Here is a 144179-nt window from a genome sequence, read left to right as displayed (position 1 = left end):
CTGCGGAGGTCCTGCAGCCGCTCCCGCGTCAGCTCCTTCACCTTGTACCTGTCGTCTGTGTCGCGGACCCGCTCGGCGTACCGCCGCCGCAGCTCGGCCTTCTCCTCCTCGTGCTTGCGGTGCAGCTCGCTCTCCAGCGCCTCGCAGGCGAGGTGCTGCTCCCTGCGCTCCTCCTTCAGCTCCCGGATGCAGCCGCGCAGCTGGGTCTCCAGCTCGTCGTGCTCGCGCTGCATGTGCTCGCCGGTCCGTGCGCACCGTGCCCTCTCCTCGGCGACGGTGGCCTGGTGGTCGGCATTCAGTTGGTCGATGCGCACGTTGTACTCGTCGATGAGCGCCTTGTGGTCCAGCTCGGCCTCCTCCAGCTCAGCCTCCTTGGTCCTCAGGGCGTCCTTGGAGACCTGCCTCCTGGCCTGGGCCAGGCCATCGGCCGAGCGGTCCCGGCCCAGCTGCACTAAGTTCCTCAGCTTCTTTGTCGTGTGCAGCTGAACCTCGAGTTCCGTGATCTGTTGCTCGACTGGTTTGGGAGGCGGCCCCTTCTTTTTGGGTGACATTGTGAAATATAGCTTCCAACTACTATTACTATTACTATTATTATATTAGTATATATTATTAGCATATTGTGATTGGAGCCTGGTCCGGCCCCGCCCGTGATTGTCCTTGCCACAGTCGATAGAAATGTTTGCGGGTGAGGGCCGACATCAGATCTCTCTTTCTCAAAATTACACTTCTGGAGAGGTGTCGGCACTATGAAAAAACCCCATTGAATTGAAAGTTTATATATCTTGTGGCGTTACGTCACGCAGAGCATGACAACCCAAATATGGACTTCTGAGGAGACTGGACATTAAATGTCCACCATTCTGAAACTTCAAAATTATTTTGAAGTTTCAGCCTGAAACGCTGGTTCTGAAGTTTCTGAACCAATCAGAGTGTCGCATCCCTCCAGGCTATGGGGTCTCAAAGTCTGTGACTTCCTGCCTAAGCTTCCTGCACTACATTTCGATTGTAAACAAAGTGACAGGGAAACATACTTAGCGTGATGATTAAGTTTAAAACAAGTAATACACTGTCTGGATGTCATCTTGAATTGGATTAAAAACTGAGTAGTTCTTTAATCAAAACCAGCTGTGGAGGAGGAATCATGAAGCATGGGAATACAACTGGTGAACTTCATTTGGCTTTTATCTCTACACGTCATCACGCAGCACGTTTTCGTTTTCAGGAAGTAATTCAAAAAATATGTTTATGGATGTTTTTTGGCATCCATTGTTAGGTATGCCCATATGATGACCACGGATATGGTCTAACAGTGTGACAAATTTATTTTAATTTAGGTGACAGGTCTGACATCAAAATTGAAATAATGTTTTCTAAATCAATCAGTTTTCTGAAATACCTATGTTTCTATATCAGTGGTGCTCAATATTTCATGTTAAGGACCCCAGAAATTATATGTAATAGGCCGCCGACCCCCATCTGAAAATATCTAGTTCCAGGGACGCCCCCAGAAGCAAAGATTTGAGTTAAAAACGTTGACTCTGTGTGAAGATGTGAGGCACATTTTCACCATTTTCAAAAATAGCAGACCTACAAACTCAAGCTATAAGCTTGTAGATCTGCTATTTTTCAATAGCTAAAGTATAACATAATGCTATAAACACCAAATGGGGTTCCCGTCCTAGAATGGTTTAAATCACTGGTTTCTTGGACTGAAAAACATCCAACAGGCGACGATAAAGGGGAGATAAATGTCACTTTCCTATTTTTCACACTTCACAGTGTTGTAATTTTCCCAGTTGTTCCAATGTTGATGACTTCAATACATATGACCACAGTAGAAACTAGAACTGCACTCTGTCGAGTGCCTACTTGCTTGTTGCACACAAGTGCGCAAGCAGAGCGTGTAAGTGCTGTAGACCGCTATACACTTTCAAATCTTAGTCTCACATATTTGAATTATTAGATTTAGCTTTTTGCTACGTACCTTGCTTCTGAAGGAAAAAAAGTAGTATTTTTAAGTATGGTAAAATCATCGTTATCATCATTACGTCACCATCGTCAACCAATTATACCCTGGCATTGGTACATAATCTTCATCACGATTCACGGAAAACATACCTGCACGGTCAGCTTCCGTATGTCCGCATGACATCATATCACGTGCATTCTAAGGGACATTGGTACATATCTTCATCACGTCATGGGACATATGCTTCGTAGCATGACAAAAACACACCTGCACGGTCAGCTTGGGGCCAGCATATGACGTCATAACATGTGCTGGCCCCAAACACGCGCATCGTAGCACCTGACGGATAACATGACTTGCACGCTCTGCTTGCGCAAGTAACAAGTCCACAGGACGTTTATGTGTTATCCTTTTAGCCTTCATGTTTGACTGTACCACAAGCTTTTTATATTTCTGATAAACTATACAACTTGTATAACTTCAACCCCATTTTTTTAAATGTATCTTCATATTATTGGTCCTCCTCACTAATGTTCATTTTCATTATAGCAGCCTTCATCGGGTGACGGGTAAGGGCCGATTCATACTCCTATTTTACCGCTGTATAGTGCCGAAATGATTTCGGCTCGTCAGAGATTTTCAGTAGCACCGAAGAGCCGACTTTAGGACGGTACCCGCCCCCCCGAACCTCAAATGATGTCACATTGTAGGCTCTACAGATCCGAACCGACTTTTATTCGGCTCTAAAATAGGAGTATGAATCCTAACTGTCACCTGATGAAGGCCGCTCACGGCCGAAACGTTGTGTCCTGAATACTGTCGGTGTTGGAGCAAAGTTATCCTTCTCTGTATGTATATCTACCTTTTGTCCAGCACCAGCAAGCAGCAAGGCACTGGATGTGTGCAAGCCACCTGCTTTTTAAACCCAAAGGTGGTACCATTTCTGTCTACTCACTCTGGCGTCTGGCGGTGTGTCTGTGGACAGTTCAGAAACCTGCCTACCAATGACATCGTCGATGGGGGATGGAAAGTTAGCATGCTATAATAGAAGCCATTGTTCTATAACAAACGTGAAGCAGATTCCTCGGTCGCGTTTCTGAACTGTCCACAGCTCCACCTCTGAGACACATGACCAAGTCGGAAAAACGAAAAGATGGTACCGTTATGCTCATCGACAACACGCTCCTCCCCATCTCGCTCAGCATTGTCACAGTGATGCGTGTCATTCCTACCCGTGTCCAGGGAAAGGCGCTGCTGAGCAGGTGGTGTTGAGCGGTATCCTGCCCGTCCTGGCTCTCCCTCTGAGGCGGAGAGGACCTCTCACCCTGCTGTCTGCCAGGCTGGTGGCTGAACTGGCCAGGGAGCGTGAGTCAATTTACACATGTTATCTAGACAGACAGACTGGTGGCTGAACTGGCCAGGGAGCGTGAGTCAATTTACACATGTTATCTAGACAGACTGGATGGTGGCTGAACTGGCCAGGGAGCGTGAGTCAATTTACACATGTTATCGAGACAGACTGGATGGTGGCTGAACTGGCCAGGGAGCGTGAGTCAATTTACACATGTTATCTAGACAGACTGGATGGTGGCTGAACTGGCCAGGGAGCGTGAGTCAATTTACACATGTTATCTAGACAGACAGACAGACTGGTGGCTGAACTGGCCAGGGAGCGTGAGTCAATTTACACATGTTATCTAGACAGACAGACTGGTGGCTGAACTGGCCAGGGAGCGTGAGTCAATTTACACATGTTATCTAGACAGACTGACTGGATGGTGGCTGAACTGGCCAGGGAGCGTGGGTCAATTTACACATGTTATCTAGACAGACTGGATGGTGGCTGAACTGGCCAGGGAGCGTGAGTCAATTTACACATGTTATCGAGACAGACTGGATGGTGGCTGAACTGGCCAGGGAGCGTGAGTCAATTTACACATGTTATCTAGACAGACTGGATGGTGGCTGAACTGGCCAGGGAGCGTGAGTCAATTTACACATGTTATCTAGACAGACAGACAGACTGGTGGCTGAACTGGCCAGGGAGCGTGAGTCAATTTACACATGTTATCTAGACAGACAGACTGGTGGCTGAACTGGCCAGGGAGCGTGAGTCAATTTACACATGTTATCTAGACAGACAGACTGGATGGTGGCTGAACTGGCCAGGGAGCGTGGGTCAATTTACACATGTTATCTAGACAGACAGACTGGTGGCTGAACTGGCCAGGGAGCGTGAGTCAATTTACACATGTTATCTAGACAGACAGACTGGTGGCTGAACTGGCCAGGGAGCGTGAGTCAATTTACACATGTTATCTAGACAGACTGGATGGTGGCTGAACTGGCCAGGGAGTGTGAGTCAATTTACACATGTTATCTAGACAGACAGACTGGTGGCTGAACTGGCCAGGGAGCGTGAGTCAATTTACACATGTTATCTAGACAGACAGACTGGTGGCTGAACTGGCCAGGGAGCGTGAGTCAATTTACACATGTTATCTAGACAGACAGACTGGATGGTGGCTGAACTGGCCAGGGAGCGTGGGTCAATTTACACATGTTATCGAGACAGACTGGATGGTGGCTGAACTGGCCAGGGAGCGTGAGTCAATTTACACATGTTATCTAGACAGACTGGATTGTGGCTGAACTGGCCAGGGAGCGTGAGTCAATTTACACAAGTTATCTAGACAGACTGGATTGTGGCTGAACTGGCCAGGGAGCGTGAGTCAATTTACACATGTTATCTAGACAGACAGACTGGTGGCTGAACTGGCCAGGGAGCGTGAGTCAATTTACACATGTTATCTAGACAGACAGACTGGATGGTGGCTGAACTGGCCAGGGAGCGTGGGTAAATTTACACATGTTATCTAGACAGACAGACTGGTGGCTGAACTGGCCAGGGAGCGTGAGTCAATTTACACATGTTATCTAGACAGACAGACTTGTGGCTGAACTGGCCAGGGAGCGTGAGTCAATTTACACATGTTATCTAGACAGACTGGATGGTGGCTGAACTGGCCAGGGAGTGTGAGTCAATTTACACATGTTATCTAGACAGACAGACTGGTGGCTGAACTGGCCAGGGAGCGTGAGTCAATTTACACATGTTATCTAGACAGACAGACTGGATGGTGGCTGAACTGGCCAGGGAGCGTGGGTCAATTTACACATGTTATCGAGACAGACTGGATGGTGGCTGAACTGACCAGGGAGCGTGAGTCAATTTACACATGTTATCTAGACAGACTGGATTGTGGCTGAACTGGCCAGGGAGCGTGAGTCAATTTACACAAGTTATCTAGACAGACTGGATTGTGGCTGAACTGGCCAGGGAGCGTGAGTCAATTTACACATGTTATCTAGACCGGTGGTTCTCCGCCTTTTCAGTTTGCGATGCCCCAACATTCTGTACACTGCATGTCACTGCGTATCTTCACTGCCTCGTGTGCGTGTGCGCGTGCATGTGCGTGCGTGTGTGTGTCGTGTGCGGCGTGTGTGGCGTGCAGCTGTGGTGTGTAAGGGTTTCGGGGACGCGGGCCTGGTTCCAGCTCTCATCTCCGTGCTGACCAGCACAGACCAGGAGCTGTTGCTCTACGCAGCCACGGCCATCTCACGCATGTCCTACGAGAGCTGTGAGTATATTGACACAACCTTACAAAGTACATAATATACAGTATGTACCACTGTTGTTTTTTGGCAGCAAATTGAGTATATTCATATAGTCTCTTGAATAGTTTTCATTTAGTTTTAGTCACATTTTGAGTCACCTGGAATGTCTTGGTGTTAGTCTAGTTTTAGTCGAGTAAAAATCATAGGATTTTAGTCGACTAAATCTACAGTTGATTTAGTCGACTAAAATGTGTTTTGGCGGGCCTTGATGCCGTCGTAATGACTGTTTTTACACTTGCTGAAAATAGCCGATCTGCAAGCTCACAACCCGTCGCAGCGTGCCGCGTTGTGAGCTTGTAGACATATACAACACTGGTGAGTATAGATACAACCTTACAAAGTAATTATAGAGTATGTATTTCTCCTACGAGAGCTGTGAGTATAGATACAACCTTACAAAGTAATTATAGAGTATGTATTTCTCCTACGAGAGCTGTGAGTATAGATACAACCTTACAAAGTCATTATAGAGTATGTATTTCTCCTACGAGAGCTGTGAGTATAGATACAACCTTACTGTAACGAAGACTCTCACTTACATTCATCTTAGCTTAACTGGGAGAGTGTTCGTTGGATATACAGTCTCCATATATGGGGATATCCGACTAGGACGCCAGGGCTATATGATATATAGCATGTCTAGTATGACAATCCCTATATTTGGGCCGCCCGAGCCGACCTAGAGCTGATATCAGATAGATGCGGTAGAACCATATATGGATAGATCTAACTGGCTTAGTCATTATGACAAGCCTGGTCGTCGGAGCATATATAAAGGGTAGGCTTCAGGGAGAAGGCAGAAGTCTAAGCATCCTGGTTTAAGTTCTAACCGGATACCACTGCGAGGGTCCTAAGCTAAGTAATCAGCAATACAGCCTTGAGCTATTTTATATGGTCCTTCTTGAGTACGGATTAGGGCCTATCGCAGTAACGGGATGCCGAAGTCTTCCGGAGACGGCAGCAGGCCAGCTCGGAGAATGGGGCTGGCACGAGAAGCCAATCGGAGAATTGGGGCCTGGAAAGTGATGGCCGGACAGCCGCGGGACAGTCGAGTTCGGAAGCTCCAGCGGCAAGTGAAAGAGTTACTAGCCGAGCAGACTCGCTTTACTAATCTGATATCGTCATCAGGTCTTGGAGGTTATAGTGACCCGGGCCAACCCCTGACTCAGTGGCAAGATTCTAACCTGATGGTAACCCAGTCGCTGCCAGAGTCTGAATACTCTGGCAGTCCTGGCTGCTCCGCAGGTGAGCAGCAGCATCTCAAAGCGGTGAGATGCACTCTGTCGCCGCCAGAGCATGAACGCTCTGGCGGTCCTGGCTGCTCTCTAGGTGAGCAGCAGGGTCTCGAAGCTGTGAGACCCACTCTGTTGCCGCCAGAGCATGAACGCTCTGGCGGTCCTGGCTGCTCCTTAGGGGAGCAGCAGGGTCTCAAAGTTGTGAGACCCCCTCTGTTGCCGCCAGAGCATGAACGCTCTGGCGGTCCTGGCTGCTCCTTAGGTGAGCAGCAGGGTCTCGAAGCTGTGAGACCCACTCTGTTGCCGCCAGAGCGTGAACGCTCTGGCGGTCCTGGCTGCTCCTTAGGGGAGCAGCAGGGTTTCGAAGCGGTGAGACCCACTCTGTTGCCGCCGGAGCGTGAACGCTCTGGCGGTCCTGGCTGCTCTTTAGGTGAGCAGCAGGGTCTCGAAGCTGTGAGACCCACCCTGTTGCCAGAATCTGGATGCCAGAATCTCGGAGCCGTGAGACCCCCCCGGCCCTTAGAGTCAGAAGGTGCTGGTGAGCACCGTGAGAGCAGATTATCCAGACGAAATGAGGAACGAGAATATTGGGATTCCTTCATTACTTCCACTAAAGATGGAACAGCCGTAGGACGACGAAGGTCTCGTTCGCCAGGAGAACGTACCAGTGGTGGGAGGGCACGTGGTCACCTCCCTGATAATAGCCATCGGGTGAATGTTTATCCGCCCTATCCTGCGGAGAGCCACCAGCAGGCTGAGATGTATTACGGTACCAGTCAAGCCTACCGGGGACCGGCACCCATGGTCCCTGTCTTCTCAGCACCAGATCCTAGGGAGTTCGATAGGCTGAAAACAGCATTGGAGGGTATATTCCCTCCAAACACAACAGAACACTTCAAGTACAGGATACTGCGCGACCACATCAAATTGGAAGAAGCTTGGCTGATCACCGAGGGATACCGCAGTTCAGCTCATCCCTTCTCGGATACCATGGCGGCCCTGGAGGACAGGTTCGGGAAGCCTCATCGAGTGGCCTTTCAGCGTATCAGCGAGCTGATGACTGGGCCCAGCATCCGAGGTGATACAGATGCGTTCAGAATGTTTGCCTTGAAAATACGATCGTTGGTGAGCCTGTTAACAGAACTGGGAAAGGAAGGAGAGGTGGAACTGAGATGTGGGTCTCACGTTACTCAACTCATGCAGAGGCTAACGCCCCACATGGAGTCCATGTTTCGGCGTTTCCTTTTCGCTAAACGGGTCGAGATACCATCACTCTTGGACCTAGCGGAATGGATGGATATCGAGATGAAAGTGCAAGCTGTTAGACCAGAAGTCCAGGGTCACAAGGATCGAAGTAGTCCAGCAAGGAGGCTGGACGGTCACTCTCGCAGAAACGACCATGAGCATAACCGGAGACGAACAGTCATCATGCATGGTACGGTAGTAGCACCCAACCCTGCCGAACGTACCCCGAGTAACCAGCAAGATGGCAGGAAGCAGTATTGTCATTACTGTAAGAGCGTTACACACCATCTTGGGGTATGCGGCAGGTTCAAACAAATGAGTTCAATGGAGAAACGAGGGTGGATACGACAGATGAAGCTGTGCTATCTCTGCGGACGTCGTCATCAGGCAAGAGAGTGTACCCTACCGACGAGATGTGAGCAATGTGGCGGAAAGCACCTTTTGATTCTTCACGGTCCCAATTCGAGCAGGGCTCGATCTAGCCAGCAAACAGCTGGACCCTGGCGGAATTCTCGGACCCCTAAGGTCGAGAGGGGACAGGATCCGCAAGAGGGAACATCGCAGTCAGCTTTGGCAACGCAGTCAGCTTCTGCAGTCAGCTCCTTCTCAACCACAGTTGGAGAGTCGTTGCATGTGGGTTACTCACTGCCAAAAGGGAGAAATGTCATGCTAAAAATCTGCAAAATTCTAATCCGGAATGGTGATCAAGTACTGGAGGCATATGCGATTCTGGATGATGGTTCGGAGCGAACCATTCTGTTACAAACGGCGGCTAAGCAGGTCGGGTTACAGGGACAACCTGAAGAGTTGCGGATCAGAACTGTGAGAGATCTTCAAGTTCTGTGCGGGGCGGCGGTATCCTTTGAGGTATCCCCAGCCGCACGGCCAGATCAAATCTACCACATCGAGGGAGCCTTTACTGCTAAAGAGCTCGGATTGTCGGAGCATACACAGATCGTCAGCAGACTGAGGGAGAGATATCAACATCTACGAGGACTTCCCTTGCCGGACCTATATCGGGCACGGCCTGTCCTCCTTATAGGTTCTGATCACCCTCACCTTATAACGCCCATAGAACCGGTGAGATGGAGCCCAGCTGGTGGTCCGGTGGCCATCAAGACTCGACTAGGTTGGACTGTACAGGGTCCAATCCAAGAATTGCGGAGAAGTTCTCAGGAATTACAATGTTATTTTGGGTCAGCACCGATTCAACCAGATAATGAATTCAGGCATGTGGAACAGCTTTGGATGATGGAGGTATTACCCTGGCGTAGCGAAAGGCTTAGTACGCGTTCACGAGAGGATCAGAGGGCGGTTGAGCTACTGGAAGCCGAGACCATACGAGTAAACATCGATGGAGTATATCGCTACGCAACACCACTACTGCGGAAGACTGACGCTCTTTCCCTATGTGCGACCAGTGATGCCGCACTCTCGCAGTTGAAAAGTACAGAGAGAAGATTGGCTAAGTCACCGGAGCAGGCAGTAGCTTACAGGTCCGAGATAGAACGACTAGAGTCCTTGGCATACGTAGTTAAGCTGGAGCGTGGGGCAGAAGATACCCCCACCAGCTGGTATATACCTCATCATATGGTGCATCATAATGGCAAAAATCGGGTGGTTTTCAACTGCTCGTTCCAGTTTCAAGGAAATAATCTCAACGAACTTCTACTACCTGGCCCAACCCTGAGTTGCTCTCTCTTGGCTGTGTTATTGCGGTTCCGAGAGCATTCTGTGGCAATTAGTAGTGACATTAAAGGAATGTTTCATCAGATACGGCTATTACCGAAGGATTGGCCCCTCCTACGATTCCTGTGGCGCGACCTGAAGTCAGATGAGCCTGTTAGGATTTATGAATGGAGAGTATTACCCTTTGGCACTACGAGCAGCCCATGTTGTGCCACCTTCGCACTTCAGAAACATGTCCTAGACCACAGCCAACAGGGGGAGGATGTCCGTGAATCTGTCCTCAGATCATTCTATGTGGACAACTGCCTGCAGAGTTTGCCCTCAGTCAATGAAGCTAAACCACTGGTGGAGAAATTGCGAGTTCTCCTGGCTGAGGGAGGATTCGAGTTGCGTCAATGGGCTAGTAACAAACCAGAAGTTATCAGTCATCTTCCGCCTTCTGCTAGATCAGATAGTGCTGAGCATTGGATAGCTCATGGGCAGTCGGATGGACAGGAGTCTGCACTTGGACTCCTGTGGCATTGTCAGACCGATACGTTATCCTACAAACTCAGAGAACCCGGCAATTCACCAGTTACAATGCGTAACATTTACAAGACACTGGCAAGTCAGTATGATCCGCTTGGGTTCATAATGCCCTTCACCACCCGGGCTAAGATGCTGGTTCAGCAGTTGTGGGCCAAGAGGAAAGATTGGGATGATCCAAACCTGCCTGAAGAACTTATCCAAACATGGGATGAATGGGAAAGAGAGTTACCAGAGCTCCAACATATTATATTACCCAGATGCTATAGCAGTCAAGAGTTGGATGCCCTGACTAGCCAACGGGATCTTCATATATTCTGTGACGCGTCAGAGAAGGCTTATGGTTCAGTTGCTTATATAAGGACTGAATCCCCAGATGGCAAAGTGGAGGTGGCCTTCGTGACGGCAAGGTCTAGAGTAGCTCCTAAGAAACAACAGACAATCCCTAGACTGGAGTTGTGTGCAGCTTTGACGGGAGCGCAAATATCGGTGGTGTTGGATAAAGAACTCACCCTGCCTATTCGTCAAACCTTTCTTTGGACTGATTCAACCACGGTTCTCACTTGGATCACTTCAGAATCTTGTCGCTTTAAAGTCTTTGTAGGGACCCGTGTAGCTGAAATCCAGGAACTGACTGAAGGGAAATCTTGGCACTATGTGGACACGGGTAACAATCCAGCAGATGACATCACTCGAGGAAAGACTCTTGCGGAATTGGGACCAACAAGCCGATGGTTTCGTGGGCCTCCGTTTCTCTACCAGACATCAGAGAAATGGCCAAGAGCCATACCAATCCCGCATATCGACGAAGCAGAGTTCAAGAAAGAGGTCACCTGCCAATTGACTACCCTATCTACACTCAGGGTGGGAAGGTTAGATGCTTCATCCTATACTACCTTGGCGGATCTTGTTAAGGATACTGTGACGCAACAAGTTGGGTCACCCTCCCTCGAGCCTACAGCCGACGAGTATCAGAAAGCTGAGTTGGCCCTGGTTAAGCAGATCCAGGATGACTGTTTCGCCAGTGAGACTACCCAACTGGTTTCGGGAAAGGCATTAGCTAAGAATAGCAAACTAATCACGCTCTGTCCGGAGTTCGACAGTACTACCCAGCTCATTCGGGTAGGGGGACGACTTCGCCATAGTGAACTTTTGGACCCAGACGCGATACATCCCATCGTACTTGACCCCAAGCATGCGATTACCAAGTTGATTATCAAGGACTACGACGAGAAACTGCGTCATGCAGGACCAGAGCGAGTGTTTGCTGAAATCAGACGAAAGTATTGGATACTGAGAGGAAGAGAGGCCGTTAAGCGATATCAGCGAGGTTGTACTGGGTGTCGCACTTGGCGAGGGACTCCAAACATCCCCAGGATGGCTGATTTACCTCCTGCAAGATTACGTATCCACAAACCAGCATTTTACTCTACAGGAGTAGATTGTTTCGGGCCATACTTCGTTAAAGTAGGACGCAGGAGGGAACGACGCTGGGGGATCATCTTCAAATGCATGACGACTCGTGCAGTTCACATTGATCTTCTCTGCAGTCTGGACACGGATTCTTACCTGATGGCATTAAGACGTTTCATTGCGCGTCGAGGAAAACCATTCGAAATATTGTCCGATCAAGGAACGAACTTTAAAGGAGGGGTGCGTGAGCTGGAGGAAACATTTATGGCCCTTCAACCTGAAATTAAGGCACAGTTGGCCAAGCAGCAAATTAAATTTGTATTCAATCCGCCCAGCGCACCTCATTTCGGAGGTTGTTGGGAGAGGGAAATCCGATCTCTCAAGCAGGCCTTGCAAGTAACATTGGGTGCTCAAACAGTGTCAGAAGAGGTTCTGCGTACAGTTCTGGTTGAGGTGGAAGGGATTCTGAACTCCAAACCTTTAGGTTATACCTCATCGGATGTAGCTGATCCCGACCCTGTGACACCCAACATCCTCCTCATGGGGAGGCGAGATGCGTCATTACCGCAAGTTCAATATGATGAGTCAGACATGTTGGGAAGGAAAAGATGGAGACATAGTCAAATACTGGCGGATCACTTCTGGAAACATTTCTTGAGGTATTACCTACCTAACCTTCAGGTACGGCAGAAGTGGCAAAAGGAGACGACGAATATTCAGATTGGAGTTCCGGTGATGATCGTGGATCCACAGCTACCTCGGGCCCTTTGGCCTATTGGAAGGATTTCCCAGACTATTTCTGGTGCGGACGATAGGATTCGAACGGTAGAAGTGAAGGTTGGAGATCGGACCTACCTGCGACCAGTGGCTCGAGTAATCAGTCTTGCTGCCTTCAACTGACTAAATTGAATGGCTTGGGCCCACATCACCGGTGTAGCTGCTGGGGATAGCATAGCGACTGGGGCTACATCAGATAAGAGATACCGGGCAATGACGACGGGTCGGAAGGATTGTGAAAAAACAGATTGAAAATTAAAAAGAAAGAAAAATACTAAAACGATAAAGAAAATAGAAAATGAATAAAAATTGTTCAAGTCTTCTGGATACGGTATAGATTTCAACGTGAAATCTGGGGAGGCTGTAACGAAGACTCTCACTTACATTCATCTTAGCTTAACTGGGAGAGTGTTCGTTGGATATACAGTCTCCATATATGGGGATATCCGACTAGGACGCCAGGGCTATATGATATATAGCATGTCTAGTATGACAATCCCTATATTTGGGCCGCCCGAGCCGACCTAGAGCTGATATCAGATAGATGCGGTAGAACCATATATGGATAGATCTAACTGGCTTAGTCATTATGACAAGCCTGGTCGTCGGAGCATATATAAAGGGTAGGCTTCAGGGAGAAGGCAGAAGTCTAAGCATCCTGGTTTAAGTTCTAACCGGATACCACTGCGAGGGTCCTAAGCTAAGTAATCAGCAATACAGCCTTGAGCTATTTTATACTTACAAAGTCATTATAGAGTATGTATTTCTCCTACGAGAGCTGTGAGTATAGATACAACCTTACAAAGTAATTATAGAGTATGTATTTCTCCTACGAGAGCTGTGAGTATAGATACAACCTTACAAAGTCATTATAGAGTATGTATTTCTCCTACGAGAGCTGTGAGTATAGATACAACCTTACAAAGTCATTATAGAGTATGTATTTCTCCTACGAGAGCTGTGAGTATAGATACAACCTTACAAAGTCATTATAGAGTATGTATTTCTCCTACGAGAGCTGTGAGTATAGATACAACCTTACAAGCGTCCCTTTAGCCATATGTAATGCTGCTGATAGATAGATGGCCGCAGCACCAGGAGGGGGTGGGGCGGAGGTGAGCGGGTGGGGTCGACATATGCCCTTACTGGGCTGCGTTCACAAATTCAAGACACCTGTCTTGCGTTTGTCTTGTGTCTGTGTTTAATGGCCACGCCAATGCATTTCCAATGGAAGCACTTATGGTTTGACCAAACATTTTGTTTGATGGGGGGGAAGAGGGCAGAACACATCCATCAAAGCTGTGTTCAGACATAAGTCAGGTGTCAGACACAAGGCAAGTGTCGTGAATGCAGCTCAGTAAGGGCATATGTCGACACCGCCCGCTCACCTCTGCCCCACCCTCTCCTGGTGCTGCGGCCATCTTGGATCCTAAAACACAATATAAACAAAGGGAGAGAGGTGGGGCCGAGAAAGGACCTTATTAATCTAAAATCGTTTATCTCCTTATTCTAACTTGTCGTTTTATTTTGTAAATTAATGACTTACTTATATCATACTACAGCGGCACACAAAATTGACACTGTAGTATTTCCAACGTAACAAATTACAGTATATTATGATGATATAAATGAATAGTACAGTTTTTCCTCTGGTCCTCTATCTGTCTGGTGTCACATTTTCACCACACTTCTGTTTCTCGCTCTCTCTCGACCCCCTCACTCCATCTCTATCCGTCTCTCCCCATCTCTCTCTCTCTCTCTCTCTCTCTCTCTCTCTCTTCAATTCAATTCAATTCAATTCAATTCAATTCAATTCAATTCAATTCAATTCAATTCAATTCAATTCAATTCAATTCATTTAAAATTGTGTACTTCTCGCTCTCTCCCCCCTCTCTCTCTCCCCCCTCCTCTCTCCCCTCCCTCTCTCTCTCCCCCCCCCCCCCCCCTCTCTCTCTCTCTCTCCTCTCTCCCCCCTCTCTCTCTCTCCCCCTCTCTCTCTCCCCCCTCTCTCCCCCCCCCCCCCCCTCTCTCCCTCCCTCCCCTCTCTCTCGCTCCCTCCCTCCCCCCCCTCCCCCCTCTCTCCCAGCCATCCAACAGGAGCAGCTCCTGCGTGGCGGGGCGGTGCCTCGCCTCATCGGCGTGCTGCTCCATTTCCCCGACAACGGTGCGCTGGAGGGGGCGTGTCTGACGGCGCTGTGCAACCTGGGCGACATGGGCGAGGACGAGGGGGCGGGGCTGCTGTGGCAGAGGGGCATGTCCCCGCGGCCCCAGGAGCTGGTGTTCCGCGGGGTGTCGCCTCCGGGGCGCGCGCCGCACGGCTTCGGATCGTCTGTGAGTGAAATCATTTACATAGACTGTATATCCATTTTTTGAGGGGCGCTATAGAGCGTCGCAGTCCCGCCCCCTCGAGAGACCCGGAACAGAAATCCCCATTCATTTTCACAAAGTATTTATTTAAAGACGTTTACGCCGCGGACAAAGCCAACTCTTGTCGTGACAAATCATGACAACAAACACAATTTTTCGGGCTGAACAAATAATTAGAAGAACACTTTTTTTGTTGTTTTTCTTCTTTGTAATTATTTGTTTGGTCCAAAATATTGTGTTTGTTGTCATGATTTGTCACGACAAGAGTTGGCTTTGGCTTTGACGCTTATAAGGTCTTTAAATAAATACGTTTTGAAATGTCTATGGGAAAAATGCATTGGGAACTATTTCCTGGGCCTGGAGTCGTCATGAAAGGGGGCGGGACTGCAACGCTCTATAGCCCATCCTATATACAGGTTTAATGTTTGTTTTTAGTTCAATGTTTGTTTTAAAAACGCCATTGACAATGAAGGGAAAATGATCTTGTCCCTAACACAAACATTAAATGCCACTAACAATAAAGAGAATTTAATGTTTGTGTTGGCACCGTTTGTTTTACATCACCATTATATCACCTAATCAATATGAGTTCGACTTTAATATATTAGCGCCCCTCACTTCACACGGGTGTGATTTTTTTCTTTCTAAAGTAAAAGTACTAATAGCCTACTGCAATGTAGTTATACTATAAGTAAAAGTCCGGAATTCAAAATGTACTTGAATTAAAGTACAAAGGTATTGGCATTAAAATGTACTTAAAGTACCAAAAGTAGAAAGTACTCGTTGTGCATAATGTCCCATTTCATGTTTTCAAATGTATAAAACTCTTTTGAAAATCTACAAGATCGCAATTTACAAAATTTAGTAGACCATCTTAATCCAGAGCGATTTACAGTAAGCAAGAACAAAAAACATTGTAATTACCTCAAATACATAAAAATAGTCATCATGGATCATGCGTAACCTAACAGTGGAATATCTATATAATGAAACTATAATATGTATACACAATGCGTTGCAATGCGAGCTTGGAGATCGGCTATTTTCAAAGGGCCTAAATGTATCTAAGGGCTGAAGTGGTTAATGCATGTTTTGTAATGATAATGGAAATCTACAAAGTACCTAAAGTTGTAGTGGGGATCCAACATTTCTAATCAGTGTAGCACAACATTTCCAATGTATTTTATTGGAAAGCGTTAATATTCCAAACGAGAGGCTTGCTGAAGTCAGAAATGAAGACAGAACATTGCCAATCTGGTCAAAACCATGGAGCGCTCCCTAGATTAGGAGATACGAGGCCATTCTTTTAGAGCCGCAAACAAGGAAGTGAACGGCAGTGTGCATGCGTGAATCAACAAGGAGTATGGTGCAGAAGGAGAGGCCAACCCCCCCCCCCCCCCCCCCCCCCATTTTATTTTTAATATCAATAAAAAAGACCAAAGGACGCCTATATACACGTTCTTAGCACCCCATGGTTCTGATATAAAAGACGTGTATACACTGACACCACGCTAGACAGGAACGCCCAAAAACGTCACATCCGGTTTTAGCCTGGGGTAAGAATTTTCTATGGCTGCCAATGCAACTTGGTCCAATCCTTAATCACATACGGACAAACATCTATGCCGATGCTATCTAACTTGCGGAGGTAGCTAATAAGCCAGACTAATATCACACAACACTGTCGCGGTATATTAGTCTGGGCTGGCTCCACTTGGATTTCATTTCCCGGGGGGCGGGTTCAAACATTTTCTCTTTGACGCAATTGGTCAGTCAAAAGTCTCAAGCATTGAACGTCACTGTACCAAAGCCCGCCCATATTGCATACCGTGTCCCGATTGGTCCGACCTGTTCTCGGTTGTAGGAAAGAGGCGTGCTACTGAGCCTCGCCAGACCGTAATCCGCTGGTAGGCAATTTTTTTTTGCCAACGGCTGATTCGGTCTGGTTTATTAACCAGGCTAGAGGTAGCGTGCCTTGTCCACGGGCAACAGATCTTTCAACGTATGGCATTGCAAATACGTTTGATAATCGCTACTCTGCTCAATATTGTTTTGAAAATGCCGCAAATTGCATTGCAGTGAACGAGCGCAAATCACAACTTCCCCCGTTTGTGGGCGGAGTCACAGTTTGAGGCGCTGTTTACGCGCCGTGGTGTCAGTGTATACACGTCCTTATAGCAAAAACACAGTTTTACCCCGACACAGCACCGATAATTCCCTAACCTCCGTCCCCTGTGGCAGGTCACCATGGTGCGTATCTCCCAGTGGGCACCGGGGCAGTACGCGGCCAGCATGGAGGCGTTCCAGCGATGCCCCTCCTCCCTGTGGAAGCTGCGCGCCGACAGGCAGCCGCCCTTCGTCCCCTTCCTGACTCCCGGGGGTCCGGGGGGGTCAGGGTGGGGCAGCCTGGTCAAGGTCATGGGCTTCTCCACCTGCCGCAGCAAGGCTCCCCGTCACGCCCAGAGCTTCAGGACACGCGTGTTCCACACGCTGATCTGAACTACACGGGGGGGGGGGGAGTCGGGAGGAACACAAGACAAGGCGATCTAACGGTGGTACCCGTTTATTTCTTTTTCTTTTTTTTGTCAAATACGTTTTGTTGAGGGGCGGTAGCCCCTCCTATGTCCAGCTTTGTGTGTTGTGTGTGTGTGTGTGTGTGTGTGTGTGTGTGTGTGTGTGTGTGTGTGTGTGTGCAAACTTTGTCGCAACGCAAACATCGAATGCCATTGACAATGAATGGACAATTTAGAGTGTTTGTGTAAACGAGCAAACATTATTGCATAAACGCAAACATTGAAGACGAAGCTGAGGACGCCAATTCTGATTGGCCCGGAATGAGATGATGTATACGATGATAAGAGCGGCCCTCACTTCACACGGGTGTGACTTTTATTCATTAAGCACAGGTCATACATTATTAATCGGTACAGTATAGAGGGTATGCGCGTGACATCATCATCATATGTGGACGTTATGCGGGAACACTTACTAAGTGGCAAAAAACTACTTTCTGGCCTTGACATCTATAAACATAAAGGTCCTATTTGATTGCATTAAGCGATGTTAAACGACGTTAAACTGACTTTGCCACTCGATTTGCCATTCACTTTATGCATACCCTCTATAGTCTATACTATCTATTATACATTTGAAAAGGTGTGCCCAAAACGTGTGCCCACACCAGGACAATAAAGTCACCAGCTACTACGTCACTGACACGCTGCAACACGCTGCAACACACACTGCAACAACACACTAACACGACACAGCCTTACCCTCCGCGTCGATCCACGGCTATCTCCTCATGTCGCGCCGCACGCCCACACTCAACAACACCCGCGTAAAAACTGTCATTGCACTGCCACTACAGCCGCCTCCCGTCCACACTCACAAACAACATCAATATCAATAATAAACACAAACACGCCACAAGCACCGACACCCCCGCCTAATTTGTTGCCAGATCTATGAAAACAAGCCCAGAAAAAATGCCATTCAACACGCTACTTACAACTCGCTTACAATTCGCGGACCTGGCAACACTGCATCCTGTTTTCCCATTGGCTACGGTTGCTACAACACGCATTTGCACTGCATCTTGGGAGCAACACAGCTTAATGTAGGGGTCACCGATTGCTGTGCTACATCCCCCTCATGTTCTCACCACCCCGTTCGGCTACACCACACACACTAACCTACACAATTCTCCACATGCAACACAGGGCCCTTATTGGCTAGCCCCCTCACATGGCGATCCCCACACCCGAGGCGCATATATGGATACGAACAACAACAGCAACACCACACGCACACGCGCGCGCTGCAACAACAAAAAGCTACGTACAGTGTGTGTGTGTGTGTGTGTGTGTGTGTGTGTGTGTGTGTGTGTGTGTGCGCGCGCGCGCGCGAATTTGGATCGCCGCGCGATCCAGCGCAAATTGCACTACACTACACAGGGCTCGACAGTGCGACTACGTACTCGCATTTGCGACTTCACATATCACCGTGCAAGTTGTACAATTCACTTTGTAGCACCGGTGCGACTACACAATCCGATCTTTAAAGCTAAACGTTGCGCAGTTTACATCCAAAACAATGTGTCACTCTCTCGGTTCTGCACCGCTGCTGGAGAAGTATAGCACTGTCGAAGGCAGCGCAACTAATCCCCCCCCCCCCCCCCCCAGCGAGGGAGGACAGAGAACAGAGCGAGAGAGAGAGAGTGGCAGTGGCAGCCAGCAGCGATGTAAGATGAGCCTGTGCATTTCACGCTTTTCACCCTATATAACTTCAACGCATAGGCAATCAAGTCAAGACCATTAATTAATGCCTGCTGTGTAGGGGTGACGATTGCGTGATGCTTATATGTACAGGATTCTATAGGTCACCACTTTTGGTGTGACACACACGGCTCCTGTCTCTGTTTACAATGCGTTGTCAAGATTTTGGAGAAGACTGATAGTTCATCCTTTAGTAATTAGGCTGTGGAAGTATTCACAATAGACTACTTTTGGATTTATTGGGATTGGCAATTTGGGGAAAGGAGGAGGAGGAGGTGATCAAGCTCCACAAGACCACATTGGTGCCTCAAGGCTGCATTTATTTCCCTTTTTTTCCCTCTCGACGGTGCATGGGATGATGTGACCCCCTCCAGCAGGCTAGGGAGCCCCGCTCAGGTTAGCGGAAAATGACCGCGGGGTGCGGGTTGCCAGGTTTTTTTTATAAGTAAAGTATTCAAAACAAAACAAATTACATTCCAAAACATATATATATATAATATCTTTGAATTTACGTCATATTTTGCAGATTTTTGACCTACTTCCTCTGTTCATTGTCAATGGCAAATATTGACACATGTGGGGACTAAAGCTGTATATAGGACAGGAGGGCCCTCACACACATGACTTCATAACTTTTCATCGTGCTCCTAAAATAATTTGCGTGCTACTTGGAAAAATGCTAAGCGTCGAGCCCTGCTCACACACACTACAACACGCTTAAAACTCGCGGACCTGCCAACACTGCATCCTTTTTTCCCATTGGCTATGTTGTTAATTTGTTGCCACGTCTATGAAAACAAGCACAGAAAAAATCTACACCTGGCGTGGAACAAACGGGACGAACCAAGGCGCATATATGGATAACAACAACACCAACAACACTACACGCACACGCGCGCACGCGCTGCAACACAAAACAGCTGCATACAACGCGTGTCACTGTGGACTTCTGTACCTGTGGACTTCTGTATCGCAACGCGGGGCAACGCAACTCTGGGATGAGCGGGCCGAAGGCCCGCGAAATTCTAGTAGTATACAATTATTTTTGTTGGAGAACGAATATGACAGACAAGAATAGACCCCTCAATCCCTCCCACCCATGCTGCTCAGTGACACTGCATAAGACAAAGTATAGTAAGATGAAATGCTGTCATGGAAATCAACAACACTTGAAATAATGATGATGATAGACAGGTATCCATTCCTGTCCATTAGGTGCTTCTACTCAAGTAATGGACACGGAACAGCCAAACCTTATCAAATTGTCTCTCTTTGTTTTTTTTGTTTTTTTAAAGAAAGTAGGCTACCTTATTCTCTCAAGAATACTTATTATAGAATACATTATTCAGGGTTTGGCATGATAAGGGACTGGACCAGCTTGCTAAACTATATAACAGAGGCATAATAACTAATAACAAAGAACATGCAAGCCCCTAGGACATCCTTCCTAGAAAATATTCGTACACAACCTGTGCCAGAAAGATTTATTTCCTATCTGTATGAATGTTTTCATACAGATCATATTCGAAGGCAGTGGCAGATTGACTTGGAATGTCAGATAGAAGACAATACTTGGAAACAATTATAGGAAATACACTTACTATTTTGAGTTGCAATAATGATAGAGAAAGACAATTCAAAAATTTACACAGACTCCATTATACACCTACTGAGAAGCAAGCTTGGTCTCAGCTCTCCTAACTGTAATAAATGTGACACAGAAGTTGGTACATATGCACATATGTACCATAAATATATGCTTTGGAAATGTACAAAGATACAGGTGTTTTGGGATGAGGTGAAGAAATGAGCTGGACACCTTGATTGGATATAATTTGAACTTGTCACCTCTCCAGTGACGCGTTTTGAGCTTGTAGATCAGCTATTTTTGCTATTTTTCAATCCTGAAAAAAAGTAACATTATTTAATTTCAAATGCCTTTCAAATGACTTTAATTAATATGTAATGTTAACTTTATAAACTAAATACAAATACATTGGACATAAAAAAGACAACATTTTAATAATACTACTCTAATTTAGACAGAAGTAATTCAAGCGGGTCATGTTTTCAAATCAATAATAGGGCCACATTAAGTGATGTTGGGGGCCGCATGTGGCCCTTGGGCCGCCATTTGCCCATGTATGAGCTAAGGTATCCAGTGCAAGGACCAGACACAACGCCAAATTGGTTGGAATACTCTTATACATAGCGAGAAAGACTATACTCAAGCTTTGGATTCATAGAGACGTTCCTACACTGGATGATTGGTACAAGGAGGTAATGACTGTGGTTCCTCTGGAGAAACTGACTTACCTCCTCAACATGAAAGGGTTCACGAAGGTATGAGAACCAGTCTTAGATACAGTGGACCCTTCTAGACTGCGCTTCAATGTACCTTATTGAACGGTAGTGAATAACAGACTCTGGTGACGTGTAATGTACAATCATGTCAAGACTGGTGTACTCGTTTTGTCTTGTTTTTTTTGTTTTTTTTTGTATTTAGTTTTTTGTCTGTGCATTGTAATGTCCGTATTGTGGTAGGCCTACTTGTTTTCCTATGTAAAAACATCACACCCGTGTGAACTGAGTGGTGTAATATAGCCTGTCTGACGTAATGAAATCACACCCGGGTGAACATAGCAACCATGCTCATTTTTTCTGCACTAACAAAGCCAGTTGATGAAATCACACCCGGGTGAACAGGGTGAACATAGCAACCATGCTCATTTTTTCTGCACTAACAAAGCCAGTTGTAGGAGTGGTTTACACCACTCAAAAATAAAAATGTGTGGTTCTATATACATTGAATTGCGATTGAACAGTTGTGAAATTTCAGAGCCTCAATAAAAACACACTCATTTAATTTAGCCAATGTTTAAATGCAGGAGCCTCCTACTTTTTCCCAGTGTGTGTGTGTGTGTGTGTGTTTTTCCTGTAATCAGACCATACGAAAGAAGTGGTCTGTGATGGCGAGGGCCACTATGTCCACACTGAAAAGTAACCTTTTCATATCATTTCAAATGCATTTAGTCATAGTTTAAAAGGAATAAACTAATAAAGCTTCGTGTGTCTTTAATTACTCACCAGACATAGGCCTACCACGTCTAAAAAGAAAAAAAGGTTAATCTGATCGGATCTTTCTCACCTTATCTTTGTGTCAAGTAATGAGCAAATTGCATGACAAATTAATTATTTAATTAATTAATTATTGGTATGACAGTAAACTATAGGCTCAATAATAACAATAAGAGCAGAGAGTGTGTGTGTGTGTGTTTGCTTCATTAGAAACCATGGCGAATGGCAAGGAGAAATAAATCTGTGAAATATGCATTGGTCTCACAAACCTCTTTTACTGGACAAACTTTGGTAGTCTGCTCTATATCCCGAACAACTAAACAACACAGTAATATATTTAATACACATATCATATTTGTATTTGTATCGTATACCCTTTACAGCCCCAATATACAGACATTTGGGATGTAGTGGCCTTTTGACATGCTGAATCAGTGTAGCTTTATACTGTAGGTAGGAGAAAGGTTCCCAAGGGACCTAATATAGGCCTACCATTTGTTCAATCTGGGAACCCATTGGCAAACAAAAGGAAAAACAGCACCCTCTGCTGTTTGGATCCTTTGATCCAAACAGTTGCCCGTTTGGCCCACCCTCAGCCCTCCACTTCCTGTGGTGCGCCTGTGTTTTCATTCCCACTATCAACAATGTTCAGTATAGACGTTCTGAATGGCCCCATGCTGACAGATTCGGTAGCGCAGCTCAGAATCTGTTCTTGAGAGATTACCATTTCCCACACGGAAAGGAAATGTATGAACTATGTTGCTGTTGCATATATGCCATATTCAGGTGGATATGTGCATATATGTGGATATATAGGAAATATATGTGTCATATATGGCTAATGGCTTATATATATATCTGCCACAGTCAGGTTCATATATTTGCATATGTCAGACATAATGCCTCATATATAGCTCATATATGTCTGACTTTTTGTCTCCACCAGGCCGAAGGCATGGGGAGAGAGTATAGTATGTTTTGCACTCCGTCCGTGTGTGTGTGTGTGTGTGTGTGTGTGTGTGTGTGTGTGCGTCCGTCCTTCCGTCCGTTACCAGCTAATCTCCGCCACCGTTGGCCCGATCCATGCCAAACTTTGCACACACTCCCTGGATGCCAACGACGAACCTCTGCCCCAAATATTCTTCAACGGCCTGTTATAGCGCCACCATGAGGCCAATTTAGGCAAAACACATTTCTGTAGATTACTCGTACACATTTTATCCATACATCACACAATTCGGTATACACTATCTCCATAGTCATGTGATCAACACGGATCTGCACCATTTCCCATCTTCCATCCTGATTGGCTAAGATTGGCTTCCAAAGCTCACATGATTGATCCGTTTAGAAAAAAATGCCACAAATCACAAACACAGTGTGCAATTTCCGTGAAATTATACACGCACATTTCCACTAGGCCGAGGACGACATGCCACCATTTTTTTTCTCCAAATCAGCCTCATGGTGGCGCTATAACAGGCCAATTCCTGTTTTTAGCTATAACTGCATCGATCTGTATACAACTTATTGTATGCGCACTCCCTAGAGGCCATGGAAAAACATTGTCCCTGCATTCCTCCACATCTGCCGGTTATAGCGCCACCATGAGGCCGATTTCTGCAAAACACATTGCTTATGTTAGTTGCACAGATTTCATCCAAATCCCACGCAAATCGGTACACATGATCTCTGTAGTCATGTGATCAAGACGAGTCTGTTGTATTTCTCAGATTCTACACTGATTGGCTAACATTGCCATCAAAAGTTTTCAGGAGTGGCCCGTTTCATTCAAAATGCTGCACATGATGTCCTGCTCATCCATAATTCTATCCTCAGAGATGCTATGCGTGATCTGGCTCTGCATTTCCTCAACAAAATGAAGAAAATTGTTGCAAAAAACAAACAAACATATATATATACATATATATATTACTCCTAAACATTTTGCCAAACATCTCACACAGTCCTATCCTCCTGGTGGAGACCTGTGCCCAGAAGGGCACTTTTTCTAGTTGCATAGGCTATATGTCATACATAATGCCTATGTCTGACTTTTTGTATGTATTCCATACATAATGCCTATATCTCACTTTTATTTTCAAAATAATGTGCATATAAGTTCTATATAACAAAATGTATTTATGATTTTACATATTTTCATTCGATGCAGATTGAGGTTTGTGGATTGTAGAAGAAAATTCAATGTAGCCTATGAAGACAATATTGTTTGATTCTGTTTTATTGCATGAAGCCATTGTTTAAGTTTGAGCCTCACACAAACGCTTATTAACAGTTTATAGACAAATATTGCTCCTAACTAAATATAACATTTGTTAACTGCTTTACAATAAAAAAGGAAATCTAAAGTAGGCCTAGTGGATAAATCCTATTTTGCATTGTAACACTTCGGGTGTATATCAAATATCTGTCTTTCATTTTAGCTGTACAATACAATACAATACAATACAATACAATACAATACAATACAATACAATACAATACAATACAATACAATACAATGCAATGCAATGCAATGCAATGCAATACAATACAATGCAATGCAATGCAATGCAATGCAATGCAATGCAATGCAATACAATACAATACAATACAATACAATACAATACAAAATGGCATGTTTACACTAGTGGTTTTCAACCTTTTTCATATCAAGGTCCATTATTTATTGGGCCACGGACCACCATTTGATGAGATTTAGCCTCTCAGACCAAAAACTAAAGAATATGTTGTTGCCGTTGGATAAGATTTTGGCCACAATTCCATGCTGTGTTGACGTGGTACCATATAGGAGACCATCAAATGTTGATCAAAATAACAATTCTTTGACATTCTCTAATTGTGTCGGCTTCTTAATGCAGGTGCTTAACAATAATTTAACTCTTGGGAGCGTAAAATGCAACCAACCCGTAATTTGGTTACCAACATTCCATCATTTACTTGGAACCCTCTCAAGGACCACTGGTTTACACAATACCTTTCCCTGAAAATGTCACTCCAAACAAAAACTCCATATTATAATAATCAATAAATTATAACTGTGAAAGTAATACAAAATAAAATACAATTAAGGCCTTTTCAAACAGAAACCTATTGATTTCAAAACTATATCCATTATATTTATAACTCTTATTTCTCAGAGATATGAAGACAAAATATATGCTTGGATTGTTCAGCCCGTCTATTTGATCATTTCACTGTGGTTTATTATGAATGTGAAGACAAAATCTACCTTCACATTCTCAGTATAGAAATAACCAGGGTTTTTTAATTGACCACAAATATCACGTTTATCTCTTTTGTAATACTTCTCTATTGCAACATGTCTCCCCCTGCCCTAGATCACAGACAATTAATATCTTCAGACAAAGAAAATACTTTCCTCACGATCATTGAAAATGACAGTGTATGAATTTCTCCGGAAAGTACGTGTGTAGTTTTGAGAATGAATAATTTCACTGTTAACAACAGCTCTGCTGAAATACCTGACTGGAACTCTAGGTAGCCTCCCTACTCTAGGTAGCCTACTCTAGGATGCTACTCAAGGCCAAAGAAATGAGAACGATGTACTTCTTGCATTTGTTTCTTCTCATCTGAAAGGGTCTCGAATAGAGCCAAGCACTCATGAGAAAACGATGGCAATGCCATCTGTAGCCAAACGGTTTTGATTATTTGTTGAGACACACTCTGACTGACTGCTCTTTATCATGTCTAAAATGGCCCCATTGTACGACTCAAAAACAAATGCAGGGGACGCCAGTCTATAGCTGCTCCCCACTGTATTACACTGTACCATGGCTCCCCCTAGTGACCGTTTATGGTACGTGCACCATGCACGCTCCAGGCTTAAGCAGGGCTAGTGCGCATGTGCACAACCCTGTGTTCCCAAATGGAAAAAAGACAGTTTTTCCGGCACACCGGTTCATCTCTATCCTTCTTTATACTCTATGGTTCGCCCGCAGGTCGCAGACTGGGGTACGACTGTTGACACTAATACTAAAACTAAAAGGTGTCATATAATGAAAACAGTGTGGGCGTTAAGCAGCAGGGGGGCGTTTGTTTGTTAGCAGCTCAACCACTGAAAGAAACACAGCTACAGGTAAAAAGATGAACTGATTCACCAATCTCACGTTGTGTTTATCATCTATGTAGGCCATCTTTTATATTATTGACTCCTCTTTTAAGATGGAACAAGAGTCCTAGGCTATTTCTCTCACATCTGCTTGTTTGTCATCAATGTATCCTAAACAAAACAAGCAGTAGTTAGTTAATACTAGCAGTAGGCCTAAGCCTAATAATATTGTAACTCGCTCCTCCAAAGGGAGCTAGCTCTCTTCGTGTGGCTTGTTGCCTGCCTGCTCTACTGAGGTGGAGATCGGGGTTCGATTCCAGCTCAGGGTGTACGTTACAATTTATACATTGTTTGGTTGCATCCAGTGTAAAGTATAGGAGAGTCACGCTTTGATCTCGCCGCAAAGCGGGTGCCTATATGGGCTATAGTTCCAAACATTGCGCTTATGGCTGGAACTATCCCATTGAGATAGAATGAGCACTTCCGCATTCCATTGTTACAATGGGAGTCAACGCTAGTGTCGCCACTCTCTTACTAGTTCACTCTGGTTGCATCATCACTATTATTAATGTAACCATAACGTTACATATCAGTGTGTTGTACTATTTGCAAGAGAGAGAGAGTTTTGATTGAGTGGTCGAAAATGATATTCACAGTAGAATGAGTAGCCTACATTTCAAACAAATGCACAAGTCAATACAAAAAGAAACCATGAAAAGCACAAGACTTGTTTACATCAGAGTCATCCATTTTCAATTTATCAGGCCATTTAAAGACATACAGATACACTTTATATATGCAAAAAGGGGAAAAAAACATGTAGGCCTACAGTAGGCCTATGGAAAAAGGGGTTGGGGAGATTTTTCCGGAGCCAGTTTCGAATTGCAGCTGCCCGTAAGTGCTCTTTGGGAGTGGTTTTGAAGGAGTCTATGGATTCACATTTCTTAATGGATGTTGGTAGGGCGTTAGTAGTAATAGTAGCTAAATTAATTTAATCCCTTGTTTGAGCCGAATCTGGGTTGCACGTGGTTTGTTGAACCCCATTCTGGTGTTGTGATTGTGGACTTTGAGAGAGAGAGAGAGAGAGAGAGAGAGAGCGAGAGAGAGCGAGAGCGAGAGAGAGAGAGCGAGAGAGAGAGAGCGAGTGAGAGCGAGCGAGAGAGAGAGAGTGAGAGCGAGCGAGAGAGAGAGAGAGAGAGAGAGAGAGAGAGAGAGAGAGAGAGAGAGAGAGAGAGAGAGAGAGAGAGAGAGAGAGAGAGAGAGAGAGAGAGAGAGAGAGAGAAAGGACTATTTCAAAACACATGCCCAAATAAAACAAATGCCAAACACATGCCCAAATGAAATAATGAAAGAAAGAATTTAAGAAATTCCATAATTTAGAACAAGTAGACTAGTGAAAATAGCCGATCTACAAGCTCACAACATGGTGTGAAGCGACACGTTGTGAGTTTGTAGATCGGCTATTTTCACTAGTTTGGGTCCCGGGCGAATATCTAATTTCTGTTTTGGGTCTCGGGCTGAAAATTTGGGAACCACTGCTTTAGACTCAGTAATTTAACCCTGTAGTTTGTTACATCAGTGTTTTGTAGCATTTATACAGAGTACAGAAGGTAATCTGTCCATAGAAGCAACAAGGTGCAAACATAGTCTGTAAAGAAGCAGGATTTGTACTCTGTCCACTGTAATGTTAAATTGTTAATGTAATTGTCAAGTGAATAAGAGCTCCATGTCTTCATGCCTACCAGACATTGAATCCATCCACTAATGTTAATTGGATTGTCAAGTGAATTCTCTCTCCATGTCTTCATGCCTACCAGACATTGAATCCATCCACTAATGTTAATTGGATTGTCAAGTGAATTCTCTCTCCATGTCTTCATGCCTACCAGACATTGAATCCATCCACTAATGTTAATTGGATTGTCAAGTGAATTCTCTCTCCATGTCTTCATGCCTACCAGACATTGAATCCATCCACTGTAATGTTAATTGGACTGTCAAGTGAATTCTCTCCATGTCTTCACGCCTACCAGACATTGAATCCTTACCAACTAAACAATTGTCATGCTGTATTATTGTGCCGGGCCTCGGATCACCGTCCAGGTTAATCCAAAGGTCATTTCGTTTAGGGATTCTCTGATCAGGTTCTTTCAACTTTGGGACTGATACCCGATCACTGATTGTTTTTCTCATGATCGACCGATGCCAATCTTATGCATAAAGGGCAAATTTGAATATTTCCCAACTATTCTATCAAAACCCACGTCAAAACTGTTCCTGTGTGGGGAGGAAGGGGAGAATGTTTAGGACTGTCACAATGATGAAAAATGATATTATACTAGATATCTGATTGACATTTATACCACTTAAATCGTGTAAAAGATCAGTTTCCCCAGATATGGTAAATTGCCGATCACAGATAGGGTAAATTGCCGACCACAGATCGGAGTGAATATTGGCCGATACGTGGTGGCCGTTATATTGGAGCATCTCTTATTTTGTTCCTATGCCACTAAAATGTAGACTGGAACCCACCTATGCTTTCTATGGTATAGGCAGCTCCTGGCAGGATCTGCCGGGACATAAGACTAATTAATTAGAGCGACAGAGAGAGAGGAGTTTGTGTGTGTGTGGGTGTGTGTGTCAATTTAACAAAGGTGCAGATGATCAGAAATCAGCAGAGAGTGATCGACGTTTGCGAGTGGATTCGCCCCAGACTTTTTTTTACTCCCTGGAAATTAAAACGTCTGGTTTTCCGAGGCTACTAAAATGTGGAACGCCCTACGTTAAGAAATGTGAATCCTTATAATTCAATCATTCAGAAATAGTGTTTGTTCATGAGCTGGTCAATGAGCTCTCATTAACTCCAGTGCATTCTGCCGAACTTCCGGGTGCAGTTTGGCTCCCATGGTGTAATGAATCTGACGTCAGGATTTTGTGTGATAGCGAAAATGACGTTGGTGACCTTACCTCCATTTCATATACCTTGGTTTTTACTCCAGTCTCTGTGACGAGGGAATAGGAGGCGCTTGATGTCTTCACAAGGCTGCCCGGAGCCACACATTCACAGTCATAGATCATATCGTTTAGAGAAATGAGCCGCAAATCAAGCTTGTTTTGATCCAAAAAGCAGAATCCGAAATATTACGATTCTTAAAACTGCATTGCAATAGACAGCATAAGCCGGCAGAACTTTCACTTTTCACACAACCGGAGTGTTATGAGCACGTACGGAACACCAGTTGTGAACCGCAGGGCTTGACATTAAGGCTTGTCCGCTTGTCCGGGCCAACTATTAAATCTTCCCGGACAAGTGCATTAAAATGGACTTGTCCATTGGACAAGAGACTCTTGGTTTCGCTTTTTCTGTGACGCTCATAGCAGCCAACAATATTGTCTGGCATTATTGTCTGGCTTTCCTAATCATCACCTTTCCAATGTTGTTAATAGCCCTAGAATGTCTGTAATCTTGCATACATTTCATGTATTCCAAATACCAAATACAGCCATATATCAGTCCTATCAGAGCAGTTAGCAGACTGACACACAGCCATATATCAGTCCTATCAGAGCAGTTAGCAGACTGACCACGTCAGCATGTAAACTTGTAGCACTGTGTGTATACTCACCCAGTAATTCATTCCTAAGACTTTGGCACGATTCATAGGAGTATGAATCGGCCCTTTGAGTCAGATAATGTCCTCTAGTTTCATATCCATGTGAAAGTTCTGGCAGAAAACATGTTTTCGCCACTTTTTAAAAGCTAGGAAAAATATAAATACTTCCTTTAGGAACAGTTTGGTAAGCACACACATGTGTGTGTGTTGCGATTGGTGTTGGGTAATTGATCACACAACCTATTTTGTGTGCCCCATACATTTGAGCTTCCTAAAGTTTTGATATGTTCAGTCCTGCACTCATTCCGGGCCCCTTGCCGGAGATAATGTCATCCGTGTGCAGCTCGTGGAAAATAGGAGATATTTGACTAAATACAAATTTTCTGCCAGAACATGAAACTAGTCCCCAAAACGACTCCCAGGTCTTAGGAATAAATTTTTGGGTGGGTGCACAGCCAGTGCTATAAGTTTAAATGTAGACGAGGTCAGTCTGGTAGCGGTGTGCGGATAGGACCGATCTATGGCTGTGTATTTGGAATACATGAAATATATGTATAAGATCATAGACGTTCTAATCTAGGGCTATTAACTTGCAAACTTAGAATATTCACCTAATATTCAAACCCAAGTATGTATTCACCCAAGTAAAACCAACTTACAGTTAGTTGATTTAAAATGTAGGCCTGTGCTTGTGCTCCGGACAAGTGACTTTTGCACCCGGACAAGTGAATGTGAAATGTACTTGTCCAAAGGACAAGTGCCTCAAAAAGTTAATGTCAAGCCCTGCATGAAAGAATATCGTGATGATATCCTGTATCGTAGATTGAACAAAATATCATGATATTATATTTTTCCATATCACCCACCCCTGACATGAAGATGTAAATTTTAAACGTGGTGAGAGAGTAACTCCAATACCCGAGTACCACTTTAACAACCTAATATTACTAATGCTCAGCCTGAGTTGAATTAGAACCCTCTCTGAGTTAAATGAACACTGAGCATTTCACTGTGTAACATTAATGTTGTGTGTTCTCTAGTCTCCACCACTAACCTCACCTCAGCCATGGCTAACAACATCCTGGATGCTGCCTGCCAGAGAGAATCACCACAGTCTGCCAAGAGGATGAGAGAGGACACTGACCAAGTGAGTGACCGTTTCCAAGCATCATTTCCTAGTAAGACGCCTTAAAGGGGAATACCACTCATTTTCAACATTGTACTATGTCATTAACCCATCTGAGATCAGATTCTAAAAATGTCTTGTACATCCTGACAGTTTTCTGAAAAAGCTATGTTTCTATGTCAGTGGTTCTTCGATTTTTCAAAAATAGCAGACCTACAAGCTCGTAGCGCGCCACTCGGTGGCGCGCTATGAGCTTGTAGATCTGCTATTTTTCAATAGCTAAAGCATAACATAATGCTAACACCAAAAGGGGTTCCCGCCTTAGAGGTGTTGTGTGGAATTAATAAAAAAGTTCCCCCATTCTGTGTTTGTCATCAAGATGTGATTCACCATGTTAACATTTTTATTATTTCCACACAACAGCTCTAAGGTATAATAATGACAGTACAATGTTGAAAATGAGTGGAATGCCCCTTTTAATATAGGCGACCGAAGGGCTAACATACGGTACCGGAATAATGTCACTTCATTTATGTCAGCGCTGTCATAGAAGTTTCATTTTAACTCATTTTGGGCGGGAACCCCTTTTGGTGTTTTAAGCATTATGTTGTACTTTAGCTGTTGAAAAATAGCAGATCTACAAGCTCATAGCGTGGCACCGAGTGCCGCGCTACGAGCTTGTAGGTCTGCTATTTTTGAAAAATGGTGAAAATGTGGCCCAAATGTTTGAATATATTCTTTCATAGCGAACGTTTTTAACTCAAATCTTTGCTTCTGAGAGGTCCCTGGAACAACATATTTTCAGATGGGGCTCGGCGGGCAATTCCATATAGTGTTGGGGGTCCTTGACATGAAAATGTTTGAGAACGAAACATGGGTTTTTCAGAAAACTGTCAATATTTAGAAGACATTTTGTAGAATCGGTCTCGGTCGAAATGGGTTAAATTGTCTCATATAAGCAGGGGTGCCCATTACAAATGTGGGCTAGTTCTCAAAGGAGCACCTGGACATGTAGGTTGGTGCGCACATGTGGTACGGGCGTTTCTACTCTGCCACAATGCTATGCTGCCCACACGGGCAGATGCAAAAGATACAAAGATGCTGAGCTACACAGCGTCTCAGACACTGTATTTGTGGTCGTTACCAGATCAGCAACATGACTCACAGATGAATAGTAGTTTATTTGTCTGATTTATAAATGTCCCTCTGGATGTTGTTGTCGTTGCACTTCAGGAGGACGGAACCAGTGTACCTCTATCCTTCCTGAAGGCTGAGGTGTTTGTGGACCTCCAAAATCCCAACAACGTGTTAAAGGGTCTCAACTGGCTGCGTCTCAACAGTGTCTTGTGTGATGTGATTCTGTGCTGTGAGGGACAGGAGGTCCCCTGCCACCGTGCGGTACTGGCCTCCTTCAGCCCTTACTTTGAGGTAAATACACACTTTTATTGACCTGCTGGTGTTAATAATAAATAATAAAACTTTATTTGTATAGCACCATTCATGACATGAAATGCAGCTCAAAGTGCTTTACAGAGAAATGGAGAAAAGAAAAGAAAAGCAAGGCATAACATTAAAATAATAGCAGTAATGCAATACAGTGAGGACATGAATAACAAGGAATTTAAAAGATCAATTAAAAGCAAGAGTGTAGAAGTAGGTCTTGAGCTGCGCTTTAAAAATGTCTACAGAGGCTGCCAGTCGAAGGTACAGTGGAAATTTGTTCCACGCCATCGGCCTGTAGAAGCAGAGAGCTGCTTCACCGTGTTTTTTAGTTGCCATTTAAGGCAATGACATTTCAAGTCTGCCTTCACTTTCACATGACTCAATTTATCATCTACACCAAATTAATTAATCAATTAACAATGTAAATGAGAAATAAACTACGGACACTCCAAGCCAACCATTCATCTTTTCACTGTGAACAGGCCACGTTTATATCTGGTATGAGGGAGTCCACACAGGACAGAGTGACCATCAGTGGACTGGAACCTCAGATGATTGGTTTGCTGGTGAACTACGCCTACACTTCTAAGGTGTCCATCTCTGCTGATAATGTACAGGTACTGTATAAACATCATAAAGCCTTATTCAATTTGTCATTTATAGGTTTACACTCTATAACATACGACGAATTAGACCGTTCCTCACCCAGGTGTCAGCCCAGCTCCTAATCCAGACAACAGTCTTTTCAAAACTTGACTATTGTAACTTCCTCCTTACTGGCCTACCGGCATGTGCACTTAAGCCCCTCCAACTGATCCAAAATGCCGCAGCTCGCTTGGTCTTCAACCAGCCTTTTTTATCACACGTCTCCCCCCTTCTCCGCTGCCCGCACAGAATACAAAACTCTGATGCTGGCATTCAAAGCAACCAAAGGCATGGCTCCCCCATATCTCACAAGTATGATCGTGCCCTACAAACCCTCCTGCACACTCAGATCAGCCAACGCAGGGAAGCTGGAGGTACCTTCACTAAAAACGCCGGGACAACGCTCCACACGTCCCAAACTCTTCTCCCTTCTGGCTCCAAAACTATGGAATGCACTTCCCATCACAGTCAGAACTGCAGCCTCACTCCCAATCTTCCGCCGTAGTATGAAAACCCACCTCTTCAGACTCCACCATGGCCCGTAGCACTTGCCCTAGCCTAGCCCCTTAGATAGCACTTTATGTAGACTTAGATAGTATTTTAAACAGACTTATAGCTTGTTACGTAGACAGCACTAGAATTGCATTTGATGTAGTCATAGCACTTTATAGTACACATGTATATATAATATATAATATAGTATAGTATGTATAGTTTACATAGATACTCCACTGTTGCGTTCTTAGTTTACGCATGATTCATGATAACTACTTTTTATATATGTGATGTATGCCATGCTTTTGTTATTGTTATGTAAATCGCTCTGGATTAAGAGCGTCTGCTAAATGTCTAAATTGTAATGTAATTAGGGATGGATATATAATAACTTAAATAAGAGGTCAAATGTTTATTTAACAAAAAAGCGCAATGTCATTTCAAGACATATAATGAATAGTGTAACATCCTCTCCTTTATTGAGCCATTTGTGGATAATATAGTGATTATTTTAAATATAATATATCTATTCTGTATTTACCCAGGGCAGTGTTGTAGGCTACTTCTCTTACTGACTACTGACAATAACAAATAAAAGCATGTCTGAGATCTGAGAGCAACACACACACACACACACACACACTCACACTCACACTCACACTCACACTCACACACAGTAGCATCGCTAATGGGGGGCGGCGCAGCACATCTCCGGCCGATAGGTGAGAACGGGTTTGCTGGCGTGCGAATGGAGGGATCATTGAAAACAAAGGCGGCTTGCAGGCTGTGGTTTGCTAACAGAAATAAATTTGCATGCACATGGGCTGCCAGAGTAGGCTATCATTTGTTGTTTTTCTTGTTCTTTCGCCACCTCTCTTCAAAGTTAGACTGCAAGCTCTAAACTGACTGGGCCTCTGGACCATAGAGCTATAGGTGACCCTACGCCGTGATATCACACGCACACACACACGCAACTCAGGCAGCAGGGCGCAATACTCCTGTCCCCTCTCTTAAAAGTTTCCTCCCATAAACTTCACTTGAAAATTACGTTTAAGAAACTTTAATAATTATGTTGCTTCAATGCTTCTCTGCACAGCACGTCTCTCTGTCTCTACACTCCTCGACAACTCCATGCAGAGGGATAGCTCCACCTCTGCAAGCCACAAGCCCACAACGTGTCGCTGATGCAACGCAGTGTAGGCTTGTAGATCAGCTCTGTTCCCTGCGCTTCTATTAAAAGGGTAGAAAAAAAATAAAAGGCGTGTGACCGCGTGTCTGTGGGAACCGATAAAGAGAACCGAAATTGAATTATTGTAATGGGTACCCGGTACCCAAGCACGTTCGGTTCGGTACATACTTTGTCCCGAGGTTCGGGACCCACCCCTATATGTAATATAATATCGGTGCTTAATAGAGACATTTTGTTAATTTGTTCTAGGCCCTGCTAGCAGCATCAGACCTGTTGGAAGTCACGTCTGTTCGAGAGGCCTGCTGTGACTACATGAAGCGTCACTTGGATACCACCAACTGTGTGGAGTTTTACTGCAGTGCCGACGACCACTCCTGTGGAATGTTGAAGAAACACAGCTTGGATTTAATTCTGGAACACTTCGCTGTCATCTACCAGCAGGTCAGTGGTTGAGAATCATACATTTACCACAGTGGTTGTTTATTACTATTACTCAACTTCTCACCATCACAACCACCTGCATAGAAACATTCAATCAGTCACAGTGATTACATATACGCATATTAACACCCCGAGCGGCAAGGACGGAGTTCTCCGTTCAATCAATTATTAACGCCCGACGCTCGGGACGGAGATTGATAAAAGGACGGAGATTTATTGATATCAAAACTGATCGCATCGCTCCACAGGCTGGGAGCGTCTATTGTGCAACATTCAATGTTATTTCCCGGTGGGACATCATCGAAAATATTCCCCCCCATTTTAGCCGACGAGACCGAAAATCTTAAAACGTGAATAACTCTTGATCTAAATCATTCCGTCCAATTCTAAGCAAAGATTATGTGTCGCGGTCCCGTCGCTAGTTGCGTTAGAATTAATCATCAGTCCAGTTGTTGTCGATCGCCTCGGGAGTTTTGGCTACATCAAGCTACTTCAGCTACATCCGGGATAGCGGCTGTTGCGTCGCTAAATGTGCTCCGCTGCTATAAATCGTTGGGCGCTCTGATTTAATGGAATAAATAACCCTGGGCGATTAGAGTGTTACATTTCTTCCACCCTAAAACATGATCATCAGGTATTATTATAAGAAAGGCGGAAGAACTTTTTCCAAAAAGTGTACAGTATTTGTTAAAATCATGCTTTTATGTGGACACGCCCACAAGTTCATTAAGTATGCCTGGTTTTCCTGGTGGGTGGTGATGGGTGGTGATCCACCTGAACTGAAGCCGCACCCACAGCTGTAGTTGTATGATAAAGGGGGAGGGGTTAGGGGAGGGGCTGATAGTGTGATGTCACTATATTACTGTTTATTTCATTGGCCCGTTTGACTGTCAAGGGTTCAGCCTCCAGGAAGAAACCCTAAATACAAAGTTAATACACCATTGCACATAAAAACGACTCCAGGGTGTCTAATGAAGTACTGTCACCTCATAGACACATGAAAAACTGGAAAAATTGTGGCACTCCATCTTTAATAAGCTACAGTCACACTTCACTAAACAAACCATCTATCGCCAGTGTGATAGTATGGGAACTTTGGAACAGTGTCTTCATGTATCAGTTAATCACATTTTATTTTCTTCTACCAATAGGACAAGTTTCTCTCTCTCTCTGTGGAAAGACTGACAGCGGTTCTCTCCAGTGACCATCTGAATGTTCCAGAGGAGGACATGGTGTTTGAGGCTGCCATGCTGTGGTTAGACAAGTGTGCTACCCGCAAGCAGAGCTTTGGACAGGTCAGTCATTTAAACCAGGGGTAACGTTTTTGGCTGGGGAACCTCGGAAATGCTTTGGCCATGTCTTGCGACAGCCCCCCCCCCCCAGTCTCACACCTTGTAAGACAATCAGAGGTCTGTCTATCAATATGTCAGAGGTCTTCTAAATGAAAGGTAATTTCTAGAGTCGCTTTCCACTACATGCTTGGCATCTACTGTATGGCTGGTAATATGCATGATTAGTGTGGTTGCCTATAGGAAAGCTATTGTTATTGCACTCCATCGCTGTTTAAAAATGTTTAACCCTGCAGGGACCAATGATGCTTTTGGGCAACATTTATATTTTATTTTATTTAGAGTTTAAATAATTTATTTTCTTAATTTAATGTATTATTAATTTCATCATTGAGTCCTATTGGTTAGTCTTACAATGCCATTGGTCATGATATTTGCATATAAATACCCCCCACAGAGGCAGAAATTCACACAACTTCAAAATATCTGGAACTTTTTCACTGGAAATCTCTGAAACTTTTTCACTGGAAATCGTGCAATAACTCTATTCTCCCTCCGATCGGCCAGCGATTCGGAACTTCCCAAAGCTTTTGTGCGCTTTTGGTCTCATCTGATTGGTGACATACCCGACTCAATGAAACTCCTGTCAAACCTTTGCCTACAATAGGTGTGGTTTCCTATAGAAATAGGCAACCACACTCAGTCACAGGATTGCATCTTTCTAGCTCTTATATAATGTTCCAGTTGGACTAATACATAATTAGTGTTCTGTGTTATTTAAGGTGTTGGAGCACATCCGTCTGCCTCTCATCAGTCCCTCCTACCTCCACACTGTGGTTGAGAGTCTGGATGTGGTGAAAGAACAGCAGGGCTGTCAGAGGTTCATCTCTGAGGCCAAGGGGGAGCAGCCATACTCTAACACAGCACGCCCACGCAGTGGCAGGACCACAGGTACCCTGCTGAACACATGCATGCATGATTACAGTAATTTCCCGTAATCAATAAATATTCAAATAGGCTTCAAACGGTAATCTCGGCAGGGAGGGTGTTTAGACCAGGAGCCGTCAAAAGGCGATCTCGGCGGTAAATTAGTTAACCATAACGTTTACATTATTATTGTGTCATCTATATCGGTGAAAATAATGTGGATTATTTTGAGAGCGATCAATACCGATATGGTATTTGTATGGCCGATTTGGCTGATTCCAATACGCTACCGTTTATATTGTGCATCTCTAAACTGTACCCATTTTACATACTGAATAACATTGAATAATGAATAACATTTTCAATCAATCAATCATGACATTGAAAATTATTCTCCTGTCTTGTTCACGAGCTGCTGCTTTGGGTGAAATCAACCCTTAGCTATATCTCCGAGAAATATGGGAGGGGATGGGGGAGGGAAGCCGAGGCTTCCCCTCCCCCAACCCCTCCTCTACTGGGTGGGGTTTTGCTTTCTTTTACATGACTTGGGCGTGTTATAAGTAGACTCTAGAAAAGCCTTCCAGCAGCCAGCTCGTAGCATGCCTCGTTAGGCAATATACTTTCAATCCATACCTGCTGGGTTGAGTGGGTTCAAATCCTTTTGAGATAATCGGCAGCCATTTTCAATGTTGTCAATACCTCACTTCTTGTTTCGGATTCCTTTGGGGACCCCTTCTAGGATGTCTTAGGATGACCCAAGGGACATATGTGCCGAATTGTATGCTTCTATAGCTTTTTGAGTCAATCACCAATAACACTGTAGGTGGCCATTTTCTATTTAGTAAATAATTCACTTCCTGTTCAAGATTGTTTTTGGCACCCCTTCTAGGATGTCTTATGGTGACCCAAGGGACATGTGTGCCAAATGTTATGCTTTTTGGAGATTATTTTGGTGTCTTTTGAGTCAATTGTCAACCGTTTTGGTGGCCATTTTGAATTTTGTCCATAACTCACTTCCTGTTAAAGATTTCTTTGGGCACCCCTTCTAGGATGATTTTGGATAACCAAGGGACATCTGTACTACATTTCATGCTTTTATCGATTGTCATGCTTGTATCGATTGTATCACGTGACGATTTGGCTATTTTTTGATGATAGGAGTTGTGCCCCAATAGAGGGCTAGATCTCTGGTCACATGAAGGTTTTTACAATATATTAGTCCGGCAGCCGACAGGCTTCTTTTGTTTAAAGTGGGAAATTTGGTATAGTCTTTTTTTATTGGCCTAAAATATTGTCTACAGTATATACATACATTCATGAATCCACTTGCTGACCGGCTGTGGGTATTGGGCTTTTTTTTTATAGCGGTTTCTTGTGACCCTACCATTAACATCCTATGGCAGGCAAAAATGTCGAAAATGTCAAACTTCCCTTTTGCTTTAAGTAGCAAGTAGCATGTGACATGTCAAACTAGGGGGTTTTCATGATTCTGAATACATTCCAAGCATTAGTTTTGCACAAAATACACTCCTTGGGCTAAAAAAATGTGCTGACCTCACCACATTTGTGCTGATCTAATCACATTTGTCATGACTTCTATGGCTGTTTTTAGCCCAAGGAGTGTTTTTTTGTGCAAATGGATGGATTCAGAATCATGAAAACCCCCTAGTTTGACATGTTATATGCTACTTAAAGCAAAAGGAAAGTTTGACATTTTTGCCTGCCATAGGATGTTAATGGTAGGGTCACAAGAAACCCCTATAAAAGGAATTGCCCAATACCTACAGCCGGTCAGCAAGTGGAATCATGAATGTATGTATATTACTGCTATGCCGTTATCTGCGTTAACGTGCTGCGTTAACGCGAGACTCTTATCGCGCGATAACAAAAATCGTGTTAATCTATTCTCAAAGTCAGAAAATCCGAAAAAGTCAGAAAATAAATCTAGAATAAGCAACTATAGTGCTGACTGTCAAACATCATTGTCCAATGTTGTTTTAGAGCAGTGGTTCTCAAACATTTTCATGTCAAGGACCACCAATATTTTAAGAAACCTACAGATAAACAAGTCCAAAGTAGCGTATAATGACTAGACGTGGCAACACTGAACAGTTCTACAAACTCACAATATGGAATATAAAAGGTATTAATAGGCTAGTTGTATTGTTAATATCCATAATTAGGGTTCCTGGTCTAAACCCGTTCTCAAGGACTTACTTCTGGTCATTATTTAGGTAGCGCACACATATTTTGAAATGAGCTATTTTAATCTAGAGTAACTCCAGGATTGCAGTGAGATTAATCTAGATTAAAAAAAAAATCTATGCCCACCACTAATGTATATAGACAATATTTTAGGCCAATAAAAAAAGACTATATACCAAATTTCCCAACCGTCAACCCCGGCTTTTAAAAGTTTTTAGAAACAATTATGTATTTTTGGTATTGACAATATATTACTCAGAAAGGGATTAATGTGGAAGGTCATCTCATTCCGAAGTTGTTTAAAAAATATTCAAGACATTTTTCATGGGTTATTTTTTGCCAAATCCTTTAATATTAGTGTAATTACTATAAATGTAAAGGTTATACTTGGCACAATCAGTCAAACTTTCAGAATTATATCACCTTTAGGAATAATAGGTAATTTCTGGCGGCCATTTTGGATTATTCCCTAAAAAAAGGCTTTAATGTGTTTTGGGCACCCCTTCTGAGATCGTGAGATACACCCTAAAGAGTGCGTGTACCAAAGTTGGTGCTTTTATCCACCGTGTAACGATTTGGCAATTTATTGCCGATAATATCCCCTACTATATCTCCTATTCCTTGTCCCAGATGGCATTTTTTGTCAAAACAAGGTTTATTCCACGGCCTAGAGCCGACGATGCGATCTTTCTGCATCATGTTAAAGCAGCACCCGCGGCAATCATGGAACGATGTAGCATCGTCACACACCCCAACATAAGTTCACAACATCCGGTCTAGATTTTTGGCTCTTCAAAATAAGAGCCGAACAGGGGAAAAAATGCTGGCATGAATTATATCATAATTTGTCAATAAATGCTAGCGCTAAAAGTGTTAAGGAGAAGTCATAGAACGCTATGGACCAGAGCTAAAGTAACAACGCTATGGACCAGAGCTATAAGGACCATCGCGTTAAGGAGAAGTCCAGTCCTTAACGCTATGGACCATAGCTATTGCATCCCTTGAGTAGATGCTGAGGCCAGATGGTCGATGAAAACATAACAGAGCACAGAGTTTCAACCTGGCATGATATGATATGGAGTTCAGGATGACATGACAAAACTTGTGGGAGAGTTGGGCTAACACTGCTAGGTCTCCAGTTATTAAAGTCCTTCCTTATTCACTTGCTTTCAGACCAGTGTGTGGAATCCAGACTGCAGGTGAAGATGAACTCTCCAGACTCAGCCAGGGACGCTTCTATTAAACCGGAACCTGAAGACATTTCTATTAAACAGGAACCTGGAGACATTTCTATTAAACAGGAAGCTGAAGACCACCCACACCTCAGTAAGTTCCATGTGCTCTTCCTTTCTGCAATATGTTCTGTTCTGTAGGGCTGCCACAATGTCTTATTTTCACTGCACAGAAACAAAAAATACCAGGACACTCATAATATAGTCCGGTCGCTTGTGTAATTTCAAACCATATTGGATTCTGTGCAAATGGAATCATGGATTTGTCATACTCTAAAGTTTCAAACAAGTATTTTGAAAGCTTAGCGTCTGCACTTTCTTACTCTTTACAAAACTGAAACGGTACCATTATGTGCGACACATCAGGTGTGAAAAATACTTGCTCGGCTGACTGGCAGCGTGAACGTGAACAACGTGAACTTGGCAGACTGATTCACAGACCCATTTACAGACGTATAGAGCTATGCCATGAAAATATTCTACATAAAGTACATTGTTAACACTTCAAATGCTGCCAGAAACCTTCAGAATAAAGGCACTAGAGTGCCATCAGATGGGCAGATTTTACTTTGAAAAGCCCCGCCTTCCACACCAGGAGGTAAAATGTTTCATTACTACCTCACGCTAAGTCTGATCTCTCTTTAGAAGTGTTAATATTCCAAACGAGAGGCTTGCTTAAGTCAGAAATGAGCACAGAACATCGCCATTCTGATCAAAACCCCGGAGAACGCCGTAGATTTAGAGATAACTAGAGCAGTGCCCGTGGGACCTCTACAGCGGTGCCCATTGGGCACTGGCCTACTTGGAACGATGCAAGTTGGAAATGCATGCCCCACCCAGACATTATGTGTTGGAGCCTCTACAGCGGTGCCCGTTTTGGGGCAAAGGTTACTAAATATATTATTTCAAATTATTGTTTTAGTAATTTGCTACAGTAATAACCTGTAGTTGGTAACGGTTTAGTCAATCTTATCTTGGTAGGTAATAGCTCATTTTGTACATGGAAGAAGAATGGATTTACATTTTGGGAATCCAGTGTTGACCATCATGTTATGTTTCTGCTCCTAGACATCCTGCACATGGTTGTGTGTAAAGAGGAGGTTTCTCGTGAACAGGAGAGGAGCCCCAGTCTGCTCCAGGAGGAAACAGAGCCTCCACACATTAAAGAAGAACAGGAGGAGACATTACTAGCAGTGGAAGGTGAAGAAGAAAATGATAATGATGGAGAAGACATATCTTCCCACTGCTCTGAAGTTGAAGTTGAATCTGACACTGAAGTTACTGATGCTCGGGAGACTAGTGAAGACGGTGATGACAGTGACTCAGGTTCCCTGAAGAAGCACCAGCGCATCCATACTGGAGAAAAACATTTCCAATGCAAACATTGTGACAAGAGTTTCAGTAGGTCATCTCACCTGAAGAGACACCAGCATGTCCATACTGGAGAAAAACCTTTCCAATGTAAACGGTGTAACAAGACTTTCAGTCAGTCATGTGACTTGAACAGACACCAGCATGTCCACACTGGAGAAAAACCGTTCCAATGTAAACAGTGTAACAAGAGATTTACTGTATCATCTTCCCTGAAAATACACCAGCGCATCCACACTGGAGAAAAACCTTTCCAATGTAAACATTGTAACAAGAGTTTCAGAAAGTCATCTCACCTGAAGATACACCAGTGTGTCCACACTGGAGAAAAACCTTTCCAATGTAAACAGTGTAACAAGACTTTTACTTCATCATCTTCCCTGAAAACACACCAGCTCATCCACACTGGAGAAAAACCTTTCCAATGTAAACATTGTAACAAGAGTTTCAGTAAGTTATCTCAGCTGAAGACACACCAGCGTGTCCACACTGGAGAAAGACCTTTCCAATGTAAACGGTGTAACAAGACTTTCAGTCAGTCATGTGACTTGAACAGACACCAGCGTGTCCACACTGGAGAAAAACCTTTCCAATGTAAACAGTGTAACAAGAGTTTTACTGCATCATCTTCCCTGAAAACACACCAGCGCATCCACACTGGAGAAAAACCTTTCCAGTGTAAACATTGTAACAAGAGTTTCAGAAAGTCATGTGAATTGAACAGACACCAGCATGTCCACACTGGAGAAAAACCGTTCCAATGTAAACAGTGTAACAAGAGATTTACTGCATCATCTTCCCTGAAAATACACCAGCGCAGCCACACTGGAGAAAAACCTTTCCAATGTAAACATTGTAACAAGAGTTTCAGAAAGTCATCTCACCTGAAGACACACCAGTCTGTCCACACTGGAGAAAAAACATTTTTAATGCAATTAGTGTTGCATAGAGTTTCAAACGATCAAGTCATCTGAAGAGACACCTTTGTGTCCACACAGGAGAAAAACCTTTCCATTGTAAATGACGACAAAAAAAGGTGTCCAAAAAATGTTTCCACTAGAAATTAGCTCAATAGCGCATGCAAGGCTGACGCCACGGTAGGCTGTCACGCCTACCGGCGCCATCTTGGATATGATGGCCTACATGATCTAATGAGCTACATGATCTAATATGTATATTAGATCTAATGATCTACATGATCTAATATGTATATTAGATCTGCATCAAGTGTATAAAGTTGGAGCTCTTTCAGTTCGCCAAAATGGGATTTATTAAGCCTACTTGAGTACTTAGGCTTCTCACCATAAACAAGGACAGAATAAAGGGGATAAAAAAGATAATGGACTCACGTAACGTTTCACCGCATTCCAGTGTCGCCTGAACTTTGAACATTTGTGTTCACTGCCGCCTCCTCTGAGTGTGACTTTTTCTCTCTCTCTTGCTATATTATGGTATGAGGATCAAATTAAACAAATGTATGTTCATAGGGAGGTCGATAGACAAGGACAATATTATGGATTAGTATAAGTCTCCTATATTTATAACGAATATGGATACATTCTCCTTCTACAGCACGGCCACCCAGGCGTGGAATGCCCTTACCCCCTCCCGCAAAAATGCAGTTCACTTACATCTTTTAAAACAGTCCTGAAAATCCACTTTTCAGCAGGCCCAAGGGAGAGGAAATTATCCTTCTCCCTTAAGCAGGTGATCACCCCCCTTCCTTTCCCCTACTCTGTACATACAGTGTTGTTTTTGTCCTGTAATTACATTGTTTTTTTGTTGTTATTGATGATATTGACTTTGTTGAGGGGTGCTATAATAATGAATGGAGAATAATAATGTGTTTGAGCAAATCTCAAAGTCGGTGGGAAACCTTTGCCAATAAGGGACATCATCTCTTATGATGATGATGATGTACATCATCTTGATGATGATGTATGATGATTAGAGTGCCCCTCACTTCACACGGGTGTGATTTTTGTTATTCTTGTCGAAATGGAAACAAGACCATAAGGACTTTTTTGTGCTATTCCCTTTGAAATAAGTGTTTGACCGTATGAACTATTTTTAAATTTATGTCTAATAAACTATTCAATCAATCAATCCTGTCAATAGACGCCTCCATTTGCCTGCTCTTTTGTTAACAAACCATTTATGTTGACTTTATTATTGCTAGAGGATGCCATTACGGTCATGTATTGTAATTATTTAGATGTTTTTTTTTTATATAGAATGTTACTGTTCTGATGTTTGATTTGAATGTAGTCTTGTGTTTTATTACATGCCAAATGGTAGGCACTACCACATTTATTTTTAACTGATTTTATATAATTTAAGGAAAGAAATTACGCATGCATTTTTAAAGCTTTCATGACTTTAATTGTTTTTTTTGTTCTTTTAGGTTTGATGACCTCAATTACACCCAAACAACCTGAACTTTGAACATTTGTGTTCTCAAGCCTTTGGAACTTGAGAAAATAACAGTGAAAAAAAAAATAACAATTTGTCAGCAGATGTCACTGTTGAGGGATTTTGCCTGTCAATCATCGTCTCCACAGGCAAATCGGAGCACTTTGTGAGGCTAGTTATTTAGAAAACCCCCCAGACCAAAGAAAATTCACTTAATGTTCAAAGTTCATGTTTTTTGGGTGCAATTGAGATACAAACTAAGATTTTGTCACCAGACCTTTGCCACTTTGTGGTAGCAGAAGTGTAGTTAAGCTGTGCCAGTGCCTGTGTTCACTTTAAGGTGATCAGCTGTCTCCCTGCTGTAGCCCCCTGCGCTCTCTCACTGTAAGGTTTGGCTATCATTAGCATTAACGCACATGTCGGGAGCGATGCAAGTCACAAATTACATCTGAACTTTGGATGGATGACGATCACCAAGGACAGCGCTCGTAGTTTCCGAGTTATGGAGCTTTGAAAATCCTTTGTAAGGATCCCATAGCTGGTGGTGACAGGTGTTGCATAGCAACCAAACCAATGTTAAAAGCTGCTTTGGGGCTCAACCACTTCATATATGGTGTATACAGGGGGTACGAACAAGTTTATACCTGGCTGATAACGTCTCATAGCTGGGGGGTACGCACATATAAAGAGTTATCCTTTAAGCATAATTATCATGACAAAGATCTGGACTGGATCAATTGTGACAATTTTATTAAAAAATAAGTACAAAGCAAGGCTTTTGCACACCTACAAGTGACCGGTTGAGGGACAACCAAGTGCCCGATAAAATGAAAAATAAAAAGAATCTGCACACTGTCTTCAAATGCAGTGAAAAAATGTAATGGCTCATTGAAATGTACAACCATTGGATAGTCTTATCTTTTATACTCGCTTTATCCTTTGTTTCAATTTCCTAGTGGTTTTGCCAACATAGGCTAAACCACAAGGACAGCACAGCATATAAACCAGTGCTTCCCAAACCTTTTCATGTCAAGGACCCCCAAATTGACACTAATCAGCCCGCGGACCCCCATTTGAAAAGATATGCCATGGACCTCCATAAGAGATGATTTTTACGGCCCTAGCAGTGATTATCAACCCCCCTTTAATTTCAATGACCCCAGTTTGACACGGACCCCCATTTAATGGCATTTCTATCTAGAGTTACAGACCCATAAGCGTCCATTTGTTTCCAAACTATCATTTATCTGGGGACCCCCTGGAACTCCATCAAGGACCCCTGGGGGTCCCTGGACCCCACTTTGGGAACCACTGATATAAACAACAACATGAGTGGAAGCGCACGTTTATGACACTGTTGATGGGAAACACTTTGCCATATCTCACAAGTATGATCGTACCATACAAACCCTCCCGCGCACTCAGTCAATGCAGGGAGCTGGAGGTTTTTAGTGAAGGCACTAAAAACGCCGGGACAACGCTCCACACGTCCCAAACTGTTCTCCCTTCTGGCTCCAAAACTATGGAATGCACTTCCCATCACAGTCAGAACTGCAGCCTCACTCCCAATCTTCCGTCGTAGTCTGAAAACCCACCTCTTCAGACTCCACCATGGCCCGTAGCACTTGCCCTAGCCTAGACCCCTTAGATAGCACTTTATGTAGACTTAGGTAGTATTTTAAACACTTATAGCTTGTTACGTAGACAGCACTAGAATTGCATTTTTATGTAGTCATAGCACTTTTAGTTAGGTAAAGTTACCTTAAGTTGTGGCAAATCTGGGAAAAAAATGCTTACCACTAGCTTTCTTCACAGATGTGTTCATAAAGGTGTCTACCTACTATCACAGAAAAAATTGTTCCAACCCAACTCCCTTGGGAAACTTTGTGACAGCTGCTGAAAGTTGGGGTACCATACCATACAATACATTATAAGGCAAAATGTTATACATTTCATTATGCTTGCCTTTAAGTACCATGTGACGTGTCAAACTAGGGTGTTTACATGATTCTGAATCCATTCCAAGCATTAGTTTTGCACGAAAAACACTCCTTGGGCTAAAAATGACCATAGCCGTCATCACAAATGTGATGAAGTCAGCACATTTGGGCATATTTGGGCAAGTGGCTATGGCCAAACTAGGGAGTCTATGGCCAAACTAGGGGTAAAACTAGGGGGTTTTCATGATTCTGAATCCATTCCAAGCATTAGTTTTGCACGAAAAACACTCCTTGGGCTAAAAATGGCCATAGCTGTCATCACAAATGTGATGAGGTCAGCACATTTGGGGACATTAGGGCACATTTGGGCAAGTTCTATGGCTGAATTTAGCCTAAACGAGTGTTTTTCGTGCAAAACGAATGCTTGGAACGGGTTCAGAATCATGAAAACCCCCTAGTTTGACCCCTAGTTTGGCCATAGACCCCCTAGTTTGGCCATAGCCACTTGCCCAAATATGCCCAAATGCTTTTAAATGTCGCCCTCGCGTGTACGCAAAAAGGGGCTTGTGCAGTAAAGATAGGCGCAAGGGCATTGTTGGACATAAGAACATGCCAGTGTTTATTAAACGGTTTTATGATGCCCGAGTGGGGAGAAAAGGTAGTAATGCAAGTGACTGAGAACTCAGTAGAGGAACACACTCTCCTGAGACGGAAAAAGTGGCTTTTGGGAAGCCCTCTTTTGAGAGGTGTAGGATGGAAACTGGAAACATTAAAAGGGTATTCGTGTCAGTTTATTTTCTATACAGGGTGGTAACTAGTGTGTTATTGTCTTAACAACCCGCATTTTCACAAGACAGTGTGCAGGTGTATTTTCTTTTTCTTTTTTGTTTACCTTGTTTTTATAGTCATTTTTACAGGTTACTACAGACAAGCAGTTCAGTCAAAACAGTTCCGTTTTTACACCCCCCCCCCCCGTCCAGATACAGCAAACATAGATACAAAGATCGAATACATAGAAAGAATAGGATATTACACAAATACAAAAAAAAGAAAAAAGGCACAAACTGAAAGGCTAGGAAAAAAAAAGAAAATAAATTTAATATAGCAAATGATGTTAATCAATAGTAGTAGTAGTAACCGCCACCATAAAAAAAAATAATACATCGCATGGATGCACCTGGGACGTATCCTCAGTGATGTATCCCAAGGTCATCAGGGTTTCGGGTCTCCCAACATCATACCCCTCACTCAGGTGACCCAGCCGGGGTGATCAAGTCCCGACTTACGTCCCAGTAGCTACCCTCGATCAGTCCCATTAGGGAAAAACCAGGGCCACACTATCCGTTCCTCCTAAACTACTCTGCCGGGACTGGGAGGTACCATTCTGGCATGTGGAAGGACTAGGCTCTGTGGGTTGACTCCTGTCCGGGCCCCTCGTACGTCTCACCAGGTCCACTCCTGCTCTCACCAGGTCAGGCCCTGTGCGTTGCACCAGGCACTTTATTCAGGAATGGTGGATTCTCGAGCCGCAATGGTTCCGCAGGCTCCACCTTGCCCTTGGTGGTGCCGCAGGCTCCGCGTGAGGCTTGAATGGCCCTCCTAAAGGCCTCACCGTGGGTTTGTTGGGCTGGGGCGCCAACCCATACTGCTCCCGGATGCCGTCTACATTCCGGCTGCCACCCGTCTCTCCGGTGGTCACCAGACTATTCCTGGTTGTCACGTAGTCTATTCCTATGAGTCACTATAAATAGAATAACTAAAACTAAATTACATCTCATGGATGCACCTGGGACGTATTCTCAGTGATGTAATCATAACATCAGGAGGGAGGTGCATTCCGGCCCCGTCAACTCCAGTCCCTACTTGGGGGACGGAGCACGGGGTCTTGTCACCGGTTCCCTCACCTGCCCCTTAAGGGAATGTAAAGTCTTCAACAAATGAGATAAACATAGACCAGGTTCTGTCAAACTTCACCCGTGAACCATGAACATTATATCTAATTCTCTCCAACTTTAACATAAACAGGACTTCTTGGATCCATTGGGCCCAGCAGTGAGGCGAAGGCAATCGCACGCCTCAGCTGGCCCGAGAGGCTCACCTCTCTTGGGACCACCCCCAGGATGTAGGCACACTACCCGTAGACCATCTATGCAAGTATGATGTAAAAACAATCAGCAGGTAGAAAATGACAGAGTATTTACTTGGAACTCCCACTTTTCAGATAGGAGTTTTTTTTGCCTATGTGGTGAGTCACTTCATGGATCAATTTCATGACTTTCGCAGTAAAAGTAAAACTCGGGACAATCCATTTCATGAAGGGGACATCCTAAAGATATGAAAAAACAATGTCCCGATTTGTTCTACCACGGGTAGGGGTATCTCAAAAACTAAGCCTCTTTTTGAGGGTCTGTTCCTCCACTAATAGCAGTATAGGGGTTGGGATTTGGGTTGGGTTTAAACTTTATTTTTTGAAAGAAATAATAAATTAATACAAATCTTATCTTGTGTTGTAGCCTACCAGTGACACATCATGTGGAATTAATGCCATTTTTTTTAGTATTGTTTTTTTTTCACAGCCTATAAGCATTGATATTCAACCCTGTGATTGTAAAAAAGGGAATAATTGAATTTACTATAAACAGCGTTAAACACTAAAGGGCATTTTATGGGGTATATTTATATGAATAAATCAAATAAAATGGAATTACTGGCTTACTTATTCATGAATATACATATTTTTAGGTAATAGACAATCTGCATGGGAACCCAGCGTTAGTGCAGCGCTAACGCAGCACTCAAAACTGTCCTTGAGCAACACAGTCTCAGGAAAAAAAACGTTGTTTGGCAAGAATATAATAAGGCACACGTTGAGGTAATACTATCAGGCGTGATTTGACTAAATTGTAGAGGTAACATGTCAATGACGTCATTGGTTCGACCAACCGTTAGATCGACCATTACTAACCCTATCTCCTAAACCTAAACATAACCGCAAGCACGGGAGCAACGCATCCCTCACCAACCTTAATCCTGTCGAACTAACGGGAGGTCGAACCTTAGGGCAGCCCCCATTGTGGAAAGGTCATTCTGGGACTTTTATTGGAGCTCCATAGACAGACATTGCACTGTGACAACATGCATGGATGCATTGAGATTAAGCCGCTTGTCGTAGTTCAAATGTGTTTTTTCTTCTTTTTTTTTTACCGGCGACTTGTAAAGCTGCTGGTCAAACAATGCCCATGAAAACTAGACGACAGATGTACATGCTAGTTTAAACGATTTTTGACATTGTCGTATCTACGAGAGTGCCCTGTGTGGTCGACTGGTCGTCCCTGCATTTTAAATGCACAACTCTATAGTGCTCAATAGAACAGGCACCAGTCAATTCACCTTACATTTGTATTTGTGTAGTTAAATGAGGTGAGATTTACCTTATAAACCCCACAAGGTTTTTTAAATGTGCAACTAATCCTATGCATCATAGGAATTGTATGATAGCGAATACATTACACCAATATTTCCTTTATTCTAACTCCAGCTAATCCAGCTCTTTCCATTCCATCCCTTCTTCTGCATACTTCCTATAGTATAGAAATATATGCTATACTGCAGTGGTTTTCAACCAGTGGTCCTTGAGGGGGTTCCAGGTGGTCGCCAGCTCAATGATGGAGAGAATGGACCCTTATTAAATATTTAACCCTTATATACTTATATATATATATATAACATTAAACCTAATGGACCCTTATGCCACCAAAATGTGGAACGCCCTACCAACGGTCATTAAGACATGCGGCAAATACCTTGACTCCTTCAAAACCGTTCTCAAAGAGCTCGTACGGACGGCTGTAATTCAAAACTGGCCCCCGTAAAATCTGAAGGCCCCCTCCCACCCCTTTTCTTTTTCCCTTTTTCCCTCCTTTATGATGATTTCCTGTTTTTTGGCTATATAGAAGTGTATATTTGTATGTCTCTAAATGTTATGATAAATTGAACACGGTGGACCCTCTTGTAAACAAGTGTAGTGCTTTATTGGGTCGTCCACTCACAGTTAACAGTTTTTGTATTGAGTTGTGCTTGAAATGTACTGTAATTCTGCAAACTGTTAAATAAATACTTCAATCATCCAATCAATCCATTTGGTTTCATTTAATGCTCTCAAGAGTTAAATTATTGTTACGAATGAGAAAGAAGGGTTTTATTGAGTAACAACGTTTTGACACTTCGTCAGGTATGAATACAAAACATCAAGTAGGCGTATTATACAACAGCATAATATGGGCAGGTCAACAAGGAGCAAGACGTTTTGCAATGAAGAAAATTAAGCAAGACACACCCACTGCATCTGAAAGGATAGGGCTGCATTAGCATAAAGGGCATATCAAGCCGAGGACTCAATTTATTTTATTAAATATAGTGGCACTAAGGCCAACTCTTTGGAACCCATTGAGAATAGGGAAGTCAAGTATGGTGGTATAGTGGTACAGACAAATGAATGATAAGCTGCAAACCAGAAAAAACATTGCAAAAAAAAATCAAAATACTGCCTACAAGAGGATAATAGAATAACATCAAAAACAGCAAAATTATTTGAGGTACCTTTATTGTTAAACATCTGCATTACTTAATTTACAAGAAGACTACACAATTATAGAATGTAGAAGAATTGTTATTTTGATCAACGTTTGCCTGTTATCTCTCAGGCAAACGTATCCCTACCATATCAATACAGCATGGAATTGTGGACAAAATCTTATCCAACGACACCAACATATTCTTTAGTTTGGGGTCCGAGAGGCTAAATGTCATCAAATGGTGTGGCTCAGATGTCTCTACTTTTGGGGTGAGTTATCCACTAGTCCCAAAAAACTGTGTGTGTGTGTGTGTGTGTGTGTGTGTGTGTGTGTGTGTGTGTGTGTGTGTGTGTGTGTGTGTGTGTGTGTATGTATATGTGTATATATATATATATATATATATATATAAAAAAATATATATATTTTTATTTATGACAACCGAGACATGGACACTTTCAAAGAAACTAGAGAAACAGTTGGATGGCACTTACACCCGCCTTCTAATGAGAGCGCAAAATCTGTCTTGGAAAGAGCCACCCATCGACTAATCTAATATACGGCAACCTTCCCCGTGTTTCTTCCCTAGTCCGATCCAGAAGAACACAGTTTACCGGCCACTGCTACAGAGCTGACAATGAGGTTATATCTTCCCTTCTTCTCTGGAGTCCTGCCTCAAACCAGACCAGAGGTGTTTGCATGTATATCCACAAAGATACTGAATTCATTACCCGTACTGACTTACAGCATGTTGAAATTGAAACTGTGTGGGTTGAATTAATTTTCAAAAATGCGAAATCAGTACTAGTTGGCACAGTCTACAGACCTCCTGATCAGCAAGGCTTTTATGATATTCTTGAGGGTTGCTTAGCTGAGGAGGAGGGTGCAGAGAAAATCCTGATGGGCGATCTGAATACAGACGTACAGCGTAAAGAGGCGCCTGTTTTCAAATCATTTAGTAGGTTTTGTGATCTGCATAGTATTAGCCATCTTATTACCCAACCCACTAGAGTGTGTGTTTCTACTCAAACTGTCATTGATCTCATTCTGACCTCGGACAAATCCAGAATCTCCAAGAAAGGTGTTATTGTATGCAGGCTTAGTGATCATTTCATGATATTCTGTACCCGCAAAAAACAAAAACCAAAGTCTGGCTGCCACAAAGCAGTCATATCAAGGGACCTCAAAACCTACTCTAGTGAGGCCTTTAACCAAGAATTGGAGAGTCTGGATTGGTCCGATGAGCTTAACAGCACACTTGTCGAAGAAGCTTGGCTTGGCTTCAAAACCAAATTTACATCAGTACTGAACTACATGGCTCCTCTGAGAACCATCAGGGTCAAAACCCGCTCGGAGCCATGGATGAATTCGGACATAATGACTGCAACGAATGCCAGAGACAAAAAATGCTCTGAATTTCTAAAATGCAAGTCAAAGCTTGCCAAGCGCTTCAACAGGGGTCTCCAAGCTCAGCTGGACAACCTAAAAACCCAACGAAACAGGCTAAGAAATAATGTTACTGCCATGATCAAATCCGCCAAAAGTAACTTCATAATAATAAAGCTGAGGAAAACAAAAACAATCCTCGAGAGCTCTGGAAGCTACTCAACAACCAATTAGGCTATAGTCAGAAACTGAAAACCAGGTTTTCAAACATAAACATTAAAGCGAACAACACTCTCATCACTGACAAGCTTGATGTGGCCAACTACTTGAACATCTTTACAAACATATCAACAACGCTGGTTAACAATCTGCCCTCCCACTCTGGGCTCTTTGGTGTAGAGCACATTAAAACCTTCTACAGAAACCTAGGTGTTTGTAAAGACGATTTTAAATTAGTTATGGTAACAACTGATGAGGTACTTAAGAAACTGAGTGCCCTCCAACCCCACAAGGCCACTGGCCATGACAATATTCCCTCCAAATTTCTCAGAGACTCAGCCATCTCTATAGCTCCAATCATCACCCACATAGTAAACCTCTCCATCAAACAGGGACAGGTCCCCCTAGATTTCAAACTGGCCAAAGTAACCCCCCTGCACAAGAAAGGGAGTAAATTAGACCCCGGCAACTACCGCCCTATTTCTATTCTAAGCTCCATCTCGAAAGTGATGGAAAAAATAGTCTATGAACAGGTTGAAAAGTATCTTGCCACTAATAAATTATTGTACGAGTTCCAATCTGGCTTCAGAACATCCCACTCCACTGACACATGCCTTCTCTATTTGAGCGACCACATCAAACAAGAGGTGGACGCTGGCAAATACTGCGGCATGGTCATGCTGGACCTCCAAAAGGCTTTTGACACCGTGAACCACTCCATACTGGTTAACAAGCTAAAAGCAATTGGTTTCGATAGCACATCAGTGAGCTGGATGCAATCCTACCTGGAGGGGAGAGCACAGATGGTGGAAGTGAACGGAACACTGTCCCCCCCCCCTCCCAGTGAGCTGTGGCATTCCACAAGGAAGCATACTAGGGCCTCTACTGTTCCTAATATATGTTAACGACATGACTTCAGCTTGTGACTGCAACTTGTTCCTGTTCGCAGATGACTCGGCACTGCTGGTCTCGGACAGGGACAAACTGCAGGTTGAAAATGCCCTCAGCTCTGAACTCGGTAGAATCTGCACCTGGCTCGCTGATAACAAACTATCTTTACACCTGGGAAAAACTGAATCCATTCTCTTTGGATCTAATAGTAATCTCAGCAAGGCAAATGGCTTCTTGGTTAGAGTGGGTGACAATGTTATCACACGTAAAGATGAAATTACCTACCTAGGTTCCATCCTGGAGGCTAATCTTTCCGGTGATAAAATGGCCACCAACGTAATCAAAAAAGTCAACCAAAGAACAAGATTCCTTTACAGGATCTCCTCACTGGTCGACAAAAACACCTTGAAGACCTTAACAGGAGCCCTTGTACAAGGCTTCTTTGACTATGCATGCACCTCCTGGTACCACAGCACCTCAAAGGCCCTTAAAACTAGGCTCCAGACCTCCCAAAACAAACTGGTCAGGCTCCTACTTGGCCTCACCCCCCGAACCCACCTCACCCCTGCCCACTTTGACAGACTGGCATGGCTTAGGGTCGGCGACAGAGTACAGCATCTTGCAATGGGTCTGGTCCACAAGATTCGATACTCCACCAAGATACCCATGTACCTGTGTAGATACTTCCTTAATGTTAACGAAGTCCACACCCACAACACCAGAGGGAGTGCAACGAATCATGTTCAACCCAGATTCGGCACAAACAAGGGACTAAATTCTTTTCGCTCCTATGCCACCAAAATGTGGAACGCCCTACCAACAGTCATTAAGACATGCGAATCCCTTGACTCCTTCAAAACCGCTCTCAAAGGGCACCTACGGATGGCTGCAATTCAAAACTGGCCCCCGTAAAATCTGAATCCCCCCCCACCGCCCCCCCCCCCCTTTTTCCCCTCACTGTATATGTTTCTTTTCCCTTTTTACCTCCATTATGATGAATTCCTGTACTGTTCTTTGTCTATATAGTGTGTGTCTATTTGTTTGTCTCTAAATGTTTTGATGAATTGAACATGGTGGACCCTGTTGTAAACAAGTGTAATGCTTAATTGGGTCGTCCACTCACAGTTAACAGCCTTTGTATTGAGTTTGTGCTTGAAATGTACTGTAATTCTGCAAACTGTTAATAACATTTTCAATCAATCAATCAATCAGGTAGAAAACTGTCGTTCCCTGATGTCATCGCTAGGGACAGGAACTGGGGATGGCAATGAAGAACCGGGAAGTCTGGCATGGCATTGTGAAATCCATGATCTCGACCATGGTCGAAAAATGATGATGGTGTGTGTGTGCGTGTGAGAGACACAGGGAGAGCGCAAGAGGTGGAGTGAACACTAGATGGCAGTAGAATAGAGTAGTATTTTTTATAGTTTACTGAATATTTCTACTTTTTTCTACTCTACTAGTTCAACACAGAACGATATCAAATGTGATGCAATTGGATGATCAAACTTTCTACAGAGATTGTTTCTCCCCTAATGTGGGGAGTTAATACAGTCATGTGTGAGACTGTTTCTAACTCCCCTATGAGGGGAGAGGGGGGGGCTATATTTGTTGAGTACATAACGACTTGAGCTGCAGTGTGGGCTCCGCTCCGCTCAGTAGGATACAACAGAAGTGACTACACAGTGTGTGGGGAGGCAGGGCTCCAGACTAACTTTTTCACAGGTAGCACTGGTGCCACCTACCTTTTCATTTGGTAGCGCCACCACAAATTAGGTAGCACCATTTTTTTCTTTGTATAGCGTGGTATTAATACATGATCTTATCATGCCCCACATCGGGCGCCATTTATTTATGTAGTGGTTTCCACCATTAAAGGTTTGAATCATAAAACCCCCTACAAAGGTCACTGTGTAAAAAACAGCAACCTACCTGGTTATACTTCAAAACACTTTCAACCCACCACAAAGTCACTCAGTCAATAAAGGCAATATTTATATTCCACACACAGAAAGTCAGTTTAAGGTTTTGTGTTGAAAATTAAATGCAGTCCAAACCTTTTGGATTAATAAAGTGACAATTTGTACAATATCTCCATTACCATTATCCAAATTAATTCCTTATTATAATATTTCTACATTTTGGAAAAAATCTTTTGCAATGTGAAATGCCACCAAATTCTTAATCCTTTTCCTTGTCTTTATGGGCCAACTTGTGAAAGCTGCATGCTTTTATTGTGAAGGCAAAAGTTTCTGAATGCTCTCAGAGCCTGCATATCTCCGCGTGCTGAAAATAGCTGATCTACAAGCTCACAACGCGTCGCGTCCGCGACGCGTTGTGAGCTTGTAGATCAGCTATTTTCAGCACGGAACACGAAGAATAAATCAGGCATCAGTGCTCTTCACTCACTGGGAGGGAGATTAATGTATTTTGTTGGCCGATCAGCATGTATGGACCTATGGTATGGACACATAGGATTAGGCTACCTCCTCGATGCAAACATAACAAGCTTTGGAAGCTATTTTTCGTGGCACATGTTTAATCAAACAACACGTTTACTAAGTTTCACTCAGTGTTTGGGTCGGGAGTCGGCTGTCTGTGTAGATCATGACTGATCATCATGCAGTTAGATATGCGCGCTGCGCGCTCCAGTGAAATTGTACAGCTGAGAAAGATTAGTTAATTTGTGTCGGATAAGCTGCGTTCAGACCTGAATATATATTCGCCTCGGTTCGTCCAGTTTGTACCGCGGCAGGTCGCGCCGCGCCCGTTTGCGCAGTTCTCGTCTTTGAATTGACTTTGTATGTAATCGCGCCGCTCTGACCATCCAAGTCTGAAGGGCTTATTTATGGGTTTTGGTGAACGATCGTTCTTTGAACACTGGGCGTCAGGCGAACGTCCAATGTTTTCAATCAATGGAACGGGCAAGCACTGCAGGATGTTTTTTTTCCCTCCACTCATCCTTCCAGCAAGTGCTGTGCGACCTCATTCAATTTTAAGTATCACCCTTAATAAATTAAGTCGCATATGCGACCTAATAGGTCGCACGCTGGAGCCCTGTGGGGAGGACTTCATTGGCATGCAGGCTAAATTGGGGAGAAAGATGTATTGGCTACTGCAAATATTATTTTCAGATATTTGCATAGGTACACTTACAATGTTTCATTTCAACAATGCTGTGCATTCCATTTCCGCAGGTAAAGTATAATGTAATATATTTAACAGGTCAAACCGATCAGACAGCTATTAATGAATACACATACAAATTAGGGGTGGCGTGTGCATCTCTCCCTTACAAGACAATTTGATACGTATCGATACACATGGGCTACGATGCGATTTCGATTATGTGGAATTTCGTGGAATTTGATGCGATTCGACGCGATTCGGTGCGATCTGACACATTTAACCTTTTTTAGATTTTTAATTTGAAGCTAGATCTATAAAGAATAGGGTTGGGACTTAATTAAAAACATCTAATTAATTGGAGGCTTTGTGATTAATTAATCTAAATTAATCACATTTTAATCACATATCAATAGGCCTATTTGACCTGAGCAGTGAGCTTTTTTTTCAAATGGAATTGGATACAAGTGAATCAATGAATAGTGACTACATAAGCATAGGCAATAAAATAAGTAGTAATAATAATAATAGTGATATTATTTATATTCTCTGAGTACTTAGAAACTTTTCAAGGGGAACATGAGAAAACAAATAAAAACAACTTTATTAGAGAAAAGACTATGGAATAAAATAAATGAAAGTGGAATGAGATAGCTGGGGAAAGCAATATTCTAGAGGTGGGTTTGAACTTATAGGTGGTGGCATGTCTCTGAGTTTTGGGAAGTGCATAGTTTTGACAGGTCTGCCTGCTGTGGACAGTAAAACCCTGACCATTAAACATGGGCAGACAAGTCACGCAACGATACAGTCTATCATTCATTGTTAAAGGAAGCCAGCAACATGTCAATGCAAAGATGTGTAGCTGCTCCAAATGATATTCCCATTCGTCTTTGTGTCTCCCCGTGTAAACGCAGCAGCGAGTGTGAGGGGTTGGGGAAAGGATAGAAAGTACGAAACTAATGTTAGCTCCCATGCTAACTAGTAGCTACCATCGTCAGTCACACAACACCACCACCACCCAGATCGGGTGGAAGCTGCTGATATCACTTTGCTTGTGCCCGTGGATGGGAAATACGATTTAAAAGGCATATGGAAAGCATAGCGTGGATGAAAGCACAGATGTGTGCAATAAAGTTGTGTCGGATCTGCATGTGCATGATGCATCCCGTCTGACGACGAGTGGTTTATGCTGCTCGTGTTTTCGCTGGCTGCTGATGCATAGTTAAGAGCGTCATAAGCATGCGTCCGTCCTGCGCTGGAAGTAGCAGATCTACAAGTTATCTACCCGTCGCAATGCACAGCGCTTTGGGCTTGTACATCTGTGTTTTTCCCGCAGTTAGTTGAATTATATCGATTCACAACTTTAGGATCGAACCAATGTCCGATGCAGACGCTATTTTGACCGATCCAGACACACGTGCATCGATGTAGTCGCATCGTTAATGTTAAAATCGATTACCGATTCATACCAATATCTTTTGACACCACTAATACAAATGTATTAATCAAACCAATGCATTGGAGGAAAAAAAACATTTTAAACAAATTAGTAACAATTTAGTCATTTCTATGTTATATTGATTGGACATAACAGAGTTCAGTCAAACACGTATTCCAAAAGGGAGAACACAAAAAAATAAGTCCTTGTGATCTTTTTTCCATTCAGGCCCTATTCAACCAATTCATAGACATGACGAATAACAAAAATCACACTTGTGTGAAGTGAGGGGTGCTCTTATCATCATACATCACATTCCATGCTCAGCCAATAACTTTTGGCGTCTTCACCTTTTCTGCCCTCACAATTTTATCCTCAATATGTACATCAGCCAATCAAATCATCGCTATGGGATGATGATCAGCCAATCAAATCATCGTGTTTGTGTTCACACAAAGACAAAGCCCAATAGGAGGATCTAGCACTACTCAACAAAAAAAATCAATACAATCAATAACAACAACAACATATATCATTACAGGAAATAATAAAACACTATATGTACAGAGTGAGAGAAAGTTAGGGGGGGGTTTTAAAATATGTAAGTGATTGAGAATTTACCCATAATAATCCATAATATTGTCCTTGTCTATCAAGCTCCCTACGAACATACAGCTGTTTAATTTGATCCCCACAGTGAGCTCATTTAAAGTGGAAACTTTCAGTTTTTTTTACTCCATGGTGTGAATGCAATGGTGTTAGCAAGTGACCTGAGTAATTTAAACTTAGGTCACGCCGTTTAAAGTGGACATCTTTTTATTGTCCTGTGAGAACTGTGGACACAAAGGTGGCTCTTCAGATTACTTGAGACGTTGAAACTCTTGTCACAATGTTTACATTGGAAAGGTTTTTCTCTAGTGTGGACACGAAGGTGTTTCTTCCGATTACTTGAAGAGTTGAAACTCTTGTCACAATGTTTACATTGGAAAGGTTTTTCTCCAGTGTGGACACGAAGGTGTGACTTTAGGGAATTTGAATGACTGAAACTCTTGTCACAATGTTTACATTGGAAAGGTTTTTCTCCAGTGTGGACACGAAGGTGTGTCTTCAGATTACTTGAATTGTTGAAACTCTTGTCACAATGTTTACATTGGAATGGTTTTTCTCCAGTGTGGACACGAAGGTGTCTGTTCAGGTCACCTGACTGGTAGAAACTCTTGTCACAATGTTTACATTGGAAAGGTTTTTCTCCAGTGTGGACACGAAGGTGTGACTTCAGTACCCTTGAATCGTTGAAACTCTTGTCACAATGGTTACATCGTAAATGTTTTTCTCCAGTGTGGACATACTGGTGTCTGTTCAGGTATTCTGACCGTTTGAAACTCTTGTCACAATGTTTACATTGGAAAGGTTTTTCTCCTGTGTGGACACTCTGGTGCTTCTTCAAATTACCTGAATTATTGAAACTCTTGTTACAATGTTTACAGTTAAAAGGTTTTTTTCCAGTGTGGACAGTCTGGTGTGTCTGCAGGTGAGATGACATCATGAAACTCTTGTCACAATGTTTACAGTGGAAAGGTTTTTCTCCAGTGTGGACACGGAAGTGGCGCTTCAGGTCAGCTGACCGAAAGAAACTCTTGTCACAATGTTTACATTGGAAAGGTTTTTCTCCTGTGTGGACAATCTGGTGCTTCTTCAAATTACCTGAATTATTGAAACTCCTGTTACAATGTTTACAGTTAAAAGGTTTTTTTCCAGTGTGGACATGCTGGTGTGTCTTCAGGTGAGATGACATCATGAAACTCTTGTCACATTGTTTACAGTTAAAAGGTTTTTCTCCAGTGTGGACACGCTGGTGCTTCTTCAGGGAACCTGAGTAACTGAAACTCTTGTCACGCCGTTCATCATCATCATCTTCACTGGTCTCCTCCCAATCATCACTGTCTTCAGTGACTTCAGTGTCAGATTCAAGTTCAACTTCAACCTCAGAGCAGTGGGAAGAGATGTCATCATCATCATCATCATAATTTTCTTCTTCACCTTTCACTGCTAGTAATGTCAACGTTGACCCAACAGGTTCCTCTGGTCTTTGAAGTAGCTCCTCCTGTTCCTCTTTAAGCTCCTCCTGTTCATCTTTAATGTGTAGAGGCTTTGGTTCCTCCTGTAGCAGACTGGGACTCCTCTCCTGTTCAGGTGAAACCTCCTCTTTACACACAACCATGTGCAGGATGTCTAGGAGCAGAAACATAACATGATGGTCAACACTGGATTCCTAAAATGTAAATTAAATTCTTCTTCCATGTACAAATTGAGCTATTACCTACTAAGATAAGATTGACAAAACCGTTACTAACTACAGGCTATTACTGTTCTGAAACATTTTAGCAAAATAAAAAAAAAAGTAATGTGAAGTTTTGTGTCCGGGTAGCTTAGTCGGTAGAGTTCTCGCCTTTGGAAGATCATAGGTTCGATCCCGGGCAGCTCCAAATCAGTGTATGAGTAGCACGGCTTGGTGCAGCAAGTCATGTGGGAAGTACTGGGAGCTGATGCTAGGTGTGGCGCTCCACCTCAGCAATCCATCTCCCAGGGGTGTAGCTATTGTAGCATTGTAACGGGGATAGTCTCCTGCGTGTTACTGGCTGATACCGACAATAAGCCACTCCCGACCTACTTCTAATGTGAAGTGATATATTTAGTTACTTTAACACCAAAATGAATAATGATGTTACAGCAAATAGTTAATTTGAATCATGAAATTCTGAAACAATTATAAAAACATTTTACTTCACACCTGAGCTCTGATTTGGAAGTAAATTAGTCATGCCACTCAGTGCATGACGTTGAAATGTGGACCGATGGTAGCTTAACAATCTATGTAAAAGATTTCCTCTGCGTAGCTCTGTACGTCTGGAAATTTGTCTGAGTGTCCTTCTGCCTGTGTGTCTGTACGTCTGGAAATGTGTCTGTGAATCTGTCTGCCTGTGTGTCTGGGGCAAATCACACGAACTACTGTAGCGATCAAATCTCACAAACTACTGTAGCGATCAAATCTCACAAACTACTGTAGTGATCAGCGCCAAATGTGCGTGTCGGCAAAGCAAGTATTTTTCCACACCTGAAATTATGTCGCACATAATGGTAATGTTTCAGTTGTGTAACGAGTAAGAGTGCAGATTCTAAGCCAGGGGTATTCAACTAGATTAGGCCTGGGGCCACAGCTGTAGAATAATTGTGTGTGGGCGGGGCCACACATCATACACGCTTCCTTCCATTTGTGCGCACGCGGAAAATGTGTGGGTTCTCAAAATGCACCCTAACCTAAAAACCATAACCATACAGAACAGAACATGTTAAAGAAAGGAAGAGCACATGAAACTTACTGAGGTGTGGCTGGTCTTCAGCTTCCTGTTTAATAGAAACGTCTTCAGCTTCCTGTTTAATAGAAACGTCTTCAACTTCCTGTTTAATAGAAACGTCTTCAGCTTCCTGTTTAATAGAAACGTCCCTGGCTGAGTCTGGAGAGTTCATCTTCACCTGGGAGTGATGCATCATGGGTATTGCAGTTCTTATGAGTCTGGAGAGTTCGTCTTCACCCGCAGTCTGGACTCCGGTCTGAAATCAAGTGAATAAGGAAGGACTTTAATAACTGGAGACCTATAGTCCGGCAGCTGGGGGTGTGGAGTGGAAAATATGTTATATAGTTTTATTTTTATTGGCCTAAAATATTGCCTATATACTTACATAAATGAATGAATCCACATGCTGACCGGCTGTCGGTATTGAGCAATTCATTTTATAAGGTTTTATATGTGACCTTACCATTACCTATATACGGCAAAATGTCAACATTTCATTATGCTTTAAGTAGCATGTGATGTGTCAAACCAGGGGGTTGTCATGATTCTGAATCCATTCTAAGCATTCGTTTTGCACAAAAAACACTCATTGGGCTAAAAACGGCCATAGCCGTCATCACAAATGAGGTCAGCACATTTTGGGAACATTTGGACAAGTGGCTATTGCCGTTTTTAGCCCAAGGAGTGTTTTTGTGGATGGAATGGATTCAGAATCCTTGCCTTATATACAGTAGGCTGTTAATGGTATTCATTTATTAGGGAAGAAATCACTTAACTTCAGTTTACTCAAGGAACAATGGTGTAAAGTGAATAAGGTGAAAGTAACCAATGTGTTTTTAATGTTCTGCCTCAGTTCAAGCAGCAGAGAGCGTACAGTGCAACCATTTCTGTGAGCGTAAATTGTAACGAGTAGGGATGGGAGATGATATTTGATCACATAGCCAGCCTTTATTTGACCTCTGTGAGGAGAGTGATCTAAGTAGGGCTGCTCAATTCATTACAATTTTGATTCCAACGTGTGCGTGTGTGTGTGTGTCCACGTGCGTTAAAAAGTATATATTTTGAAGCATTCCATATTAATCAATTTAGGCATTTAGCAGACGCTCTTAATCCAGAGCGACTTACAATAGGCAAGAACAAAAAAACATATTAACAATGATGCTCTTTGTTTGTCTTGTGTTTTGTTATGAACACCCTCTCCCTAAACGCTCAGTGAGATGTTTAGTTCAGAACTTCAGATCTAGGCCAGATGAGTGAAAGAGCGCCACCCTTTGGTCAACAAGAAAAATACAACCAATTAATCTATTTGGAAACACTTTGGTTTCAAGGAGTGTGGTGAGGAACAACAAACCAATACCATGTTAAGATTTGTTACAATGGTGTGTGTTAGGGTTACATTTCAATGGTCTGTGTTAAGGTTACACTTCAATGGTGTGTGTGCACCACAACACAATAGGACATTGTTACAATGGTGTGTGACCCACAACACAATAGGACAGTAACCATTGTTACAATGGTATGTGTTAGGGTTACATTTCAATGGTGTGTGAACCACAACACAATAGGTCAAAACCGCTCTAAAGAGCACCCTTTTTATTTAACTGTATATATTATGATCTTTTTTGTTTTTCCTTTTTCTGTACGTCTTTAATAGTCTAGATGGAACGGGAGATTCACGCGCATAGGGTGGATTTTTTAACGCCACCTGTTTTTTCGGAATCCTTGAAGGGTCTATTTTAAGATTCTGCCAGGTAACAAGAAAAAATAATGTCCCAAGGGGTTCATTTTTAACACTTTCTTACACATACCCTACCTAAATATGCAAATGAAGAGACAAGAGAAAACAGCATAACTATTGAGATTAACAACCTACACCGACAAATGAACACATGTTTCCATACAATCCATTCTGCTAGGTAACCGGCAAGACAAATGTCCCATGTGGTTCATTTTTTACCTTTCTTACACAATTCGGTAACAGGTACGGTCGCCCCTTTTCCAACTCGCCCCTGTAAAAAGTGAAGAACGGTCGCCCCGGAATTTCGAAACGTGAAGACCGGTCGCCCCCAAAGCGTGGATATCTCGCCCCAAAGCGTGGATATCTCGCCCCAAAGTGTGGATATCTTGCCCATGTTTATTTCTTAGAACATTTAGAACCTGCACACAGTTTGTTGTTGTTGTTGGTCAACTGATACATGGGTAATGAATGGCTCAACCCCCTCAATTGTTCTGGAAATTCCATTCTGGATTATTACGACCGTATGACCCTATATTGGGTCTAGGCTCCAAAGGAGTAATATATGTGGCTATCACAAGGATCACAAACCCATTCAGGCAAAAATGTGTACATTTATTGAGCAAAGAAGGCTTCACAATAATTAGAACATGGGGCAAGCGAGTATATCATCAGGGTGGCCAAGCCAAAACAACAACAAAAAAAAACCCTAACTGGAAAGAAAAAGGAGCTAAGCTACACCAAAAAGAAATTACAATTCTAGGCTCCCTGACTAAACATAAACAGAGTCAAAAAGGGGAATAAAATAAATGGCAGCACACCCTTACCAATCGCTTCCCTCTTTGGAACACAAGAAGGTGGTTTGAAACAAGATAGCCTACTGTGGTCTGTACTTTAAACACTAAGTAAATAAAGAATATAGCACTAAGCAGATATGGCACACAGCCTACAGCCTACAACAAGATCAGCACAGGTGACGGATGGTAAAGACTGACGAGGAGCTTCTCTCAGCCTTTTATTTTACCACTGTTGTGTACACGGCATGGGGAGAGACTATGTTTTGCACTCCGTCCGTGTGCATTTTTTTATCCTCCAGATTCTGTAGCGTTCCCACCCTTTTCACATTGGCCTGTTATAGCGCCACCAACTAAATGGTTACATTCCTACAGTTGATCTGTTGTTGTTGTAGTACTGACCCAGTACACTCAAACAAAAGGGGCCGATGACCCCCCTTGAGCCCCCTCCACTCTCACTATAGCTAGACACTTTACCTCCTCATCTCTGTCTAGCCCCCAAAAGTACAGGTACAAATCTCTCTCTCTCTGTTTAAAAGTACAGGAAAAATCTCAAAGCACAGGTAAAAATCTCTCTCTCTGCTGTTACCTCGAAAATACAACAGTTTTACGGGGCGACTTGTCCGGACTTTTGGGGGCGACTTCGCCGGACATTTTAGGGCGACTTCACCGGGCTTTGGGGAGACCGTTCTTCGCGGTCGGGGCGACCGCTCTTCGCCGTTTGGGGCGAGTTGGAATTGGGGCGAGCAGTTTTGTATTCCACAATTCTACCCAAATCCGAAAATGGAAAAAAACTGAAAACAGCATAACTTTTGAAGGAAACAACATACTGAGACTAATTAACCAACTTTTCTATACAATTTGGACCAAAATAATTGATTAAAGTGGTTATTATTAATCAAGCACATCTTTACTCTATTGTAGGACAAAAACTGCAAAAATATTGAAAACCAGCCCAGAATCTTAAAATACACCCTTCAAGGATTCAGAAAAAAAACAGGTGGCATTAAATAATCCACCCTATGCACATAAACCCCCCCCCGTTCAGAGTTTCATATTCAAATAGGCAGTTATTGTATTATTGACCTGAGCACTCGTTTGAAATGAACCCTCTACATACTGTGGATACAATGTTCAATCAATCTCTAAACCCTCTCTGTCTCTCTCTCTCTTTCTCTCTCTCCAACTCAGCAGAGCAGGCAGGCAACAATTAAGTCACGTAGCCAAGAGAGCTAGCTCCCTTTGTAGGAATATTATTACTGCTGCTAGTATTAACTACTGTCTACTGCTTGTTTATAAAAAAAAGTTCATTTTACCTGCGGTGTTTCAGGGTTGAGCTGCTTTAACGACCACACTATAGTGTTTTCAAACCTTTTACTATTATTAAAGTGTTTTCTAACGACACTCACTGCTAGCAGCTAGCTGTGTGTGTGTGTGTGTGTGTGTGTGTGTGTGTGCGTGCGTGTGCCTATATCTAAGGGTTGTGCACATGCGCACCAGACCTGCTGGAGTCTGGAGCGTGCACGATGCATGTACCATAAACGGTCACTAGGGGGAGCCCTGGTACAGTGTAATACAGTGGGGAGCAGCTATGGAACAGCTATAGAGCTGAAAACTCCCATAGAGATTTACTAAAATATTTATATCAATTATTCTAAGTCTAGAATCAATCCATACAGGATCCTGGTGAGTCATGACCATAACACCTCTGATTCTGTGAGAAAACAAACAAGATTGCATATTTAATTATAGGCCTATGATATAGGCTACTACATTTAAATATAAATGCTCTTTGTTTAGCGATTTTCATTTTCATTTATTCACAGAATAAGGTGTTATAGTCATGAAGGCTTGATTCTAGGCTTAAAATAATTTATATTTAAATATTTTAATACATTTACATATATATTTTTTTATAAATCACGCCCACTTCTATGTTCTATACTGTGATGTCATCAAAGTCTATCTTCAATAAATAATTTTAAACGTAGAACCATCTGATGAATCAAATCTAACAATTCAATGTCAGTCTCTTCCACACACACTACACATAGGCTACACTTTTCATTTCTACTATGTATTTTTACTTTTTCATTTATACTGTGTATCCATTGTTGTATTATTTATGTTGCCAAATAATGTGTTTGATTTTTATGATTTATTTGCATTTTTGTTAAATTAGATTAACCTTATAAACCCCACAGGGTTTTCTAAATCTCACCCTACAATATGTTGTTGTTCCAAATGTGTTGTTTTTAAATGTGCAAATAAAATAAAAATAATCCTATGCATCATAGGAATTGTATTATAGCAAATACATTACAACAATATTCCCTTTATTCTTACTCCAGCTAATCCAGCTCTTTCCATTCCCTCCTTTCTTCTGTATACTTCCTGCGATTAAGCATACCGATTTCTTGATTAATTGAAAATGGAGGACCCTGATGTAAACAAGTCTTGGTTTACAACACTGATGATGTGTCCAAGTTCATGCAGATGTTTAATTAACTGAAGAACTCTGGAAGTGTTGCAGTACCAGTGACAACCAGGAACAGACTGAAGAACTCTGGAAGTGTTGCAGTACCAGTGACAACCAGGAACAGACTGAAGCACGCTGGGAGTGTTGCAGTACCAGTGACAACCAGGAACAGGCCGTTGGAGTAAGCATGTTTATTTGTACATTTCAACAAGGAAGGCAGTGTGCTTTACACACAAAACATTAAGAGCAATGTAAAGTGTCATGCATTCACAATAAAGGGACATTTGAATACAATAAAAACTATTGGTTTAGAATAGAAAATAATAAAATAAAAAGCAAACTGAATACAGACCCATAAACCCCAGTAAAAAGCAGCAGTAAACAGAAACGTCAAACAGCACTTTAAACAACGTCAAATGTAACCTGTGCAAAATAGTTCACTGCGAGGACGCGTCGTCGTGTTGAAACCTGCAGTGAAACCACAGTGCTATGCTATGAGATGAGATGTACTTTATTATCCCTGCAGGGAAATTGATATGTATGCTACCACTAATCACAAAGATTGGCTCCATGTGTATATGGATACACGACCAGCCGGTCCCATAAGACATTATTACCACTCAAACTCAAAGTAACTATGAGGAGGCTGTACAAGATCTCCACCGTTTACTCATCAAAACTGGTTATAAAATTGTAACCAATCTATAAACCAACTAACCAATCAAACCTAGACAGATGTAAATTATTTTCCTGGGGATCATGGATGCTTTGTACCGTATTGTCCCGAATATAAGACGACTCCGATTATAAGACGACCCCCATTTTTCAAGATTAATTTGTGGGGGAAAAAAACTAAAATCTGGTTCTTTATAAAGATAAACATTTTATTTTAAAATGTTCATAGAAAAGGGCATACAGAAATAATAAATTGTTAAACATTGTAATGTTTATAACAATAGGGTACCATAGTGAAGGTACAGTAACAAAATTGAAAATACCGGTAAACTGTAGTTTTGGTATTTTTTAACAGTATAACAATCAGGCTATCACTCACTGAATTAAACATTCAAGTGTATTCAAGAACACCAGTCTAGATTGCAACAATAGTGCATCATTAATACAAAATAAAACAGTAGTGCAAATTATTTTGGCTTGGAACAATTCTCTATAGTTCATTAATGCAATTTGCAATACAATAGTGCAGCAAAACTGTTGTGCAAACTGGCCAAATAACCCCATGGCTCTTCATATTCAACACATCTGGGGGGGGGTGGGGGGACTTGACAAGGGTGCTAAATTGCAATGCAAACGTGCAATACAAAGTGAAATGGTCCTACTTGGCTTCTCATATGTGTCATGTTTGAACAGACTACAGTCCATTCTTCATCCTCCTCCTTATCGTCTTCTGCCTCGCTGGGCTCACTCTCGCTCTCATCACTCCCGTCCTCTTGTCCCGTGGGCTCCTCCTCCTCCCACAGAACGTCATCCTCGCTGCCGTCCATAGCGTTGGCAATGCAGCATTTCTTGAATCCGTTGATGATGCTCTAGGAGGAAACTTCATCCCATGCATGGAGGATCCATTCACAGAGTTTTTTGATTGATTGAATTCAAGCAGAATTACAGTACATTTCAAGTACAACTCATTACAAAAACAGTGGACAGTGGACGACACCATAAAGCATTGCACTTGTTTACAATAGGGCCCACCATTTTCAATTCAAAACATTTAGAGACGTACGAATATACACAACTATATAGTCAAAAGGAAATCATCATAAGAGGTAAAAAGGGAAATTAAACATATACAGTGAGGGGGAACAGGGGTGGGTGGGGGATTCAGATTTTACGGGGGCCAGTTGGGTCCGTATAGGTGCCCTTTAGTTTTGAAGGAGTCAAGGGATTTGCATGTCCTAATGAATGTTGGTAGGACGTTCCACAATTTGGTGGCATAAGTGCGTGATCTCCAGCCAGGAGCCACTCTGTGTATCTCTTTTTTTCTAAAAATCCCACGATTTTGTAACCCATTTTTTACCCCTGTGTCAATTATCTAATGTGATCCTGGGCTCTACACACCCTCCGCCAACCTAGTCCCCATATATGGGGGACATGGGGAGAGCAACGGACTTGAACTCATGCTTCCTTCATGCCTGAGTGTGCAAGTTGCTCCTTTACACCTGACAGTGCGGAGTTTCCCTTCCCTGGTTGGACGTAGCGCGTGGAAGGAACACGTTATTCCAACCAGTTCCTTTCCAACACGAGTTTCTTTTTTTTCTGAGCCCTCCCGGCCGCCGCCCCCACACAACTTTTAGCCAGTCCACCACAAGCTCCGTCTCCATCCATCCCTTTAAAATAATTGATGTAAATATTTGAATACATTTTAATATACATCTTTTTTTAAACAAATGTTAAATATTTTTGTAAATCTCTATGGGATTTTTTCAGTGGGTCCATAAAACCATGCCCACTTATATGTTATACACTGTGATGTCATCAAAGTCTATCTTCACTAAATCATTTTAAATATAAACGTAGAACCATTTGATTAATCAAATGTAACAATTCAATGCAAGTCTCTTCCACACTACACATAGACTTTCATTTATGTATTGTATGTATCCATTGTTGTATTATTTATGTTGCCAAATAATTTGTTTGATTTTTATAATTTATTTGCATTTTTGTTAAATTAGATCAACCTTATAAACCCCACAGGGTTTCCTAAATCTCACCCTACAATATGTTGTTGTTCCAAATGTGTTGTTTTTTAAATGTGCAAATAAAATAATAATAATCCTTTGCATCATAGGAATTGTATAATAGCAAATACATTACAACAATATTCCTTTATTCTTACTCCAGCTAATCCAGCTCTTTCCATTCCCTCCTTTCTTCTGTATACTTCCTGCAATACAGACGCATACCGATTTCTTGATGAATTGAAAATGGAGGACCCTGATAAACAAGTCTTGGTTTACAACACTGATGCTAACTGAAGAACTCTGGAAGTGTTGCGGTACCAGTGACAACCAGGAACAGACTGAAGAACTCTGGGAGTGTTGCAGTACCAGTGACAACCAAGGACTGTCTAAAGAGGACGAGACGCGAAGACCGTACGGGCGACGCCATGTTGCTCCATGGTGCTCCATGGAAGGAAAGAAACATACGCAGTTGTACATGCACAACAAATTTCGACATATTGGTTATCGGCCATAACAGCAATTAATTATATCGGATATCGATGTCGGCCAGAAGTTTCATATCGCCAGGCAGGAACGCGCAGATGTTAAGCGGTGATTTCAAAACACTGCAATGGGTCACAGATGAAGGAACCTGAGAGAGCCGCTGCATATACAGAACTTTAAACAACGTCAAATGTAACCTGTGCAAAATAGTTCACCGCGAGGACGCGTCGTTATGTTTACAGTGCTATGCTATGAGATGTACTTTATTATCCCCGCAGGGAAATTGATATGTATGCTACCACTAATCACAAAGATTGGATCCATGTGTATATGGATACACGACCAGCCGGTCCCATAAGACATTATTACCACTCAAATTAACTATGAGGAGGCTGTACAAGATCTCCACAGTTTACTCATCAAAACTGGTTATAAAACTGTAACCAATGTTTATATCTATAAATCAACTAACCATCAAACCTTAATGATAGACGGATGTCAATTATTTGTCCGGGGATCATGGATGCTTTGTAGTTTGGAGATCACTTGACTAGCGATGCTGCTGCGGTGGTGTCATTCACACCACGCCCATCGCTATACCCCCACCCCCCTTGTTACATTTTCCCTGCACTGATCTCATAATTAGCCCCTATGATTCCATGATTCCATAGGGACTAATTGCTTTACAGAGCAACGGAGCAGAAAAGAAAAGAAAAGCAAGGCATAAAACATTAAAATAATAGCAGTAATGCAATACACTGAGGACATGAATAACAAGATATTTAAAAGATCAACTAAAAGCAAGAGTGCAGAAGGAGGTCTTGAGCTGTGCTTTAAAAATGTCTACAGAGACTGTCGAAAGTATAGTGGGAGTTTGTTCCACGCCGTCAGCCCGTAGAAGCAGAAAGCTGCTTCACCTTTTTTTTTTGTTCTTTAGCTCTAATAACCTAAAAGATGAACCTTGTTGAAAAAAAAACAAAGTTGTCCTTTAAGGGTTTAACATGAGGGAAAAAAACAATCCTGTCTATTGACAGGATTTATTGATTGAATATTATTAGACATAAATGAGGGGCGCTCTTATCATCTTACAACATCAATTACAACATAATGTTTGTTTTTAAGCCACAGGTGCTAATGTTTGTTTTAGTCCTCAACACAAACGTTTTCTTAAACCAACACTTAAACAAGCATTGTTGAAAAACAAACATATAGGAGGCCCCTCAAAAACAGCAACAGAGTTCAGTCAAACACAGATTCCAAAAAACACACTTGCGGTCTGGTTTCCATTCAGGCCCTATGTAATCAATTCATAATAGCAGAACAAAAATCACACTTGTGTGAAGTGAGGGGCGCTCTTATCACATCACATTCCATTCTCAACCAATCAAAACATTACAAATGCCATTCCGGCCAATCACTTTTGGCATCTTCACTTTGATGATGATGATGATCAGCCAATAAAATCATCGTGTTTGTGTTCACACAAAGACAAAGCCCAATAGGAGGAGCTAGCGCCCCTCAACAAAAATAACAACAAAATATATCATTCAGTGATGTAAATAGGTTTTCAAGTCATATTTTGCCATTTTTACAAATTTCATATTATTTTGGCTATATGAAATCTATAACAATTCTGCCACAACTGTTTTTGTCTTTACAGTATGTTGTTTTCATTACACATTACATAAACAATAAAAATGAATGCTACAAAACTAACCTGGAGATTAAGCAGAAGCAGCCATGGAGGAGGTAGGCTGTACACATGCACATACACAACTGAATCCATTCCCTTTGGATCTAATAGTAATCTCAGCAAGGCAAATGGCTTTTTGGTTAGAGTGGGTGACAATCTTATCACACGTAAAGATGAAATTACCTACCTAGGTTCCATCCTGGAGGCTAATCTTTCCGGTGATAAAATGGCCACCAACGTAATAAAAGGCTCCTACTTGGCCTCACCCCCCGAACCCACCTCACCCCTGCACAGCGCTTTGGGCTTGTACATCTGTGTTTTTCCCACAGTTAGTTGAATTATATCGATTCACAACTTTAGGATCGAACCAATGTTCGATGCAGACGCTATTTTGACCGATCCAGACACACGTGCATCGATGTAGTCGCATCGTTAATGTTAAAATCGATTACCGATTCATACCGATATTTTTTGACACCACTAATACAAATGTATTAATCAAACCAATGCATTGGAGGAAAAAAAACATTTTAAACAAATTAGTAACAATTTAGTCATGTCCATGTTATATTGATTGGACATAACAGAGTTCAGTCAAACACGTATTCCAAAAGGGAGAACACAAAAAAATAAGTCCTTGTGGTCTTGTTTCCATTCAGGCCCTATTCAATCAATTCATACACATGACGAATAACACAAATCACACTTGTGTGAAGTGAGGGGTGCTCTTATCATCATACATCACATTCCATGCTCAGCCAATCAAATCATCACAAATGTCATTCAGCCAATCACTTTTGGCGTCTTCACTTTTTCTGCCCTCACAATTTTATCCTCAATATGTACATCAGCCAATCAAATCATCGCTATGGGATGATGATCAGCCAATCAAATCATCGTGTTTGTGTTCACACAAAGACAAAGCCCAATAGGAGGATCTAGCACTCCTCAACAAAAAAAATCAATACAATCAACAACAACTACAACATATATCATTACAGGAAATAATAAAACACTATATGTACAGAGTGAGAGAAGGTTAGGAGGGGGGGGTCACCTGTTTAAAGGAGAAGTGATCATTTCCACTTCATTGGGCCTGCTGACAGGTGAACTTTCAGTTTCAGGCCTGTTTTAAAAGATGTAAGTGATTGAGAATTTACCCATAATAATCCATAATATTGTCGAACATACAGCTGTTTAATTTGATCCCCACAGTGAGCTCATTTAAAGTGGAAACTTTTTTTTTGTTTTACTCCATGGTGTGAATGCAATGGTGTTAGCAAGTGACCTGAGTAATTTAAACTTAGGTCACACCGTTTAAAGTGGACATCTTTTTATTGTCCTGTGAGAACTGTGGACACAAAGGTGGCTCTTCAGATTACTTGAAACGTTGAAACTCTTGTCACAATGTTTACATTGGAAAGGTTTTTCTCTAGTGTGGACACGAAGGTGTTTCTTCAGATTACTTGAAACGTTGAAACTCTTGTCACAATGTTTACATTGGAAAGGTTTTTCTCCAGTGTGGACACGAAGGTGTTTCTTCAGTTAGGCCTATCTCACAGCCCGCTTTCCACGCCCACTTCCGGTAAATAGTGGTGTCTTTAACATGAGCATTTACAAGTTTTTTTCTCTGGAGAATCTAAGTACATTTTCTAATGTAAAAATGTGACAGACTAATATTATTATGAAGCAAACAAGATGGGGGGGCGTATTTAGGGGGGGCGGGGAAATTCTGTGAGATAGGCTTATTACTTGAAACGTTGAAACTCTTGTCACAATGTTTACATTGGAAAGGTTTTTCTCCAGTGTGGACATTCTGGTGTGTTTTCAGGGAAGATGATGAGGTAAAACTCTTGTCACAATGTTTACATTGGAAAGATTTTTCTCCAGTGTGGACACGAAGGTGTCTGTTCAGGGAACCTGACAAAGGTGGCTCTTCAGATTACTTGAAACGTTGAAACTCTTGTCACAATGTTTACATTGGAAAGGTTTTACTCCAGTGTGGACACGAAGGTGTTTCTTCAGATTACTTGAAACGTTGAAACTCTTGTCACAATGTTTACATTGGAAAGGTTTTTCTCCAGTGTGGACATTCTGGTGTGTTTTCAGGGAAGATGAGGTAAAACTCTTGTCACAATGTTTAGATTGGAAAGGTTTTTCTCCAGTGTGGACACGAAGGTGTGTCTTCAGAACCCATGAATGGTTTCTTGTCACAATGTTTACATTTGAAAGGTTTTTTTCCAATGTGGACATTCTGGTGTGTTTTCAGGGAAGATGATGCAGTAAAACTCTTGTCACAATGTTTACATTGGAAGGGTTTTTCTCCAGTGTGGACACGAAGGTGTATCTTCAGATCCCTTGAATGGTTGAAACTCTTGTCACAATGTTTACATTTGAAAGGTTTTTCTTTAATGTGGACATTCTGGTGTGTTTTCAGATCCCTTGAATCCCTGAAACTCTTGTCACAATGTTTACAGTGGAAAGGTTTTTCTCCAGTGTGGACACGGAAGTGTCGCTTCAGGTCAGCTGACCGACTGAAACTCTTGTCACAATGTTTACATTGGAAAGGTTTTTCTCCTGTGTGGACAATCTGGTGCTTCTTCAAATTACCTGAATCGTTGAAACTCTTGTCACAATGTTTACAGTTAAAAGGTTTTTTTCCAGTGTGGACACGAAGGTGTGACTTCAGTACCCTTGAATCCCTGAAACTCTTGTCACATTGTTTACAGTGAAAAGGTTTTTCTCCAGTGTGGATGCGAAGGTGTGTCTTCAGGAGAGATGAGTAACTGAAACGAAGGTGTATCTTCAGATCCCTTGAATGGTTGAAACTCTTGTCACAATGTTTACATTTGAAAGGTTTTTCTTTAATGTGGACATTCTGGTGTGTTTTCAGATCCCTTGAATCCCTGTAACTCTTGTCACAATGTTTACAGTGGAAAGGTTTTTCTCCAGTGTGGACACGGAAGTGTCGCTTCAGGTCAGCTGACCGACTGAAACTCTTGTCACAATGTTTACATTGGAAAGGTTTTTCTCCTGTGTGGACAATCTGGTGCTTCTTCAAATTACCTGAATCGTTGAAACTCTTGTCACAATGTTTACAGTTAAAAGGTTTTTTTCCAGTGTGGACACGAAGGTGTGACTTCAGTACCCTTGAATCCCTGAAACTCTTGTCACATTGTTTACAGTGAAAAGGTTTTTCTCCAGTGTGGATGCGAAGGTGTGTCTTCAGGAGAGATGAGTAACTGAAACTCTTGTCACAATGTTTACAGTTATAAGGTTTTTCTCCAGTGTGGACACGCTGGTGCTTCTTCAGGGAACCTGAGTAACTGAAACTCTTGTCACGCCGTTCATCATCATCATCTTCACTGGTCTCCTCCCAATCATCACTGTCTTCAGTGACTTCAGTGTCAGATTCAAGTTCAACTTCAACCTCAGAGCAGTGGGAAGAGATGTCATCATCATCATCATCATCATTTTCTTCTTCACCTTTCACTGCTAGTAATGTCAACATTGACCCAACAGGTTCCTCTGGTCTTTGAAGTAGCTCCTCCTGTTCCTCTTTAAGCTCCTCCTGTTCATCTTTAATGTGTAGAGGCTCTGGTTCCTCCTGGAGCAGACTGGGACTCCTTTCCTGTTCAGGTGAAACCTCCTCTTTACACACAACCATGTGCAGGATGTCTAGGAGCAGAAACATAACATGATGGTCAACACTGGATTCCTAAAATGTAAATTAATTCTTCTTCCATTTACAAAATTAGCTATTATCTACGAAGATAAGATTGACAAAACCGTTACTAACTACAGGTTATTACTGTTCTAAAACATTTTACCAAAATACAAAAAAAAGTAATGTGAAGTTTTGTGTCCGGGTAGCTTAGTCGGTAGAGCTCTCGCCTTTGGAAGTTCATAGGTTCGATCCCGGGCAGCGCCAAATCAGTGTATGAGTAGCACGGCTTGGTGCAGAAAGTCGTGTGGGAAGTACTGGGAGCTGATGGTAGGTGTGGCGCTCCACCTCAGCAATCCATCTCCCAGGGGTCTAGTGCATTGTAACGGGGTTAGCCTCCTGCGTGTTACCGGCTGATACCGATAATAAGCCACTCCCGACCTACTTCTAATGTGAAATGATACATTTAGTTACTTTAACACCAAAATGAATAATGATGTTACAGCAAATATTTCATTTGAATCATGAAATTCTGAAACAATTTTAAAAACATTTTACTTCACACCTGAGCTCTGATTTGGAAGTAAATTAGTCATGCCACTCAGTGAATGACGTTGAAATGTGGACCGATGGTCTTATTATCTATGTAAAAAAATTCCTCTGCGTAGCTCTGTACGTCTGGAAATGTGTCTGTGAGTCTGTCTGCCTCTGTGTCTGTACGTCTGGAAATGTGTCTGTGAATCTGTCTGCCTGTGTGTCTGGGGCAAATCTCACAAACTACTGTAGCAATCAAATCTCACAAACTACTGTAGCGATCAAATCTCACAAACTACTGTAGTGATCAGCGCCAAATGTGCGTGTCGGCAAAGCAAGTATTTTTCCACACCTGATAGAAATGATGTCGCACATAATGGTAATGTTTCAGTTGTGTAACGAGTAAGAAAGTGCAGATTCTAAGCCATGTGTATTGAACTAGATTAGGCCGGGGGCCACAGCTGTAGAATAATTGTGTGTGGGCGGGGCCACACAGCATACACGCTTCCTTCCATTTGTGCGCACGTGGAAATGTGTGGGTTCTCAAAATGCACCCTAACCTAAAAACCATAACCATACAGAACAGAACATGTTAAAGAAAGGAAGAGCACATGAAACTTACTGAGGTGTGGCTGGTCTTCAGCTTCCTGTTTAATAGAAACGTCTTCAGCTTCCTGTTTAATAGAAACGTCTTCAGCTTCCTGTTTAATAGAAACGTCTTCAGCTTCCTGTTTAATAGAAACGTCTTCAGCTTCCTGTTTAATAGAAACGTCTTCAGCTTCCTGTTTAATAGAAACGTCTTCAACTTCCTGTTTAATAGAAACGTCTTCAGCTTCCTGTTTAATAGAAACATATTCAGCTTCCTGTTTAATAGAAACGTCCCTGGCTGAGTCTGGAGAGTTCATCTTCACCTGGGAGTGATGCATCATGGGTATTGCAGTTCTTATGAGTCTGGAGAGTTCGTCTTCACCTGCAGTCTGGACTCTGGTCTGAAATCAAGTGAATAAGGAAGGACTTTAATAGACCTATATAGAACTGGAGACCTATATTCCGGCAGCCGGGGGTGTGGAGTGGAAAATGTTTTTTTTTATTTGAATAAAATATTGCCTATATACTTACATAAATGAATGAATCCACATGCTGACCGGCTGTCGGTATTGAGCAATTAATTTTATAAGGTTTTATATGTGACCTTACCATTACCTATATACCAGAATTTTTCCCTGTTTAACTCTTATTTTGAAGAGCAAAAACCCCACACCGGAAGTTATGATCTTATGTTAGGGTGTGTGAGGAGTAGGGATGGAGCCCGAAAATCGTTTTCGCCTTGGAAGTATGGTGGAACGGGTGAAAAAGTTTTGGTTAAATTTTTCAAAAGACAAGAGGGGAGCTAAATGCAATAATGTAGCAGAGTTGTTAACTTAATTAGTACATGCACGAAAGGGAACATTTCGACAATGCATAGGCATCTGTCAATAATGCATTGCACCCATGCAATACCTTTGCATGTCTGCACCGAGTCGAAACAACACGGGAGCCGTCAGCTGCTGCAAACGGAATGACCATCCTTTTCCAACCAACACATTTGGTGCTTGCTGCCCAGCAAGACTCCGTTGCCATAATTGAGTACCACAGACGAAAAACAGTCTAAGTCCAAATTTCAGACTGACCCCTCCACGAAAAGGCCTCGTTGTCCTGAACCCTTATCTATCATTTATATATTATGGATCAATAGTGTGGACTTAGACTGTTATTGGTCTGTGGTACTCAATTTATAATCCAATTCATAATACGTTTGGGAAACTCAAAACTCCCTCCCTGCCATATAGAGTTCTAATAATAATTCAATGTGCGACTTTGCCGACTTCTCAGTCCTACAAGCTCACAACGCGGTGCAGCCAGACGCAGTGTGAGCTTGTAGATGGGCTATTTTTGATGCGAGACACCGTCGCTTTTAAAGTGACGGTACACAATTAACAGTTCTGTCTGTTAGAAGTGTGTGTGTGTGTGTGTGTGTGTGTGTGTCATGGCATACAAACTCTCACAACTGCGTTGAACTGGCCAATACAAATAAGGTTCTGTACAGAATGTATTGTCTCCCAGCTTTCCACAAAATAATAGCAAATGCTCGATAGTGGGCTCGACCCGGCTCGATAAGCCTGCTCGATAAGGTGATCGTTATCAATAAAAATTAACGAGCTCCATCCCTAGTGACGAGGCATCATCATTCCATGTTTACCGTGGGTGCTGCTAAAACATAATGGAGGCGCATCACAGCGCAGGCTCTGGGCTGTGGAATAATGTTAGGACCAAAAATGCCATCTGGGACAAGGAATAGAAGATACAGGCGATTGAAAGAAACGGATAGAATGGATGTTTATGGGCACGACGATCAAGATGGCGCGATTCAGTGTTATTGACAACACCAACTAGCAACCCGATGCTAAAGTGAGTAGCATTATGACTTGATCAATCAAAAGCACTATAAAAGACCAATTGCCGTTGATCTACGGCAATGGCGGACTAAGTGTTAAGTAGCATGTGATGTGTCAAATCAGGGGGTTGTCATGATTCTGAATCCATTCTAAGCATTAGTTTTGCACAAAAAACACTCATTGGGCTAAAAACGGCCATAGCCGTCATCACAAATGAGGTCAGCACATTTTGGGAACATTTGGACCAGTGGCTATTGCCGTTTTTAGCCCAAGGAGTGTTTTTGTGGATGGAATGGATTCAGAATCCTTGCCTTATATATACAGTAGGTTGTTAATGGTATGGTCACATCCTCCTATAAAAACAATTGCTCAATACCGCCAGCAAGTCGACTCATGATTGTATGCATATATAAACAATAATCCAGGCAAAAAAATATATATATATATATATATATATATATATATATATATATATATATATATCCAGGCAAAATATATATATATATATATAATCAAATCAAAGTTTATTTGTATAGCACTTTTACATTGACCGAAGACAAACCAAAGTGCTGAACAAGAGCATGTAAACAAAAACAGAGCAACAACAAGAGCATGTAAAGAAAACAAAAACAAAAAACAAAGCAACAGGTGAGAGCAGAAGTATATACAAACATGGTATAAGAAGGGTATATGCGTTATCAGACAACATTACAAGCCAGGGAGAAAAAGTGGGTATTTAGGAGAGATTTAAAAACACCCAGGGACTGGGCGGAGCGAATAGGAAGGGGCAGGGCATTCCACAGTGTGGGACCGGCCACAGAGAAGGCTCGGTCACCTCTAGTGACACATGAGGTTCCGAGCACAACAGTTGGTCAGCTGACCTCAAGGGTCTGGCTGGGACGTATGGTTTAATGAGCTCGCAGAGGTAAGGGGGGGCAAGCCCATAATTATATATATATATATATATAAGGGCTGCAACGATTCATCGATTAATCATAATCGAATCATTCAATTAGTTGTCAACTAATTTAGTAATCGATTAATCAAATCGGCAACTAATCAATTTATCATAGGTGATTTCCCACTTAACCATAGCTTTCCAGTGTTAAGTGTATAACTAAACTAAAGAGAAGTGATCCATCCAGCAAAATATGACACATAACGATTATAGTATCAAGAACAAAACAATGAATATTTATTTTTAAATGACCTTGAGTACTGTTCCTTCTAGACTGACACATGTGTAGCTATTCTTTAATAAAATGTCAGAATAAGCCTAAAGACACCATGAGTTGCTTTAATTATTTTTAATTTTGTTTATCTTTTATTTGAATAGCTGCCTAATCAGCAGCTAATCAAATTACATTTTGAATGAATTATATTTTTTGTTAGTTAGAACATGTCTAAAATTACCTAAAATATATTTTTAAGGTGATAGCTAAGTAAGTGTCATAATCCGATGGATCAATTAAATAATCGGCAGATGAATCGATTATGAAAATAATCGTTAGTTGCAGATATATATATATATATATATATATATATATATATACACACACACACACTGTACACACACACACACACACACACACACACACACACACACACACACACACACACACACACACACACACACACACACACACACACACACACACACACACACACACACACTTCCAACTTTAAACAAAATAAGCCTGTTGGCTGCCAGACTACTAGTGGCTACTAGTGGTTAACTCTCCAACATATGAATGTGGAGATTATGGGATTCATTTATTAGGGAAGAAATCACACTTAACTTCAGTTTACACAAGGAACAATGGTGTAAAGTGAATACGGTGAAAGTAACCAATGTGTTTTTAATGTTCTGCCTCAGTTCAAGTGTCGAGGAAATGTGGAATACCTAAGTTATACATTTAAGGAGATCAAATCACTTCTGTCCCATTATTATCTTTACTGACATTTGACCTGTGACTTGTGAACTAAGGGGATGTTATTTTCTTTGTCTCAGCTGTTAACACAGCCGACGCTAATCGCGTATCATTACGTTATCAATTAATCAAACGTCCGGTGCGAACCACGTATCCATACGTTCTAATCACTTTTTTATAGCATACTTTCATTCATCTTTTTACCCACCCGGACAATGAAGAACCATCCCCCTATCATTGCTGCTTAGTCCCGCTCACGTGATCAGAAAAAAAAAAACAAAAAAAACAAACCCCTCCCCTCCTGAAAACAGGAGGGCGGGCCGCTTTACGTGTATAAGCCAGTGTAAAATGGATGCGCCCATGCCGATCTAGTCGGTGTGTGAAAAGAATCAAATTTCACCTAACCTCGCCTCACCAGGCTTTCCTCCTACTCGATTCCCCCCTCCCCTCCTGTTTCTCCTGCAGGAGGAGGGCCTTGCGAAGTGGGGGCTCATGTCTCGGAAAAAAACATGATGAACGGAACGCTGTTACGCTGCCTAACACATGATCTGCAGATTCTGCACCAGATCGCATTGCACAACGTCTGCAACACACATGGACAGATGCATGTTTACTTCTTCATACTGTAGCGACCAAACGATCCCCGAGCCTACAATACTACGAACTAACAAACGAACTACAGTATCGAGAGGGGCCGCGATGACAACAGACAGTCTACCGTTGGGGGATCACGTATCGCCATGCAGAGCCGTCATAATCGGAGATCGCTCGGACGTGTGATTGTAACGCTTTTTTATTCATTATAATTGTAGTGATAAGACCGCAATGAACGCGTCGGGGACGTAATCGACCCGGGTGTAATGTATAACGAACTTTTCCGCGTCCTAAACCGTGCATGCCCAGGCATGTTCCCCTATAGCCTATACTAGCTTGAAAAACAAAATCAGCTCATGATGACAACGCGTCTCACCGTTATACTATAGTTCTGAACCGAACGGTGGAATGGGACTTTGTATAGCCGTACGATCAAGACTTTTGCTGCCCAATGTGCCCATGACCCCCCCCCCCCAATGTTACTGCGATCAAAACAATGATAGCAGTGAATCATCATCATCATCTAAAGAAAGCAGAGTTATGAAGGTTTATAGTCAGACATTGACAGGCAGATATAACAATAAACACAATAAATATGCTATACATCCTATACACCGAATGAAAGCCCTGAATGTGTACTTTTACGAGGAAAAGAGTAAACATTGATCCCATGTACAGTGTGTCATAAATTGGTTACTGGGTGGATGCACATTGCGCCCACCAGATATAACTGCAGAGAAGACATGGACCCGAACTCAATATTCACAAAATAAGGCCTATAGCGACATATAAATACTATATACCGTATGAAACAGAAGACTCTCTGCTTTCATAAGAAAAAAACTTCTACTGTAGTAATAATAAAAATCACACCCCTGTGAAGTGAGCGGTGCAACTGTTCTCTACAGTTGCGCGGTGCAACTGTAGAGAACAGTTGCACCGCTCACTTCACAGGGGTGTGATTTTTATTATTACAGTAGAAGTTTACAGACCAAACTGTAAATAAAAGGTTTACATGACTTTCTGCCTCAGTCCGTATATAGCGAGCTGTAGTGAATAAGTACAGAACAGTTGCAACGCTCACTTCACAGGGGTGTGATTTTTATTATTACAGTAGAAGTTTACAGACCAAACTGTAAATAAAAGGTTTACATGCCTTTCTGCCTCAGTCCGTATATAGCGAGCTGTATTGAATAAGCAGAGAACAGAATATGGGACAGCGTTGCACCACTCACTTCACATGGGTGTGATTTTTATTATTACTACAGTAGAAGTTTTTTTCTTATGAAAGCAGAGAGTCTTCTGTTTCATACGGTATATAGTATTTATATGTCGCTATAGGCCTTATTTTGTGAATATTGAGGAGTTCACGTCCATGTCTTCTCTGAAGTTATCTGGTGGGCACAAGCTGCATTCAATAACCAATTACTGTCTAACTGTAGATGGGATCAATGTATACTGTTTTCCTCGTAAAAGTACACATTCAGGGCTTTCATTCAGTGTATAGGATGTATAGGATATTTATTGGGTTCAATTTTATATCTGCCTGTCAATGTCTCTGACTTTAAACCATCCATAACTCTGCTCGCTGTTCAAGATAACCACTTCCAGGCAAATGCAGGTGTTGCAAAAAGGTCAATATCTCCAGAATGGAACATGGTAAAATCAAATCAAAATGTATTTTTTAAATTGAAGTGGACAAGTTCAGCTTTCTTTTGATGTATGCGTGTGATTCTCGCTATAAGAGAACATTTTGCTGTGGGCCCCCGAACAAGGCCTTTGTGCAATGTTAAACGGTAGCAACATCCAAATAGGCCTGCCGAGATCTTGTAGCAATCAAAGTGTTAAGACCCACCTACTCCCTGGGGGGGGGGGGGGGGGGGGGGGGGGGGGGTAGGACATGTATTTAAACTGAAGTCTGACTGAGCCGAGTTGAGTCAGTATGGCGTTCCATTGCAATGCTTGACGCTGACTCCGTATTCCAATACAAGATTCCAATACTCTGAAAGTCTGAATTGTGTCTGTCTCATTATGTTGTCTAACTGTTATAAGTACTCTCCAAAAGATTCCAGAACACAAGCAGCAGAGAGCGTAGAGTGCAACCATTTCTGTGAGTGTAAATTGTAACGAGTAGGGATGGGAGATCATATTTGATCACATAGCCAGCATTTATTTGACCTCGGTGAGGAGAGTGATCTAAGTAGGGCTGCTCAATTCATTACAATTTTAATTCAGAATTCCAATGTGTGTGTGTGTGTGTGTGTGTGTGTGTGTGTGTGTGTGTGTGTGTGTGTGTGTGTGTGTGTGTGCGTTAAAAAGTATATATTTTGAAGCATTCCATATTAACAATGATGCTCTTTGTTTGTCTTGTGTTTTGTTATGAACACCCTCTTTTGCCGCTCCCTAAACGCTCAGTGAGATGTTTAGTTCAGAACTTCAGATCTAGGCCAGATGAGTGAAAGAGCGCCACCCTTTGGTCAACAAGAAAAATACAACCAATGAATCTATTTGGAAACACTTTGGTTTCAAGGAGTGTGGTGAGGAACAACAAACCAATACCGTGTTAAGATTTGTTATAATGGTGTGTGTTAGGGTTACATTTCAATGGTGTGTGTTAGGGTTACATTTCAATGGTGTGTGAACCACAACACAATAGGTCAAAACCGCTCTAAAGAGCACCTACGGGCGGCTGCGATTCGAAACTGGCCTCCGTAAAAAAAGGATTTTCCCTTTTTATTTAACTGTAAACCTTTTTCTGTACGTCTTTAATAGGGCTTGCAAACCTCGCACCTTTGGTATGCAAATTCGGGGGGGGGTGCACCATTTTGGTTGTGATGAGTCACTACTATACCTGGCCAACAGATAGGCATACAGTGGTGGAAAAAGTACTCAATTGTTTTACTTAAGTAAAAGTACCAATACTGCAATTTAAAACTACTCCGTTACAAGTAAAAGTATGGAATTGAAAATGTACTTGAGTAAAAGTACAAAAGTATCGGCATCAAAATGTACCATGGCCCATCACCATTACTTTTTTTAACCGATATTGATAACATCCTGCTTCTCAAGACCGATACCGATAACTGATAATAAATTCAAATATAAAAAATTATAAAGATATAGGCTATTTGTAAATGTATATTAATCTGTGTAGTATTAGCACACCTGAAGGTAACAAATACTAGTAGTGGGCAAAGATGGATTTAACATAGCTTTGACTTAACCAAATACAGTATATCATTATTCATTATCATTAAAACAAAACCCAGAATAGTTCTGACTGAATGAACATATTTATTATTTCAAGTCCTAATATGATGACACTGTTTTCCCCCCAAGCAGAACTAAAAACCTATGGGTGCTTTGTCACTTGTCAAGAAAATAAAATGGACAATAAAAATATAGTAGCCTATAGCCTACCCTAATTATACTAGGGACTTTCTGAGAAGGGCACTTCTCATTGAGGTTTTTACACACTCAAAACACAAGTGTTCATTTAACTCTGACTCAGAGTTAAATTAACTACTGAGGTTACTGAGAGTGTACGGGAGAGGTGTGCGAACGCATCCGCGATGTATTGTGATGACCAGCTGTTGTAAATCACAGATGAAGAGAGCAAGAGACTCTCCGAATCAAATCTCCGCTTTGAAATTGTTTTTATGAAATAATGACTTTATGACTCAGAGTCTCAGTCACTCGATCTGTCCCAGACTAGTCGCTGTCCCAGTCAGAAGCAGAAAGCTAACGCATGAAGCTTAGCTAACAGGTAACATTGCCTGGAAGGCTGGAATGCCTTCAGAGGAAAATCAACAGCAAACGCATCGATTATGTCCGTAATGTCACATCACCACATCGATGCAGAATCATGCACGTGTGTGTGTGTGTGTGTGTATAAAGTAAAACAACGCTATGGTAACACACGGCTCGTTAAAAGAACGGGTGCGATGCATGTTGGCAATGTTTACAACTTACTAGATGAGTGGAGTTGTGCACGACGCACATGGACATATTATATCCTTTATGGAAGAAGGGAGATGGGGAAACACCACAAGAGTGACAAGTGACAACTGATCATCAGGCAACTGCAAACATGTGTTCTCTCTGCAGTAGAGGTTTTATGTTGCGGGCTAGTTTGTTGTGTCAGCCACCTAATTAATATAGCCGAGCTTGACACTCATTGACTGTCGCCGTCGGTCGGAGATATTAAATAATAAAATGACGAGGTGGAGGTTTGACAGACAGATGGAGCAGCAGGTAGGAAACGGGTCGCCGATCTACTCACAGACGCGAATGTATAACGTGTGTGAGATATATGAGAGAGAGAGACAGAGAGAGGGAGAGAATAGTAGTTATATATCCATAATATAGCGCGAGGGAGAGAGTCACACTCAGGTGGCAGTGAGATGAATGCACCGGTGAAACGTTAGTCCATTATTTATTTTATCCCCTTTATTCTGACCTTGTTTATGGTGAGAAGCCTACTTGTTGTATTTCAAACAACAGTAGGCTACTCAAGTAGGCTTAATAAATCCCATTTTGGCGAACTGAAAGAGCTCTAGCACCGTGCACTAAACACTCAAACACCAACTTTATACACTTGATGCAGATCTAATATGTAGTAGGGCTTGTAGGCCATCACAATCACAATGGCGCCGGTAGGCGTGACAGCCTACCGTGACGTCAGCCTTGCATCTCCTATTGTCTAGATGGAACAGGGGGTTCACGCGCATAGGGTGGATTTTTTAACGCCACCTGTTTTTTCGGAATCCTTGAAGATCCTTAAGATTCTGCCAGGTAACAAGAAAAAATAATGTCTCAAGGGGTTCATTTTCTTTCTTACACATACCCTACCTAAATATGCAAATGAAGAGACAAGAGAAAACAGCATAACTATTGAGATAAACAACCTACAGGGACAAATGAACACGTTTCCATACAATTCCATTCTGCTAGGTAACCGGCAAGACAAATGTCGCCCCTTTTCCAACTCGCCCCCGCGAAAAGTGAAGAACGGTCGCCCCGGAATTTCGAAAAGTGAAGACCGGTCGCCCCCAAAGCGTGAATATCTCGCCCCAAAGCATGGATATCTCGCCCCAAAGTGTGGATATCTCGCCCATGTTTATTTCTTTATATTAGAACATTTAGAACCTGCACACACAGTTTGTTGTTGTTGTTGGTCAACTGATGCATGGGTAATGAATGGCTCACCCCCCTCCATTGTTCTGGAAATTCCATTCTGGATAGCCAATTACCATATGCATTACCATGCATCACCTGATGCTTGTTGCATCACCATTTCCATATATCTATTGCATTCTCTATTCTGCTATGTCTGGACCATCATGGAACCCCCTCAAGGACCACTGTTGTAAGGTATGGGGAGAGACTATGTTTTGCACTCCGTCCGTGTGCATTTTTTGATATTACTCCTCCAGATTCTGTAGCGTTCCCACCCTTTTCACATTGGCCTGTTATAGCGCCACCAACTAAATGGTTACATTCCTACAGTTGATCTGTTGTTGTTGTTGTTGTAGTAACAACCCAGTACACTCAAACAAAAGGGGCCAATGACACTTTACCTCCTCCTCTCTGTCTAGTCCCCAAAAGTACAAATACATGAAAAAACTCAAAGCACAGGTAAAAATCTCTCGCTCTGCTGTTACCTCGAAAATACAACGGTTTTACGGGGCGACTTGTCCGGACATTTTAGGGTGACTTCACCGGGCTTTGGGGAGACCGTTCTTCACGGTCGGGGCGACCGTTCTTCGCCGTTTGGGGCGAGTTGGAATTGGGGCGGGCAGTTTTGTATTCCACAATTCTACCCAAATCTGAAACTGGAAAAAAACTGAAAACAGCATAACTTTTGAAGGAAACAACATACTGAGACAAATTAACCAACTTTTCTATACAATTTGGACCCAAAGAATTCATTAAAGTGGTTATTATTAATCAAGCACATCTTGACTCTATTGTAGGACAAAAACTGCAAAAATATTGAAAACCAGCCCAGAATCTTAAAATACACCCTTCAAGGATTCAGAAAAAAACAGGTGGCATTAAATAATCCATCCTATGCACATAAACCCCCCCCCGTTCAGAGTTTCATATTCAAATAAGCAGTTATTGTATTATTGACCTGAGCACTCGTTTGAAATGACATATATACATACTACATACTGTGGATACAATGTTCAATCCTCTCTCTCTCTCTCTCTCTCTCTCTCTCTCTCTCTCTCTCTCTCTCTCTCTCTCTCTCTCTCTCTCTCTCTCTCTCTCTCTCTCTCTCTCTCTCTCTCTCTCTCTCTCTCTCAGCAGAGCAGGCAGGCAACAATTAAGTCACGTAGCCAAGAGCGCTAGCTCCCTTTGTAGGAATATTAGTACTGTTGCTAGTATTAACTACTGTCTACTGCTTGTTTATAAACAAGTTACATTATTATTACTGCTGCTAGTATTAACTACTGCTTGTTTAGGATCATTTATAACAAACAAGCAGATATGAGAGAAATACTCGTCATGTTGTTCCATGTTAAAAGATGAGTCAATAATATAAAAGATAAATGTAGTAAAAACAATCAGTTCATCTTACCTGCGGTGTTTCGGGGTTGAGCTGCTTTAACGACCAAACTATAGTGTTTTCAAACCTTTTACTATTATTAAAGTGTTTTCTAACGACACTGCTAACAGCTAGCTCTCTGTGTGTGTGTGTGTGTGTGTGTGTGTGCCCAGTGTGCGCCTATATCTAAGGGTTGTGCACATGCGCACCAGACCTGCTGGAGTCTGGAGCGTGCACGATGCACGTACCATAAACGGTCACTAGGGAGAGCCATGGTACAGTGTAATACAGTGGGGAGCAGCTATGGAACAGCTATAGAGCTGAAAACTCCCATAGAGATTTACTAAAATATTTATATAAATTATTCTAAGTCTAGAATCAATCTATCCAGGAACCTGGTGAGTCATGACCATAACACCTCTGATTCTGTGAGAAAACAAACAACAATATTGCATATTTAATTATAGGCCTATGATATACTACATTTAATAAATGCTCTTTTTGCCATTTTTACAAATTTCATATTATTTTGGCTATATGAAATCTATAACAATTCTGCCACAACTGTTAATACATCTTTACAGTATGTTGTTTTCATTACACATTACATAAACAATAAAAATGAATGCTACAAAACTAACCTGGAGATTAAGCAGAAGCAGCCATGGAGGAGGTAGGCTGTACACATGCACATACATACACAACTGAATCCATTCTCTTTGGATCTAATAGTAATCTCAGCAAGGCAAATGGCTTTTTGGTTAGAGTGGGTGACAATCTTATCACACGTAAAGATGAAATTACCTACCTAGGTTCCATCCTGGAGGCTAATCTTTCCGGTGATAAAATTGCAACCAACGTAATAAAAAAAGTCAACCAAAGAACAAGATTTCTTTACAGGATCTCCTCACTGGTCAACAAAAACACCTTGAAGACCTTAACAGGAGCCCTCGTACAAGGTTTCTTTGACTATGCATGCACCTCCTTGTACCACAGCACCTCAAAGGCCCTTAAAACTAGCCTCCAGACTTCCCAAAACAAACTGGTCAGGCTCCTACTTGGCCTCACCCCCCGAACCCACCTCACCCCTGCCCACTTTGACAGGCTGGAATGGCTTAGGGTCAACGACAGAGTACAGCATCTTGAAATGGGTCTGGTCCACAAGATTCGATACACCACCAAGATACCCATGTACCTGTCTAGAAGTCCACACCCACAACACCAGAGGATGTGCAACGAACCATGTACAACCCAGATTCGGCACAAACAAGGGACTAAATTATTTTCGCTCCTATGCCACAAAAATGTGGAACGCCCTACCAACAGTCATTACGACATGCGAATCCCTTGACTCCTTCAAAACCTCTCTCAAAGGGCACCTACGGATGGCTGCAATTCGAAACTGGCCCCCTTAAAATCTGAATCCCCACCCACCGCCCACCCTTTTTTTCCCTCATTGTTTCTTTTCCCTTTTTACCTCCATTATGATGAATTCCTGTTCTGTTCTTTGTCTATATAGAAGTGTCTATTTGTACGTCTCTAAATGTTTTGATGAATTGAACATGGTGGACCCTCTTGTAAACAAGTGTAATGCTTAATTGGGTCGTCCACTCACAGTTAACAGCCTTTGTATTGAGTTTGTGCTTGAAATGTACTGTAATTCTGCAAACTGTTAATACATATTTCAATCAATCAATCAATCGTTTACAGCCGCCATTGCTGTCTCCTCCTCCTCCTGCAATCTGTCTCCCCACACTGGCACGGCTTACGGCTATCAAGTTAGCCATGTGCTATCTGTTACTTTTCGCTGACGAGAAAACCCTCAAACACAAACAGAACACGTTGACATGCATGCTGATCTTCCTTAATAATAATAAAAAAGGCTTAGCCCAAGCGGCCAGTGGCTTTATAGGTATAGGTTGCTCAGATCTGGACTGGACTTATTTATGTTTTGGACTAGGACTGGCGGACCCCTGTACTGTAGACGCACAGATGCATGCAGATGCGATGCGTTGTTTATTGATGATTAAGCATACAACAATTTATTTGTATTGTTAAATGTTTGTTTTTTGTTTGTCTTTTAAAAGGAGCATAAATAAATGTATACCATGCCAACGTTAATTATGTAGCCTATACATGCATATTACATTTGGGGTAGCCTATAAAAAAATAAAAATAATCAACAGATAATGCCATCGGCTACCCGACTGGGAAATAAACAGTTACCGACATCCCTACGCCGGTTCACAACGCACAACATATAGTGTCAGCGTGTGTTTCCCATTCAATCGGGTCTACTCTTCTTGTCATGCTCAAAAATGTTCCCCCGTCTTTCTGTCGGGCGCAGCGCCGTTTAGACGAGAGAGTTGCGACAACTCCGTTCACTGTGTCACAGCCCCTGTAGTTGGCCTACTAGGGCCTGTGTGTATTCTTGTAGACTTATGCATTTGGCTTCCCACAGGTTCTGAGTTGCCGATCAGGTGCATTGGGAGCACCTGGCCAGTGTTCCCCACGCTCAGTCTCTCTCTCCTTCCATGAGAGCAGCAGCATGTGTTTGCACCATTCAACACCCCACACTACACTCACTTACACTACTGATCTACTGATTAACACACCCCACTTTGTATGTTAGTATTGTTTGATGCATATCTTTGTTTATATGGTAAATACATATTGGTTTGTGCACTTTTAAACAGCGGCGTGTCTTCCTCATTTGTTATGGCCCAAGAGCCAGGTCCTAACATGGGGGCTCGGATTGGCATGACTTTGTTAACAGGTAAAGTAACTAACTTCCTGTTTTGTTTGAACTTGTAGATTGGCAAATTAGTCATGGTGTTAGGAAGAGGTGCATGGTAGTTAAAGTGTTTTGGTAGTATTTGTTGGTTCAGTTTGGTTATAGATATTTGGTTTGGTGCTGGTCATTTAATGTGTATTGCTATAGTGTTAGAAGTTAGGATGGGTGTGACAAGTGTGTTTTGTCTGAGGCTTGGTGGTTCCTGTGTAGGATTAATGGTGTTTCCCCATGTGGGACTCGCTATATTTTTTTTATTTGTTGATTTGTCTTTGTAAATGGTAAATGGTGCATTTATATAGCGCCTTTATCCAAGGCACTTTACATAGATTGTGCATTACATTCACCCATTCACACACACATTCATACACCGATTGTGGCGGAAGCCATGCAAGGTACCAACCAGCACATCGGGAGCAATTTGGGGTTCAGTGTCTTGCCCAAGGACACTTCGACATGTAGACAGGAGGAGCCGGGATTCGAACCGCCGACCCATGGATCATTGGACGACCTGCTCTACCTCCTGAGCCACAGTCGCCAGATTGTAGATTCTGTTCCACACAAGATGGGACAGGGTGGTACCACTGGGATGCCTTGTCGGTATGGGGGACTCAGGAGGGCCACTGAAGACCAGGGCAAGTGAGTCAGTTTAGTTTTTGGTTAGGCAGCTGAGGTAGGGGGATCACCGCACCTGTAGGCACGCCCGTCATATCTGTCCTGGCTTTGCAGGGTTAGAGAGAGCATTTGTTAGTTTTTGTTTTGATTAATTGTAAATTAATTGTTCATTGTAATTGTGAATTGTAATTCACCTCATAGTTTTGTCCTCAGTTTTCTGTCTGAATTGGTTGGTCCAGCATTTTGTTGTCAGTACATATCTTGTGGGAGCTGTTTAAAATTGGTAATGGCAGGAGTAGTCTTCACCAGGCTGGTGCAGCTGGGAGACAGTGTTGTATCTGTCAGGCTGTAGATGTTTGGGAGGTGTAGATTTTGGTTTTATCCTGTCTAGTATGCGATTTGTCTCATCAGGCCGGAATGGCTGGGAGTAAGTGTTCGTTTCCCCTGTCCTTCTGACATATGGGTCGGTTGGGGAGGGGGGTTTGGTCAAGGGCAATGCTGGATGGATAGGTGTGGGGCTTTGTGCGCACACTCCTGGTGAACTGGGAGGAGCCTCCACCCGCTGTTGTATTCAGGTTGGCCTTATTAAAGGGTACTGAATGACTGGATTTTGTATATTGGATCAGAAAATGTTGTGAGATCAGAACATCTTATGTTGGACAACATGAACTGTGTTTTTGTCATTTTCAAGTCTGGCCTGTTTCTGTCTCGTATCTACCTATGTCCCTGTTCCTCTACTCTTAAATGCTTCAAGAATACCGGTAATCGGGGCCTGGTGTGCTGGATGCAGATCGAATTGGTTGAGCTGAAATTAATTTTGGAGTTTGTCTTAATGTTGGTTTATAGTTATCTTACTGTAGCCTAGGTAAATTATGTCTGGTACGTTGGTTACATTGGTTTGGTTAAGTTGGTTTGGCAGGTGTATGGTTTGCGCAGATTCCCATCCTTAAAAATAATAATAATGAATTGACTATATAGCACTTTTGTGTTGCTGATTGTTAAAATGTGTAATGTCTCTGTTTGCCTTGTGGTAGACTGGTCACTGGTGTGTCAAAGCTGCTGGCAGCTTTAGATGGTGAAACATCATGCCACAGTGTGGTAGTTTTATATGCTGGGGGGGGACGATAGTCTCGGCTGGCCTTCCGCCTCTGAGAGGTGGAGCTCCAAACAAGCTGGTGCTGTTGTGCATTAGGGCTAGAGCTGACAGGGTTACCTGCCCCTCAGCCACACCGCCACTGTTAAAAGTATTTTAACTTCAGCAAGCATATTTTGTGCTCTATTTTTTATTTGTATTGGTTTGCTGTTTGCATCTAAATTGGGGGGTAAGTCTGCGCAAACGGTTCGGTTTGGTGTGGGAAAAACAAAAACATCTGCCAAACAGACTTTGGTTACATTTTCGAATTATTATTAATTGCTAAAGGTCACAAATATTTAGTACATTCAATTTTGTTTATTAGCTGATAGTGTGACTGTCTCGGTCCCTTAACACTAGCGCGTCGGAGCGGTCTGGCTGACCGATTTTGAAATTTTTAAGTGGATTTTCTTTGCCCATGAAGTCCTGAGAAAGTTCCCCTTGCATGACTTTTTCTAAATGTTCGATTCAAACCATCTCTGTTTTTTTTTCCATCTGAAACGTTTTGGAAATATGATTTTAGACATAATTCTACTAAAATGTCTGCTCTTTTTCGGTCCGTGGGACCGCTCTTAGACTCTCACCCTTTCTCCCCCGCAAGCAGTGCTGTTCACACCTCCCTCCCGGCTGGAGACGGGCATTGTTCAAGCTAATGTGTCATTTGCATTCCAACTACTTCCACATGTAGGCAAACTTACATAAACTAAATGTTGTTTTAGATGTTATATTTGTTATATGCGGTTTGCAGAAATAACGATGTCTGACTTTATTTCTCGAAACGGAAAAAGAAATATGGTGTGTGGTATTGTTTCCACCAAGCGCATAGCTCTATAGATATAAATACATGTTGACTATACACGCCATCTTTAGCATAATTATGTTGGAATAATAACGTTTATAGCATTGTGACTGAGCTGTGCATGACATTTCCTTTCCTTGGAGCGAGAATGTTTTGCCGATGCGATTTTTTTCCCCAGGCCGTTTTCAATATACCCTGAGCTGTGGACCTCTTTCCTTTCTTAGTCAAAGGCTGTTTTCAATGAAATGACTTGTGTATAATATGAATAAATGCTACATCCTACATTGTGCATAGTTTCTGTACCATACCACACCATATCACGTTCCTATGTCGCGCATATTCATTTCATATATCAGCGCTGTTGAACAAAGCTAGCGTATAGCGTCAAACCAACAACAACCCAGAGCTAGCCGGAAGCATGACGGAGGGGCAATAAAGAGACTCAGAGAGCAGACGTGGCTTTGCTTCTTAGACCATGGCTGAGAGAGCAGTGTCTTTATTTTCACTTCCCTATATACAGATCACATGATCACGTGACCGGTATGAGGTCACGTGCTCTCAATAAAGGTATACATATAAATATACATACAGTGATATATATATATACAGGCAATTAACGATCATACATTCCAACACCCCCACTTGATCGCGAATTGGTAAACACAGAAACAAAAAAAAACAAAAAAGAACCCTTGAAAGAGAAACAAAAAAAAAACTTGGACTGTATGTTATTCTCCAAACATGAAACCCTCAAAATTTCTCAATTGACACAGCCTGGCTGGTTTTGTCATAACATCGGCAACCATTTGTTCAGTTGGACAATACTCGAGAATCACTTTACCATCATTGACAGTTGATCTTACAAAGTGGTATCTTATGTCAATATGTTTTGACCTCTGTCTCTGTACAGGATTTTTAGCTAACGCTATTGTACCTTGATTGTCCTCGTAAATCTTTGGCTGCATGTAATGAAATTCATCAATACATTGTAACAATTGAATCAAATACAAACACTCTTGTAGAGTTGCCGCTAAAGCCATGTACTCAGCTTCACAAGTTGAAAGTGCTACGGTGTATTGCTTTTTAGACCTCCATGAAATCAAAGGGCCCTCTGGGTTTAGGCTGACACAATAACCACTAGTGCTACGTCTGTCACTTGCATCCTCTGCCCAGTTTGCATCACTATATGCTATCAAGCCTAGTTCCTCACATTTCCTATAGCATAAGGATTTTTCCCTGGTTCCCTTCAGATATCTCAGCACATGTTTCACTGTGATCCACTGCTCTTCTGTTGGTTTAGAAAAATATTGTGAAAGTTTTCCCACTACAAAACTCAGATCTGGCCTGGTACAAGTAGTCAAGTATATTAGACTACCCACAACTTCCCTGTATTTTCTCACATCCCCCAATGACTCACTGCTGTCAGTGTAGTTCAGTTTTGCCTCACAGGGTGTTGTTCTTGGCTTGCAGTCCTGCATGTCAAATCTAGTCAATATTTTGTCAACATATTTCCTTTGTGACATAGTCACATAATGTTCACCTTGTTCAAAATCAATACCAATGAAATGTTTCAATTTGCCTAAGTCTTTCATTCTGAATTTTGCTGTAAGCATTTCTTTGACATCAATCATCACATTGTCATCACTTGCTGCAATTATTATATCATCGACCCAAAATAAAATGAATACCTTTTGATCCTTCATTTCCCTTGTGTAAACACAATAATCAACTGGGTTCTGAATAAATTGATTTTTAGTTAAAAAATCATGCAACATCTTGTTCCAATTTCTCCCTGATTGTTTTAAACCATACAAAGATTTATTTAGTTTACACACTAGCATGTCCCCATTCTCAGATGTAACTTCATATCCCTCTGGTTGTCTCATGTAAATCTCAAAATCTATTGGTGCATGCAAATAGGCCGTTTTGACGTCCATTTGGTGTAAGATCATATTTTCTTGTGCTGCCTTTTGCATCAATACCCTCACACTAGTCTGGTTTGCCGTTGGTGAAAAAGTCTCTTCATAATCCACACCTGGTTTTTGATTGAAACCTTTGGCTACATAACGTGCCTTGAATTGTTTAGATTCATCTGCATTTGTTTTTAAAGCATACACCCATCTACCCCCCACTATTTCTTTGCCTTCTGGCAGTTTAGTCAGGGTAAACGTGTCATTTTCCTTTAGTGATTCAATTTCCTCATCCATAGCTCTTGCCCATAACTTAGAGTCAGGTGATGCCATTGCCTGCTTTACTGTGTGTGGCACATCACAAATGACTCTATAACAATAATCAAAGGTTATGTCATCTAGGTCATCAGATTTTACTTGACACTCATAATCCTTTAAATACTGAGGTGGTTTCACTTTTCTTCTGGGATATGTTGCACTCTGGCCACTGTCACCTGCCTGAGCACTGACCAAATCATCCATCTCCCCTGCTTCTTGTTCCTGTATCTCACTGGTTTGGCCATCTTCACCTGCCTGAACATTTGCCAAATCACTCATTTCAACCACAACCTCTTGTTCTTGTGTCTCGTTAGTTTCCCTATCTTCAGGGAGGTGGTTTACAGTCCTTCCCCCACTGCAATCATCATCCCAATCTGTTTGGGTCTGAATCTCAATGACATTCCTTTGAATGAACTTTACCAATCTGTGCTTAGTTACCTTCCCAGTGTCGGGATAAAACACTAAATAGGCTGGGCTATTTTTATCATATCCTACAAATATCCCTTTTTCACATCGTGAATCCAACTTTTTCTTATTTTGTTTATATGCATAGCATGGGGACCCAAAAGTTCTCATTCTTGAAAGGTTTGGCCTCTTTCCTGTCAGCATGTAATATGGGGTCTGTCCTACACGCTTATTGAAACATCTATTTCGGATAACAGCAGCCGTCATTACCGCATATGTCCACAATTCCCTTGGTAATTTGCACTCAATCAGCATACATCTGGCCATCTCAAACAGCGTTCGCCAATTTCTTTCAGCTGTCCCATTCTGATGGGGTGAGTATGGAGCTGAGGTCTCATGTCTAATGGACTTTCCGCTTAACAATGCCTGAAAGTGACCAGAAGTATACTCGGTACCATTATCCGAACGAATACACTTAATTTTCCCATAGGGTGAAACATCGGCAATGTACTTCTCTGTAGCTTGGACTGTGTCACTCTTAGATTTCAAGAAATAAACAAAAGTAGCTCCTGAATAGTCGTCAGTAAATGCTAAAGCATATTTGAATCCGTCTTTAGCCGTTGGATCAATTGGTCCAGATAAATCAGTGTGTACAAGTTCTAGTGCTGCTTTAGCTCTTTGGTCTGGTTCTCCATTTCGGCTCTGAGCAAATGTACCTTCTATACACACATCGCATGACAACTTGGAAATATCAACCTTGCCTTTCATTTCCATACCATCAGTTACATTCTGCAGTTTTAACACATCTTCGTAGTTGCAATGTCCCAGAATCTCATGCCACGTCTTGATGTCATAGCACCCATGACATTCATCAACATCAATACTCTCATCAACGGTGTTTACATAAAACAACCTGTCATGTACCTTAATGTAAAATGTCGTGCCGTCTCTCTGGATGAACTTGTTCTGTCCCTCTTTGAAGATGAATGTGGCTCCATTTGATGTTGCTGCGTTGACTGAGAAAATGTCTTGGGGAAAGGATGGAACATACAGCGCCCCCTTCAGCATCGTTTCCACCTCTCGACCCTTGGTATCTCTCAGGTAAAACACTGCAGTACCTCTCTTCAGCGCTACGCCAGAGGCCCTCACTCCATCAGCCATCTCCAGAACATTCCTCCGTGGCTCGAAATTCTCATAGAAGTTTCGGAACTTCTTCACGTCGGTCACAATATGTGACGTAGCCCCGGTGTCGACCATCAGCCCTCTGCTCAGAGTATTACTCCGACAAAGTCTCTGCTTCGGTCTCCCGGCGCCGTCCGAGTCGCGGTTCACCTGGCCCACCTTGAAGGCGAACGTGTGCTCCTCTTCATCCTGCGTCACATTGACGTTGTCTTTCCGTCTACTTCGTCTGCAGTTGGTGTCGTTATGTGTTGGACTTCTGCAAAGACTGCACCACTGTCTCTGTTCTTTCTGACCAGCAGCATCTCCGCACTCAAACGATTTGTGCCCTCTCTGGCCGCAGTTATAACAGGACAGTCTCACGTCGTTGTCCTTGCTTCTTAGTCTCATCACGCTGTCATCCCCGGAACTGCTACTGAACCTTTCAGTGATCTCGTAACTCCTCAGTTTGGACTTAAAGTCGGCGAAGGTGATCCTGTCATAACTTTGTGCGATGTGGATGGAAAATGGCTTATAAGATTCTGGCAGCCCCTTCAGAACCATAGCTGTTAGCAAGCCATCACTCAAAGTCTCTTCCGCATTCCTCAGTGCCGTGATAGCTATTTCTGCTCGTATAATATAGTCTGTCATTGTTTCATCTGCAGTTTTCCGGAGCGACGTCAGCTCTGTGTACAAACTGATCACCCTCGGTTTCCCCTTGCCCGCATAGTGATCTTTCAGAATCTGTAACGCCTTTCTTCCGTCATCCGCTGCCTCACGCATAACCAACGACAAACTTGTATCATCGAGCACTTGAACCAGTTCAGCGTAAGCGTTTTCATTTTTCTCGGCGTCCTCAATGGCTTTCGCCTCGGCTGCAGCGTCTCTTGCTGCGGCTTCCTCCGCATCGAGTGTTTCCTCGTCGTCGATATCAGGCTCGTATAGTATGGTGTCTTTCAGCCCTTTCAGCCGGAGGTAGCCGAGAAGTTTTACCAACCATAATTCAAAGTTCCTTTCATCTCCGTCAAAGCGAATTCGGTTCCATTGGTTGTTGTTGCCTCTACCACTGGGCTCCATGACCTGTTGAACAAAGCTAGCGTATAGCGTCAAACCAACAACAACCCAGAGCTAGCCGGAAGCATGACGGAGGGGCAATAAAGAGACTCAGAGACGTGGCTTTGCTTCTAGACCATGGCTGAGAGAGCAGTGTCTTTATTTTCACTTCCCTATATACAGATCACATGATCACGTGACCGGTATGAGGTCACGTGCTCTCAATAAAGGTATACATATAAATATACATACAGTGATATATATATACAGGCAATTAACGATCATACATTCCAACAAGCGCATCAAAAATATGGTGAAATATGGTGTGTTGACTGACTGCAGGGTATATTGAATCGGCAAAACACGTCTATCTTTTTATGTTCATGGATCCAAGTAACTACCGTTGAGGTATGCGGAAGTGCATTTTAGATAACGCTGTAGCACTATTTGTGGCGGCGATGCGTCACATGACTTGGTCTATGCTATGGTGTATATATAAACCGTGCTGCTATAAAAATTCTGCTCTCTGCTGGCACAATCAATCAAATATATATACATTGTATCGATCATAGGCAGCGGGTCTGTAAGGCTAGGCAAGGCTTCGCCTTCACAAAACAACTTTTTCGGGAGAAATAAACAGACATTGTTTGTGACTTTATTTTTCGGAGGGCACGCTAAACGAACAGTGTAAAAATGACATCAATGACATGAATCATTCCAACGCGATAGACCTCCCTCCCTATAATGTTTCCCCTCTATATAAAAATGACAATATATAACGCTAATGTCGTATTTCTCTGTGTGTGCCTGGTTCTGGCTGTGTTAGCCTATTGTATTGTCTCAATACAAAGTTGGACAGTGCTTGCTGCGCAAGGGTAATTAATTATAGTGACATGTGAGCGCTATATTGAATATATAGCGCTCACATCGTCACTATAATTATAGTTTGGTAAACTGAAATGAAAAAGAAAATAACTTGAGTTGTCCTGTCAAATATATATAGGCTAATATGTGCGCAGCATTGTATAGAAGGCTAGCCGCTCCCAAACTCCCAACTCCTTTGTCTGTAAACTTTTCTGATTTGCACGCACGCACGCACGCACAGCTCTTTCCTTTTTTTGGCACAATCAATCAAATATATATTAATTACATCGATGTTTCCCCCTCTATATAAAAATGACAATATATAACTAATGTCGTATTTCGTCTGAGCAATGTGCCTGGCTCTGGCAATAACGTGTGGTAGCCTATTTTATTGGCTCAATACAAAGTCGGACAGTGTTTGCTGCGCAAGGGTATTCAATATAGCGCTCACACCGTCACTATAATTATAGTTTGGTAAACTGAAATAAAAAATAACTTGAGTTGTCCTGTCGAGTTGAAACTGCTGCCTTGAATTCGTTGGAATGTAACATTTAGAAGACAATGGCAAGCCGTCAACGAGAGAGGTGTGAAGATCATTAGACAGTGGGGGAGAGAATGGCCAATCAAATAGCACGAAAAACACGGTCAGCCTGACCGTTAGCCGTCATAGTAGTAGTGCATTTTTTTCAGACATCCTAGTGTTAAGGGTCCTCGTTTTGTAGGGGGAGGGTGTCACAGCCCCTGTAGTTGGCCTACTAGGGCCTGTGTGTATTCCTGTAGACTTGTGCATTTGGCTTCCCACAGGTTCTGAGTTGCCGATCAGGTGCATTGGGAGCACCTGGCCAGTGTTCCCAAGGTGCACTATAAATGGCTGGGCGTTGGCCACGCTCTCCTTCCATGAGAGCAGCAGCATGTGTTTGCACCATTCAACACCCCACACTACACTCACCACACACCCACTCACTTACACTACTGATCTACTGATTAACACACCCCACTTTGTATGTTAGTATTGTTTGATGCATATGTTTGTTTATATGGTAAATAAATATTGGTTTGTGCACTTTTAAACAGCCGTGTGTCTTCCTCCTTTGTTATGGCCCAAGAGCCAGGTCATAACAACTGTTTATTCATGGAGTTCCATGAGTCACTGAATGGTACGTTGTCGTCACTCTCTCTCTCTAAACGGCTCTGGTCTCCAGTCTGCGCTCCGCTCACCACATGTCACCGCTCGGCGCGATTCCTACGTGGATTTTATTGTTTATAAAACGCAGGATGAGGTCGGATGCGGCCATGCAAAATGATCGTGTCCGTGGATTTTACCACAAACGCGTTTTCTTTTTTTTACGTGGATTATTACTGTACATGCCAAGTACAGTAGTGCATCCCGTGGACGTAGAGGTTGTTGGTGTATTGCATCCTATAACTATAAACTGCGTTTTGGGATGCAAAACGCACTCTATTTTAATCTCTGTCATTACAGGAAAAAATAAAACACTATATTATGTACAGAGTGGGAGAAAGTTAGGAGGGGGGTGATCACCTGTTTAAAGGAGAAGTGATCATTTCCTCTCCATTGGGCCTGCTGAAAGGTCAGGCCTGTTATAAATATGTATTAAATTTAAATATGTAAGTGATCTGCATTTTTTGAGGGAAGGGGTCATGGCATTCCACGCTTGGGTGGCCATGCTGTAGAAGGAGAATTTACCCATATTTGTTTTGAAATATAGGAGCAGTATAATAATCCATAATATTGTCCTTATCTATCGACCTCCCTACGAACATACTGCTGTTTAATTTGATCCTCATAGCGAGCACATTTATAGTGGAAACGTTCTTTTTTTACCCCATGGTGTGAACACAATGGTGTCTTAGCAAGTGACATGTGTTATTTAAACTTTGGTCACACCGTTTAAAGTGGACATCTTTTTATTTGTCCTGTGAGAACTGTTGACACGAAAGTGTCTCTTCGGATAACTTGAATTGTAACTCATGTTTACAGTGAAAAGGTTTTTATCGTGTGTGGACACGAAGGTGTGACTTCAAATGACTTGCAACATTGAAACTCTTGTCACAATGATTACATTGGAATGGTTTTTCCTCCTTGGATACGCTGGTGTTTCTTCAGGGAACATGACTGACTGAAACTCTTGTTACAATGTTTACATTGGAAAGGTTTTTCTCCAGTATGGACACGAAGGTGTGTCTTCAGGTCAGATCACTGAATTAAACTCTTCTCACAATGTTTACATTGGAAAGGTTTTTCTCCAGTATGGACACGAAGGTGTGTCTTCAGGTCAGATCACTGAATGAAACTCTTCTCACAATGTTTACATTTGAAAGGTTTTTCTCCAGTGTGGACACTCTGGTGTGTTTTCAGGGAAGATGATGAGGTAAAACTCTTGTCACAATGTTTACATTGGAAAGGTTTTTCTCCAGTGTGGATACGCTGGTGCTTTATCAGGGAACCTGACTCGCTGAAACTCTTGTCACAATGTTTACATTGGAAAGGTTTTTCTCCAGTGTGGATACGCTGGTGCTTTATCAGGGAACCTGACTGACTGAAACGCTTGTTACAATGTTTACATTGGAAAGGTTTTTCTCCAGTGTGGACGTGAAGGTGTGACTTCAAATTACTTGAATCCCTGAAACTCTTGTCACAATGTTCACAGTGGAAAGGTTTTTCTCCAGTGTGGATACGAAGGTGTCGCTTCAGGAAAGATGAGTGCCTGAAACTCTTGTTACAATGATTACATTGGAAAGGTTTTTCTCCAGTGTGGATGCGAAGGTGTGTCTTCAGGAGAGATGAGTAACTGAAACTCTTGTCACAATGTTTACAGTTAAAAGGTTTTTCTCCAGTGTGGACACGCTGGTGCTTCTTCAGGGAACCTGAGTAACTTAAACTCTTGTCACGCCGTTCATCATCATCATCTTCACTGGTCTCCTCCCAATCATCACTGTCTTCAGTGACTTCAGTGTCAGATTCAAGTTCAACTTCAACCTCAGAGCAGTGGGAAGAGATGTCATCATCATCATTTTCTTCTTCACCTTTCACTGCTAGTAATGTCAACGTTGACCCAACAGGTTCCTCTGGTCTTTGAAGTAGCTCCTCCTGTTCCTCTTTAAGCTCATCCTGTTCATCTTTAATGTGTAGAGGCTCTGGTTCCTCCTGGAGCAGACTGGGACTCCTCTCCTGTTCAGGTGAAACCTCCTCTTTACACACAACCATGTGCAGGATGTCTAGGAGCAGAAACATAACATGATGGTCAACACTGGATTCCTAAAATGTAAATTCATTCTTCTTCCATTTACAAAATGAGCTATTATCTACCAAGATAAGATTGACAAAACCGTTACTAACTACAGGTTATTACTGTTCTAAAACATTTTAGCAAAATACAAAAAAAAGTAATGTGAAGTTTTGTGTCCGGGTAGCTTAGTCGGTAGAGCTCTCGCCTTTGGAAGTTCATAGGTTCGATCCCGGGCAGCGCCAAATCAGTGTATGAGTAGCACGGCTTGGTGCAGCAAGTCGTGTGGGAAGTACTGGGAGCTGATGGTAGGTGTGGCGCTCAACCTCAGCAATCCATCTCCCAGGGGTCTAGCGCATTGTAACGGGGTTAGCCTCCTGCGTGTTACCGGCTGATACCGATAATAAGCCACTCCCGACCTACTTCTAATGTGAAATGATACATTTAGTTACTTTAACACCAAAATGAATAATGATGTTACAGCAAATATTTCATTTGAATCATGAAATTCTGAAACAATTTGAAAAACATTTTACTTCACACCTGAGCTCTGATTTGGAAGTAAATTAGTGCATGACGTTGAAATGTGGACCGATGGTCTTATTATCTATGTAAAATATTTCCTTTGCGTAGCTCTGTACGTCTGGAAATGTGTCTGAATCTGTCTGCCTGTGTGTCTGGGGCAAATCTCACAAACTACTGTAGCAATCAAATCTCACAAACTACTGTAGCGATCAAATCTCACAAACTACTGTAGTGATCAGCGCCAAATGTGCGTGTCGGCAAAGCAAGTATTTTTCCACACCTGATAGAAATTATGTCGCACATAATGGTAATGTTTCAGTTGTGTAACGAGTAAGAAAGTGCAGATTCTAAGCCATGTGTATTGAACTAGATTAGGCATTTAGCAGACTTCACCTTAGGCCTGGGGCCACAGCTGTAGAATAATTGTGTGGTGGCGGGGCCACACAGCATACACGCTTCCTTCCATTTGTGCGCACGTGGAAATGTGTGGGTTCTCAAAATGCACCCTAACCTAACCTAAAAACCATAACCATACAGAACAGAACATGTTAAAGAAAGGAAGAGCACATGAAACTTACTGAGGTGTGGCTGGTCTTCAGCTTCCTGTTTAATAGAAACGTCTTCAGCTTCCTGTTTAATAGAAACGTCTTCAGCTTCCTGTTTAATAGAAACGTCTTCAGCTTCCTGTTTAATAGAAACGTCTTCAGCTTCCTGTTTAATAGAAACGTCTTCAGCTTCCTGTTTAATAGAAACGTCTTCAGCTTCCTTTTTAATAGAAACATATTCAGCTTCCTGTTTAATAGAAACGTCCCTGGCTGAGTCTGGAGAGTTCATCTTCACCTGGGAGTGATGCATCATGGGTATTGCAGTTCTTATGAGTCTGGAGAGTTCGTCTTCACCTGCAGTCTGGACTCTGGTCTGAAATCAAGTGAATAAGGAAGGACTTTAATAACTGGAGACCTATATTCCGGCAGCCGGGGGTGTGGAGTGGAAAATGTTTTTTTTTATTTGCCTAAAATATTGCCTATATACTTACATAAATGAATGAATCCACATGCTGACCGGCTGTCGGTATTGAGCAATTAATTTTATAAGGTTTTATATGTGACCTTACCATTACCTATATACCAGAATTTTTCCCTGTTTAACTCTTATTTTGAAGAGCAAAAACCCCACACCGGAAGTTATGATCTTATGTTAGGGTGTGTGAGGAGTAGGGATGGAGCCCGAAAATCGTTTTCGCCTTGGAAGTATGGTGGAAAGGGTGAAAAGGTTTTGGTTAAATTTTTTAAAAGACAAGAGGGGAGCTAAATGCAATAATGTAGCAGAGTTGTTAACTTAATTAGTACATGCACGAAAGGGAACATTTCGACAATGCATAGGCATCTGTCAATAATGCATTGCACCCATGCAATACCTTTGCATGTCTGCACCGAGTCGAAACAACACGGGAGCCGTCAGCTGCTGCAAGCGGAATGACCATCCTTTTCCAACCAACACATTTGGTGCTTGCTGCCCAGCAAGACTCCGTTGCCATAATTTATAATCCAATTCATAATACGTTTGGGAAACTCAAAACTCCCTCCCTGCCATATAGAGTTCTAATAATAATTAAATGTGCGACTTTGCCGACTTCTCAGTCCTACAAGCTCACAACGCGGTGCAGCCAGACGCAGTGTGAGCTTGTAGATGGGCTATTTTTGATGCGAGACACCGTCGTACGATGACGTATACATTGCGCTTTTAAAGTGACGGTACACAATTAACAGTTCTGTCTGTTAGAAGTGTGTGTGTGTGTGTGTGTGTGTGTGTGTGTGTGTCATGGCATACAAACTCTCACAACTGCGTTGAACTGGCCAATACAAATAAGGTTCTGTACAGAATGTATTGTCTCCCAGCTTTCCACAAAATAATAGCAAATGCTCGATAGTGGGCTCGACCCGGCTCGATAAGCCTGCTCGATAAGGTGATCGTTATCAATAAAAATAAACGAGCTCCATCCCTAGTGACGAGGCATCATCATTCCATGTTTACCGTGGGTGCTGCTAAAACACAATGGAGGCGCATCACAGCGCAGGCTCTGGGCTGTGGAATAAACCTTGTTTGGACCAAAAATGCCATCTGGGACAAGGAATAGAAGATACAGGCGATTGAAAGAAACGGATAGAATGGATGTTTATGGGCACGACGATCAAGATGGCGCGATTCAGTGTTATTGACAACACCAACTAGCAACCCGATGCTAAAGTGAGTAGCATTATGACTTGATCAATCAAAAGCACTATAAAAGACCAATTGCCGTTGATCTACGGCAATGGCGGACTAAGTGTTAAGTAGCATGTGATGTGTAAAATCAGGGGGTTGTCATGATTCTGAATCCATTCTAAGCATTAGTTTTGCACAAAAAACACTCATTGGGCTAAAAACGGCCATAGCCGTCATCACAAATGAGGTCAGCACATTTTGGGAACATTTGGACCAGTGGCTATTGCCGTTTTTAGCCCAAGGAGTGTTTTTGTGGATGGAATGGATTCAGAATCCTTGCCTTATATATACACAGTAGGTTGTTAATGGTATGGTCACATCCTCCTATAAAAACAATTGCTCAATACCGCCAGCAAGTCGACTCATGATTGTATGCATATATAAACAATAATCCAGGCAAAAAAATAATATATATATATATATATATATATATATATATATATATATCCAGGCAAAAAAAATATATATATATATATATATATATATATTATATTATATTATATTATATATAATCAAATCAAAGTTTATTTGTATAGCACTTTTACATTGACCGAAGACAAACCAAAGAGCATGTAAACAAAAACAGAGCAACAACAAGAGCATGTAAAGAAAACAAAAACAAAAACAAAAAACAAAGCAACAGGTGAGAGCAGAAGTATATACAAACATGGTATAAGAAGGGTATATGCGTTATCAGACAACATTAAAAGCCAGGGAGAAAAAGTGGGACAACATTAAAAGCCAGGGAGAAAAAGTGGGTATTTAGGAGAGATTTAAAAACACCCAGGGACTGGGCGGAGCGAATAGGAAGGGGCAGGGCATTCCACAGTGTGGGACCGGCCACAGAGAAGGCTCGGTCACCTCTAGTGACACATGAGGTTCCGAGCACAACAGTTGGTCAGCTGACCTCAAGGGTCTGGCTGGGACGTATGGTTTAATGAGCTTGCAGAGGTAAGGGGGGGAAAGCCCATAATTATATATATATATATATATATATATATATATATATTAGGGCTGCAACGATTCATCGATTAATCATAATCGAATCATTCAATTAGTTGTCAACTAATTTAGTAATCGATTAATCAAATCGGCAACTAATCAATTTATCATAGGTGATTTCCCACTTAACCATAGCTTTCCAGTGTTAAGTGTATAACTAAACTAAAGAGAAGTGATCCATCCAGCAAAATATGACACATAACGATTATAGTATCAAGAACAAAACAATGAATATTTATTTTTAAATGACCTTGAGTTCAGAAGAGTACTGTTCCTTCTAGACTGACACATGTGTAGCTATTCTTTAATAAAATGTCAGAATAAGCCTAAAGACACCATGAGTTGCTTTAATTATTTTTAATTTTGTTTATCTTTTATTTGAATAGCTGCCTAATCAGCAGCTAATCAAATTAAATTTTGAATGAATTATATGTTTAGTTAGTTAGTTAGAACATGTCTAAAATTACCTAAAATATATTTTTAAGGTGATAGCTAAGTAAGTGTCATAATCCGATGGATCAATTAAATAATCGGCAGATGAATCGATTATGAAAATAATCGTTAGTTGCAGATATATATATATATATATACACACACACTGTATACACACACACACACACACACACACACACACACACACACACACACACACACACACACACACACACACACACACACACACACACACACACACACACACTTCCAACTTTAAACAAAATAAGCCTGTTGGCTGCCAGACTACTAGTGGCTACTAGTGGTTAACTCTCCAACATATGAATGTGGAGATTATGGGATTCATTTATTAGGGAAGAAATCACACTTAACTTCAGTTTACACAAGGAACAATGGTGTAAAGTGAATACGGTGAAAGTAACCAATGTGTTTTTAATGTTCTGCCTCAGTTCAAGTGTCGAGGAAATGTGGAATACCTAAGTTATACATTTAAGGAGATCAAATCACTTCTGTCCCATTATTATCTTTACTGACATTTGACCTGTGACTTGTGAACTAAGGGGATGTTATTTTCTTTGTCTCAGCTGTTAAGACCCACCTACTCCCTGGGGGGGGGGGGGGGGGGGGGGGGTAGGACATGTATTTAAACTAAAGTCTGACTGAGCCGAGTTGAGTCAGTATGGCGTTCCATTGCAATGCTTGACGCTGACTCCGTATTCCAATACAAGATTCCAATACTCTGAAAGTCTGAATTGTGTCTGTCTCATTATGTTGTCTAACTGTTATAAGTACTCTCCAAAAGATTCCAGAACACAAGCAGCAGAGAGCGTAGAGTGCAACCATTTCTGTGAGTGTAAATTGTAACGAGTAGGGATGGGAGATCATATTTGATCACATAGCCAGCATTTATTTGACCTCGGTGAGGAGAGTGATCTAAGTAGGGCTGCTCAATTCATTACAATTTTAATTCAGAATTCCAATGTGTGTGTGTGTGTGTGTGTGTGTGTGTGTGTGTGTGTGTGTGTGTGTGTGTGTGTGTGTGTGTGTGCGTTAAAAAGTATATATTTTGAAGCATTCCATATTAACAATGATGCTCTTTGTTGGTCTTGTGTTTTGTTATGAACACCCTCTCCCTAAACGCTCAGTGAGATGTTTAGTTCAGAACTTCAGATCTAGGCCAGATGAGTGAAAGAGTGCCACCCTTTGATCAACAAGAAAAATACAACCAATGAATCTATTTGGAAACACTTTGGTTTCAAGGAGTGTGGTGAGGAACAACAAACCAATACCGTGTTAAGATTTGTTATAATGTTGTGTGTTAGGGTTACATTTCAATGGTGTGTGTTAGGGTTACATTTCAATGGTGTGTGAACCACAACACAATAGGACAGTAACCATTGTTACAATGGTGTGTGTTAGGGTTACATTTCAATGGTGTGTGAACCACAACACAATAGGTCAAAACCGCTCTAAAGAGCACCTACGGGCGGCTGCGATTCGAAACTGGCCTCCGTAAAAAAAGGATTTTCCCTTTTTATTTAACTGTAAACCTTTTTCTTTTTAATAGGGCTTGCAAACCTCGCACCTTTGGTATGCAAATTCGATTGATAACATCCTGCTTCTCAAGACCGATACCGATAACTGATAATAAATTCAAATATAAAAAATTATAAAGATATAGGCTATTTGTAAATGTATATTAATCTGTGTAGTATTAGCACACCTGAAGGTAACAAATACTAGTAGTGGGCAAAGATGGATTTAACATAGCTTTGACTTAACCAAATACAGTATATCATTATTCATTATCATTAAAACAAAACCCAGAATAGTTCTGACTGAATGAACATATTTATTATTTCAAGTCCTAATATGATGACACTGTTTTCCCCCCAAGCAGAACTAAAAACCTATGGGTGCTTTGTCACTTGTGAAATGAAATGAAATCTATATTTACCCAGGGTATCTGGGCTAAGCTCAAGAACTTGTTTCCAGCCAGGCCCTGCTCATAGAACACATTTCATCGTAGTGGTTGATGCCTTGTTCAAGGGCATTTCAGCAGTGGTAATTTTAACGTGTCGGACGGCTGATTCGAACTGGGAACCTTCCGGTATCTAGACCGCGCCGCTATCCGCTCGGCCACCGCTGCCACAAAGAAAATAAAATGGACAATAAAAATATAGTAGCCTATAGCCTACCCTAATTATACTAGGGACTTTCTGAGAAGGGCACTTCTCATTGAGGTTTTTACACACTAAAAACACGAGTGTTCATTTAACTCTGACTCAGAGTTAAATTAACTACTGAGGTTACTGAGAGTGTACGGGAGAGGTGTGCGAACGCATCCGCGATGTATTGTGATGACCAGCTGTTGTAAATCACAGATGAAGAGAGCAAGAGACTCTCCGAATCAAATCTCCGCTTTGAAATTGTTTTTATGAAATAATGACTTTATGACTCAGAGTCTCAGTCACTCGATCTGTCCCAGACTAGTCGCTGTCCCAGTCAGAAGCAGAAAGCTAACGCATGAAGCTTAGCTAACAGGTAACATTGCCTGGAAGGCTGGAATGCCTTCAGAGGAAAATCAACAGCAAACGCATCAATTATGTCCGTAATGTCACATCACCACATCGATGCAGAATCATGCACGTGTGTGTGTGTGTGTGTATAAAGTAAAACAACGCTATGGTAACACACGGCTCGTTAAAAGAACGGGTGCGATGCATGTTGGCAATGTTTACAACTTACTAGATGAGTGGAGTTGTGCACGACGCACGTGGACATATTATATCCTTTATGGAAGAAGGGAGATGGGAAAACACCACAAGAGTGACAAGTGACAACTGATCATCAGGCAACTGCAAACATGTGTTCTCTCTGCAGTAGAGGTTTTATGTTGCGGGCTAGTTTGTTGTGTCAGCCACCTAATTAATATAGCCGAGCTTGACTCTCATTGACTGTCGCCGTCGGTCGGAGATATTAAATAATAAAATGACGAGGTGGAGGTTTGACAGACAGATGGAGCAGCAGGTAGGAAACGGGTCGCCGATCTACTCACAGACGCGAATGTATAACGTGTGTGAGATATATGAGAGAGAGAGACAGAGAGAGGGAGAGAATAGTAGTTATATATCCATAATATAGCGCGAGGGAGAGAGTCACACTCAGGCGGCAGTGAGATGAATGCACCGGTGAAACGTTAGTCCATTATTTATTTTATCCCCTTTATTCTGACCTTGTTTATGGTGAGAAGCCTACTTGTTGTATTTCACACAACAGTAGGCTACTCAAGTAGGCTTAATAAATCCCATTTTGGCGAACTGAAAGAGCTCTAGCACCGTGCACTAAACACTCAAACACCAACTTTATACACTTGATGCAGATCTAATATGTAGTAGGGCTTGTAGGCCATCACAATCACAATGGCGCCGGTAGGCGTGACAGCCTACCGTGACGTCAGCCTTGCATCTCCTATTGTCTAGATGGAACAGGGGGTTCACGCGCATAGGGTGGATTTTTTAACGCCACCTGTTTTTTCGGAATCCTTGAAGATCCTTAAGATTCTGCCAGGTAACAAGAAAAAATAATGTCTCAAGGGGTTCATTTTCTTTCTTACACATACCCTACCTAAATATGCAAATGAAGAGACAAGAGAAAACAGCATAACTATTGAGATAAACAACCTACATTGACAAATTAACACGTTTCCATACAATCCATTCTGCTAGGTAACCGGCAAGACAAATGTCGCCCCTTTTCCAACTCGCCCCCGCGAAAAGTGAAGAACGGTCGCCCCGGAATTTCGAAAAGTGAAGACCGGTCGCCCCCAAAGCGTGAATATCTCGCCCCAAAGCATGGATATCTCGCCCCAAAGTGTGGATATCTCGCCCATGTTTATTTCTTTATATTAGAACATTTAGAACCTGCACACACAGTTTGTTGTTGTTGTTGGTCAACTGATGCATGGGTAATGAATGGCTCACCCCCCTCCATTGTTCTGGAAATTCCATTCTGGATAGCCAATTACCATATGCATTACCATGCATCACCTGATGCTTGTTGCATCACCATTTCCATATATCTATTGCATTCTCTATTCTGCTATGTCTGGACCATCATGGAACCCCCTCAAGGACCACTGTTGTAAGGTATGGGGAGAGACTATGTTTTGCACTCCGTCCGTGTGCATTTTTTGATATTACTCCTCCAGATTCTGTAGCGTTCCCACCCTTTTCACATTGGCCTGTTATAGCGCCACCAACTAAATGGTTACATTCCTACAGTTGATCTGTTGTTGTTGTTGTTGTAGTAACAACCCAGTACACTCAAACAAAAGGGGCCAATGACACTTTACCTCCTCCTCTCTGTCTAGCCCCCAAAAGTACAAATACAGGAAAAAACTCAAAGCACAGGTAAAAATCTCTCTCTCTGCTGTTACCTCGAAAATACAACGGTTTTACGGGGTGACTTGTCCGGACTTTTGGGGGCGACTTCGCCGGACATTTTAGGGTGACTTCACCGGGCTTTGGGGAGACCGTTCTTCACGGTCGGGGCGACCGTTCTTCGCCGTTTGGGGCGAGTTGGAATTGGGGCGGGCAGTTTTGTATTCCACAATTCTACCCAAATCCGAAACTGGAAAAAAACTGAAAACAGCATAACTTTTGAAGGAAACAACATACTGAGACAAATTAACCAACTTTTCTATACAATTTGGACCCAAAGAAGTGGTTATTATTAATCAAGCACATCTTGACTCTATTGTAGGACAAAAACTGCAAAAATATTGAAAACCAGCCCAGAATCTTAAAATACACCCTTCAAGGATTCAGAAAAAAACAGGTGGCATTAAATAATCCACCCTATGCACATAACCCCCCCCCGTTCAGAGTTTCATATTCAAATAAGCAGTTATTGTATTATTGACCTGAGCACTCGTTTGAAATGACATATATACATACTGTGGATACAATGTTCAATCAATCTAAACTCTCTCTCTCTCTCTCTCTCTCTCTCTCTCTCTCTCTCTCTCTCTCTCTCTCTCTCTCTCTCTCTCTCTCTCTCTCTCTCTCTCTCTCTCTCTCTCTCTCTCTCTCTCTCTCTCTCTCTCTCTCTCTCTCTCTCTCTCTCTCTCTCTCTCTCTCTCTCTCTCTCTCTCTCTCTCTCTCTCTCGGCAGGCAGGCAGGCAAAAATTAAGTCACGTGGCCAAGAGCGCTAGCTCCCTTTGTAGGAATATTAGTACTGTTGCTAGTATTAACTACTGTCTACTGCTTGTTTATAACCAAGTTACATTATTATTACTGCTGCTAGTATTAACTACTGCTTGTTTAGGATCATTTATAACAAACAAGCAGATATGAGAGAAATACTCGTCATGTTGTTCCATGTTAAAAGATGAGTCAATAATATAAAAGATAAATGTAGTAAAAACAATCAGTTCATCTTACCTGCGGTGTTTCGGGGTTGAGCTGCTTTAACGACCAAACTATAGTGTTTTCAAACCTTTTACTATTATTAAAGTGTTTTCTAACGACACTGCTAACAGCTAGCACTCTCTCTGTGTGTGTGTGTGTGTGTGTGTGCCCAGTGTGCGCCTATATCTAAGGGTTGTGCACATGCGCACCAGACCTGCTGGAGTCTGGAGCGTGCACGATGCACGTACCATAAACGGTCACTAGGGGGAGCCATGGTACAGTGTAATACAGTGGGGAGCAGCTATAGAGCTGAAAACTCCCATAGAGATTTACTAAAATATTTATATAAATTATTCTAAGTCTAGAATCAATCTATCCAGGAACCTGGTGAGTCATGACCATAACACCTCTGATTCTGTGAGAAAACAAACAACAATATTGCATATTTAATTATAGGCCTATGATATACTACATTTAATAAATGCTCTTTGTTTAGCGATTTTCATTTTCATTTATTCAGAGGTGTTATAGTCATGCATCAGGATCCTGGAAGGAAGCAATTCATTATATCGGATATCGATGTCGGCCAGAAGTTTCATATCGCCAGGCAGGAACGCACAGATGTTAAGCGGTGATTTCAAAACACTGCAATGGGTCACAGATGAAGGAACCTGAGAGAGCCGCTGCATACACAGAACTTTAAACAACGTCAAATGTAACCTGTGCAAAATAGTTCACCGCGAGGACGCGTCGTCATGTTTACAGTGCTATGCTATGAGATGTACTTTATTATCCCCGCAGGGAAATTGATATGTATGCTACCACTAATCACAAAGATTGGATCCATGTGTATATGGATACACGACCAGCCGGTCCCATAAGACATTATTACCACTCAAAGTAACTATGAGGAGGCTGTACAAGATCTCCACAGTTTACTCATCAAAACTGGTTATAAAACTGTAACCAATCTTTATATCTATAAATCAACTAACCATCAAACCTTAATGATAGACGGATGTCAATTATTTGTCCGGGGATCATGGATGCTTTGTAGTTTGGAGATCACTTGACTAGCGATGCTGCTGCAGTGGTGTCATTCACACCACGCCCATCGCTATACCCCCACCCCCACCCCCCTTGTTACATTTTCCCTGCACTGATCTCATAATTAGCCCCTATGATTCCATGATTCCATAGGGACTAATTGCTTTACAGAGCAACGGAGCAAAAAAGAAAAGAAAAGCAAGGCATAAAACATTAAAATAATAGCAGTAATGCAATACAGTGAGGACATGAATAACAACTAAAAGCAAGAGTGAAGAAGGAGGTCTTGAGCTGTGCTTTAAAAATGTCTACAGAGGCTGTCGAAGGTATAGTGGGAGTTTGTTCCACGCCGTCAGCCCGTAGAAGCAGAAAGCTGCTTCACCGTGTTTTTTTTGTTTTCTTTAGCTCTAATAACCTAAAAGATGAACCTTGGTTGAAAAGAAACAAAGTTGTCCTTTAAGGGTTTAACATGAGGGAAAAAAACAAAAGATCAGGAGAATGGAGGCCTCTATTGACAGGATTGATTGATTGAATATTATTAGACATAAATGAGGGGCGCTCTTATCATCTTACAACATCAATTACAACATAATGTTTGTTTAAGCCACAGGTGCTAATGTTTGTTTTAGTCCTCAACACAAACGTTTTCTTAAACCAACGTTGAAAAACAAACATATAGGAGGCCCCTCAAAAACAGCAACAGAGTTCAGTCAAACACAGATTCCAAAAAAGATAAAGAGCACAAAAACAAAGTCCTTGCGGTCTTGTTTCCATTCAGGCCCTATGTAATCAATTCATAATAACAAAAATCACACTTGTGTGAAGTGAGGGGCGCGCTTATCACATCACATTCCATTCTCAGCCAATCAAACCATCGCTATGGGATGATAATGATCAGCCAATCAAATCATCGTGTTTGTGTTCACACAAAGACAAAGCCCAATAGGAGGAGCTAGCGCCCCTCAAAAAAATAACAAAATATATCATTCACTGATGTAAATAGGTTTTCAAGTCATATTTTGCCATTTTTACAAATTTCATATTATTTTGGCTATATGAAATCTATAACAATTCTGCCACAACTGTTAATACATCTTTACAGTATGTTGTTTTCATTACACATTACATAAACAATAAAAATGAATGCTACAAAACTAACCTGGAGATTAAGCAGAAGCAGCCATGGAGGAGGTAGGCTGTACACATGCACATACACAACTGAATCCATTCTCTTTGGATCTAATAGTAATCTCAGCAAGGCAAATGGCTTTTTGGTTAGAGTGGGTGACAATCTTATCACACGTAAAGATGAAATTACCTACCTAGGTTCCATCCTGGAGGCTAATCTTTCCGGTGATAAAATGGCCACCAACGTAATAAAAAAAGACAACCAAAGAACAAGATTCCTTTACAGGATCTCCTCACTGGTCAACAAAAACACCTTGAAGACCTTAAAGGGTAAGACCACTTTTTTTAGAGGTTTGGGTTGTTTTCTTACCTTATTATGGGCAAACTAGTCCATTCCATGAGTTATTTCGCTCCGTTGTGTTGTTTATTAGAAATTTGAGAAATAAAAAAAGTCGCTCATTGACTTCCATTGTAACAGGGAAACAGCTCTCAAAGTCAGTCTTTTAGCACATGAACCAACGCAACAAAAGCTGATTCTGACAGTTTATGACACCAGGAAAACTCATACGGTTTTATTTTCGTCTTTTAAGATAGATTTATAAAGTTACTATTTTAGTCGGAGATAGACTGAAGCAGTGCTACGGCGTTCCCAACTCTCGCGGGTCGTCTTGCGAGGTTTCGTTTGTAAACAGAAGTCTCCACGCTGTTTGAGATGCATCCAGCTGCAGCCTCGCATATGAGCAGTCCCAGACACAGACACTTTACACACTTCTTCTAAAGTGTCTTCTAAAGTGTCTCCCTCAAACACGTCCATTGTGTATGTTTTTAGTGACAAGCGGACGAGATCAAATCCATGTGTTTACATCCCCGTCATTTCCAATAAGGAAGTGGTGTACAGTTTTGGTCCAATCAGATCGTTTTTCACAGCAGTGATTCGGTCGGTGTAGGCATACCTACCGGATCTTCTTTCTACACAAATTAGTCAAAACAAGACAAAGTTGACATTTTTTATTAAAAATAAAACCGTATGAGTTTTCCTGGTGTCATAAACTGTCAGAATCAGCTTTTGTTGCGTTGGTTCATGTGCTAAAAGACTGACTTTGAGAGCTGTTTCCCTGTTACAATGGAAGTCAATGAGCGACTTTTTTTATTTCTCAAATTTCTAATAAACAACACAACGGAGCGAAATAACTCATGGAATGGACTAGCTTGCCCATAATAAGGTAAGAAAACAACCCAAACCTCTAAAAAAGTGGTCTTACCCTTTAACAGGAGCCCTCGTACAAGGTTTCTTTGACTATGCATGCACCTCCTTGTACCACAGCACCTCAAAGGCCCTTAAAACTAGGCTCCAGACTTCCCAAAACAAACTGGTCAGGCTCCTACTTGGCCTCACCCCCCGAACCCACCTCACCCCTGCCCACTTTCACAGGCTGGAATGGCTTAGGGTCAACGACAGAGTACAGCATCTTGCAATGGGTCTGGTCCACAACATTCGATACACCACCAAGATGGGACCTGTCTGTACTTCCTTAATGTTAATGAAGTCCACACCCACAACACCAGAGGATGTGCAACGAACCATGTACAACCCAGATTCGGCACAAACAAGGGACTAAATTATTTTCGCTCCTATGCCACAAAAATGTGGAACGCCCTACCAACAGTCATTACGACATGCAAATCCCTTGACTCCTTCAAAACCGCTCTCAAAGGGCACCTACGGATGGCTGCAATTCTAAACTGGCCCCCATAAAATCTGAATGCCCCCCCACCGCCCACCCTTTTTTCCCTCACTGTTTCTTTTCCCTTTTTCCCTCCATTATGATGAATTCCTGTTCTGTTCTTTGTCTATATAGAAGTGTCTATTTGTACGTCTCTAAATGTTTTGATGAATTGAACATTGTGGACCCTCTTCTAAACAAGTGTAATGCTTAATTGGGTCGTCCACTCACAGTTAACAGCCTTTGTATTGAGTTTGTGCTTGAAATGTACTGTAATTCTGCAAACTGTTAATACATATTTCAATCAATCAATCAATCGTTTACAGCCGCCATTGCTGTCTCCTCCTCCTCCTGCAATCTGTCTCCCCACACTGCCACAGCTTACGGCTATCAAGTTAGCCATGTGCTATCTGTTGACTTTTCGCTGACGAGAAAACCCTCAAACACAAACAGAACACGTTGACATGCATGCTGATCTTCCTTAATAATAAAAAAAAGGCTTAGCCCAAGCGGCCAGTGGCTTTATAGGTATAGGTTGCTCAGATCTGGACTGGACTTATTTATGTTTTGAACTAGGACTGGCGGACCCCTGTACTGTAGACGCACAGATGCATGCAGATGCGATGCGTTGTTTATTGATGATTAAGCATACAACAATTTACTTGTATTGTTAAATGTTGCTTTTTTGTTTGTCTTTTAAAAGGAGCATAAATAAATGTATACCATACCAACGTTAATTATGTAGCCTATACATGCATATTACATTTGGGGTAGCCTATAAAAAAATAAAAATAATCAACAACCGATAAGGCCATCGGCTACCCGACTGGGAAATTAACCGTTACCGACATCCCTACGCCGGTTCACAACGCACAACATACAACAGCGTCAGCGTGTGTTTCCCATTCAATCAGGTCTACTCTTCTTGTCATGCTCAAAAATGTTCCCCCGTCTTTCTGTCGGGCGCAGCGCCGTTTAGACGAGAGAGTTGCGACAACTCCGTTCACTGTGTCACAGCCCCTGTAGTTGGCCTACTAGGGCCTGTGTGTATTCCTGTAGACTTGTGCATTTGGCTTCCCACAGGTTCTGAGTTGCCGATCAGGTGCATTGGGAGCACCTGGCCAGTGTTCCCCACACTCAGTCTCGCTCTCCTTCCATGAGAGCAGCAGCATGTGTTTGCACCATTCAACACCCCACACTACACTCACCACACACCCACTCACTTACACTACTGATCTACTGATTAACACACCCCACTTTGTATGTTAGTATTGTTTGATGCATATGTTTGTTTATACGGTAAATAAATATTGGTTTGTGCACTTTTAAACAGCCGTGTGTCTTCCTCCTTTGTTATGGCCCAAGAGCCAGGTCATAACAACTGTTTATCATGGAGTTGCATGAGTCACTGAATGGTACGTTGTCGTCACTCTCTCTCTCTAAACGGCTCTGGTCTCCAGTCTGCGCTCCGCTCACCACATGTCACCGCTCGGCACGATTCCTACGTGGATTTTATTGTTTGAGGATGAGGTCGGATGCGGCCATGCAAAATGATCGTGTCCGTGGATTTTACCACAATTTATCGCGTTTTCTTTTTTTTACGTGGATTATTACTGTACATGCCAAGTACAGTAGTGCATCCCGTGGACGTAGAGGTTGTTGGTGTATTGCATCCTATAACTATAAACTGCGTTTTGGGATACAAAACGCACTCTATTTTAATCTCTGTCATTACAGGAAAAAATAAAACACTATTATGTACAGAGTGGGAGAAAGTTAGGAGGGGGGTGATCACCTGTTTAAAGGAGAAGTGATCATTTCCTCTCCATTGGGCCTGCTGAAAGGTCAGGCCTGTTATAAATATGTATTAAATTTAAATATGTAAGTGATCTGCATTTTTTGAGGGAAGGGGTCATGGCATTCCACGCTTGGGTGGCCATGCTGTAGAAGGAGAATTTACCCATATTTGTTTTGAAATATAGGAGCAGTATAATAATCCATAATATTGTCCTTATCTATCGACCTCCCTACGAACATACTGCTGTTTAATTTGATCCTCATAGTGAACACATTTATAGTGGAAACGTTCTTTTTTTTACCCCATGGTGTGAACACAATGGTGTCTTAGCAAGTGACATGTGTTATTTAAACTTTGGTCACACCGTTTAAAGTGGACAGCTTTTTATTTGTCCTGTGAGAACAGTGGACACGAAAGTGTCTCTTCGGATAACTTGAATTGTAACTCCAGTTTACAGTGAAAAGGTTTTTATCGTGTGTGGACACGAAGGTGTGACTTCAAATTACTTGCTACATTGGAATGGTTTTTCCTCCATGGATACGCTGGTGTTTCTTCAGTGTGGACGTGAAGGTGTGACTTCAAATTACTTGAATCCCTGAAACTCTTGTCACAATGTTCACAGTGGAAAGGTTTTTCTCCAGTGTGGATACGAAGGTGTCGCTTCAGGAAAGATGAGTGCCTGAAACTCTTGTTACAATGATTACATTGGAAAGGTTTTTCTCCAGTGTGGACACAAAGCTGTCGCTTCAGGAAAGATGAGTCACTGAAACTCTTGTCACAATGTTTACATTGGAAAGGTTTTTCTCCAGTGTGGACACACTGGTGCTTCTTCAGGGAACCTGAGTCACTGAAACTCTTGTCAGGCCGTTCGTCATCGTCGTCTTCACTGGTCTCCTCCCAATCATCACTGTCTTCAGTGACTTCAGCGTCAGATTCAAGTTCAACTTCAACTTCACAGCAGTGGGAAGATATGTCTTCATCATCATCATCATCATCATCATCGTCACCTTTCACTGCTAGTAATGTCAACGTTGACCCAACAGGTTCCTCTGGTCTTTGAAGTAGTTCCTCCTGTTCATATTTAATGTGTGGAGGCCCTGGTTCCTCCTGGAGCAGACTGGGGCTCCTCTCCTGTTCAGGAGAAACCTCCTCTTTACACACAACCATGTGCAGGATGTCTAGGAGCAGAAACATAACATGATGGTCAACACTGGATTCCTAAAATGTAATTCATTATTCGCCCATGTTCCATGTACAAAATGAGTTATTACCTACCAAGATAAGATTGACTAAACCGTTATTAACTACAGGTTATTACTGTTCTGAAAGTTTTAGCAAGATATTAGCAAAATACAAAAAAAGTAATGTGAAGTAATATTGACATTCTGAAACAATTTAAACAAAAGATACTTCACACCTGAGCTCTTATTTGGAAGTAAATTAGTCATGCCACTCAGTGCATGATGTTATGGAACAGAAGCACTTCTAACAATGACCTTGAAATGTGGACAATGCTTAACTTTTCTTTTTTTAACTGAAATCTTTGCTTCTGGAGGTCCCTGGAACAACATGTTTTCAGATGGGGTCAGCGGCCAAATACAGATAATTTTGGAGCTCCTTGACATGGAAAAGTTTGAGGACCACTGTTGCGTGTGGCCATGACATCACTCACACACACACACTCAAGTCATTCAATCATTGTCTGTGCCTAATCTTGTCTCTCCTCCCCACTCAGACTGACACACCCAGGCTGGCACACCTGCAGCAGATTCCCCAATCATCCTCTGCTGCAGCCCTCTGCTATAAAAGCCATGCCAGCTCAGTGTGAAGGCAGACACAGACCCAGCAACAGCTCAGTCCCAATCCACGCCAATACTTTGCAGTTAAACTTAATTTAGTTTAGTTTGGCCTGGGGATGGCCGGCAGTTATAGTTTTCGTTCTTATTAGTTAATTGGTTTAAGTTAGGGGAGGGGGGAAACGGCTTCGACGTCCCTATAGGGGGTGGCCTGGGCCCCCCTCATTCTCCTGTTTTGGCCGGCATCTCCAGGTCTCCTTTGTTTCTCCTGAGTTGGTAAAGTACCATGTGTTTTGTTTGATATTTTGTTTGTTGATTTAATACTTCTGTGGGGAAGTGGTTAATAAAAACCGTTAAAGCTTGTCCACTTTGTGATGTCTGTCCTTATGTTGGGGTCTCCAGTTTGAGCCACTTGTTATCATACATACTTTGTTTGGAGACCGCAACAACCACCGACATAGAAAATTATTTTCTTTCTTTTTTCATACCAAGCCGATCGTGTCGGTGCAACAGGGTGCACCTCTTCTTGTTTCTCTCTCTTTGTTTCAGGGAGGGGAGGGCTCTCTCCTCTGTGTTTCAACGGAGGGGTTGTGTGTGTAATCTGACCCGAGTGTGACTGCAGTGTCTGTCCGTCAGATTTCTGTCTCCTTTTTTCTTCATATTCAAACAAAAAAAACTCACGGATTGTATCGTCCCTCGGCGAGCGGTTATTTCTTTATCATGATGATCAACGCCGGTCAGATAGAACATTGCAAATGTGTTGTGTTGTTACGAGAGTTGGGAAGGCTTGACACAGCAATACTAACCGCCTCAGAACAGTCGTTCCACCTCGGAGGGAAAAACAGCAGGCGAACACGGCTATCCGAGTTGGAACGATACACAGCGTCTGACATAAAACCGCTTCTAATTAGGCTTTCTGTTCAAGAAGAGTACGTTACTACAAAAGCAGGTGTTACATAAAGGTGCATATCTCCAGAATGGAAGATGGTAAAATCACAATAAAAAAAAAAAATTAGAGTGGACAAGTTACGCTTTCTTTTGAGGTATGCTGTGTGATTCTCGATATAAGAGAACATTTACTGTCGGCTTAGGAAAAGTTTGTTCTTCCAATGCTATCATGTAGCAGCGAGGGCCATGCAGTTAATTAGAATGGTCAGCAATCACTGTGTTAATAACTGCAGACCTATAGTCCGGCAGCCGGGGGTGTGAAGTGGGACATTATATAAATATATATTTTATTTTTATTTCTAAAATATTGCCTATATACTTACATAAATTAATGAATCCACTTGGTGACCAGCTGTCGGTATTGAGCAATTTCTTTTATAAGGTTTTATACGTGACCATACCATTATATGCGGCAAAATGTCATTATGCTTTAAGTAGCATGTAATGTGTCAAACTAGTGGGTTTTCATGATTCTGAATCCATTCCAAGCAGCAGTTTCGGACAAAAAACACTCATTAGGCTAAAAACGGCCATAGCCAAATGTGATGAGGTCAGCACATTTTGGGCACATTTGGGTAAAATAAGTCTGTTGGCTGACAGACTACTAGTGGTGTTAGCCCAACTCTCCAACATATGAATGTGGAGATTATGGGATTCATGTATTAGGGAAGAAATCACACTTAACTTCAGTTTACACAAGGAACAATGGTGTAAAGTGAATAAGGTGAAAGTAACCAATGTGTTTAATTTAATGTTCCGCCTCAGTTCAAGCCGCAAGGAGCGTACAGTGCAACCATTTCTGTGAGCGTAGGGATGGGAGTAGGGATGGGAGATCATATTTGATCACATAGCCAGCCTTTATTTGACCTCGGTGAGGAGAGTGATCTAAGTAGGGCTACTCAATTCATTACTTATTTTCAAATTGATTTTGGTATACCAGTGAATCAATGAATAGTGACTATATAAGCTTATAAAAGGTTGGTGGTAGGCTACTTGACCAAGACCAACAGATAAACAACTCGTCTACCTGCAGCAATGCAGGATTGCAGGTAGTCTATATGAATACTCAATGTGCTTTACATGGGTGGCATGAGAAACAAATAAAAACAACTTTATTAGGGGGAACACTAAGACGAAGGAATAAAATCAATAAAAACAGTGGAATGAGAGCGTTTTGGGGAGTGCATTCCACAGGGTTGGGGCAGCAATTCCAGAACAACCTGAACATTAGAAAACATCTGTTGCTTCAGAGGATACAAACAAATTATTTAATGTGCCATATGCGAGACGAGTAAAAGCAGCTAGCAAGCCTAGCATAGAAGCTAACGTTAAACGTTGTTGTAGCCCCATGTCCATATGGAACTTTTCCCTCCGGTATAGCAACCATGCTTTTATCAACGCTTCCAACTGATAGTTTTTCAATCTTAATGTCCCATGCACGCGATATAAGTGGCTTCCTCATTCAATGACTCCTTTGGCTGGTGTGTTGTTGAGTGACTGACTGACTGTCTGTGTCTGAGGCAGTGCAGAAAGATGCAGGCAGCGCTGCTAGGGACTATAGTCTCATGTGGCTCAACGCTGCACTCGGTATGCGCATTTTCAATGCAAAAACTCCTCTCGTCCCGAAACCGGCCCAAATGAGATACAATTACGTCCCAAATAGATATTTTATAGGCCCCGGGACGTCGGGACGCCGTTAATCTCACGCCCTGCTGTAACCTCTCTGGATCATTCTACCTTCTCTAGTCTCCTGTTTGGCTTGTACACACTCAAAGCACATGAGTTTTGGCACTCCCTTTATAATCATTTTATTTTTTTCATGTTTCTTTGATGTGGCACTCTAATAATTCGGTATCAGTTGCAGAAGAGTGCATACTATCGTAAACCACTGAAAAGACCTAACACGGCTTATGCCGTGTTCGGCACTCAAGTGTAGGACTTCTTAACACGGCTTTTGCCGTGTTTGGCAGTCAATGTTAATATATTGTTTTGCGGGGCAGGTTGGTGCAGGCTGGCTCCCGTGGCGGGACAGGATGGGCGGGTTATGCAAAAAATCCGGTTCGCACACTAGTGCCCAGGTCTTGTGACATCAGTGATGAAGATCTCTGATGTCATAGTAAATGCGACCTGCTGTCGCAATTAAGCCATATATGGAGATTCCTGATGTCATCAATATTTACGTTCTCAACAGGCCCGAAAATTAAGGCATGGCCCTACCTGGGCCCTCATCAAACCCTGTACACTCAAGACACTGCCCCCGCTGTAACCCTTATATCTCCATATTATATGGAGCTGACCTGTTCTGACATTCCATATGTTGATCTGACCTCATCAAACCCTGTACACTCAAGGCTCCATATGTAGCCAGTACAGAATTCATCCCATACAAGTATGTTGATCTGACCCCCCATGCAAAGGCGCCAGCGCTCGCCTAGCAGTCTGCTGTCACCAAGGCGGATATGTTGATCTGACCCCCCATGCCAAAGTACCAGCGCTCGCCCATAGTCTGCTGTCACCCAGGCGGATGCGTGCTCACTTTTCGCCCTCAGGCGTCTTGCTGATAATAATAATAATAATAAATATAGCTGCAAGCAGCGATAAAGCGGGACCAAGAAAGAAGACAATACGGAATAAGAACAATATGCACAAATAAGACTGACAAGTTGTCAGTGCCCGGATTTGAACACACAACCTTGTGGTCTGAAGGCAAGAGCTCTACTGACTGAGCTAGAGCTATCTGGACACAGTCAGTTGTATTTGTAAACAGAACATGACCCTCTACTATTGCATTTTCAATTCAGTGCTATAGCGCCACCCTTTGGCCAATTGGAGTAAGACTGCTTTCAGTACTATTTGGCATGACCCTCTACTATACTGTAAAGTGGCATAAGCAAATTACGCTTCATGTAGGTATTTTTGGCAGAAGAACAAAACAGCAATTTTCATTGGCTCATAAAAACTTCATTTTTTCACTTAAACGAAATGTGCTACGATTATTTGTCCGTATAGGTCCAAAGTTCAAGTGTAAAAGTTTTCGTGCATTTTTATCAAAGACCCTGGGAGCAGATACATTTGAACAGTTTTTCATATAATTCAAAATGGCGGTTGATCTAAAGGTCAGAGGTCAAAAGTCAGAGCACAAAAGTTGTTTGGCATGAGGAGACACATATGTGTATCAAAGTGTCATTGCCAACGGTCAAACGGTTCATGAGCTATGCACGTTCAAAGTTTGCATTTTCAATTGAGCGCTATAGCGCCACCATTTGGCCAATCGTCATGGGCTTCGCATAGTCACCGTTTGGCATGGCCCTCTACCAGACTACCGCGTTTCGCAAAAAACGACTGCACGGTTCAGTCAGAACAACTATTTTTGGCGGAAGGAGGAGAAGAAAAATAAACACAAAAACCATAAGTGACCAAAGTCACTGCGTGACTGCTTGGTCCCTTAATTATTATTATTATTATTAGTATAAAATAGATTTTGATTCATGAATTGATTTTCTAAACAGTGTAATGAAGTTACAGCACTAATTTGCCTATTAGAGTAAGCATCAACAAGGAAAGGCAGTGTACTTTACACACAAAACATTAAGAGCAATGTAAAGTGTGATGTATTCAAAATAAAGGGACATTTGAATACAATGAAAACCATTGGTTTAGAATAGAAAAATAAGAATAAAATGAAAAGCAAACTGAATACAGACCCATAAACCTCAGTAAAAAGCAGCAGTAAAAAGAAACGTCTTGGGCTTTGATTTCAAAGTACTATTGATGATACAATAATAATGTGACCGTCATTGCCGTCAATGACTCCGTCGCTTTTGCTTGTGTATTTCTAGACTAATTTTTGAAGGCAGCATAATCTGCAGAATATCGGAATCGGTCAGAATCAGTATAGGCAGATATGACCCTTCAAATAATCAGAGATCAGATATCGGTCATAATTTCATAATCGTGCACAATAGAGGGTATGTGCATGCATAAAGTGAATGGCAGATCGAGTGGCAAATCGAGTGACAAAGGTGGTGGCAAAGTTAATTTAATGTTGTTTAAAGTCGTTTAATGCAATCAAATAGGAGTTATCTGTTTGGATGTAGGGGCTGTCAAGGCCAGAAAGTAGTTTTTTGTCACTCAGTAACTGTTCCCGCGTAACCTCCGGGTTTGATGATGATGTCACACGCATACCCTCTATTCCTGTGAATGTTTGGCCACAATTTCTGTAACCTTTTCAATGCAACTTGCCCGACGCTGCTGTCTTTTATCGTTACGTATAAAGGTTTTTTCCACAACAACAAGCCTATGACCACACCTGCATGAGTGGTCATGTGTGATTTTAAATTGTGTCTAAAGGCCAAACCACACCAAAGGGTCAGGTCAGGACAAAGCTGTTTTTAAGGTCAACCACATCAATGCAACTCATTGCAACTCAATGAGTTGCATTTGGTACAGTAGTTGTTTTCTGTGTGTCTGAATGAACAACTGACTACGAGGGGCCTGCCACACATACCTACTGTATGTGTCTGTCTGAATGAACAACTGACTACTAGGGGCCTGCCACACATACCTACTGTATGTGTCTGTCTGAATGAACAACTGACTACGAGGGGCCTGCCACACATACCTACTGTATGTGTCTGTCTGAATGAACAACTGACTACGAGGGGCCTGCCACACATACCTACTGTATGTGTCTGTCTGAATGAACAACTGACTACTAGGGGCCTGCCACACATACCTACTGTATGTGTCTGTCTGAATGAACAACTGACTACGAGGGGCCTGCCACACATACCTACTGTATGTGTCTGTCTGAATGAACAACTGACTACTAGGGGCCTGCCACACATACCTACTGTATGTGTCTGTCTGAATGAACAACTGACTACGAGGGGCCTGCCACACATACCTACTGTATGTGTCTGTCTGAATGAACAACTGACTACTAGGGGCCTGCCACACATACCTACTGTATGTGTCTGTCTGAATGAACAACTGACTACTAGGGGCCTGCCACACATACCTACTGTATGTGTCTGAATGAACAACTGACTACGAGGGGCCTGCCACACATACCTACTGTATGTGTCTGTCTGAATGAACAACTGACTACTAGGGGCCTGCCACACATACCTACTGTATGTGTCTGTCTGAATGAACAACTGACTACTAGGGGCCTGCCACACATACCTACTGTATGTGTCTGAATGAACAACTGACTACGAGGGGCCTGCCACACATACCTACTGTATGTGTCTGAATGAACAACTGACTACGAGGGGCCTGCCACACATACCTACTGTATGTGTCTGAATGAACAACTGACTACTAGGGGCCTGCCACACATACCTACTGTATGTGTCTGTCTGAATGAACAACTGACTACGAGGGGCCTGCCACACATACCTACTGTATGTGTCTGAATGAACAACTGACTACGAGGGGCCTGCCACACATACCTATGTGCCACAGGCTCTATATGTCAGTTTGTCACCTCCCTCTTCACATTCAATAGATCCCGTGATCTTTTGTGGCCAGATGTAATTTCCTGGGGTCTAGTAGGACTATAGAAAACAATAATTAAGAAATCACTGTACAATTTGGTAAAACCAAATACATTTACCCACTTGTTCGAATGCCCCCGCGCCCTGCCAAAACAAAGGCTAAGTGTTTAAACGAAAGAAAGAAAAAAAAATAACCTCTAATAACCTAAAACATGAACCTTGGTTGAAAAAACTCCAAAGTTGTCCTTTAAGAGTTTAACATGAGGGAAAAAAAAACAAAAGAGCAGGAGAATGGAGGCATCTATTGACATGATTGATTGATTGATTGAATAGTTTATTAGACATAAATGTAAAAACAGCAACAGAGTTCAGTCAAACACTGATTCCAAAAGGGATAGCACAAAAACAAAGTCCTTGCGGTCTTGTTTCCATCCAGGCCCTATGCAATCAATTCATAATAGCAGAACAACAAAAATCACACTTGTATGAAGTGAGGGGCGCCCTTATCACATCATCACATTCCATGCTCAGCCAATCAAATCATCACAAATGCCATTCCGGCCAATCACTTTTGGCGTCTTCACTTTTCTGCCCTCACTTTTTATGCTCAATACGATAATCAGCAAATCAAATCATTGTGTTTGTGTTCACACAAAGACAAAGCCCAATAGGGGGAGCTAGCGCTCCTCAACAAAAATTCAATATCATCAAAAACAGGAGAAAGTTAGGAGGTGTGACCATCTGTTTAATGGAGAAGTGATCATTTCCTCTTCATTGGGCCTGTTGAAAGGTGGACTTTCAAGCCTGTTTTAAAAGATGTAAGTGATTGCATGTTTTGAGGGAAGGGGTCAGGGCATTCTACACCTGGATGGCCGTGCTGTAGAAAGAGAATTTACCCATATTTGTTTTGAAATATAGGAGCAGTATAATAATCCATAACATTGTCCTTGTCTATCGACCTCCCTACGAACATACTGTAATCAATTTGATCCTCACAGCGAGCTCATTTATATTTGAAACTTTTTTTTAACCCATGGTGTGAATGCAATGGTGTCTTAGCAAGTGACCTGATTTATTTAAACTTTGGTCACACCGTTTAAAGTGGACATCTTTTTTATTGTCCTGTGAGAACTGTGGACACGAAGGTGATTCTTCAGATTACCTGAATCCCTGAAACTCTTGTCACAATGTTTACATTGGAAAGGTTTTTCTCCAGTGTGGACACGAAGGTGTCTGTTCAGGTCACATGACTGGTAGAAACTCTTGTCACAATGTTTACATTGGAAAGGTTTTTCTCCAGTGTGGATACGAAGGTGTTTCTTCAGATTACTTGATTCCCTGAAACTCTTGTCACAATGTTTACATTGTAAAGGCTTTTCTCCAGTGTGGACACGCTGGTGTGCCTTCAGATGATCTGACTGACTGAAACTCTTGTCACAATGTTTACATTGGAAAGGTTTTTCTCCTGTGTGGACACGCTGGTGTGCCTTCAGATGATCTGACTGACTGAAACTCTTGTCACAATGTTTACATTGGAAAGGTTTTTCTCCTGTGTGGACACTCTGGTGCTTCTTCAAATTACCTGAATTATTGAAACTCTTGTTACAATGTTTACAGTTCAAAGGTTTTTTTCCAGTGTGGACAGTCTGGTGTGTCTTCAGGTGAGATGACATCATGAAACTCTTGTCACAATGTTTACAGTGGAAAGGTTTTTCTCCAGTGTGGACACGGAAGTGTTGCTTCAGGTCAGCTGACCGACTGAAACTCTTGTCACAATGTTTACAGTTAAAAGGTTTTTCTCCAGTGTGGACACGCTGGTGCTTCTTCAGGGAACCTGAGTCACTGAAACTCTTGTCATCATCATCTTCACTGGTCTCCTCCCAATCATCACTGTCTTCAGTGTCATATTCAAGTTCAACTTCAACCTCAGAGCAGTGGGAAGAGATGTCATCATCATCAACATTTTCTTCTTCACCTTTCACTGCTAGTAATGTCAACGTTGACCCAACAAGTTCCTCTGGTTTTTGAAGTAGCTCCTCCTGTTCCTCTTTAAGCTCCTCCTGTTCTTCTTTAATGTGTAGAGGCTCTGGTTCCTCCTGGAGCAGACTGGGGCTCCTCTCCTGTTCAGGAGAAACCTCCTCTTTACACACAACCATGTACACGAAGGTGTTTCTTCAGATTACTTGATTCTCTGAAACTCTTGTCACAATGTTTACATTGGAAAGGCTTTTCTCCAGTGTGGACACGCTGGTGTGCCTTCAGATGATCTGACTGACTGAAACTCTTGTCACAATGTTTACATTGGAAAGGTTTTTCTCCTGTGTGGACACTCTGGTGCTTCTTCAAATTACCTGAATTATTGAAACTCTTGTTACAATGTTTACAGTTCAAAGGTTTTTTTCCAGTGTGGACAGTCTGGTGTGTCTTCAGGTGAGATGACATCATGAAACTCTTGTCACAATGTTTACAGTGGAAAGGTTTTTCTCCAGTGTGGACACGGAAGTGTTGCTTCAGGTCAGCTGACCGACTGAAACTCTTGTCACAATGTTTACATTGGAAAGGTTTTTCTCCTGTGTGGACAATCTGGTGCTTCTTCAAATTACCTGAATTATTGAAACTCTTGTCACAATGTTTACAGTGGAAAGGTTTTTCTCCAGTATGGATGCGAAGGTGTGTCTTCAGGAGAGATGAGTAACTGAAACCCTTGTCACAATGTTTACAGTTAAAAGGTTTTTCTCCAGTGTGGACACGCTGGTGCTTCTTCAGGGAACCTGAGTCACTGAAACTCTTGTCATCATCATCTTCACTGGTCTCCTCCCAATCATCACTGTCTTCAGTGTCATATTCAAGTTCAACTTCAACCTCAGAGCAGTGGGAAGAGATGTCATCATCATCAACATTTTCAAATCTCACAAACTACTGTAGCGATCAAATCTCACAAATTACTGTAGCTGTGCAGGTTATGACCGATATAATGAGCAACTCTTGACAACGTACTTTAACTGTAGAGGTAGTATTTATTTGGCTTCGGTTCACACTTGCATCTTGTTGTTATCATCAGATGTAGTTGTATTACCTTCGGTGCGTGCGCCTCTCCAAACAGTCCGGTCTTAAAACACACACACACACACACACACACACACACATTGTTCCGTGAGTACATTCATTCACATGACATCTCCCCTCCTTTGAGTCAGTCACCTGGCAAGCTATAAGTCACTGACACACAAAGTCTTTAAACCGATCAGGCGGACGGATGACTCTGCCCCTAGAAGTTACCTGAGCCGGTTCTGGAAGACGACCCTCAGGCTCCGTCGGGACAGGCTCTATAGCAGGCAACACAGCCCCCCTGGCAGGCGAGCCTGGAGGTGTAAGCTGGGGTGAAGGCGTTTGCTCGCCCACTTCCGTGTCCTCCGCCTCCCCAGGAAGGAATGTCGGTCGTCGGTGGCGCCTGTTTCTCCGCAGGGTCCCACGGTCTGTCTGGATCAGATAGGATCTTGGAGATCTCGGGTGTGGCCGTTGAACTGTCGCCGCCGTCGTCCAGCCGGACTCACCGTCGAGTTTCACAGCCACGCTCTGTCCCGGGCCGAGAGGTGGAAGTGCTCTGGCGCCGTAGTGCCGGTCGTAGGCCTGCCTGTAGTTCCTCTTCCCCTTGGCATCAGCTTCACGCACCTTTGCGAAGTTGGGCCATTTAGGCAAAAGCACTTTATCGACTGTAGGCACCGTCGTTTTGATCTGACGGCCCATCATCAGCTGTGCAGGACTGGCACCCGGTGCTCGTATTGGAGTAGCCCTGTAGCTCATGAGAGCCAGAAACGGGTCATCCTGACGCAGAATCTTCTTTGCTGTCTGTACCGCCCTCTCAGCCGCACCGTTGGATTGAGGATAGTGACGGCTAGAGGTGACGAGTTTAAAGTCATAGGCAACAGTGAAATCTTCAAACACTTTGCTCGTGAACTGTTTGGCGTTGTCTGTGTGGAGCTCGTCTGGACAGCCCCACCTGGAGAAGATATTCTTCAGACGAGAACACGTTGTCTCGCTCTTCATGTCAGGCATATGGGCTATTTCTATGTAGCGAGAATAATAGTCAACAACTACCAAGTAGTTTTGTTTCTCGTACTCGCAGATGTCTGCACCGATCGTTTGCCAGGGTCTCTGTGGCAGTGGCGTTGTAATCAGAGGCTCCCTTCTCTGTGTAGGTCTGACTCGCATGCACTCGGGACATTGTGTCACCAGGTCTTGAATCTCCGTCTCCAGCCCGGGCCACCACACACTCATGTGTGCCCGTTCTCTGCACTTGTTGATGCGTTGGTGTCCGTCGTGCAGCTGGTGGAGTATCTCTTTTCTCATACTGTAAGGGATCACTATGCGGTCTCCGTACAGCACAAGACCCTTCGATCTTCTGGCAGTTTCTGCATTTCACCTGCCTGGCTGCACATTGTGCTCTGTTCGGGAGGTCCCTCCCACACCTGAAGCACCTTGTTTCCCCGTCGCGATGCCGTGACGCCTGGAAGCCGCCGCTGCCTCGTGTCCCTCCTCGTCCTCTGTGTTGTTGTTGTTGTTGGAAAGGCGCAGCACGCACATTGTGTCTCACCTCATTCAATAATGCTGCAGCCCCACAGTTACAGGCGCATGTGTGAGAGACTTCGCTCAGGAATGTAGTATCCCCCGAGCCAGCTTTAGCTTGTTGGCTAACTTGCCCCTTAATCTGCTCAGACTGTCTCACCATTTCCACTGCCTTCTCCAGTGTCAAATCAGCAGTCAGCTGTAGCTTATCTGACATTTCTTTATCCAGGATCCCAATCACCAGTTTATGCCGAATATTTTCAATCTTCACCGGACCAAACTGACAGGTCTCGGCCAGCTCATAGAGCGCCCATATGTATTCCTGCGCAGACTCGCCCCTCTTTTGCGAGCAGAGGTAAAAACGAGCCCGCTCATGGACAATGTTTACTCTTGGGACGAAGTAATTATTCAGCTTCCCCAACACAGTCTCATAGTCATCATTGTCCTTCCCTACCTCGAACCTGTACGGCAACGTCCTCCAGGTTTAGCTTCGCGACCAACCGGTAGCGTTGGAACCGCTGCCTCCACTCCGGCCACAGCTCCGGGCGGGTGAAATCAAAAGTTTCAGGAGGATTAAACTTGGAAAGAGGGGGGGACATCTTCTCAGCTTTACTTCTGACACCATGTGCAGGTTATGACCGATATAATGAGTAACTCTTGACAACGTACTTTAACTGTAGAGGTAGTATTTATTTGGCTTCGGTTCACACTTGCATCTTGTTGTTATCATCACATGTAGTTGTATTACTTCCGGCGCGTGCACCTCTCTATACAGTCCGGTCTTAAAACACACACACACACATTGTTCCGTCAGTACATTCATTCACATGACAGTAGCGATCAGCACCAAATGTCTTGCTCACGCTGCCAGTCGGCCAAGCAAGTATTTCTCCACACCTGACCAAATTGTGTCGCACATAATGGTAATATTAATGGTAATGGTAATGTTTCAGGTAATGTTTCAGAGTAAGAAAGTGCATATTCTAAGCCAGGGGTATTCAACTAGATTAGGCCGGGGGCCACAGCTGTAGAATGCACGCTTTGTGCTATTTGTGCGCACGCGGAAAATGTGTGGGTTCTCAAATGCACCCTAACGTAACCTATAAACAGGGTTGGGAAGTACGATACCAGTCCAATGGGGTGACATGTGACGCCGTTACGTAATCCGAGTACAACAAACAGTAACTAACATTTTAAAATGTGTAATCTGGATTACAGTAACGGAGGTACAGTAACGGGGGTTAGAGGCTTGGTTACATTTCCCCTTCCCCTCATCAATTTTAAGGCTTCAAATAAGTTAAAACACCAAACAATAAAATAATCAGTCGATTACGCATGATAAATGATCATCAGTGCGCTGTGTCGCTGCTGCTGCTGCCCATGCACTGCACACTGTGGGCACACGAGCAGAGGCGCTCGCATCGGTCCCCCAGCAGCACCAATGGTTTTCCCCGCCGTCAGAATCTAACTCTCCACTGCCTCCAGTCCCCATATACCATATTTATATTATATTTTATAGCGTGATCTGTAGCCAGTGTACACTCCAGTGACAGCTCTGTAGCCGCGGGGACAAGAGGAGGCGGAGTGTGTGTAGAGCCTCTGTAGACGCGGGGACACGGGTGGCCGTGGGTTGCAGCCAAACTTGTGAGATTCTGACGGGGAGTGGAATGATACGATAGATACTGTTCAAATGGCACACCAGTAGGCTATTCATTGCTCACTATATGATGTGGACATAACCATAACGCCATGGATATAATCATATATGTAGGCCTAACACACAGCGGGGTGACCAGTGTGGTCGTGGTATCAAGATCATTTCAAACGTTGATTTTTAAATGCAAACTGAATCAGTCCGCGATTCATTACAGCTGTGGATCATATCGCGCATTGCGATGTCAAACTGGTTCACTCAATCGCGCATATAACAATTGCGCAGCGCTAGCAAGCTTGTGTGCGCGCGCGTGTCTCTGTCTGTCTGTCTGTCTGTCTGTCTGTAATTAAGTAAGTCAATTGTATTTATATAGCACTTCTCACAGAGAAAACTCACAAAGTGCTTTACATACAGAGAATAAAAGCAGAAATAAAACAAGGAAGTTCATACAAAAAAGAAAGAGGTCTATACAAACAAGACAGCAAATAATACAACAAGAAACAAAAACAAAACAAACAAACAAAAACACAATCAGACATCCGGAAATGTTTGAGTAAAAATAAGTGTTTTAAGTTTGTTCTTAAAGATGTCCACAGAGTCTGCGGATCTCAAGACCTGTGGAAGAGCATTCCACAGAGTGGCCGCTACAAATTGAAAGGCTTGATCACCTTTTGTCCTACGATTTGTCTTTGGGACCGTTAACAGACCCTGATCAGCCGACCTTAAGGCCCTCTCTGGTACGTAGCGTGAGACAAGGTCAGTGAGATAATTTGGGGCCTGACCATGTAGAGCTCTATAGGTGAGCACTAGGACTTTGAAATCAACTCTGAAACTAACAGGGAGCCAGTGCAAGGAGGCCAGGACTGGTGGACCTTCTGTTAGACCTGGTGAGCAGTCTAGCTGCGGCATTTTGTATTAGCTGGAGGTCCATGGTGGTTTTGTTAAGGCAGGTGAAGAGTGAATTGCAGTAATCCAAGCGAGAGGATACAAAGGCATGGATATTCATCTCTAGTTCTGGAAAAGAGACAAATGAGTCTCTCAATGTTCGCAATGTTCCTGAGGTGGAAGAAACAAGTGCGGGTAACTTGTTTGATGTGAGTATCTAAAAGCATCGTCTGGTCAAAGTTAACACCAAGATTTCGAAGATTGGGGCGCACATTATCCCTAAGGGACCCAATACTGTCAACCACTTTGGGAAGAATGCTGTCTGGGGCAACAATGAGCACCTCTGTTTTAGCCTCGTTAAACTGGAGGAAATTATTAGACATCCAGGCCTTGATGGCAGATATGCACTCTAGTAAAACAGTAAAATTAAAACCAGTCGAGGGCTGTCCCAGTAACCCCCACCTGTTCCCTGAGCCTATCATTGTGGTCAATCGTGTCAAAGGCAGCAGTCATATCAAGTAGTATTAGAATAGAGCATTGGCCAGCATCAGAAGACATTAATAAATCATTTGATACCCTAAGAAGAACTGTCTCAGTAGAATGATTTTGTCTGAAACCTGACTGAAATGTATCTAAAATGTTGTACTGTGTACTGTTAAAAGTTGGTTAGCAACAATTTTCTCTAAAATCTTTGAAATAAAAGGAAGTTTAGAAATAGGGCGGTAGTTGCTATGTAATGCAGGATCTAATCACAGCTTTTTTTAAAGCGGCTGTACAATGGCAATTTTAAAATAGGAGGGAACATGAACTGAGAGCAGCGAGAGGTTAAAAATGTTGAGAAGGGAGGGGCCCATAGAGCCTAAAACATCCGTCTGTCTGCCTGCCTGCCTGTCTGTCTGTGTCTGCATAACATTTGTTAAAGCGCCATTTCTTTCTTTCTTTTTTTTCTCAATAGGCCTACCAATTTGTACAGCATGCATTTGGCTGTATACATATATTATTTATATTTGTATATTTATTATAATGATTAGGAATTATTATTATAATGATTAGGAATTAATTTGCCTTTTGTGCGAACCTGTGCCTAGCTGAATAGGACTACATTTTAACATGAATCATAATGTTGGTACTTGAGAGCCAAATATTTTCTGAGGTGGTACTTGTTGTAAAAATGTTGAGAACCACTGATTTAACAATATTTCTGTAGTTTTTCTTAATTTCATATAGGCTCAACATTCTGCTATCTATCAATGGTAAAAGTTGTTTTATTTAATTAAATAGAGGTTTGCTTATAATCCAAAAGTAACTGAAAGTAACCTGTTACTTTTTAAATTGAATTTGAATTGTGGATTACGTTACTGACTACAATTTATAGCAAGTAACTTGTAACTGTAGGGGATTACTTTTTAAAAGTAACCTTCAGAAACCCTGACTATAAACCCTAACAAAACAGAACAGAACATATTAAAGAAAGGAAGAGCACATGAAACTTACTGAGGTGTGGCTGGTCTTCAGCTTCCTGTTTAATAGAAACATCTTTAGCTTCCTGTTTAATAGAAACGTCTTCAGCTTCCTGTTTAATAGAAACGTCTTCAGCTTCCTGTTTAATAGAAACGTCTTCAGCTTCCTGTTTAATAGAAACTTCTTCAGCTTCATGTTTAATAGAAATGTCCCTGGCTGAGTCTGGAGAGTTCATCTTCACCTGGGAGTGATGCATCATGGGTATTGTAGTTCTTATGAGTCTGGAGAGTTCGTCTTCACCTGCAGTCTGGACTCCGGTCTGAAATCAAGTGAATAAGGAAGGACTTTAATAACTGCAGACCTATAGTCCAGCAGCCGGGGGTGTGGAGTGGGAAATTACAAAAAAGTTTGTAGCCGCACAATGAATTAAGCAGCCTATAATAAAAAAGTGAAACATTCGATAGTAACAAATCAGTCATTCTTAAACAGCGCCTGACACAGGAATTACCTCTCATCAAATAAAAAAATATAAGCAGCACAGCACACGACAAACAGCATTTTGCTTCTCTTGTGTAACATTTATAACTGAAATAAACTCAGAGGCTTCGTGGAAAAAACACCACCCGACCATAACATGAACTCCTATTAAGCGCAAACACGCAATGAACTCTTAAATGAACCAATCAAGCCTGACACATGCAGGCATCCCTCTAGGCTCTATATCTATGGAACTAAACAAAAAAAATAGGCTAAATAATGGTAGGCATAATACGTAAGTTTGCCAATCAAAACAGCAGACGCTGTCAAGTGTAAAGGAACGGCATGTTGCTTCTCTTGCCGTAAAATGTACTGAAATAAAGCGTTATTTAATCGAGGCTTTATGACAGCAGCGCGACGCAGCACCACGCTGTTTGAGGAATGAAACGCAATAGAGTGAATGAATGAATTCCGAACATGATAAAATTATACAAAAAAGTCAAAGAATTCAAATAAGTGCGATATTGCACAAATACAAGAATATTCCCAAAACAAAAAAACAACAAACAAACAAAAACAAGCCTCACTGGCCGCAAGTATTGTAATTTTGTTTTGTTTTTATATGTTTGGAAAGGAGTAGGGAGAAGTAAAAAACGTATATAACCCTACCCCTTTATTACTGTAATTTCAGCGTCATCGCTTGACGTCAGTACATAACATGGTATGAAATAAAATAAAATAATTCACAACAGAGAATTTAAGTACATAATTAAATGAAATGTAATAATGTAAGTCACATGTATTTATAAATATGTATATGCTCTATAATGTGTTCTATTCTATATATCATATTATCAATAAAAATACTATGTTATATATTTCATATAATACATACATTTGTCATATTATATTCCTACATACATCCAACAAGTACAATTATCTAAGATGATATGCTATTGTAAATCTTCCTCCCTATACCTCATAATAATGCATTCTTTATATATTTTTTTGAACTGGTTCACACTTGAGCATTGCTTGAGTTCCACATGCATACTGTTCCATAGTTTTACTCCACAGATTGAAATACAAAACGATTTTAGTGTTGTCCGAGCCACTCTAGTTTTTAGATTTAGTTCCCCCCTTAAATTATAGCCCCCCTCTCTATCAGAGATGACCTGAATATTTCCAGGGAGTTGATTATTATTTATTTTATATTCCATTATATCCATGAATTTTAAAATATATGAATTTAAAAATAATGTATTAGTGTGATCTCTATATCCAGCATTGTATAATTCTTATAGCTCGTTTTTGAAGTATAGTTATTACATTAAGTGAAGTTTTATAAGTATTCATAAGGTACGGCAAAACCAGGGAACAGTACAGCATGCGTAGTGAATTATAGTTTAAAAGGTGCTTTGCTTTATTTAAAACTGAAAGACTAGATCATTTATAATATATATATATTTAATATGAGACTTCCAGTTAATGCTATCTGTAGAGGCATTCGACATCCAAACCTCTAACTCCACATGGTGAGGGCCCTGGGGTGTCTTGACTCATACTCCATATCCAACAGAAAAAAGGTGCAGAGAGGAATTGTAGTTCTACTGAAATATATTTATTATCTCCAACAAATGTTCATAATCAAGCCTGAAAAGATACAAAAATAGTATTTCCGAAAGACAAATAAGTATGAATAAGTAAGAAATAACTAAGTGGGTAAGGTCAAAAACTGTATGCCTTCCCAGCCTCAAACATTTTCCATTGTTCTCAAAATACTTGTCAAGTGACCTTAAACAGGCAACGCCACTTCCTCTCCCAGTGAGCCTTTCAAAATAAAAGTTACAATTAACTGTTCCAAAATCACTGCAGAGGAGCTTTTACTTTGAAGGGGAGAAATTATAAAGGAAGTGCAAAGGGGCTCACTAAATTGACATGACATACCAGGGTTTCTAATAAGAGGTGGAGGCTTCTAATAATCCAAACTATAACATTCTCTTTTCCAAAACAATATTTGATATTATGAAAATGAAAATGAAATGAAAACATAAAACTGGCTCCAACACTATCATCAATTATTACACCAAGAAATTTGTTTTCAGAAACTCTCTCAATTTCAACACCATCTACCTGTATATTTACTTGATTATCTATTTTATAATTACTGAACAACATTAGTTTAGTTTTAGCCAGGTTTAGTGACAATTTATTTTTATCAAACCACATTTTTGCATCATTCGGAAGTGACCAGGTCCAATAGCTCCTGCAGATTTTTTTACGGAACAAAAAATATTTGTGTCATCTGCGAAAACTACCATTTTCATTATATTAGATACATCACACATATCATTTATATACATAATAAACAATTTTGGACCCAATACTGACCCCTGAGGGACTCCACAAGCAATGCCCAATGAAGAGACAGACTCACCCAACTTCACAAACTGTTTCCTGTCACTTAAATATATAGCTTCGCACCCAATTTAATACTCTTCCTCTAATCCCCTATCTTTCCAATGTATTAATTAATATGTCATGATTAATAGTATCAAATGCTTTTTTAAGATCTATAAATACCCCAGCTACATATTTATATGTATCTATGGAATTAGTGATCTCCTCGATCGAGTCCATCAATGCCATCGCTGTTGATCCATCTAAATCTGTATTGACTGTCACTGAGTAGACTGTGTTTTTCAATGAATATCTAATCTGTTGTTGAAGAGTTTTTCAAAAATTTGAGAATTGTGGAAGTAACGATACAGGTCTGTAATTTGTGAAGTTGTGTCTGTCTCCAGATTTAAAGGACAACTTCAGTTTTTTTAAACCAAGGTTCATGTTTTAGGTTGTTATTAGAGAAAGTAAAAGATGAGTGTTACATTTTTTTCATTTGCTACTTTCTTTCGCTTTAGGGATTTTAGCTGTTTTTGACAGGGGGGGCGGGGACATTCGAGCATGGGGCTAAATATGTATTTTTTTACAAAATGTTATAGCGATTTATTTTTTATTATTTACTATAGTCCTACTGGAATCCAAGAAATTACATCTGACCACAAAAGATCACATGATCTGCTGAATGTGAAGGTAGCCTACTGGGGGGAAGCCACACTGTGTCATAGGCTCAATATGTTAGTTTGCCACATTCAGTAAATCCTGTGATATTTTGTGGCCAGAGAAAATTTCTTGAGGTCTAGTAGGATTAGTAAATAATAAAAAAGGAAATCGCTATAACATTTTGTAAAGAAATACATATTTAGCCCCATGCTCGAATGCCCCCGCCCCCCCTGTCAAAAACAGCTAAAATCCCTAAAACAAAAGAGAGCAGCAAATGAAAAAACAATTATACTCACCTTTTACTTTCTCTAATAACAACCTAAATTCCTAAAACATGAACCTTGGTTGAAAAAAACTAAAGTTGTCCTTTAAATAGTGGTATGACTTTAGCTATTTTCATGCTGTTTGGAAATTTACCAGTTTGAAATGATAAATTGCAGATGTATGTTAATAGTTTAGAAATCCCTCCAATTATCTTCTTTAATAGTTTCATATCTATATCATTACAGTCAGTGGACATTTTATTACTGCAGTTATCAACAATGTCTATGATTTCTCTCTCCTCTACTGCTGTAAGAAACATTGAACAGGGATTTATTTCTATGATATTATCAGTGTATTCCTCAGATGTCACAGGATCAGAACTATTTTCAGCCAATTGTGGTCTTACATTTACAAAGAAATTATTAAAACTGTTAACTACCTCCTCCATATTATAATGATTAGTGCCCAGATGAAGTGAGATTCACCTTTAATAGTGAAACGAATCGCAATGGGGAACTTCTTATGGACTTCATGGAGGAGTTTAAACTCTTCAGCACCAACACCAGCTTCATGAAGCCAAAAGGACAGATTTGGACCTTTGAATATCCCTCAGGAGAGCGCGCTCAGATTAACTATCTCATCTGTCGTAAAAAGTGGAGAAACAGTATTCGAGATTCCAGATCCTACTCGAGTTTCAGTTCTGTTGGTTCCGACCATAGAGTTGTTTCTGTTACTGTAAAACTCAGTCTTAGATCCTCCAAACCTTCTGAGCCACACCATATGAAGACAATTGATTGGAAAGAGGTCTCTTGTAATCAAGACCTTGCAACAAGTTTTACTCTTGAAGTATACAACAAATTCCAGTCACTCTCATCTGTTGATATTGATGCAGATAATGTAGAAGATGTGTATGTCTGTCTGATGAAATCAACTGAAGAGGTAGCCTTAGCGATGCTTCCCAAAAAGAAGGGTACCTCCCCCTTAGTTTCCGAGGCAAGAACACATCTTAAGTCAGTCTCTCAAGCCTACCACAAATCACCATCACAAGCCAAGAAAATCCAACTAATAATGGCTAAAAAGGCACTTGACGATGCTTACCTAGATGCTGAGGTGAACTTTATAAATGGCAAAATCGACCATCTCTCGGAGCAACACAACAGCAAGAAGCACCATTTAGCATGGAAAACAATCAAAGAGCTGTCGGGCAAGAATTCAAACTCCACCATCCGAATCAAGGGAGGGTCAGCAAAAAGCGTATGGAAAACTGGTCTAACCATTTTAAAAATCTTCTTGGTAAGGAGGCCAAACTTCCAGAAGACTGCACTCTTCCGAGTGTACAGGTTTCAGATACGCTGAACATCAATACATCCCCATTTACCATCAATGAAGTTATAGCAGCCACCACACAATTTAAGTAATCTAAAGCTTTTGGTCCGGATAATATTCCAGCATTGATCTGGAAAAATAAGCAATTCCAATATCTATTGCTCAATCTCTGCAATCATACCTTCAACACATTCAAGGCACCGACTATATGGCATAAAAACCAGATCATCCCAACACCTAAGAAAGGAGACCTCTCATTAGCCAATCATTATAGAGGAATTTCCTTAATGCCAATTGCTGCAAAACTTTACAACAAACTCATTCTTAATCGTCTTATCCCCTTCGTTGAGCCTCTACTCCGAAACAATCAAAACGGATTTAGACGTGGTAGATCCACTTTGAGACAAATCCTATGCTTACGTAGGGTTATTGAGGAATCACAGCTATGCAACATCGATCTCGCACTAGTCTTTGTTGATTTCTCAAAGGCTTTTGATTCAGTGGACAGAGCCAAAATGTTTGAAATTCTTAAATTATATGGTATCCCCGACAAAATGATCAATGCCATAAATGTTCTATATACAAATACCTCAGCGATCATCCTTACTCCTGACGGAGAAACACCATCATTCCCCATCCTTGCTGGCATTCTCCAAGCCGACACACTTGCCCCGTTTCGATTTATTATTGTTGTTGATTATGTTCTTCATATGTCAGTTGATACTATCAATGATAAGGGCTTCCAACTAAACCCCAGGAGAAGCTCTCGTCATCCTGCTAAATGCCTAACCGACACTGACTTCGCTGATGACATTGCGCTTATCAGTCAATCATTGGAATACGCTCAGGCTCTCCTTCAGTCTCTTGAGCAGGCCTCCAACTGTGTTGGTCTTTATCTCAACGAGACGAAAACTGAATACGTAAATATATGCAAATCCAACAATAACCACATTATAAAAACACTTAACAACACTCCTCTGAGACGGGTTGATGACTACAAGTATTTGGGTTCATATATATCTTCTTCCCAAAAGGACTTTCAAACTAGGAAGGGTATGGCCTGGTCAGCCTGCAATGACATGCATAAGATCTGGTCATCCCAGCTTAGTAAGTAATGTTAAAAGTAAAAATATTTAGGACGACCGTTGAGCCGATTCTACTTTATGCCTCCGAGACATGGACACTTTCAAGGTGTCCAGAAGAACACAGTTTGCCGGCCACTGCTATAGAGCTGACAATGAGGTTATATCTTCCCTTCTTCTCTGGAGTCCTGCCTCAAAGCAGACCAGAGGTAAAAAACTGTCGTTCCCTGATGTTATCGCTAGGGACACAGGCATCAGTAAGCAGGAACTGGGGATGGTAATGAAGGACCGGGAAGTCTGGCGTGATATTGTAAAATCCACGATCTCGACCGCGGTCGAAAAATGATGATGATGATGGGGTGTCATCCTGCTGGGTCTGGTAATGTTTGGATGTAAACCTAAACTGTACATGGTATTCTCAGTCAGTTTGATTTCAAAAGATCAATATTAGTATCACCAGCTATAAATAGTACTTTTTGATTATTTAATGTATACATCTCTTCGATCCAGTCCTTAAAAACCTCAATATTAGTATCTGGTGCTCTATAAATACAACTAATTAATACATTTTTACTATTCTCTACAATTATTTCGACTGTTAAACATTCTACTAAGTTATCAATCACAGTTGTCATATTTTCTACCACCTTGTAGTTCAAGTTGCTGTCCACATACACAGCTACCCCTCCTCCACCTTTAATATTTCTATTTATATAATGAAGTTCATAACCCGCCAACTCGAAATCCACACCTTTATCAACATCAATCCACGTTTCTGATATGGTAATTATGTTAAACGGTTGTGTAAAGCGACTTAAGTATTGTTTGATTTTTGTGAAGTTAGCATACATGCTTCTGCTATTGAAGTGGATTATTGATAGCTGTCCGTCAGCCCTGATTGACTGGTTGTATTGTGGTGAATTGAACATTGTGGACCCTATTGGAAACAAGTGTAATGCTTAATTGGGTCGTCCACTCACAGTTAACAGCCTTTGTATTGAGTTTGTGCTTGAAATGTACTGTAATTCTGCAAACTGTTAATACATTTTTCAATCAATCAAAAATCAGTGTAATAGTAGCAATTGTCATTGATGTTGGAAAAAATAAATGATTGTCCGGGTCTATGTCATTTTCTATGTCCAGTAGCTTATGGTCAGTGTATTCACATGAGTGCAATCAGAGCCGCCTGGGGGAAATGCGGGCAAACCTTATTAGAAAAAATATTAATAGTATATGAAAGCTTTTTGAAATGTGTATAGGTTACTATGGAATTTCAGGTGCTGCCAAATAAGTAATTACTAGGCTACCTCATGCAGTTGCGCAAATATATAGATCAGATCAATTAGCAGAGCGTAGCATGCAGCTTCTCACTCTGAAGCACAATGACCAGCTCTTCTTAAAGTTTACTTACTTTAATAATATGACATATTGTTGGATCTCCAGACAAACAAACCTTGGATTATAATTATTGGATTATAATTCTTCTTTCTTCAAACGAACAGCACGAGCCACGAGGTAAGAAACTAATTATTCACTGTTCACAGCACCCAGGTAGCGGGCATTCCCATTAAAGTAGCCTATACCACACTAACTTTGTGATCAACCTTCTTAATTTGCTTATTGTATTTGTAAAAAGCAACACTGTATTAAGACATGGCAGTATACGTTGTAATATTTGTGCAACATGGAAATATGTAATTAAATAGTTAATATCTCAATTAAAAGGAGAGAGAGAGAGTGTGAGGACAAAATCCGGGATAGACGAGGCTCGAGGCTAGACGAATAGACGAAGCTCAGGAAGACCTGAGAAATTGTATTGTGTCAGGACAAAATCCTGGATAGACGAGGCTCGAGGCTAGACAGATAGACGAAGCTCAGGAAGACCTGAGAAATTGTATTGCGTCAGGACAAAATAGACCTTTTGCCCTGATCGTCGGTTTTAGAGAGCTTTAGGGACAACAAGACACGACTTGAAGTCTTGGAGTCTTGGAGAGTCTTGGAGCCAACGAGCTTTAACCCTTAGACAGATTACTACTGGAAAACACGTGGAGTTATGCATTAGTTCTGTCTGACTTGTACGTGATTTTCCGTAGTTCTCTTTTTTTATTAATACCAATTGATTAATTCGGTCCGCACCTCTGTATAGAGTATTGAGCATAAATATCAACTACATTTCCCAGAAAACCCGTGTCACGTGACACACGTGTACGCTTTGCCATTGGAAGCTGATCCCACACCCCAGTAAACAGTGGGGGCGGAGGGAGTTTTCATAGTTTTCAGTGTTCAGCCCGTTTGACGTCTCGCCCGAGCGATTTTCTATCAGAAAAAGTTGAAAGCAGTAATATTTATTTGAGCGAGTTTTGTGGTAGTAGTATTGATCCATACGCGTCCCAGTCGCCTTCTCCAGTCCCCACCAGCCCGGTCGCTGGGACCGGTGGCTGGGCTTAGAACCGGAGCGGGGACCGGCCACTACCACTCATTGTCTCCTCATCGTCGTCCGATGAGCTATACCGGGAAACCATTGAAAGAAGACGATCAACCCGGAATGTTTTGAGGTAATCTTATTGTAGAAAATGCCCTTCTATAGTGATCAGAAATCATGGACAAAAGAAATCTACAAGCTCACAACGCGTCGCACATAACCACGCGTTGCTTCAGTAAACGATGCATGTTTGTTCTCCGTGTTTGTAGACAGTAAATAAAAGGAGCGAACATTACTCTTCAGATCAGATCGCCTATATGGCACGCTACAATATAAAATAATTGTACTGCCATGCGTGCATGGCTGCATGCCTGCTACGATACATTTGTACTGCACCGACCGACACTAACCCCCCCTCCAGCCATTAGCCAGCACCTTTTACTGTCTACAAAGACGGAGAACAAACATGATCTACTACAAGCTCAAACAGGTCACATGCGCGACGCGTTGTGAGCTTGTAGATTTCTTTTGTCCATGAGTTCTATGAGCTTGCATGATAATCGCATTCATTGTATGTATACAATCATGATTTTACATTGTTTAGTGTGTCACCGTGTGATGATGATGATGACGATGATGTCAGATAGCCTACGTCCCCCCCCCCCCCCCCCCCCCGGCCAATAGCCAGTACCATTTCTGCAGTGTTTGCTAGCAACTAGCCAACAGCCAGTGGAATGTGGCGACGCGATGGTGCTGGATATTATACCCGCGAGCACTCATTGGTGTCATTCTAACGTCGCCTATTATTCTATCGTGATACTAGCAGCCAGCTCTACAAGCTCAAACAGGTCACATGCGCGACGCGTTGTGAGCTTGTAGATTTATTTTGTCCATGAGCTTGCATGATAATCGCATTCATTGTATTGTATACAATCACACCCGTGTGAACTGAGTGGTGTAAGGTCTGTATGACGTAATGAAATCATGTCTGACGTAATGAAGTCTTAGATCCTCCAAACCTTCTGAGCCACACCATATGAAGACAATTGATTGGAAAGAGGTCTCTTGTAATCAAGACCTTGCAACAAGTTTTACTCTTGAAGTATACAACAAATTCCAGTCACTCTCATCTGTTGATATTGATGCAGATAATGTAGAAGATGTGTATGTCTGTCTGATGAAATCAACTGAAGAGGTAGCCTTAGCGATGCTTCCCAAAAAGAAGGGTACCTCCCCCTTAGTTTCCGAGGCAAGAACACATCTTAAGTCAGTCTCTCAAGCCTACCACAAATCACCATCACAAGCCAAGAAAATCCAACTAATAATGGCTAAAAAGGCACTTGACGATGCTTACCTAGATGCTGAGGTGAACTTTATAAATGGCAAAATCGACCATCTCTCGGAGCAACACAACAGCAAGAAGCACCATTTAGCATGGAAAACAATCAAAGAGCTGTCGGGCAAGAATTCAAACTCCACCATCCGAATCAAGGGAGGGTCAGCAGAAAGCGTATGGAAAACTGGTCTAACCATTTTAAAAATCTTCTTGGTAAGGCGGCCAAACTTCCAGAAGACTGCACTCTTCCGAGTGTACAGGTTTCAGATACGCTGAACATCAATACATCCCCATTTACCATCAATGAAGTTATAGCAGCCACCACACAATTTAAGTAATCTAAAGCTTTTGGTCCGGATAATATTCCAGCATTGATCTGGAAAAATAAGCAATTCCAATATCTATTGCTCAATCTCTGCAATCATACCTTCAACACATTCAAGGCACCGACTATATGGCATAAAAACCAGATCATCCCAACACCTAAGAAAGGAGA

The 144179-nt window shown here is 42.1% G+C and overlaps 6 protein-coding genes across 6 annotated transcripts in view; 1 reads left to right on the top strand and 5 right to left on the bottom strand.

The window, feature by feature from the left end:
• Nucleotides 1-551, bottom strand: part of LOC306918148 (dynein regulatory complex subunit 4-like) — a gene marked incomplete at both ends in the record, with an annotated part of 1107 nt that extends 556 nt beyond the window's left edge. The window contains one exon of the mRNA XM_079531030.1: nt 1-551. This exon is cut by the window's left edge and continues 556 nt beyond it. Within this exon, the coding sequence (XP_079387156.1) occupies nt 1-551 (551 nt within the window).
• Nucleotides 552-26256: 25705 nt separating this feature from the next.
• LOC306918143 (uncharacterized protein) lies at nt 26257-44425 on the top strand. The gene is made up of 9 exons (XM_079531025.1): nt 26257-26373; nt 31028-31110; nt 32323-32517; nt 33015-33149; nt 35111-35302; nt 36454-36597; nt 37374-37542; nt 40897-41049; nt 42024-44425. Exons 2-9 carry the CDS (start codon nt 31030-31032, stop codon nt 43298-43300), a joined length of 2346 nt encoding a protein of 781 aa, XP_079387151.1. The 5' UTR covers nt 26257-26373; nt 31028-31029; the 3' UTR covers nt 43301-44425.
• Nucleotides 44426-58454: 14029 nt separating this feature from the next.
• Nucleotides 58455-65635, bottom strand: LOC306918152 (uncharacterized protein). Its single transcript, XM_079531035.1, has 3 exons — nt 65511-65635; nt 61690-61921; nt 58455-60541 (listed from the first exon to the last, which is right to left on the bottom strand). Exons 2-3 carry the CDS (start codon nt 61859-61861, stop codon nt 59109-59111), a joined length of 1605 nt encoding a protein of 534 aa, XP_079387161.1. The 5' UTR covers nt 61862-61921; nt 65511-65635; the 3' UTR covers nt 58455-59108.
• Nucleotides 65636-71991: 6356 nt separating this feature from the next.
• LOC306918151 (uncharacterized protein) lies at nt 71992-87382 on the bottom strand. The gene is made up of 4 exons (XM_079531034.1): nt 87293-87382; nt 76658-76735; nt 76369-76582; nt 71992-75226 (listed from the first exon to the last, which is right to left on the bottom strand). Exons 2-4 carry the CDS (start codon nt 76673-76675, stop codon nt 73689-73691), a joined length of 1770 nt encoding a protein of 589 aa, XP_079387160.1. The 5' UTR covers nt 76676-76735; nt 87293-87382; the 3' UTR covers nt 71992-73688.
• A 13224-nt stretch (nt 87383-100606) lies between these two features.
• LOC306918147 (uncharacterized protein) lies at nt 100607-111331 on the bottom strand (the record flags this gene model as incomplete). Its single annotated transcript, XM_079531029.1, has 3 exons — nt 111242-111331; nt 102656-102995; nt 100607-101544 (listed from the first exon to the last, which is right to left on the bottom strand). The coding sequence occupies exons 2-3, from the start codon at nt 102933-102935 to the stop codon at nt 100607-100609; spliced, it is 1218 nt and encodes a 405-aa protein (XP_079387155.1). The 5' UTR covers nt 102936-102995; nt 111242-111331.
• A 4594-nt stretch (nt 111332-115925) lies between these two features.
• LOC306918146 (uncharacterized protein) lies at nt 115926-133834 on the bottom strand (the record flags this gene model as incomplete). The annotated part of the gene is made up of 3 exons (XM_079531028.1): nt 133750-133834; nt 117694-118083; nt 115926-115960 (listed from the first exon to the last, which is right to left on the bottom strand). The coding sequence occupies exons 2-3, from the start codon at nt 118070-118072 to the stop codon at nt 115926-115928; spliced, it is 414 nt and encodes a 137-aa protein (XP_079387154.1). The 5' UTR covers nt 118073-118083; nt 133750-133834.
• Between the last annotated feature and the right edge of the window lie 10345 nt (nt 133835-144179).

This window comes from Electrona antarctica, assembly GCF_951216825.1.
Source record: "Electrona antarctica genome assembly, contig: scaffold_89, whole genome shotgun sequence".
Taxonomy (NCBI): domain Eukaryota; kingdom Metazoa; phylum Chordata; class Actinopteri; order Myctophiformes; family Myctophidae; genus Electrona; species Electrona antarctica.
The sequence above is the reverse complement of the archived record's forward strand: the minus strand, read 5'-3'. Positions and strand labels throughout refer to the sequence as shown.

Bases quoted from the DNA above. Each gene is read 5' to 3' on its own strand.
- LOC306918143 (XM_079531025.1), top strand. From the start codon at position 31,030: ATGGCTAACAACATCCTGGATGCTGCCTGCCAGAGAGAATCACCACAG. The intron at 36,598-37,373 runs GTCAGTCATTTA...GTGTTATTTAAG, and splicing joins GCAAGCAGAGCTTTGGACAG to GTGTTGGAGCACATCCGTCT. The intron at 41,050-42,023 runs GTAAGTTCCATG...TTCTGCTCCTAG, and splicing joins TGAAGACCACCCACACCTCA to ACATCCTGCACATGGTTGTG.
- LOC306918152 (XM_079531035.1), bottom strand. From the start codon at position 61,861: ATGATGCATCACTCCCAGGTGAAGATGAACTCTCCAGACTCAGCCAGG. The intron at 60,542-61,689 runs GTAAGTTTCATG...TTCTGCTCCTAG, and splicing joins TGAAGACCAGCCACACCTCA to ACATCCTGCACATGGTTGTG.
- LOC306918151 (XM_079531034.1), bottom strand. The intron at 75,227-76,368 runs GTAAGTTTCATG...TTCTGCTCCTAG, and splicing joins TGAAGACCAGCCACACCTCA to ACATCCTGCACATGGTTGTG.